The following is a 144,179-nucleotide window of genomic DNA, read 5'->3' on the forward strand; positions in this document are numbered from 1 at the left end:
AAGACTAATTAGTGAAAAAGTGTATACACATGAAGATTAGGATTTTTTGTTAAGTAGTAAAACGGGGTAGGAATCGCACTAGCAAAAAAAAAAAACGAAAAAAGACAGATTCCAAAATCTTAACTAATTAGCATACAAACCAGAGAAAAGAGGATACCACAAAAACGACTGATAAATTACATAGATGACGTAATAGATGGCAGCCTAGTGGCCAAACTCAGATTAGTCTATTGCATAATCTCCCATTTTAGTCGTATGATTAGAGAGGCCGAAATTTAGTGGCTAAATTATAATATTGGGCAGAAATTTACCTACAACTAAAAAGGTTGTTTTGTTTTTTTGTTAAGGTGACTCTCTTGTTTGAGTGAAACATATCGGTGTAGAGAATTTAAGTTCATTTTGCTTAGCATAACTCACAATCGATGTACATTACGCAGTAAAACGCTTTCATCTTTTTTTACATCTTCTAAAAGACCATCGCCAATATTAATTACAGTTTGGATTTGTGGAGGCAAAAATATGTCACATTTGCTTAGAGGCGGCAATTCAGTAAAATGTCGTGAAGGGAGACAATTTCATTACTTTCCCGAATTTTCCAATGAAAGTACTAAAAAAGGCATTTTTGAAAATCTAGGGGAAGAAAGGGCTGTTGATTTTGAATTAAAAATGGAATGTGACATATTTTTGTCACAATTGTGGACAAGTCAAGTCTTGGCTAATTGTAGGAAAAGCCAAGACAGATAGTCCAATTAAGTGGGCATCAAGTCATGGCTAATTTTCTCCCCGTTCCCTCAATTGACACCCCTGTCTTTGCTAACAATATTAGTATAATACAAATGTTAAGAAATAGACAAGCTGTAATTTATTAATTTTCAAAAATTAGAAAGAGTACAAGATTATAGATAATTAGTTACTCAGATTTTCCGTTACTCTCTGACGGCAATGGACCTTTTTCACCCAGTTTAAAGAGGTTCTGTTCTTCTGGCTTATGAATCCAAGTTCCAAGACCCAACTTTGCAAAAGCCTTCTCCAGATTGACTTTGGCGTTCTAGAAAATGGCAAACATATTTTGCATTAAAACCCTAGAACAGCAACTCAAATATTCGCGCTCTTTCCACATTTCTAAACTAATTACATATCTGAATTTGAAAAACAATTCAAGAGATTTACGAAAAAACGATTAGAATAATAATACCACAGTGTTATTTATCATTTTATTCTAAAAGATTTTCTTATATTACTTTTGTTAATTCACCAAAGAGCAAAATAAAAGAGCAAAAAAGCAAAATAAAAAAGCAAGACAGCAAAATAAGAGAACAGAGAGCAAAAGAGCAAGATAATAAGTCTGACCAAAGCTGAATAGATTCGTTCATAGGTTCCATGAATCTAAATTTTAAGATCCGATTTCGCAAAACCTCACTTCAGCCTTTCGGCCTTTATATTTTAAAAAATGACAAAAAAAAAACACTTAAGATCCTAAAATCCTAGAAACAACATTAAAATATTCTCATTCTTTCTTCATTTATATAACATTATTATCTCTAAAATAACCTTGGCATTCTAGAGAACTGCAAAAAAAATCCCAATACTATTTTTTTCATTTTATTCTAGGTACTCTTCAAAATTGTTTTTCTTTGCAATTTTTTGATTTGTTGAATTCCTACAGTCCTCTTTCTACAGATCTTTTTTTTTATATTTCAAAATATGTTTGGAGCGGTTAAGAACAGTAAGAATATAAGAAAAAATTTCTATTTCTAAGTAAGTTAAGACCGTCCTAAGAATAAGACAGAGTAATACTACATTTCTGGCTCGATGAAGGGACAAATCTGAAACTAATGACAATTATACAGATGTTATTAAACTAATTATTATTTTAACTATTATTATAAATAATTATAAATATTTTAATATAAATAATAACAATTATTAATGTGTTTATAATATTAGATTAAATTAATAATACCGAATATTATTAATGAATAAGATATTCACTGAATAATTTTATTCAACTTCATTTTTCAAATTAAAGATCAAATACCCGTTTATAACTGATGATGGGACTAAAGTTGTTCTGAAGGAGAGGTTGGCGTGATCATGTTATGAAGCGTTAGACGCCAGAATCGTCAATACGAGATATAAAGTGCGAAAATCGATCATAAGATATACCAAAAGCTAAATTGATCTGGTCATAAGCTTAATGAATTCAGATTTTAAGATCTTTTTTGACAGAAGCCTTGTCCAGATTGTCCAGAACGTCCTGGACGTTGTCCAGAACGTCCTGGACGTTCTAGAAAATAGCAAAAATGTTTTGAATTACAACCATAGAAACGAGATTCAATCACTGTCATTCTGCCTATTTTTGTAATCTTAAAATATTTTGAAACCTATCTTGCCATCCATGAAAAAAAAGAAGAAAAAGGTCTAATAGTACTTTTGTTTCTGGCAGTATTTTTCTTTCTATTTGATTCCTGATACCGTTTAAATTCAAGACTAGTAATAATAACAATAATAATAAGAAAATGTAAAACAAGACGTTTTGAAACAAATTTAATTAATTTCTACTTTTTAGATCAAAGGTCAAATACCGACTTAAAACATAACAAGATGATGAAATTAAATAAAAAAAAAAACCCTTGAATTTTTTTTTATCTTCAAATGCCTCAAAAAGTAAAAATAGACTTTTTTCCTTCTACCCAAAATTAATTATAATTTTAAAGACTAAAAGGAAAGCATTAAGACGTAAAAACGAGTCCTTGAATAATAATAAATTACGTACTGACTATTCCAAGCTTTCATTTTTAGTCATAAAAAGTTATAATTTAGCAATTAATAAAAAGTTAAAGAGCATAATTTTCCGGATAGCAGGACAAAATGCCACATTTTAATTTTTAGAACACTTGAAGCCAAAAATACTCTCAAAAAGCACTTTTCAGCTTTTATTCTTGGTATATCCAAGTGAGATTCACTTTCGGAATTCAAGGTTAGGGAACGAGAAAAATTTCGCACAAACTGCAAGTTCTTTGAATTAACATATGCCAAGATAATACTTCATCAAAGAACAAGGCCTTTTCTAGCGAACAATCACGAGAACACAATATCTTATTATTTTATTGTTGTTATTATTATTACTTCTTATTACTATTCGTATTATTATTACTTCTTATTACTTTTTATTATTATTGTTGGGAACGAAACCACACTTAGTTGCCAAGTCAATCGAATACTGATTTAGTATTTTCTGTCAAACTCACTTCTGTCAAATTCAATGTTACTGTGCTAATTCATGTTATTTGCAAAATTCTTCACAGTTACATCAAATTCAGAACGTTTAAGTTTTCTACAGCAAAATTCGCCCAAAGGCAGTGCCCTTTAGAGGGGACGAGAGTAAATAATTCCCAAAAAAATACTTTCTCGTGTCTTACTTAAGTTTAGAAACGAGACTCCCAACGTGGGGTAAAGGCCTCACTGGTGGGTCTTGACAATATTTTGGTGGGTCATGGGCAGGACGTGCACCCTTCGGCTGACTATTCTTCAGACTATTAATTAAAGAAAAAACTCATTTGAATTGACGTTCATTTGAATCTTAATTGACATCACATGCAAATGTATTTAAAGTGCAAAAAAAGAAAATAAATTATATTGTATTTAGACAATATTTTTCGTTAGTATAAGTGTGCCTAGAAGACGGCCCTAAAAACGACACCAATTTAACAGCCTTTTAAACTTCCTTCAGGTGAATATACTATATCAAAATTTAAATATTACAAGGGGGCATCAGGATTTTAGGAATGTCTAGATGAGGTATGGCCAAAAATTGGCTGGGAACCCCCAGCTTAGAAGATTAAGCTTAAAATAAGTATAAAATCCTTCATTGCAAAGTCATATTTTTCTTTTTTCAAACTGCAAGTACAAATTAAATTTTCCCCATGATTAATCTGCCAGGAATTTTCCCACATAATTGGAGGAGCAGGCTTGACAAAGAACGAAATCAGTAATTGGTTGTTTTCATCCAGATATGTACGTAGGGAAGGGGGTGATCCTGATTTAAATTATAAAAAAGAAGTTGTTTTCTATTTTACGTCCAAAAAATTTTTTGGACGTAAAAAAAATAACGAAATAACGAATAACGAAAGAAAACTTGGTAACTCGAAAAGTTTTACGTTATACAGTTTATTTTTTACAATAGAGCCAACAAAACAGGGTAAAACCAAAGACGTTTTTGAGGTCCAAGGTACAACAACCCGTTTAGATTTCAAGACCTCAATTTCCTAATTGTTTATGTATATGAGAAAAAGAGACCTCAGTGTTCGAGAAGAGACAATTTGAATTACGTAAATTGGATATCAAAAAGAACAAAAAATGAGGTGACATTATTGGTGCCGGTGGCCCAAGTGTTCTTTTTATTTTAAGAATTTTTTTTCTCTACCTCCCCCACGAACAAGCCTTGCTTTTTAGGGTAGGTAGCAATAATTTTTTGTTTATTATAAATTTTGTAAATAAATATTCTCTGTCTCTTTACATACAACCAAGGGCTATATCCAGACATTAAGAGGGAGGAGCCATTTCCCGACTGCTCTTGTGTAGGAGACATTAATTTATAATGTTTAAACACAAGACCAATTACAGTTTATCACCGCTTCATTGATAGAATAATGAGATAATTTCACTTTGAGTTGATTGCAAATTAGTTCGATTTACTAACATGATTTTTATTCCAGCAAAAATAATTGCTTCTCGTTATGGACTTATTTATACATAGAAATTATATATATATATATAATACTGAAATTATTACCATTTTTACATTACTTTGCTTGCAGGTGATATTAACGTGGTTGTACCGTAAAGGTATTACGATTTTGGCCAAAAGAGTTTATAACGGACGTAAATTCTTGGCACAAAGATCTTGTGTGTTTAGATAATTTGATTTTTCGTTTTGTTTTAAAGATAACAAACGTAGGCTGATACACGTTGGAGTAGGCTGATACAATTTCCATTGCGTTAAAATGAGTGACCTATTTCAGTGCAGTTAGCAATCTAATTTTCGTGATTTTTCAAAAATTTAAAATTTCAAAATACACTATGGAGATAAATATTGGGTATCTATTTTGTCTCTGAACTTGCATTCACTTTAAACTTTAATTAAAATATGAGTTATGACCAGTAAGTAAGATCTGTTTTCTATTTATATAGCGTCTAGGTGTTGTGCTCTCATCCTCTGTTACGACTCAGAAAATTTTATATCTGAGCCAACAGTTACTACAAATGGAGGTACCTAGTACATTCCATCCAAATACGTGAAACTCATCTCCCCAAAACTGTCCTCCAATGGCAGCCTGTCACACCCAGGCAAAGGAGCAGGTCGAAGAATCCTTTCAAACGCAGCTATACGAAGGAAGTCCAAAATCTTCAAGTACCCTACAATCCGAGTGGAAAGATGAGTGAACTGCGACAAACCTGAAGACAGACCGGCGGCTCTTTTTGGACGCCCTAAGCGCCTCTGGAGGCACAAGAGAACCTACGGGTCTAAGATAAAGCACAGTATTATTCAAACCACAGTTATGCTGGGTATTGTAATAATCAGAGGCTGAAGAGGTGTAAGCTGTGGCAAACCTGAACACAGACTGGCGGCTTTCTTCGGACGCCCTAAGCGTCTCTGGAGGCACAAGAGGACCTACGGGTCTAAGATAAGGCACGGTATTATTTAAATCATGGTTATTGCCGGGTATTGTAATAATCAGAGGCTGAAGAGGTGTAAGCTGTGGCAAACCTGAACACAGACTGGCGGCTCTCTTCGGACGCCCTAAGCGTCCGAATGGGTCTAAGATAAGGCATGGTATTATTTAAATCATGGTTATTGCTGGGTATTGTAATAATCAGAGGATGAAGAGGTGTAATCTGTGGCAATCCTGAACACACACTGGCGGCTCTTTCCGGACGCCCTAAGCGTCTCTGGAGGCACAAGAGGACCTACAGGTCTAAGATAAGGCACGGTATTATTTAAATTATGGTTATTGTAATAATCAGAGGCTGAAGAGGTGTAAGCTGTGGCAAACCTGAACACAGACTGGCGGCTCTCTTTGGACATCCTAAGCATCTCTGAAAGCATCGGATGAAGCTTTGCTAAATGTTTTCCAGAGAAATTGCATATGGATTGTTCTGGGTTCTGGGCGGACTGGCTGTATTTCAAACAGTAGGTTGTATGAAAAGTGTGGTTCAATCCCGCTTTCTAGGGCTATAATGAGAGGAAAGTTGAGATGGCTAGGGGAAGATCTGCGGATAAAGAATGACATATTATCGAAGATTATCCTTTTCGGCAGAGAGCAGGTCGTCCGCGGTTGGAGTAGGAGGATATCATTAAAAAAGATTTAAGGAAAATGGGAACTTCCAGGGAGGCTGGAAAGAGGCAGGCTTCGAACAGATTGGGATGGAGGAGCATGGGTAGCTGTTTTAGCCTCAGGTGGCTTGGTGCTGCGGTATACAATTTATTTATGTTGTATAATATTTATATTACATATGTATTATTATCTTTGTTATATTTTATATCCATGTATTTTATTTACTCTTCACCATTTCAATCTACTTTTATCTTTACAAGGAGTAGTTATGGCATAAAGTGATTCGATTTTTTCATTATTTTTAATTCTAAAATCCTTCTCTTTTAAATTGAAATGGTCAAAACTATTTCCCCTTAGCAACACTGAACAAGTCTTGTTTTAATGCAGGCAAAATACTTGATTGTTTTTCTTTGTCCTTTTCTTCCTAATGACTATAGCCCCGTTATATTCAATTTATAAAAAAAAAATCCGAAAGAGATCTTTATCAGGGCATAATTTGCTCTGTGGCAGCGGGGGAAGGGGGTTCAACTGTACCTCCCGACCCCAGTCCCCCCCGACCTGAAATTTAGTTTTTACATTTTCTTTTTAAAACTAAGATGAGCCTGCATAATTCGAGCATTCACAGAAACAGGTCTGTTTTCTTTCGCATATCTTTGCCTCTATGGCTCATTTTCAGTTTTCACTTAATATAGAGAAATTGGCTCCAACTTAGCCACCCACCCCAGGATTTTGACAAAATTACGACACTGATCATCCGTACAATTATTCTATTTATAAGTGTTTTCGACAATTTGCCCCAATATCACACAAATCACAAGTATACTTACTTAGAATACTTGTAGTCTTAAGACCTCAGTAGATGTCCTCAGTTCTGACAATTTATTTCAACAACTTGTAAAACATGCTCTTTTCAGTTTTATGTAAAACTTCTGAAAAAGATGCTAAAAAGAAATATTAATAACGAACACTCTATCAGTAGTCCCGAAAAACAGAGGCCTCAAATCAAATTAGAAAAAGTCTTTTCATTTATTTATATTTTTTCACATATAAATTAACATTTTTAACATTGTTGTAGCACGGAGGATTCATACTCTGAATCAGTGGTTCTCAACCTTTTCCCCCCATGGACCCCTTTTCCATTCTTTTTATCTTGGCGGACCCCTTCATAGCTATTGGACATAAAAACAATTTTTTATTCTTCACTAATATCAACTTTAAGGTTTAATTATCAAACAAATAGCATACAATGTATAAAATGATTTATAGAATTTTATAAAATATATGATTTAAAAATTATACAATTTATAAAATTTATAAAATAAAAAGCTTTATCTTTAAATGAAAACTAACATAATACAAATAAAATATTCTATAATAATAGTTATTATCATTATTACTATTATTGTGGTAATAACTACAATATTACAAGTTTCTTCAATTGGCAAGCAGCTGAAGCTCAAGGAGAGTAGAGCTCCTCATGCTGTTTAATTCACTCCAACATTATTTATGTAAACTGGATAAAAAAAAGCAGTTGAAATTAAGTGTGTGATTAAAAAAAAGGAAAAGGCATGTTTATTCAATGAGATCCCTGTGGTTGATACTTTTCGACAAGTTTCTTTATATTTGGTTCTATTGATGTTAATGATAGTCAAAGATCACCCCTTTTCACAATGTCAAGTCTATTGCAAGCTTTTGATAAAATTTGAGAAACACAGCTAAATCCCAACAAGATAAGATGTAGGAAAAGCAATAACGTAGAACTGCGCTTTATCCCAGAGCAAAGGCTACTTTGAAGCAACATCATTTGTTTTCCATATATTGCACTTTCCATCTTTGAATTTTGCACGCATTATTTCATCACTTTGTAATTTGATGAGGCGCTCTTGCAAAGATAATTCCATTTCGGCAACATTAACTTCAAAAGGAATTGAAACCCAAATTGGTATATTCATTTGGAGTAGGTCACTAAACCAATTCAAAATGATGTAAATTACAGTAGAAATCGAATTCTTAAAAATAAAGAGCGTTCTGAGTTGGTTTTCTTCATGGACCCGCAAAATATCATTGTGGACCCCCAATTTGTTGTGCTTTGCCTTTGGACCCCAGAAATATTACATGGACCCCTAGGGTCTATGTGGACCCCGGTTGAGAACCACTGCTCTGAATGGTAGAACGGGGTCCGGGGTTCGATCCCCGTCACATCAAGGTAGGGCGATAAACTTATTAAAAGTCCCCGTAAAAAAGTTCCAGCGGCTGAAATGTCGATTTGACGCCCTATGCACTAGTAATGGCCCAGGAGGATTTTTACCCTTTATCCTTATAGTTACTTTTACGCCTATGCGGGCTAAAGGCATATGGGGCGTAAATGCACCTACGGGCTAGATCGTCTTTAAAAGTTCCAGCAACTGAAACGTCGATTCGACGCTCTATGCACTAGCAATGGTTCAGGAGAATCTTTACCCTTTATCCTTTTAGTTACTTTTACGCCTATGCGGGCTAAAGGCATATGGGCGTAAACGCACCTACGGGGCTAGATCGTCTTTGTCACAGCTATATCACGTATTTGACATTTTCTGAATTCAAAAATCTGAATTTTGAATTCAAGGTAAAAACTCCTTGATCATCAGCATTCAATGCAGTGGCGGTTCTGGCCTCTCTTGCGCCCGGGGCAAAATCTTGATTAGCCCCCCCCTCCGTCTTCCGCAACATTTTCAAGCCAATTAACAAAATGTTTATACTAAAAAAATTACTTTCAATTTATTATTTAAATTATTTAATTATTATTAATTATTCTAATTTTGTTAGTTCTCGATTTATTGTATTTATTAATTGGCAATTTATTAATAATTTGCATTTGTTAACTGTGCCCTCTACTTTATTTTAATAAAAAATAAATTTTCTAAGAATTACAAAATGATTATAACCGTTACATCATTTATTCGAAATTTTGCGTCCCAAAAATTTCTACACCAAGCGAAAGTGATTCCCCTAAAACCACAACGCAGCCCAGCAAACGGTTTTAGGCAATTACCTCAGAAGCATGAAAATGCCAGATGCAACTTTTTGCACGTAATCAAGACGATATAGCAATTCTACCTCAAAACCTTTCCACACTTCTACACTTCCTCTGTGTTTTCAAGAACTAATAAACAATTTATCCACCTAGCTACATACGCATAAGTTCGTTCAGTTGTTACTGTTCATATAATTCTATATACTTCTTTATTTTACTTTATTTATCTATTTTATTTATTAGCATTGTTGTATTGATGTTTTTAGTCATTGATATTTATGATTTTAGTAGCGATCATGGTGTTGTACGATCACTAGTCTGATACTAAGAGAGCCTTTGAGCCAATCGAGTTATTACTGCGGAAAATTTCGTGTTTTTCGAATAAACGGCACAAAACTTTTTTAAGTTCAAGAAAGGACAGTCCCAAAAATTGCTAAGGACTCTCGAAAAACGCTAAAAACCAGTTCAAAGGAATTATCATTTAAGTAATTTAAGTATCATTTAAGTAATTTGGTCGCTATGGAAGTTCCCTGAGGTGCCACCCACTTTGATTGACAAACTCGCCAATATAAAGGACGTCAATTTCCCTACGTTTTAGTCAATCAACCCACAAATTCTCGGAAGCTCCAAATGATAGCTAGTCCTCAGGGAGGATTCACTAACTGACCCCTTGCCTTTGAGACGGTCAGTAGAATCTGAGTCTCGCAAAATGATTTTAAGGTACCGCATGACCTTAAGAATTTTTTCCTGATGTGAAATGTCTCGAGGCATAAAGTTCAATTGTACACACTTTTGTTGACACATGCGTGCATCCAATTAAAAATTTTAATTTAATTTTCCTTTTTCTTTGTTCAAACTCCTCTTACCATAATATGTATGCATAGAAGGTTTAAATAATTAATTACAATTAATTATGAAAAACCAGAACTATTCACTCAAATTACACTTTTGATCCTTTCATAAAGGTCTTTACCAAGTTTCACCCGACTAAATACGTCAATGAAAAAGCAAACGAATTCCTCACCCTTCACCTTGAATCTATCGAACATAAGTTAATGCAATAAAATAAATACCTAACAGTCTTATTTTCCTGCAAATACGTTTATTTAAAAAAAAAATTTCGGGACTAATGATAAAGAAGTTATTAATATACCTTTTCAGCTAAACTTTCGCAAACACTCAAGGGAAGTCAACACACATGAAACTGACTAATACAAAATATCAAAGAAAACAACTTTTTACAACATAGACTTAACTGACGCTTAACGGCCTTAACTGCTATTTTATCACCAACTGCCCAGACTCTACGCAGAAAACCAGAGTATGGGTAACTTATCAGAGTGGGAACTGGCACTATTATCGCCTTAAAAAAAACTACCAACACAATCTAGCATTTGGCAAGACTTAACATTCTCTTCCGTGCAATAACAAGATAAAAAAATTTAATTAGCGTACAATTTGGGTAGTAATAAGCGTGTGATCTCAGTTTCGGACAGAAAAACGAAGGCTTGAAAAAATGCCAAGATTCGCCAGACAGTAGACGGCATTGCTATTGTTTTTTGTCAACAATGGCACCAGTTTCTAGTCTTATATATCACTCATACTCTTTGGAGGAAATATTTTTACTTAATTTCTTCCAATGAAGGAATTAAAATCAGGTACAAAAGCGACTTCAAGATTCTCCATATAGAGTTTTAAGCCAGAGGCAGATACAAATTAGAACAATGATGGGACAAGTGTATAAAATTTGCTTGGGACTGTGTTGAAAAGTAGATTACATTATTTACAGATTAACGTACATAACGAGAGAATGGGCTTTTATGATACATTCTTAATTCCTACTATAACGGTACTTTACGTATATAAAAAGCGAATGTGCTTTCACGACACGTACTTAGCTGCTACTATAACAGTACTATGTTCATAGCGGGAAAAACTTTTTCAAACGCTGTTTTTAGGGAAGTCAGCAAACAAATGTCTATAAAGAGATTATTTCCAGGAACGTCAAGAAGAAGGTTACATAATATGTTTATTATGTCTATTATATATATATATATATATATATCTATATATATAAAAATAAGTTGTCTGTCTGTCTGTGGATCTGTGGATCAGGTGACGTCATGTTTCGGCTGACGTCATGAAATTAGTTGCCGTCATTTTTGCTTTGAAGGTGACGTCATTCAAGTTATATAAGACATATGTTCGCGTAGAAATCTATTAATGTTTAAGTTTACAATGACTGATGAAGATGCTCAAAGAGTCTATGCCAAAAAACTTGCTGCTGATAGAGAAAGTCAGAAAAGAAAGCGTGCCGAGGAACTACCAGAGCAACGCGAAAGCAGACTTGCTGCTAAAAGAGAAAGTGAAAAAAGAAGGCGTGCCGAGGAATCAAAAGACCAGCAGGGAAACAGGCTTGAGGCTGATAGAGAAAGAAAGAACAGAAAGCATGCCGAGGAACTACCAGAGCAACGCAGAAGCAGACTTGCTGCTAAAAGAGAATGTGAAAAAAGAAGGCGTGCCGAGGAATTACAAGAACAGCAAGAAATCAGGCTTGCTGCTGATAGAGAAAGTAAGAAAAGAAAGCGTGCCGAGGAATCACAAGAACAGCAAGAAATCAGGCTTGCTGCTGATAGAGAAAGTAAGAAAAGAAAGCGTGCCGAGGAATTACAAGAACAGCAAGAAATCAGGCTTGCTGCTGATAGAGAAAGTAAGAAAAGAAAGCGTGCCGAGGAATCAGAGCAATCTGAAAGTTATCGCCTGGCATTCAGGTACAACCCAGTCGATGACTATAGCTTGAGTAGATGTGTTCAAATCGGGACAATGTCTAAAATTTGTCCCTATTGCAAGGTCTTGAAATTCAATGGTGAAACAATGGGAATGTGTTGTAGTGCATGCCAAGCTCTGAATTTATTGGAGAATGACCAACACTGGGATAACTGCATCAATGACGCGTGCGAAACGTCAACCCCAAGTCAAATTCGTGCATTGTTTGGCATCATTTCAACAACTTGCTCTCCATCAGCTCCTACAGAGTTATGGGAAAAATATAAGTCAAAATGTCCGAAGATATACTTCATCGAAAACAGTTAGAGACGTCAGACATGACTTTTGATTTTACATCAGAAATTTATAACTACACTTTAGTTGTTATAGAAGATTTGTGCATAAGTATGGCAAACAAACCTCTTCAGGATTTGGGAATGCCTTCACCTAACCGTATCGCTGCTGTTTCGACATGGGTAGAATTGGATCGTGAACAAAGTTACAGTACGAGTGATCTATTGTCGTATGTACAAAATAACATTTCCAAGTTAACGTCGGAACAAAAAGACATTTATGATACGATAATGCATTGTGTCGATAACAACGTTGGAGAAATTTTCTTTTTGGATGCGCCAGGAGGTACTGGTAAAACGTTTGTGATAAAACTGATTCTGGCATCAATTCGATCTAAAAATGATATAGCGTTGGCAATTGCGTCGTCCGGAACAGCCGCAACATTGCTGCCTGGTGGAAGAACTGCTCATTCCGCTTTGAAATTGCCTCTGAACTTGCATTCTACAGAAACTCCCACGTGCAATATTTCCAAATCATCTGGGATGGGTAAAGTATTGCAGCAATGCAAACTTATTATTTGGGATGAGTGCACAATGGCACACAAAAAATCGCTCGAGGCTCTGGATCAATGCTTGAAAGATTTGCGAGGGAAGTCGAAACCCTTTGGCAGCACCTTAATATTGCTTGCGGGAGATTTCAGGCAAACATTACCTATAATACCTAGATCAACTCCTGCAGACGAAATGAATGCTTGCCTGAAAAATTCTAATTTATGGGCACACGTAAAAACATTAAAATTAACTACAAATATGCGTGTCCGATTGCAAAACGATGACTCTGGTCAAACATTTTCAGATCAATTGCTGGCAATGGGAAACGGAAAGCTCCCAGTAGACTCAATTTCAGGACGTATACAACTACCTGCTGATTTCTGTAATTTAGTGACGTCCAAAAATGAATTGATTGAAAAAGTATTTCCGAATATTCTAAAAAATTATAAAAATAATAAATGGCTAAGTGAAAGAGCGATTCTCGCATCCAAAAATATAGACGTCCACGAAATCAACAATATTGTTTTGACCAAGATTCAAGACCAGGCAGTCCTTTACAAGTCAGTCGACACAGTTTTGGAACCAAATGAAGCGGTTAATTATCCATCTGAATTTTTAAATTCCATAGATCTTTCAGGGTTTCCACCACACGTGCTACAACTAAAAATAGGCGTACCAATAATACTTTTAAGAAATATAAACCCACCAAAGCTTTGCAATGGCACTCGACTTGCCGTAAAAAAAAACAATGGAAAACCTAATAGAGGCCACAATCCTGACAGGGCCTTTTGAGGGTGAGGCTGTTCTTATTCCTCGCATTCCCATGATTCCAACAGATCTGCCTTTTCAATTTAAAAGATTGCAATTCCCAATTCGATTAGCATTTGCAATCACCATTAACAAAGCTCAAGGTCAATCATTAGAAAAATGTGGTATTGATCTTAATACTGATTGTTTTTCCCATGGACAATTGTACGTTGCATGTTCGAGGGTCGGTAAACCTGACAATCTATTTATATGCAGCGAGAATTGGACAGCGAAGAATGTTGTATATTCGCAAGTTTTACGCAGTTAATTTGTATTTCGGAACCAAATGAAGCGGTTAATTATCCATCTGAATTTTTAAATTCCATAGATCCTTCAGGGTGTCCACCACACCTGCTACAACTAAAAATAGGCGTACCAATAATACTTTTAAGAAATATCAACCCACCAAAGCTTTGTAATGGCACGCGACTTGCCGTAAAAAAAAAACAATGGAAAACCTAATAGATGCCACAATCTTGACAGGGCCTTATGAGGGTGAGGCTGTTCTTATTCCTCGCATTCCCATGATTCGAACGGATCTGCTTTTTCAATTTAAAAGATTGCAATTCCCAATTCGATTAGCATTTGCAACCACCATCAACAAAGCTCAAGGGCAATCACTAGAAAAATACGGTATAGATCTTAATACAGATTGCTTTACCAATGTACAATTGTATGTTGCATCTTTGAGGGTCGGTAAACCTGACAATCTATTTATACGCACAGACAATGGGACAGCTAAGACTGTTGTATATTCACAAGTTTTACGTAGTTAATTTGTATTGTATCTATCTATCTATCTATCTATATAAAAACGAGTTGTGTGTATGCATGTTTGTTTGTTTGTAAAAAGAGCGTTTGCATATGACGTCATTATTAGTACATACGGCTTTGTATATGGACAGACAATGGGAAAGCCAAGAATGTTGTATATTCGCAATTTTTACGTAGTTTGAAACACATATATAAATCTATCTATATTCACAGGTGGGACACAGGGACACAACTACAATGGCGCGTAACTAATATGGCGCGTAACTAATATGGCGCGTAACGACTTACGCGCGCGGGGGGGCTTGGGGGGGGGGCGCGAAGCGCCACCCCAACAGCTAGTATATATATATATATATATATATATATATATATATATATATATATATATATATATATATATATATATATATATATATATATCTATATATATAAAAATAAGTTGTCTGTCTGTGGATGTGTGGATGGATGTGTGGATGGATGTGTCAGGTGACGTCACCTGAAAAAACTGGATCAGGTGACGTCAAAACTGAAAAAACTAAAAAAAGGCAAAAACTACAAAAAAAACTAAAAACTAATAAAAAAAATAAAAAAGCTAAAAAACTAAAAAAAACTATAAAGGTAAAAACCAATAAAAAACTAAAAAAAAACTGAAAAAACTAAAAAAAGGCAAAAACTACAAAAAAAAACTAAAAACTAATAAAAAAAGTAAAAAAGCTAAAAAACTAAAAAAACTAAAAAAACTAAAAAAACTAAAAAAAGGTAAAAAACTAAAAAAAATGAAAAATAAAAAAAAACTAAAAAAAAGGAAAAAACTGAAAAATAAGCTAAAATAAAGGTAAAAACCAATAAAAAACTAAAAAAAAAAAGGAAAAAACTAATAAATGACGACACTCAAAGAGAAAGCGACCAGGACAAAAGGTATGTTCGATTAGCAATCAACAAAGCACCGGGACACAGGGAGTATAAATGACGACCAGGACATAAGTAAAAAAAAAAACTATCTATATATATAAAAATAAGTTGTCTGTGGATCTGTGGATCGTGGATCAGGTGACGTCACCTGAAAAAACTGGATCAGGTGACGTCAAAACTGAAAAAACTAAAAAAAGGCAAAAACTACAAAAAAAACTAAAAACTAATAAAAAAAATAAAAAAGCTAAAAAACTAAAAAAACTAAAAAAAGGCAAAAACTACAAAAAAAACTAAAAACTAATAAAAAAGCTAAAAAACTAAAAAAACTAAAAAAAAGGCAAAAACTACAAAAAAACTAAAAACTAATAAAAAAAATAAAAAGCTAAAAAACTAAAAAAACTAAAAAAACTAAAAAAAGGTAAAAAACTAAAAAAACTAAAAAAGGTAAAAACTAAAAGAACTAAAAAAGAAAAAAATAAATGACGACACTCAAAGAGAAAGCGACCAGGACAAAAGGAATGTTCGATTAGCAATCAACAAAGCACCGGGACACAGGGAGTATAAATGACGACCAGGACACAAGTAAAAAAAAAAATTAACAAAACTAAAAAGAAGGTAAAAACTACAAAAAAACTAAAAAGAAAAAAAAACTAAAAACTAATAAAAAAACTAAAAAATCTAAAAATCTAAATAAACTAAAAAAGAAAAAAAAGGAAAAAAATAAAGGAGAAAAACAAAACTAAAAAACGAATGTATATACAGACTGGTACACCGGGATACAAATGACGACCGGGACACAGGGAATATAAATGACGACCGGGACACAGGGACACAACTACAACGGGGACACCGGGGGAAACAGGGGGATATAAATGACGACCGGGACAAAAAAACTAAAAAGAAAAAAAAACTAAAAACTAATAAAAAAACTAAAAAATCTAAAAATCTAAATAAGCTAAAAAAGAAAAAAAAAGGAAAAAAATAAAGGAGAAAAAATAAACTAAAAAACGAATGTATATACAGACCGGTACACCGGGATACAAATGACGACCGGGACACAGGGAATATAAATGACGACCGGGACATAGGGACACAACTACAACGGGGACACCGGGGGAAACAGGGGGATGTAAATGACGACCGGGACACCGGGACAGGGAATGGTCGATTAGCAATCACCATCAACAAAGCTCAAGGGCAATCATTAGAATCATGAGGTATAGATCTGAATACAGATTGTTTTCCCATGGACCATTATATGTTGCATGTTCAAGAGTCGGTAAACCTGACAATCTATTTATATGCAAAGACAATGGGACAGCAAAGAATGTTGTATATTCGCAAGTTTTACGTAGTTAAAACCATATATATATATCTATCTATATTCACAGGTGGGACATAGGGACACAACTACAATGGCGCGTAACTATTATGGCGCGTAACGACTTACGCGCGCGGGGGGGCTTGGGGGGGGCGCGAAGCGCCCCCACCAACTAGGTGTTGGGGTGGCGCGAAGCGCCACCCCAACAGCTAGTATATATATATATATCTATATATATAAAAATAAGTTGTCTGTCTGTCTGTGGATGGATCAGGTGACGTCACCTGAAAAAACTGGATCAGGTGACGTCAAAACTGAAAAAACTAAAAAAAGGCAAAAACTACAAAAAAAACTAAAAACTAATAAAAAAAATAAAAAAGCTAAAAAACTAAAAAAACTAAAAAAAGGCAAAAACTACAAAAAAAACTAAAAACTAATAAAAAAGCTAAAAAACTAAAAAAACTAAAAAAAGGCAAAAACTACAAAAAAAACTAAAAACTAATAAAAAAAATAAAAAAGCTAAAAAACTAAAAAAACTAAAAAAACTAAAAAAAGGTAAAAACTAAAAAAACTAAAAACTAAAAAAAACTAAAAAAAAAGGAAAAAACTGAAAAATAAGCTAAAATAAAGGTAAAAACCAATAAAAAACTAAAAAAAAAACTGAAAAAACTAAAAAAAGGCAAAAACTACAAAAAAAAACTAAAAACTAATAAAAAAAAGTAAAAAAGCTAAAAAACTAAAAAAACTAAAAAAACTAAAAAAAGGTAAAAAACTAAAAAAAATAAAAAATAAAAAAAAAACTAAAAAAAAGGAAAAAACTGAAAAATAAGCTAAAATAAAGGTAAAAACCAATAAAAAACTAAAAAGAAAAAAAGGAAAAAACTAAAAAAAATTTTCATCTAAAAAACTAAAAAAAACTAAAAAAGGTAAAAACTAAAAGAACTAAAAAAGAAAAAATAATTGACGAAACTCAAAGAGAAAGCGACCAGGACAAAAGGAATGTTCGATTAGCAATCAACAAAGCACCGGGACACAGGGAGTATAAATGACGACCAGGACATAAGTAAAAAAAAAAAACTATCTATATATATAAAAATAAGTTGTCTGTGGATCGTGGATCAGGTGACGTCACCTGAAAAAAACTGGATCAGGTGACGTCAAAACTGAAAAAACTAAAAAAAGGCAAAAACTACAAAAAAAACTAAAAACTAATAAAAAAAATAAAAAAGCTAAAAAACTAAAAAAACTAAAAAAAGGCAAAAACTAAAAAAAAAAACTAAAAACTAATAAAAAAGCTAAAAAACTAAAAAAACTAAAAAAAAGGCAAAAACTACAAAAAAAACTAAAAACTAATAAAAAAAATAAAAAAGCTAAAAAACTAAAAAAACTAAAAAAACTAAAAAAAGGTAAAAAACTAAAAAAACAAAAAACTAAAAAAAACTAAAAAAAAGGAAAAAACTGAAAAATAAGCTAAAATAAAGGTAAAAACTAATAAAAAACTAAAAAAAAAACTGAAAAAACTAAAAAAAGGCAAAAACTACAAAAAAACTAAAAACTAATAAAAAAAGTAAAAAAGCTAAAAAACTAAAAAAACTAAAAAAACTAAAAAAACTAAAAAAAGGTAAAAAACTAAAAAAAATAAAAAAGAAAAAAAAACTAAAAAAAAAGGAAAAAACTGAAAAATAAGCTAACATAAAGGTAAAAACCAATAAAAAACTAAAAAGAAAAAAAGGAAAAAACTAAAAAAAATTTTCATCTAAAAAACTAAAAAAAACTAAAAAAGGTAAAAACTAAAAGAACTAAAAAAGAAAAAAATAAATGACGACACTCAAAGAGAAAGCGACCAGGACAAAAGGAATGTTCGATTAGCAATCAACAAAGCACCGGGACAAAGGGAGTATAAATGACGACCAGGACATAAGTAAAAAAAAAAATTAACAAAACTAAAAAGAAGGTAAAAACTACAAAAAAACTAAAAAGAAAAAAAAAACTAAAAACTAATAAAAAAACTAAAAAATCTAAAAATCTAAATAAACTAAAAAAGAAAAAAAAGGAAAAAAATAAAGGAGAAAAACAAAACTAAAAAACGAATGTATATACAGACCGGTAAACCGGGATACAAATGACGACCGGGACACAGGGAATATAAATGACGACCGGGACACAGGGACACAACTACAACGGGGACACCGGGGGAAACAGGGGGATATAAATGACGACCGGGACAAAAAAACTAAAAAGAAAAAAAAACTAAAAACTAATAAAAAAACTAAAAAATCTAAAAATCTAAATAAGCTAAAAAAGAAAAAAAAAGGAAAAAAATAAAGGAGAAAACAAAACTAAAAAACGAATGTATATACAGACCGGGACACCGGGATACAAATGACGACCGGGACACAGGGAATATAAATGACGACCGGGACACAGGGACACAACTACAACGGGGACACCGGGGGAAACAGGGGGATGTAAATGACGACCGGGACACCGGGACAGGGAATGGTCGATTAGCAATCACCATCAACAAAGCTCAAGGGCAATCATTAGAATCATGAGGTATAGATCTGAATACAGATTGTTTTCCCATGGACCATTATATGTTGCATGTTCAAGAGTCGGTAAACCTGACAATCTATTTATATGCAAAGACAATGGGACAGCAAAGAATGTTGTATATTCGCAAGTTTTACGTAGTTAAAACCATATATATATATATATATATATATATATATATATATATATATATATATATATATATATATATATATATATATATATCTATCTATATTCACAGGTGGGACATAGGGACACAACTACAATGGCGCGTAACGACTTACGCGCGCGGGGGGGCTTGGGGGGGGCGCGAAGCGCCCCCACCAACTAGGTGTTGGGGTGGCGCGAAGCGCCACCCCAACAGCTAGTATATATATATATATATAAATGAATATATATATATATATGAATATATATATATATATATATATATATATATATATATAAGGCAGAATAAGTGTTTAGGACCCCCGGTGTATCTGCATTACAAAAGTTTCAAAATCCTGATTTTTAGATTAATAACAGGTAGTTTTTCAAATAAAAAAGGATGCTGAAAGGTAATCTATGAATTTCAAACGGCAACATTTTAGTTGAGGAATAAGAGATCTTTACCCAAAGTTCGTTCCTGCAATAATAAAGTATACAGGGAGAAAGAACAAACAAAATTTATATTAAAAGAAAAAGAAACCATTGTTATAAAGAAAACTAGCAATTGAAAAACCCTTATACACAATTTAGATTGCGTAAACAATGCAAAACAGGTGAAAATATTTCAATAAACTAGCTAATTTAAAAAAAAAGGAAGGGGGAGGGGGGCTGACATTTCAAAAAATTTGGTAAGATTTATGAAATAAAGAAAATATTCAAAAAAGAAGAAAGCAGAGAAATAAAAAAAAACGTTAGAAATACATGAAAAAATTAGACGGCATAAGAGAAAGAGATAAGCAAAGAGAAAACGTTACCTGGTAATCTATAGAGAGGTGCTTAGCGTCACAATAATAATCAGCATCTTGCACTTTTTTTGCAACATGGTCACTAAGTTTCATTGCAATAGATTTGAACTTTCCAAACAGATAGGCTTTTGATAACTTAGAGATTCTCTTGTCTAATAGCATTCCAGTTTCACCATTTATATACTCAGGAAAATCCCAGCCTAAAGGAAAATGGATGTACTGTTCACGCATATGGATCTGTAATCTAAAGAGGGAGCAGAAGAGAAATGGGGACAGACAGAACAGTGGCAGATCCAGGTGGGGGCGTGGGGGGAGCCCCCTAACGTAGTGGCGGATTTCAGGATAATATCATGTTGCCATATTAAATATCATAGTTTTCCCCTAAAGTGCAAAGAAAAGTGGAATGAAATTTGATTATTTGAATTTGTTACGTAAACTTAAATAACTAGTTTATTTTAAAAAATTAGGAAAAATCGAGCATTCAGTATTTGATGAAAAGGATTTCGATATGCAATTATGCCGTTTACGGTGCTAACGGAGCATGAAAAAAAAAAAAAAAAATAACAAAAAATTAGTAAAAATAAGACAAGAACATAAGGCAGCATACAGCTTAATATGGCGTAGTTCTCCTCTCAAGGTGTCTGTCTCAATGTGACAAGACAGAACAGCGGCGGATTCAGGTTGCCCCCCCCCCCTTAACGTAGAGGTGGATTTGGGGTTTCTAAAACTTACTGTTTTTTGTATCAATATTTTTCCATCATTTTAATTTCAACAGATTTATTAGAATGTCAACACACAGCAGATTTTAGATTAAATTTACGACTATTTCCACAACCTACTTACGGCGTATAATGGTTCCCTTTAAATTGCTGACATTTTCTTTGTTTGCAAGTTTATGGGTAGAATATTTTGCAACCCCCGCTAAAAAAAATCCTGGATCCGCCCCTGAGACAGAATGAGGAGAACGTTGCCAAGTTTTCTCCTAAGGTACAAAGGACAGTGGAATGAAATCTGATCATTTGAATTAGTTGCGGAAACTTAAATAACCAGTTTATTTTAAAATAAAAATACGAAAAATCGAGTATTCACTATTTGATGAAAAAGACCTCGATATGCAATTATGCCGTTTACTGTGCTAACGGAGCATCAAATAAAAAAAAATAGCAAAAAATCAGCCAAAAATAAGACAAAAACATAAGGCAGTATAGAGATTAATATGGCGTGGTTCTCCTCTCAAGGTGTAGTTGCTTTTGGGAATCAAAGATTGCTAATGTTTGAATTTTTACGGACGATAAGCATTGTCAAATATAACTAGTTAATTTGTCTGATTTATTTTTTTGGTTCAAAAAAACAATGAAATAATAAAATAAAGAAAATACTTTACAACAAATGTAGAAATATCACGCAACCATCACACACACAAAAGGATTTGTACCTTAATAGCTAATTAATGTTAAAAGTTTTTTCCCTGTTTTATATAAATACGACTGAAAATAAAGGATTTAAATTTATTTATTTCGAGAGCTATTAACCTTTTTTCTGGACTTTTTTTTTGTAAAAGCTAGTTTACAATAGTTGCCGCTACATCAGATAATGGCTCTGAACCTTAATGGATGAGACAGGCTCTAATCTCAGATGGGTGAATTTGCGGGTGTAGGGCAAAAACGTACCCAGTATTTTTTTTGCGCGGGGGGGGGGGGGAATACAAAGAAACGCATCAAATTTTGTTTAAATTCACTTTTTGCTACGTTTTTACGAGTCAGACAAACATTTCACGGGAGGACGAGTTCAAACACACTAACCCCCCTTGTTCAATCACCTAAGGGGTATTGATTTTTGTATGTGGGGCGGGGGAGGCGAAACGCAAAAATACGAAATTACAAGCCATTATTTTTAATTTTTTCCGTTAAGGGTTTTTTTTTCAAACGAGAATCAGGGTAACGATTTTCCGTTTAACCAAGAGCAGTTAAAGTAAATACAATGGTTGCATAAGAAGCTACTAATTTGGACTTGGCTGACTTAAATACTTGAAAGCCGATGACAAAAAAAGAAAAACTTTTCATGTAATACGACAAAACATAAACTTACTCAACATCGAAATTATACTATTTATCAGCCACTTTTATATAACCAATCCAAACAGCCAAGTTTTGATAGTTTTTCAATGCTCACGTTATGAAAAATTATTGATTCTTTGTATGTGGTAACAAGTATAGTTTTGACTTAATATAAATTAACATAATATAATTAATATAATTTTTATATATAAAATAAAGTAGATATTTCGTTGACAGACCAGACATTAAAAGATGCAATATTAGTCCATACAAGAGGCTCCATGACTTGTAAAAGTGTCTTTGTGTATGTGGGGGTAACTTTTAGATAAACCTTATGGACAAGGGTACATTTGAAGGAAAGAAATATCTGGATGATCTTTTGATAATTAATTGCGCGGAGTTTACGGGGATTTCTAAAAATATTTAGCAAAAGAGCGAATTCTGGAAACTAGTTATGGGACAGAACATTATGCCATTTTTGGATCTAAATATTAATATTTTGGATGACAATAGATTAGTTTTTTTTTTTGGTATAATAAAATTGACGATTTCAATTTTATAATTTTGAAGTAATTAAATTCCCATTCCTCAAAAGTAATATACATTCAAATATCATTTATTCAAATATCATTTATTCAGCTTTTTATTTCCAACTATTTAGATTTGCATGAATTTGCAGTAATTATAGATTGTAAAAAAAAATGTCAAATGCTTAGCCACAAATTCATCTTAAGAGGTTTTTCTGCCAAAAAAATTGGTTGGCATTTTTTTTAATTTTAGTTTTCAGTATAACGAACTTTTAGGTAAATATACAAAGATTTATCAAGAAATATTGAAGGATATTTTAATATAATTTCTCTTTCTTTTGGGGGTTGTTCTATATACATATAGGGTTTCAAGACCACCTCGAAGGACTTTAAATTTATAATTGGTTCCAGAAGCCAATAAAGCACTTTGTTTTACAACCCACCTCCGGCCCAGAAATTTTTTCATGTGTTCTAGATTTGTATTTAGGTTTCATTGAATTGTGGGACTGTAACATGGATACAGCTAATCTTATTTTGTTTGTAATTTTTGAATAATTAACTAGTAGACATGTATTGCACCAGTTTTACCTCGCAAAGGGATGCCATGAAAGTGCTTTATGGTAGACGCTCCATCTTGCCGGGTAAGATGCGTCAAAACCTATTGGCATTCCTCCAAGGAGCCCTAACGTTAAGTGATCATTTGGAAATATTTCATTAGATTTAAGGCGCTTTTGCTTGCAAGTTTACAATAGCTTACATTTATTAATGCTAACTCTGCATGGATTTGGGCATTTCGATTTGGTTTACTATTTAGTCCTAGGTAATTGGATAGGTGAATACCGTCAAGACCTTGTTCAAGTGCTTGTTTATCTCAATTGCTAAAGTAGGAAAACAGTAATTTTCTTCTTCTTTCGTTTCATTTTTTTCTAACCAATTAATTACCTCTAACACATTATATTTATCGTGGCTAGGCGAAGTAAATTCTTAAATTTGGCTCTAAGCACTGGTTAATTCTCGTTTTAAGTATTTCGTATCTTCAGAAAACTTAAAAACAATATTGATAATAAAAAGCTAAAAAACTAAAAATCTGAAGAACACATTACTACAAAATTAAAGAAAAACTAAAAATCAACGCTAATAATACAATTAAATGGTTTTAAAACTACTCAAAGCTAACAATGGTGGTTTTAGTAGCAGATTTTTATTTTCTGTTTTATCCCCTCCCTTCCCCCTTCTTCTGGCAGCAGTTTTTACTTTTCTGAAGTTCTGACTTATATTTATATGTACCTATGAACAAAATAAAACGTAATCATCATAAATTACCCCCCCCCCATGAAAAATCTTAAATCTGCTGCTGGATGGCCTTACCAGCGGATAGATAGCCCAATTAGGGCTAACAGTTGACATGAATAAGCTCCTCTGGGGTTGAATTAAATCAAACTTATTTTAAACCTATTTGAAGTACATTTTGCAGTTGGTAAATAGATGTCGCATGGATAAGTACATATCAAATAGCTTATAAGAAGGATAAACGTTTAATTTTATCATTTTTAGTGTTTAATTAATTTAATTAAATAATTAATCAAGTCTAATTAATTTTTATTATTTTAAGACAACAATGTACCAAATTTGGAGTCAGAAGCTCTGGGGAGTCAAGTGCTAAGACGCTAAAACCTAAAAATAGAAAGTTGATGTGATCGAAGTTGGTTACTTAGGTCATTTCGACTTAAATCCCATTCATGTTTATCCGAGCACAACCACTTTCAAAAATCAAAGCCGCTAATACAAAAAAAAAAAAAAAAAAAAAAAAAAAAAAAAAAAAAAAAAAAAAGCCAGTACCTTTCGTCCAGGCCAATGATGTGGAAGTTGCCTTAGAAATAGGGATCCGGCCTTTCGGACGGGAAGGTTGAGAGAAAGAGGGCTCGTTCATTCTATAAGACTCAGGAAGCGGTTCTAATCCAGGTTCGTATCTACCATAAGTTGCCCTAGAAAAATATTAATATGCAACACAAGAAGCCAATAGCATGTTTATATAGCCTCTTGAAAACTAATTTCTTTGGGGCAGTAACGTGTCTAAAGAATAAATGATAAGAGTTTAGTTTCTTAAAAAAGAACTCTCCTTCCAAGATGCGGAGGATTTTCATCAGACAAAAGAAAAAGGTTTTTCAGGGGATGCTTCTTGAGCTAACTTTCTTAAATGACAGGGATCAATCCCTCATTCCTTCCCTCACTGTATGGTTGGGATAATAATAATAAAAAAAATATTGACCAATGGCCTGCGTTGCGCAGGTACCGATCTCCCGATTCTCTGCCTTCGGCCAGGAATGCAATGCGTGGTTGGGGGCAAATCATTCAACGCTTCCCGTGTTTTTCTCCCAAATTTCTCCATGTACGCATTTGGAGCTGGGTCGACTCTGGCTGAGCATACGGCCACTAGGGTTACCCCTGTTCCAAACCAAATACCCAGCGACACCAGGACTCATACCCCTGTCCTCACGGACAAAGGATTTCAGGTCTAGCGCACCAATTACTTGGAAATTAAGGCAGGACGGGCTCTCAAGGAATCTTCCTATACCTCCCAAGTTAAACATTTGGAGTTTGCCTTGCGTTCCTGAATTAGTGATTTCGGCAGTTTCTATTTTAACAGACATAAAAAAATCTGGCGAATATTTTGATCTAATCAAATCTCAAAGCCGACAATTATTTATTTTATAATTCCAGAATAGTTATAAAACCTGTTTCGGGTTTGTATTCTAAATTGTTACACTCACACTGTTGCTGTGGGGTATCAGAAAATATTCTATTCAACAATCAGAAACTTATTTCTATAATATATACCTGCTGGCTGTAGTCCCTTCAAATACTTTATATATTTGTGTTACGAAGTCAAAATTTCCCCTCAAAAGATTAGGTGCAGCTGTAATCGGAGCGTGTGAGAATGCATAAATTAGACCAAGGGACTAACCACTCGGATTGTTCTTGAGTGATTCAGTGTATAGTCTGGAGAATAAGTAGCATGCAGACACCAAACTGCTGGTTAATAAATATATATAAAAAATTATATTGTATAAATAATTACAAGAAGAATTGCTAAGGATAACCTGCACCTAATCGTAATTTTGAGTGAGAAACCCTTTAGTTCAACCTTCTCATGTTTACCAAGTTGAAGCGACAAAGAAAACTGAGAACCTTGTTTTTGAACGAGTTGCCGCCCCTGAAAAAGAACTGACTAGGGAGTAAAATGCTTGGACTTCCACTAGGCCTTAAGCACAAAATTCAAAGCTAGTTTAGGTTTTTTGATTACAGCCTCATTGGGAAAAGGCGGATTATACTTGACCAATGACAAAATGTAAAGCAACATTGACACGGTGATAAAAAAAAAATCCATAGCCAAGACTTATTTTGTTTTTGTCATTTATTTATTTATTACATTTATTATACATTTTATTTATATTTCGTAAAATATACGTTTCATTGTTAATTTTATTGTTATTGGTTACTGATGACACGATTACTCTTTCTTGGCTATTTTTTTAAAGATTTTATTTAGCATTTTCTGAAATCAAAAAATTTTTTTTTTAAGAACTAATTTTATGTTTTTACTTTTATTTTAATTAACTAATTTCTTTAAATTTTAAGAATGTTAATTTTTCTTTTAAATTTCAAATCTCAAAATTTCCTGTACTCATTAGTTTGCTTTTTAACGGGCACAACTGATGCCTTTGATTTTCGCTGCATAAACAATGGATGTTTTTCATGTATTCAGGGAGCCCAGTAACGAATTAAACTTTCCCAGCCTCTTTTGAAGTAATACAAAAATTATTTAAATTGTATTTTCTTAAGAAGATTTGCGGTACTTTCCTAGCTGGTTAATCCGGATTTATTTCAGATTAACTGAGTTATTAAAGCCCCATAAAGCGGACTCCTAAGAGGCACGTAATAGCGTAAAATAATGTATTAGCTTTTTTATACTGACACCAGAAGATGTGTTCTGCTGGTCCTGTCCAAGAAATCACCACTCTTCCAAGTGCTCTTCCACAATCCCCTCCTCTTTTAAGCCTCTGTTTCTCACCCAAGAAATCCAAGAAGAGTTTCGTTTACTTTTTAAGTGCGTTTTGAGAACACGCTGTCTATATATATCGTACGACAAAAGAAAAAAAAAGTGAAAAAATGAGAAAAAGATTAAACCAAAGAGGGTCAATAAAAATGGGACTCACGGGACATATAGGACTCAGTTTTAATTTGCTTTTAGTGGTCACGCATTTGATAAAAAGTATAATTTTATATCTATTATTTTGCAGAAGACGGCTCTTATATATAGAGCCGAAATATTCATTTCGTCTAAATTTCACAGTCTTATTATAATTCCTCGTTGTATTACCTTTTGTTATTCGCCACACGGAGTAATTTTCAGGGGTCAGATAAAACAGAAACATAAAACAAAAGACAAAGGAGATATCCCGGCACAGACAGTGAGAAGGAAAATAATTTTTCTTTCATTTGGTACTATGGACGGCTTGGCGGAAATGTTTGTCGAAATATCTGTTTTATCTCTGCGTTTTATTCAACTTTTGAAAAATTACCCTTGTTTGGTTTTGTCTTTTAACTAATTATTAATTTTTTGCTATTAATAATTAATTTATAATAGTTTTGTCTTTAATCGTCTTTGTATTTAATAATACATTAGTATTAACTTTCGGTCTTCGTTTTTTTGTACTTTATTCTTAAAATTTCGGCCCAACAAAGTTTTGGACATGCAACTTTGTTCATCTAGTTTGGATTAATATGGAGACGCTTTCACATAATCTCATCACTGGAAACAAATTCTCAAACATGCAGCTTCCTCTTATCCCTCTGGCCTAAATTTGTACTAATAATAATAATAATAATTAACCTAAAACTAATAAAGTAGATAAGGGACAAATTTGAGATAGCCACTGAGTATACTAAGACTGTTAGCTTTCTCTTATCCCTCTGGGATAAAACATGCAAAACATGCAGCTTTCTCTTATCCCTCTGGCCTAAATTTGTACTAATAATAATAATAATAATAATAAAAATTAACCTAAAACTAATAAAGTAGATAAGGGACAAATTTGAGATAGCCACTGAGTATACTAAGACTGTTAGCTTTCTCTTATCCCTCTGGGATAAAACATGCAAAACATGCAGCTTTCTCTTATCCCTCTGGCCTAAATTTGTACTAATAATAATAATAATAATAATAATTAACCTAAAACTAATAAAGTAGATAAGGGACAAATTTGAGATAGCCACTGAGTATACTAAGACTGTTAGCTTTCTCTTATCGCTCTAGGATAAAACATGCAAAACATGCAGCTTTCTCTTATCCCTCTGGCCTAAATTTGTACTAATAATAATAATAATAATAATAAAAATTAACCTAAAACTAATAAAGTAGATAAGGGACAAATTTGAGATAGCCACTGAGTATACTAAGACTGTTAGCTTTCTCTTATCCCTCTGGGATAAAACATGCAAAACATGCAGCTTTCTCTTATCCCTCTGGCCTAAATTTGTACTAATAATAATAATAATAATAATAATAATAATTAACCTAAAACTAATAAAGTAGATAAGGGACAAATTTGAGATAGCCACTGAGTATACTAAGACTGTTAGCTTTCTCTTATCGCTCTAGGATAAAACATGCAAAACATGCAGCTTTCTCTTATCCCTCTGGCCTAAATTTGTACTAATAATAATAATAATAATAAAAATTAACCTAAAACTAATAAAGTAGATAAGGGACAAATTTGAGATAGCCACTGAGTATACTAAGACTGTTAAGAATTTAAAATCTACAAAAAAAGTAAGGTTATCTTTTCAAAAGTTAGATCAGTTCATTTCGACCCTTAAGCCAAAAAGTATGGGTAATTAGTAAGAATGGAAACTGGCGTTAGTGTCGAAAAAAGAAAAACTATTAATATCATCTAGCGTTTGGCGTGCTATATTTTTTCCGTATGCTAACATTTGGTCTATTTTTTCCGTGAAATGATAAGAAAAATCAATTAAACTGTTCTAATTAGTAAAATTAGTATCATAAAAAACGAATGATTCCCGTTTCTGTCAGAAAAATGATTACACAGCTTGAAAAACTGCCAAGAGACGCCAGACGCTAGATGGCAATGATTTATAAAGATTTTTTGCCACGAATTTTTACTCTTGAAAGTTTCCTATACTCTTTGCCTTAAACGCTTTCAAATTAATATAAATATTTTCTTAAAAAAGACCTTTCATTTCCGTTTAATCAATATTTTATTCAGTTTTTGGCTTTCTGACTTTAGTTGAACTTCAATTCCAATGCTGTTTAAACTTTTAATGAGAAATTTTCAACTGGAACTTTCTAATTGGAGTAAATCCCAAAGCACTTTCTATAGTCACCATAACAGTCTTAGTTCCCACATACTACGTTTTGCGAAATACCACAGTGATTTTGTGGATTGTGGACAATTTTTTACTAGCATTTTTATATGAAAAACGCAAACACACCTTTTAAAATTTTTTCAATGTATGCGAAAATATATGCTGAGGAATCAAATGAATAGCTAATTATTAGAAATCGACTCCAGTAAAATACTGATTGTTTCCATGAAATTTTTAGAAGTCCGTCTGATTTTGCTGATTAATTCAGCAATAGCAGATAGATTGAAACTCATCTGATGCGAGATCATAAAGACCATAAAGAAGTGAAATTAATCATCATTATGCAATTCTGAAAAACTTAGGCCAGCTTTACCTCTCACAGAGACAATCAGTCTTGGCCTAACTCTAATTAGGTTTTCGAGTCTTTTATCAATTGGATCAAATTTATCATTTTGACTGGATCAGCCTCGGTTTCACCTTCGGCCAAACTTTGTCCTTGTTTTCCTCATCATGCCAGCGATTTTCAAAGTATTTCTTTCTCTACTTTCTTCTTCTGCGAACTAAATGCGTAGTTCCAACTGGGTTCTTCCACAAATCGTAGTTTGTGGAAATTAAGGATATGAAACCGTTTGTTATATACATCATAACTTTAAATTATCTTAAAGGAATCCCCATAGAATGTGAATCTTACCCCTAATAAATACCCCTATTCCAAAATGGGGCATGCGCTCTACCTTTTGCTCACCCATATTACGAATACTCCTTAAAACTGGGAACGGAATAGACAAATACTAGCCTACGAGGGAGATATAAAAAGAGAAATAGAAAGAAAGAAAGAAAGAAAGAGAGAGAGAGAGAGGGGAAAGGGAGAGAGAAGAAGGGGAGAGGGAGAGAGAAGAAGAGGAGAAAGGGAGAGAGAAGAAGAGGAGAAAGAAGAAGAGAGGGAAAGAGAAGAAGAGGAAAAAGGAGGAGAGAGAAAGAGAAAAAGAGGAGAAAGGAGGAGAGAGGGAGAGAGAAAAGATGAGGGAGAGACATAGCAAGAAAGAGTGGAAAAGAGAGAGACCAACCTTTGTAAATGGGCAAGACTGAAGCATGTTCCAATTGTTATGCCATCTAAGTATATGGGGTCAAAAAAATGAGCCAGCAGTGCTCCTTGAATGCCCAGTACGTTGCAGGCGGCTAACTTATCCGAACATGACATCGTTAGAAGTCTTTCACCCTGGAAGAAAATTTCGATTTGTTGCTCTCGATTTATATGGCAACTAAGTGACATCTTTATTGTTAGGGCGTTTCTTTGCTTCTCAAAATCAAAATACGGTTAATAAAAACTTAGCAACGAGAAACTAGAAGTAATTTGAAGTGAGCCAACATTTTATTGCAAATCATACTATAATGGTGCTAAATCAGAATGTGATGGTGCTAGGCTAGGGCTATATAGTGGATGATCAAGGAGTTCCTTAATGAAAATTGTCTAGTCACATCTTTGTTCTTGTTGCAACGCGAAGCCGAGCTTCGTCATAAAGGAGAACAGCATCGCTGGTGAGTAGTCATGCCAGCAATTTTAAATAGCGTATTTAGGCTTTAATTATCTTTTACATCACCTATCACAACTATATAGTTGTATAGGGCTATATAGGGCTATATACATAGTGTGTTAAAAATGCTTACTGTTTTATTTCGATGGCCTTTGTGTTGGAACTGTTGTTCTTAAAAAGTTGATGATGAAAATTGAGATAATATTATTCCCACTTGAGGCGTGGCACATAATAAGAGATTGTTTACTTATGTTAAGGATAACGCGTTCTCGAGTGGATTGTTAGAGGTCGGAACCTGCCAGTCAAGCGGAAAACCCCGCCTGTACAGTAGCCTGTACAAAATGTTTGGTCGAATCCTGCTTTCCAGGGCAACAATAAGAGAAAAGTCTAGATGGTTAGTGTACTTTGTGCAGATGAGGGATGACAGATTGCTAAAGATTGTCCTTTATAGCTAACTACTCAGGGCCAAACATCATCTCTGTTTAGGGTGGGAGGATGCCATTAGGAAAGATCTGGAACATCCAGGGAGTTTGTAGGGTGCAAGGTATTAAATAGATTGGGATGGAAGAGGACCACGTCTAGCTGTGATGACTTCAGGCTGCTTGGTGCTGAAATGAGTTGTTAGCAGTAGGATCAGTAATATCGGAGATAGGTTTTATTTACAATTGTATAACTTATGGTGTAAATGTCTACCCCACCTGACCAGTCATGGAACATAAGAAAACACCTGACCAGTTAAACGCTTAGTTCTTTAGTCCTCAGAGGTAGTAGGTCAATAACATTTGAATTTGTAAAAATTTTGAAAGAACCAATCTGAAACAAAATAGTTACTCTAAGCGTTTATAAGAGGGAAGCCATTTAAACCACCATTGTAAAATTTAGTAGAGTAGGATAGTATTTAAAAAAAAAAATTGCAGGGTCAGGTCAAAATAACAAATTTTTGACGCAAAAATTTGCGTTAGTTGTATAGTTGTATAGGGCTTTGTATAGGGCTATATACAACTATATAGTTGTATAGGGCTGTATAGGGCTATATAGTGGATGATCAAGGAGTTCCTTAATGAAAATTGTCTAGTCACATCTTTGTTCTTGTTGCAACGCGAAGCCGAGCTTCGTCATAAAGGAGAACAGCATCGCTGGTGAGTAGTCATGCCAGCAATTTTAAATAGCGTATTTAGGCTTTAATTATCTTTTACATCACCTATCACAACTAAGTTTGGCTTCACGTTGTGACACAAACAAAGACATCATCCGCTATATAGCAATAACTTGGCTCTATTAGACTAACGTCCATTTCCGACCCTTGTAGAATTTCTTGGCGGAAAGTCCTTGGAAAATAAACGGTCACGCGGGATAAGATCCAGAAACTGGAGTCATGAAAGTCACAAACGACTCTTTAAAAAAGACTCCCCCCCCAATGTCTTAGGGGGGCCATAAGAGGGCTAAGCAAGGGCCTGAGATTTTAACTCAGATCAGTTTAAGCTGTAAGAGCTTGCTCCATTTTACAGGAACTAAAACTTCATTACAAGCAGGCATCATTAATGTCGGCAAAAAGCACCCTCTTATTGGGCTGCCTTAGTAACATGAAACATAGTAACCGTAATAAACACAGTAAACTTAGTAACCGGGCTGGGCTAGTGTCTGCGGTTTCAACTCAACATTTCTGAATTCTAAGAGTTTGTTTCATCTTGCAGGAATTAAAACTACATTGTAAGCAGACATCATTAATGTTTCAGAAGCCTCCACAGGATATATCAAAGATCAACTCCGCTTCAGCATAGAACATCTTCTGAAAGAGACCCCCCCCCCTAATGCGTTGCCTTAATAAGTAGACACATAACAGTTCTAGGCTAGGGTCTGTGATTTCTACTTAAAGCAGCTTAAACTGTAAGAGCTTGTCCCCACAGGACTTACCAAAGGGCCAACTCCGTTTCAGCAAAGAAATTTTTCTTAAAAACAGACCCTAAGGGGTAGTCATGGTGAATAAAACATCAAAAGGGATACGCTAAGGTGTGGGATTCCCACAGAAAATGAACTGCAAGAGCTTGGCCAAGAATCAAAACTACCCACTAAGTAATGGCCACAAGATTATTTGCAAGTCCCAAGGGAATACCGCAAAAGATGCAAAGGCGGTCTTCTTGAACGGAGACTTCCCCAGTGTATATTTATGGTGAACATGGTGTATAAAAAGTCCTAAAAAAACAAAGAGCAGATACTTACACATTTAATACCATCCCAGGTCTGAACGCTTCTACCTTGGGAAAAAACTGTCCCCATACCAACTTCAATCTTCATACGGAGTCTTCCACGAGATTTCCTATTGGGATTTGGATCATTACCAGCAGAGCTTCCCTGATCTTGTATCACAAAAATCCTAAAAAATAAAACCAATATAAAATAATAAAAATATTAAAAACAATAAAAATAATGATGAAAATTAAACCAATCTAGACTCAAAATATATACCAAATTCGATATAAGGATCCCCATGATAAATTATCTTTAATTTCGGAAGTTGATATTATCGAGAATTTTTCACCAGTCGTTGGTGAAAAAACCTTATCTATGATAAACTAATGAAAAGCAAGTTTTCAAATGAAAGTAAAGGGCGACATTAAAACTTAAAACAAACAGAAATTATTCCATAAATGAGGATGGCTGCCCTCTCCTCAACCTCAGGAGACAGTTTGCGTTAACAAACTGTTAAAATGAAGGCCAAGGTGGAGCTTTCTAGTTTTAAATTAGACATAAAGAATCACTATAAACTGTCTTTTAAAAAGAATTAAAGAAGAAAGAAAAAAATTAGAATGAGTTTTATAAAGCCAATGGGATTTGGAAGAAAGCTAATTTGGTTAATCAACAAAATCGTCTCCATTAATATAAAAGAGCCACATTTTACCTAAGTTAATAAAGCGTTTATTTTGCTTAAAAATTCATAATGAACATCAGTTTATCTATTTATTATTTTTAATCTGTTGGTATTATCTGTTAGTTTATCCATTGTTATTTTTGGCAGGAACTTCGCGTTGTTTGGTTTTTAGTTTTTTTTAATTCTTCCAATTTTGGCTTTTATTTTTTCTTTCTCTGTTTACTTTCGGTATTGTTTGCTTTTATCCTTTTTTTTTCTTCAGAAAATGTCAACATTTGTCCTTCTAACTTGCTCTTATAGCGCTGAAGAACCTAGGCTGTCGACTTTTCAAAATATCCGTTTTGTTTCAACCATTAATTCTGGTGGGCTTGTAAAAACCCTTATCTCGTTTATCTGTTTTTGGGTTTTTATTCTTTGTTATGGCACGCCAATTATCTTATCATTCATTAACTATCTGTCAACCATGTAATGATGGCTTGAGTCTATTATCAAAGGACATTGAGTCGATTTGAGCTAATTATTCAAACATTACTGAGTTGCTTAACTGGTTATTGCCAATGATATGGTAACCGTTTCTGAAGAATATGTAGGCGTGGTCTCCCGATGAAGCGAGACTCATTAGTCTTGAATAATCAACTGCTTTTAAATAATTACAACATAATGGGAAGAATTTTGTAAGCACAGATGGTGAAAAAGCATTAAAATTTGTACTAAAGACAAAAAGAAGCAAAATCGAAATGTTAAAAAAAAGGTTGAAAAATGTAATAAAAAAAAACTGTTCAGCATCCAAATATGTGACAAAGTAAAAAATCAGTTCTGTTTTCTATCCAGTCAAAACTGAAATGCTTTAAGGCTAAGGAAAGCAAGAAGCTAAATAAAAGAAAACCTTTTTATTAATAAATGATTCAACAAATGACATTAATGTACGGCTTTAATAAAAGCTATCAATATTAACGATTTAATCGCTGTTTATTCGGATAAACCTTCTGAATTAATGCTCTTTATTTGATCATATGTTTTAAATAATTGCCCTTCTAATAGAAGTTTGGCTGAGCGACTTGAAATTGTTGTTGATTTAATTTTAATGATAAACGACTTAATTAAATGCCATTAATACACGAATATATTAAAGAAATAAATCATTAAATGAACCAGGCGTGAGAACTATCTTCCAATAGTTATAAATATGTCATAGCTACCCCACATTTTCATTTCTGGTCCTAAAAATTACAATTTTATAGGGCATAACTGTCTTTACTTTTCATTAGTAAGTAAATAAATAAGTATGACGGTACTAGATCGTTCAGGCCATTCTGGATCGATGTCGGAGGTCCTTCTCGATCGATGTCTGGATCGAACATTCGTAGGATTCGGGGACCGGAGCAAGCTGGTTTTAAGTTCAACCATCAAACAGATTTTCACGATTTGACAGATGATAGAAAAAGCTACGAAGTTCCAAATAAAGCTTTTTTTGCCTTCTTCGACTTCCGTGCTGCGTTCGACTTAGTGAGCTGAGAAGCTCTTTGGTGGACTCTAGAGTCGACTGGCCTCCCTGAGAACTACTGCAGACTCTTGAAAGCTCTGCACCATGGTACAGAGAGCTGTGTTCAAGTCATTGGCCGGCGCAGTCCGTTCTTCCAAATCACACCAGGAGTGCGTCAAGGATATGCAGTGACCCTAGAGCTCTTCAATGTCATCATAGACCACATTATGATAAAGGCATCTTCACGTCAAAGTCATGGCCTCAAGTTTAAAGACCGCATCATCTCAGATGCTGATTTTGCTGATGACCTTGCCATCCTAGCGGACTCCATGGATCAGTTACTGGAAGCGCTTCGAATCTTACGAGAAAAGGCTGCAAATGTTGGACTGCAGATAAAATAAATTATGGTTATAGACCCGTCTTCTCCTGCTGTTAATTCTCCCGTCAGACTAGACAGAACAACTAGTATCGAATTTGTCCAAAGGTTCACTTACCTGGGCCCTACAATTTCTTCAGATGAATTGCTTCTCCACGAACTGCAAGCAAGGATACCCAAAGCGTCTTCTGCCATGGGTAGGCTGAACCGTCATCTTTGGTGAAAACCGAACATCAGCCGTTCAACTAAATTGCAGATTTTCAACGCCCTTGTCGTTTATGTAATGCTTTACGGAGCTGAAACATGACATGCATCAACCACAACGCTAAACGCCATCGACATATTCCAGACGATGAGCCTGAGATGGATCAAAGATCCAAGGTGGTTCAATTTCATGAGTAATGAGAAGCTGCTGCAGCTCACCAAGCAGTCTCAGTTTTCTATCCAAGAAGCTGAGCGTACATTACGATGGTTCGGACATTTACCTCGAATGCCCCAGCACTTACCCGCAAAGACGATCTTTGACTTTGACCCTACGAAAGCCGGTTAGAAGCGACCCCGCAGTCGACCGAAGAAACGAGTGTCCGACAGCCTGTCCGAGTTTCTGGCGATGGCAAACATCAGACCGAGCGAAGCCCAAACGGTCGCACTGGACTGAAACGGATGGAGGAGGCAGACATCACTCTCTACGCCGAGCAGCACCCGGCAGGAGACCTAAGTCAAGTAAGTCAAGTCATCCTGTACTCTGTACTTTCGCACACCCTTCTCGCTTACTTTCCCCAGATTTCTCCTGTTACACATTCAGAGCCGGGCAAACTCTGGATGAGCCTACAGAGTCACGCCACCGATTCCTGTCTCAAACCAAATAACTGGTCACGCCAGGAATCGAACCCGTGCCCGCTACTATGAAACAGAGATCAGCACAACCGGTAGGGACTGTAAAGTCCAATGCCATATTCTTTACCTTTACCTATTCCTCGTTAAATTCGGTAAATAAAAATCTGTTATGTGCAACATACCTGGCATCACCACAGGGAGCAGTGTTAATATATAAATGAAGGCGGCAGCCTTCTTGGAGGGAAAATTTCTTCTTTATTGGATCAAAGCGTAAAATATCATTACTGAAACTTCCTGTAAAAAAAAGAAAGCACAATCAAGGCACATATTACAATTTAATTCCAACATTTATTACCCTTTAAAGTCGGAGAGCATAAAAAAAAACGGCCGTAATAAAACACAAAATAAAATAAAAACTTGTCAATCCTAATTGTGTGAGAAACTTATAAGGGCGCAAGCTGGCAATAGTGTCAAAAAGAAAAACTATTAATGCCATCTAGCTTTTCTCAAATTGTGTGACCCAAACAGCTACATATATGTCTTTTAAACTATTTTGAAATGCAAGGAAAGTTTCAGGGAGCTAAATTCTGTCCTCAGCTGTCTGCGCTATCAGCTCAAAGTCAACTAGTCTGCTTACCTTGCGAATTTTTTCCACAGCTAATCTAGGCCTACTTTGTGCAGACTGGATTAGCCTACTCAATTCAAATAATTCATTAAATAAAAGAAAAATCTGATTAATCGCTTATAGAGAAAATTCAGCTTTAATCCTACTGCATTGTAGATTAATTGTATCAAATATCCTATTTTCTTTGAATTTTTCTAATTTTTAATGAAGTCCCCGGGGTTATACTGTATGCGATCAAGGTAGATTAATACAATGCTAACAACCACGATCTTCTAAGATTTTCCTTTTAGTTGGGTCAAAATTATAAAATTATTAGGAAATCTTAGTCCTATTCATATCTGGAAACCGCGATTTTTTTTAGAATTTTTTTTTTTGGTTATATCAAAATTATTAAGTTATTTTTAATTGCCACATTATTGTCAGTGTTGCCATATTAAATTGTGAAAATGAATAAGGAAAACTATATACTTAAGTTTGACAACATTGGAAATCCGTAAGACCTCATACATTGACAATTATTGATTTCAAGGACAACCGTACCTTTAAAAAGACAGCTGCAACTTTTTAAGGATATCAACATTTTAAGGATGTATAACAGCTGCAGCTAAATTTTGTGCGTAATATGCACAAAAAATATTTATGCGTAAAAAGTATTTTATTGCTGGGATTATAAAAAATATGGCTGCTTAAAGGAGAATCAAGAGAAATACTAGTACTATTAGAATCTAAAGCTTAAGTTATGTCATCTTTTTGCTGTTGTGCATGTTTTATAAATTCTGATGTGTTCCATAAACAGTTCAACGAGAGAAGTTACAACAGCTCTTTTAACTTTGTGGGAGGTGATTTGATTTAATTTAATTTTGATTTAATTTTGATTTGATTTAAAATGGAGACATCTGTTGTTTTGTGTTGGTTTTCTCTAAGTGTTAAAATCCAGTTTATTAATGCTGCAAATAATCTACACATCTAGAACCGCTAATTTATTAGGGCAAACCGTAAATTTCGGTCAAATGTATTAAGTGGATCCAAAAAGCCAATAACTTCATTTTCCACATAATTCCGAAGTAATATTACGTCATCCATGTAACGTCCCCAATAGATGTGTTTCAAAAGTATGCATTTAAAGCCCAATTTTTCGAGACGTTCTACATAAATATTTGGTAACAACCCGAATAGATATGCCCCCTCCTGGTAAATCCTTCATTTGCTGATAAAAAGAATTAGAGATTTGAAAATAAATCGAATATTTTAGTTTAACTACTACTACTACTAACAACTCACCGCAGCACCAAGCCGCCTAAGGCTAATAAAGCTACGCACGCTCCTCCTGCATTCCAATCTATTCAAAGCCTCCCTCTTTACACCCTCCCAGGAAGTCCAATATCCTTTAAATCTTTATTTATGACATCTTCCCACCCCAACCGTGGATGATCCGAATTCCATTCAACCCTAAACGGTTGGCCAAAAAAGACAATATTTGGCAATCTGTCATCTTTCATCCGCAGAATGTACCCTAGCCATATCAATCTTTCTGTCATTATAGCCCGAGAAAGGAGATTGAACCACACTTTTCGTACAGCCTACTGTTTGAAATACGGTCAGTCAGCCGGGTACCCGGAACAATCCGTAGGCAATTTCTCTGGAAAACATCTAGCAAATCTTCATCCTCTTTTCGGAGCGCCCATGCTTCAGAGCCATATTTGACCATTGTCATCACTGTGGCTTCCAATATTCTAGTCTTGGTTTGCAGACTTATCTTCCTATCCTTAAAAACTTTTTTTTTAACTGTGAAAGACACCCTGAGATTAGGTTACACTACTTTTAACATCTTCACTGCTCCCACCGTCTTTACTAATAATACTACCAAGGTAAGTGAAGCTGTTCACCTGATAAATATTTTCGTTACCCAACGTCACCTTGTCATCTTCACTTATTCTTAGCCTTAGTCATTTAGTCTTCTCAATATTTATTTTCAAGCCTTTTCTAGGACCTTGAACTTGCATAACCTCTAAAATGTCATTCATTTTGCTCACACATTCATCTAGGATGCTTAAATCATCAGCATAACAGAACTCCGGGACAGTTTTTCCTCTCCATTTGATCCCGTGTCTCCCATTGCCTTTCTGGTGCTTCTTAAGACAAAATTCATCAAGATGATCCATATAAAGGGGGAGAGAAATAACCCTAATTAAATCACGGTTTAATACGAAACCAGCTACTCACCTCATTTCCTACCTTAACCGCAGCAGTGTTTTTCTCGTACATAACACTAATTACTTTAATGTATTTGTCTGGTATACCATATAAGGGTAAGACCTTTGCTAAAGCTCTTCTATCAACAAAATCGAACGCTTGCTCATAATCTCTAAAACTGAGGACAACATGTGTTTGATAACTAAGGCACTTCTCAATTTTAAATCTAAGAGTGAAAATTTGATCGACACATCCTCTATCTTTTCTAAAACCGCATTGTTCTTCTCTTGAAACTTCGTCTACAGCATCTCTCAGTCTAACAAGTAATTTGCTACCCACAGTTAGCAGTAATTACTACCCACAGAGACCAGACAAATGCCTCAATAACAACCACACTCACTCTTATCACCTTTCTTATACAGTGGTTTAATTAAGGTTTTTCTAAAAGCGCTAGGTACTTCCCCTTTTTCAAAAATCATATTCATAATCTTCAGTAGCTTATTTTTAACCTCAGAGTCACCATATTTAAGAAACTCATTTACCACACTGTCAGCAACTGGAGCCTTATTATTTTCTAATCCTTATAGTACTCTCGCTAATTCTTCATCACAAAACAAATCAAACAGTTCGTGGTAACGAACTGTAGTAAGGAGCGACCCGGCTCAATAGTAACCAAAACTCTAAAAAATTGAATTTTGATATCAATAGCTACATCAAAAGAATCGCATTTTAATGCTGATTTTAAATATATAAGTTTCTTCAAGTTCAGTCTTACACATCAAAAGTTACGAGCCTGAGAAAATTTGCCTTATTTAGGAAAATAGGGGGAAACACCCCCTAAAAGTCGTAGGATCTTAACCAAAATGACACCATCAGATTCAGCGTATAAGAGAACCCTACTGTAGAAGTTTCAAGCTCCTATCTACAAAAATGTGGAATTTTGTATTTTTTGCCAGAAGACAAATCACGGGTGCGTTTTATTTATTTATTTTTTTTTTTTTTCCAGGGGTCATCGTATCGACCAAGTGGTCCTAGAATGTCGCAAGAGGGCTCATTCAGACGGAAATAAAAAGTTCTAGTGCCCTTTTTAAGTGACCAAAAAAATTGGAGGGCATCTAGGCCCCCTCCCACGCTTATTTTTTTTCCCAAAGTCAACGGATCAAAATTTTGAGATAGCCATTTTGTTCAGCATAGTCGAAAACCATAATAACTATGTCTTTGGGGATGACTTACTCCCCCACAATCACTGGGGGAGGGGCTGCAAGTTACAAACTTTGACCAGTGTTTACATATAGTAATGGTTACTGATAAGTGTACAGACGTTTTCAGGGGGATTTTATTTTGTTCGGGGGTGGAGCTGAGGAGAGGGGGCTATGTTGGAGGATCTTTCCTTGAAGGAATCTGTCATGGGGGAAGAAAATTCAATGACAAGGGCGCAGGATTCTCTAGCATTACTATAAGAAAACAATGAAAAATAAACATGAAAACGTTTTTTTCAAATGAAAGGAAGAAGTAGCATTGAAACTTAAAACGGACAGAGATTATTGCGCATATGAGGGGTTTTAAAAATACTTTAGCATAAAGAGCGAGGTATTTAGGAGGAGATAAAGACCTTGCTCTTTATGCTAAAGTATTTTTAGTAATTTCAACTATTTATTCTTCGGCCTTTCTGATTCAGGGGTCATTCTTAAAGAATTGGGACAAAACTTACGATTTAGTGTAAAGAGCGAGGTATTAACGAGGATACAAACCCCCTCGTATACATAATAAAAATATAAGGTTATGAAAGTTTGTTACGTAAGTTAATTCTTAAGTTACGTATATTTTTTACTAATAAAAACGTTCGTTAAAAATTAAAAGTTCTAGTTGCCTTTTTAAGTAACCGAAAAATTGGAGGCCAACTAGGCCTCCTTCTCCACCCCTTATTTCTCAAAATCGTCTGATCAAAACTAAGAGAAAGCCATTTAGCCAAAAAAAGAATTAATATACAAATTTCATTTTAATAATTTATGTGCGGAGAGCTAAAACCAAACATGCATTAATTCAAAAACGTTAAGAAATTAAATAAAAAAAAACTAATTTTTTTTAGCTGTAAGTAAGGAGTTGTACCCTCCGCAATCCCTCGCTCTTTACGCTAAAGTTTGACTCTTTGCCACAATTCTACTTTTTAAAACAATTAAAAGCTTTAGCGTAAAGAGCAAGAGATTGCGGAGGGGACAACTCATTTCATATACGGAGTAATTTATGTTCGTTTTAAGTTTTAATGTCGCTCCTTACTTTCAGCTAAAAAAATTAGTTTTTTCTTTATTTAATCTTCCTTCAGAACCAAGGTATCACAAGCTTTTTTCATTTTCATCTATATCTTTCACTGCAACTCTATTTCGGTATAGTACATTCTCAAATGTTCTGCCCATCTCTCTTTAATTCTTTCCTTATTACTAATTGTTGCCCCATTCCTATCTTTAGCTGGGACAAGTCCAGATTGACTACTCCCTCTCAATTTATTTAGTATAAGTACGTTAGTAAAATACATTAGTTTAATTACAAAGTTTAACTAAGGTCATTGAAACCTAGGAATCTATTCCTGCGATTTCTTCTAGTTGTTTTGTTGCGAGAGCAACACTTTGGTTTTGTCGTGTTTTTTTTTTTTTTGTTCCTAGCACCCCGATTTCAGCTTATTCCTAGAAAGTGGTAAGGGTCTAACCTCTGCAGTTTTTACGGAAAGTGTGGACCTTAGGCCGGATTGATGAATATGACTTTACATTTTGGAAAGCTTCGTAGAACTCTTGCCTGGGGCCAAAAAGGATGGTTTTTGCTTGTCCTTGAGCCAGAGCCTATAGTGGGTGAAGTAAAGAGGAATTGTATAGCTTATGTCAGAGAGGACTATCTGAAGTTATGCAGCCAAGCTTTCGTTTCATCAAACCATGTTTCTGCTTTCGAGTGGAAAGCTCCGTTCTAGCAGGCAAGCAGACAGGCACTAGTTTCAAATTGAAGATGGACTAAAATCTATAAGTGTTAAATATATGCGACAGTTACCCTGCCCCACAGCCAATATATCTTCTTTGAGTGATAAATAGAAAAATTTAGAGAAGCAAAAAAGCGGCATTTTCACACGGGTCCGAAAGTGCTGCCATCTATTGTTTCTACCCATTTCTGTTCGTGATTTCAGCTGAGTTTATCATTCGGTTTTTCGCACTTGGGATTGCAGTAGAGAAATGGTATCAGATGTGCCTTTTAAACTTTAAAAGTTCTCTCATTGCTAAAGAAATTAGAGTTTATCCTTTGCTCCTTTCTAAGTGATGACGTTAGAAAGTTGGCCTACGGCAAAAAAGTCAACTTTTGAACTAAGACAGATAGATTTTTTTTTTCGACGGCAGTCGATAGCTTTTGATGAGCTGATCAAAGTATAAGTCATCCATTTTTTTGTACAAAAATTCCTTCATGAGATATACCAATTTGAAAGTTTAAAGGGGTTGACAACTTCAGTAGTAAGGTACACACTGAAACCAAAAATAGGCCGATACCAATTGTGAGACATATAGGGGAGTTGTAAGCAACAGTCGGCTGTTAGCTCATAATCATCCTCGGCAATGAGGGATTCGCAACTCTTACTAGTTGGTGTACCTATTTTTTGTTTCCGTTGTATTTGATGGTAAGACCAATTTGGTTCCAGTGGTAAGACATGTAGGGGACTTGTAAGTAATAATCGGCTGTAAGGCTACAATCATCTTTAGCAATGAGGAGTTTGCAACTTTTGCGAGTTGGTGTACCTAGTATGTATTTTAGCATCCTTACAGATTAACAACTTCAGCGTTTAGTCGCAGCGAGGAAACAAAACCAAAGTGTTGCTCTCGCAACACTTTACTCGGCGAAGCCGAGCAAAGGTTGCCGCAACACCTCACGTTGCCCATGCAACGTAGATCTAGTTTATTTTTAAATAATAGCTCAGATATTACCACATCAAGATTTGTATACATAGAAACTATATCAAAACTACTTACTAATGTGTTTTCCGAAATACTTGCATTTTGACTTTTCAACTAAATCTACCGAATTATTTATTTACGATTTTTGGTAATAAAGCAATGTTTGAAGGTTGTACATAGCCATTTTTCAATATTGGAAGCGGAGGCTTTCGTAAATGCTACGACAGGCCATAAGGGAATATCTGTTTATGTAATTTTGGTAAACAATACAATTTTGGACAAAAGCTATAACGGGGGAAATGTGTAATTGTGGAGTGATTTTACCATTCCGTTTGTGATGTTTAAATGCATTTATAATTTTATTATAAGACTCTTTTAAGTGATACTTACCACGCATATCCTTCGCTTCCTATTATTCTATTCTACTATGAGTAGAATATTCTTCCTATTCTACTATTATTCCTATTATAGGAATATTATTATTCCTATATTATTCCTATTATTATCTATTTCTATTATTCTTCCTATTCTACTATGAGTTCCATGTTTGTTTTAGCTCTAAGCTTTTTCTCATATATAAAGGCTTCCGGGCCTGAAGCCGAAATGTCTGGGCTTTTGTTAGTGCATAACGTATTGTTTCAGTGTGTTTAACCCTTTTAATTAGGATTTTTACTCGTTAATATGTGTTTTCAATTGATTTTAATTATTAACAGAAGATATTGTGATATTATTTGCGCTTTAAGTATTTGAGGAAAGCTGCTCTTTAGACGGAAAAACCTAGTCGTTTAGTGCATATCCCGTATATAATTATCTCGTATATAATTTAACAAAAATCCAAAGAATATATATTAAACTGATCTAATCCAAATTCTAATAAAATATAATTCTAATAAAATAAATTCTAGTAAAATATATTAGAAAACTTGATCAGTTAGAATATATATTAGCCTTGAAGTTATACCTTCTAAATCCAAAGAGTATTTTTTTACACCAAACTTAAACGACTAGGCCTTCTTATTTCCAAAAAAGTAATTTGAAGACAGTGTAATTTGAATCAGTTAGGAAAAATTCAGCAAAGGGGTTCTCATATTTGAATGAAATATATTTCTCCCCTTGAATGGCACTTTTTTTACGTCGAGATATATTTGTACTTTTTCGGTATAAGTTTGATAGGAAATGTTAATTTTAAATAATAATGTCTATATAGATGCTCACAGGTTTGATGTTTTGGGGTGGTACTGTAGAGGCTGTCATAGGAGTATATAAAAAAACATTGGCCAACGCTTTTTAATTTCCCAAGGGTTAAATTTACGGACTAATCTATGAGGAGAGGGCTCCTTTCCCCTTCCTTCTGTGTATACATTTCGAGAGTATTTCGTGATTGTTTGGCTATAATGTCAATACCCATGATCTAATGGAAAAAATAGCCAACTATTATTTTATTTTATGAAGAAAACTGAAATAGAGGTAGAATAAAGTTGAAACATTCGTCGAAAGGATATTTAATGTGTTGATTTTTTGGCTTAGAATTAGGATTGAAATCCATTTAATGAACATATTTCTGGGGCTTTCGACAATACTGTACACTCTCAGGCTCTATTTTCCCTTGCGTTTTCAGGTGTTAATCCTTCCGTACTATGTTCATTGTCTTATTGGTATTCAAAGTCTGAAATTCACGTTACTCAGAACGGCCAAATATCTGACCCAGTAGAATTTAATAAGGGAGTTCGGCAAGGTGCCGTGTTGTCTCCTAGTATATTTAAATGTGTGCTTGCATTGTGGCTGCGTCCCCTTAAAACTTCTGTTTTTTACGGTAATATTGGTTTGTCTTCTGTTGCATATACAGACGACATTGCCCCCGATTGTTGCCGACTTGTTGCCCCGATTCGCCGTGGATTGCTTTCCAATTTTACTTTTTTTTACCAATTTTACAATTTTACCAATGAACTATCTAAGACTGGACTGTTAGTTAATGCGTCTAAATGCGAGTTTATTTGTTTTAATAGCCCTTATGTGGTCGCTCCACTCGTTGTTGGGACATGGCTCATCTGTTCCGTAAGAAAGATCGCCAGACTCTACGTGCGGCTTATTTCATGTATTGCAAATTCCTCCTCCGGCTTCCTAGATGGCACCGAAACAGAAAAGTCATTGCTCGATTTGGTTTAATAGACGTGCCTTCTCGGATCAGTGATTTATGTAAAAAGCCTATTACGACTTTTTTCCATATTGAAACTGGTTAATTAGTTCATGTTGTCTTTTGTTAGTTTGAATTTTTTTCACTGTTTATCGTTTTTGTTTATTTATAATACTCAGTACTTTGTGTTTTTTACATTTTCACGGGTAATAAAGTTCATTCATTCATTCATATAGATACACTACTGATTTTAATGAAAGGCTAACAATTTCTTGTACATAGAGATAAAACGAGATTTCGTTGAAAATACGAAACTAGACACAAAATTTAACTAGAGCCAAGATATTTTGTTGTGAGTTTAGCAGTTTGTGACTTACTAGTTCTTCTTCAATTTATTCTACTATTTACAACGAATTTAATTTTCAATAAAAATTTTTGTTTCATCTTTATATTTTCATGCACATAAAAAATTTCAACGACGTGTTCTGATCATTTTGTTTATAGGAGTGTTTAATTGCTAAAGTAGGAATATAGCAATTAAACGAAAGACACTTACAAAATTTCAAGCCTTTTTTAGAAACCGCTTTTTAACGAAATTAACTAATTAAACGAAAGACGCTTGCAAAATTTCAAGCCTTTTTTAGAAACCACTTTTTAACGAAATTAACGAATTAAACGAAATACGCTTGCAAAATTTCAAGTCTTTTTTAGAAACCACTTTTTAACGAAATTAACGAATTAAACGAAACACGCTTGCAAAATTTCAAGCCTTTTTTAGATTAAATAAAAAAAACTAGTTTTTTTTCACTGAAAGTAAGGAGCGACATTAAAACTTAAAACGAACAGAAATTTCTCCGTATATGATATGGGTTGTCCCCTCCGCAATCCCTCGCTCTTTACGCTAAAGCTTTTAATTGTTTTAAAAAGTAGAACTGTGGCAAAGAGTCAAACTTTAGCGTAAAGAGCGAGGGATTGCGCAGGGGACAACCCATTTCATATACGGAGTAATTTCTGATCGTTTTAAGTTTTAATGTCGCTCCTTACTTTCATTTAAACAAACTAAACTAGTTTTTTTTATTTAATTTCTGAACGTTTTTGAATTAATGCATGTTTGATTTTGGCTTTCCGTACATAAATTATTAAAATGAAATTTGCATATTCATTCTTTTTTTGGCTAAATGGCTTTCTCTTAGTTCTGATCAGACGATTTTGAGAAATAAGGGGTAGTGAAGGAGGCCTAGTTGCCCTCCAATTTTTCGGTTACTTAAAAAGGCAACTAGAACTTTTAATTTTTAACGAACGTTTTTATAAATAAAAAATATACGTAACTTAGGAATTAACTTACGTAACAAACTTTTATATTCTTATATTTTTATTATGTATACGAGGGGGTTTGTACCCTCGTTAATACCTCGCTCTTAACACTAAATCGTAAGTTTTGTCCCAATTCTTTAAGAATAACCCCTGAATCAGAAAGGCCGTAGAATAAATTGTTGAAATAACTAAAAATACTTTAGAATAAAGAGCGAGGTATTCATCTCCTCCTAAATACCTCGGTCTTTATGCTAAAGTAATTTTATAACCCCTCATATGTGTAATAATCTCTGTTCGTTTTAAGTTTCAATGCTAATCCTTACTTTCAATTGGAAAAACGTTTTCATGTTTATTTTTTCATTGTTTTTTTATATAGTGATGCTAGAAAATCCTGCGCCCTTTTCATTGAATTTACCTTCCCCCATGAAATATTTCTACAAGTAAAGATCCTCCCACGTAGGCCCCTCCCCTCAGCCCCACCAAAAAAATCCCCCTGAAAACGTCTGTACACTTCCCAATAACCATTACTATATGTAAACCCTGGTCAAAGTTTGCAACTTGCAGCCCCTCTCCCAGGGATTGTGGGGGAGTAAGTCATTCCCAAAGACATAGTTATTATGGTTTTCGACTATGCGGAACAAAATGGCTATCTCAAAATTTTGATCCGTTGACTTTGGGAAAAAATGAGCGTGGGAGGGGGCCAAGGTGCCCTCCAATTTTTTTGGTCACTTAAAAAGGGCACTAGAACTTTTCATTTCCGTTAGAATGAGCCCTCTTGCGACACTTTAGGACCACTTGGTCGATACGATGGCCCATGGGAAAAAAAAACAACAAATAAACCCGAGCCCGTGATTTGTCTTCTGGCAAAAAATACGAAATTCCACATTTTTGTAAATAGGAGCTTGAAATTTTTGCTATAGGGTTCTCTGATACGTCGAATGCGATGTTGTGATTTTCGTTAACATTCTATGACTTAGGGGGTGTTTCCCCCTATTTTCCAAAATAAGGCAAATTTTCTCAGGCTCGTAACTTTTAATGACAAAGACTAAATTTGATGAAATTTATATATTTAGAATCAGCATGAAAATTCGATTCTTTTGAATTCGTTTTCGATTCGTTTTTAGAGTTTCGTTTACTATTGAGCCGGGTCGCTCCTTACTACAGTTCATTACCACGAACTGTTTGAAACCACTTTTTAAGTGAAAGAACGAAATATAGTAGCCAGAAATATAAAAAATTGAAAACCTGTCAAGTGAGAAAAAGCTTGCACTTGAAGCTAAATCTACAATGGTAACCATATTTCAGGTTAAAGCCAAAAAGCCGTTGAGAAAAATTGAAATAGACACTGGAATTACATATCGTGGCGCCTTCATAGTGCAACTTATTCTTATTTTTTTTAAAGGGAAAATAGTGTATACTCAGAAAAAACAGAGATAAGAAATGATTCGAACATAAAGAAAAAAAATACTAATATCGAACGAAGGACATCATATCGTAATCAAAAACCTAGGTGCTTGAAGCAGAATCTAGAGAGATATTAGTACTACTAGAATTTAAAGCTTTAATTATGACATCTTTGTGCCGTTGTATGCGTTTTTCTAAATTATGATGGGTTCCACCAACATAGTAATTGCCTCAGTCACATAGTGTTTTTTAAGCCACTCTTTGACGAGTAACTGGGGTTTTCTCTTTACCAGAGTTTAGGAAAGGATACGAGGCGCATAATGCCTTTTACGTGTTCTACATAAATATTCGCGAGTAAACGTGATAGAGCAAACACTCATTAGCAGACACTTTATTTGGCAACAAAAATAATTACTGAACAGAAAATACATTAAATACTAATTATAAAGTTTAACTAAGGTCATTAAAACCTCGCAATCTATTCCTGTTGTAGAGCCTTCGATTACATCATAATCTTTTTTAATAGTTTGGTCAGATATTTCACATCAAAATTTTGTACAAATAGAAACAATGTCAAAACTACTTACTATTATGTTTTCTGATATACTTGCATTTTAAGTTTTTCGACCAAATCTACCAAATTACTTACGTAGGAGTTATGGGTTCCTTATTAAATAAATTCCATTATTATTCAAATTTATAATATAATTTATTTATAATATAATTAAAATATAACTTACAATATGATTATTTAAATTTGTATATAATATATTATTTTATTATAAATTTTTCTTCTCGACTTCTTCCTCCTTCTCTACATAATTTCAGTATGACTGTTGACAGAATAAGATTCAACTGATACAAGTTATTGACAAAAGTTGATAGTGCATAATCTGTTTGCTTTCTTACAGTAATGCAAGTAAGACGCGACTCGGCTACCGACTCGGTAAGTAAGCAACGATTCGGGTCAATAGTAACCAAAATTCTAAAAAACGGAATCGATCAATAGATACGTTAAAAGAATCAGCTTATTATGCTAATTCCAAATACATAAGATTCATCAAGTTTAGTGTTACCAATCAAAAGTCACGAGCCTGAGAAAATTTCCCTGATTTTTTAAATAGGGGAGAAGCACCACCTAAAATTAAAGAGATCTTAATGAAAATCACACAATCAGATTCAACGTTGTAGAGAACCCTACTGTAGTAGTTTCAAGCTCCTATCAGCAAAAATGTGAAATTTTGCTATTCTTGACAGAAAACAGGTTACGGATGTGTGTTTTTTCCCCAGGGGTGATTGTACCGAAATAATGGTCCTAGAAGATCGGGAGGAAGATCGGGAGGAAGATCGGGAGGGAGTGCATTAAAACATAAACTAAAAGTTCTTGTTCCCTTTTTAAGTGACCCAGAAATTGGAGGGTATCAGGCCCCCCAAGCCCTTTTCCCCGAAATTATCTGATCAAAATTTTGATGTAGCCATTTTGTTCAGTATAGTTGAAAGATCAAACAATTATGTCTTGGGATGTAAAATGACCCCTTCCCCCACACAGTCCGCGGGGAGGAGCCTGTAAGTTATGAAATTTGCCCACTGTTTACGCATAAAATTTCTAGTTGCGAAGTATACAGACAATTTTTTGCGGGGAGGGGTTGCTTGGGATGGGTTTCTATAGGAAGAATCTTCCTTGGGGAGGGAAATTTCTGAGAGGAGGGGGTTGAATATTCCTGGAGAAATGTCACACTGAGAGATTTGACAGAATACTATATGAAATTCTTTTTAATTGCCTTACATTCTACTTGTAAATTTTTCATGTGGAGACTCTCTGGAGGAATTATCAAGGGATTTCTTTGAGCATGTTTTGATTTATGGGATAAAACCGAGGAAAAGGACATTTCTGGAATGATTGAGAAGCCGATTAAAGATTAAAGTCTTTCTTAAATGAAAGAATGCTAAGGAGAATTTTTCAGGCTGAATCGTCCGCAAGCAACTTTACAGGGAGGGGGATTCTCAGCGAGGATGGAACTGTCTGGAGGGAGTTTGACAGGGGGGCGGTGCACTTAACGATGAAATTTCCACGGAGGAGTTTTTCGTGAGGAGAGGGGTATATTTCATAGAGGGTGAGCCAGATTTACCCGCATTCTTTAAAAATCGAAAAAAATCATTCCCGATACGATGGGTTGCCTACTCCTCAATATTTGCCCTTTACACCGAAGTTTGACTGTTTGTCCCAATTTTTTTTCGAGCGTCTACTGAAACACGGGGCCGTTTAATCAGAGTAGAAAGCTTCTTTAAAAATGCTAACATCTTTAGCGTAAAGAGCAAGGTATTGGGGAGGGGGCAACCCTACACATACGGAATAAATTTGCCAAAATTAATAAACAAACTTAGTTTTAATTTTTCATGTACGGTGAGCATAATTGAGGAAGGGCTATCCCCTCCTCAACGCTTCGCTCTTTATACCGAAATTTTAATTGTTTTACAAATTAAGAGTTGTGACAAAGAGTCAAATTTTAGCGTAAAGAGCGAAGCGTTTAGGGGGGGCAGCCCCTATCATCTACGAAATAATTTCTGTTTGTTTTAAATGTTAATGTCACCCCTTACTTTCACTTAAAAAAAAACTTCTTTTCCTTTAATAAAGTGAAAGTTTGAAGGCTGTACATAGCCATTTTTCAATATCGGAATTGGGGATTTTGTACATGCTACGATAGGCCTTAAGGGAATACCCTGTTTATGTTAACCGAAAAATTTTGGACAAATTCTATCACGGGAAAAATTCTTTTGGGTATAATTATAGCAGGGCTGTATCCAGGATTTTTTTTTTCAGGAGAGAGGAAGCGTACGAATCTATTTGTGATTAAATAAAAAAAACAAGTTTTTTTAAATGAAAGTAAGGAGCAACATTAAAACTTAAAACGAACAGAAATTACTCCGTATATGAAAGGGGCTTTTCCTCCTCGACGCCCCGCTATTTACGCTAAAGTTTGTGGTCCTAGAATGTTGCGAGAGGGTTCATTCTAACGAAATTAAAAGTTCTAGTGCCCTTTTTAAGTGACCGAAAAAATTGGAGGGCACCTAGGCCCCCTCCCACGCTCATTTTTTCCCAAAAGTCACCGGATCAAAATTCTGAGATAGCCATTTTATTCACCATAGTCGACAAACCTAATAACTATGTCTTTAGGGACGACTTACTCCCCCGCGGTCCCCGTGGAAGGGGCTGCAAGTTACAAACTTTGGCCTGTGTTTACATATAGTAATAGTTACTGGGAAGTGTACAGACGTTTTCAGGGGGATTTTTTTGGTTTAGGGGGGAAAGTTGAGGGGGAGGTTACGTGGGAGGATATTTCCATGGAAAAACTTCTCATGGGGGAAGAGAATTTCAATGAAGGGGGCGCAGGATTTTCTAGTATTATTTGAAAAAACAAAGAAAAAATAAATATGAAAAGTTTTTTCTACTTAAAGTAAGGAGCAGCATTAAAACTTAAAACGAACAAAAATCATTACGCATATAAGGGGTTTACCTCCTCGTTATACCTCTTTACGCTAAAGCATTTTGAGTAATTTCATCTATTTATTCTACGGCCTTTGTAATTCAGAGGTCATTCTTAAGGAATTGGGACAAAATTTAAGCTTTAGGGCAAAGAGTGAGGTATCGACGAGGGTTGAACCCACTCATATACGCAATAAAAACATATGAATATAGATGTTCGTTACGTATATTTTTTACCAATGAAAACGTTTGTAAAAAGTTAAAAGTTCTAGTTGCTTCTTTAAGTAATCAAAAAATTGGAGGGCAACTAGGCCTCCTTCCTCGCTCCTTTTTTCTCAAAATCTTCCGATTAATTGCAATTAATTAATATGCAAATTTCGTTTCAATTATTTATTTGCGGAGAGCCAAGATCAAAACATGCATTAATTCAAAAACTTCCAGAAATTAAATAAAAAAAAACAAGTTTTTTTAAATGAAAGTAAGGAGCAACATTAAAACTTAAGACGAACAGAAATTGCTCCGTTTATGAAAGGGGCTTTTCCTCCTCAACGCCTCGCTCTTTACGCTAAGTTTCTTACTGTTTTAAAAAATAGAGTTAAAGAGAAAGAGTTTAACTTTAGCATAAAAAGCGAGGGGTCGAGGAGGAAAAGCCCCTTTCATATGCAGAGCAATTTCTGTTCGTTTTAAGTTTTAATGTTGCTCCTTACTTTCATTTATAAAAAAACTTGTTTTTTTATTTAATATATAGAAAGAACGAAAAAAGAAAATAGAGAGAGTACTTCTATAGGAATATAGAAATATAGAAAGAGCAGAAGAAAGGAAAAGGAAATATCAACATAAGCTCAAGAATAAGTATTCAAGTCGATTTTTTTTACTTCCCACTTTTTTTTAACAGATGCTTTTGGCTGTTTGGAATTTTCCTTTCCAGTTTTTTCTCTTTTCCTTCGTTCCTATAATTGCCTACATTAGATCGAAACGATAAACGTTACTTTCAAAGTAAAACGGAAATTTTGATCTTAAGGTACTTCACAGACCAGGAAAAAATAACGGCAAATAATAAAATTCTTGTGACGGGGGAGGGGGATTTACCTGGAAGGTTCAAAATAAAGATATGTAGACTTTCCTCTCTGCTCCAGAAAAATTTAAACTGAGGACAGGGTCTTAATTTCGTCAAAATCCTGTGTGTGAGGGGGGGGGGGGACAAAGGTAGACCAGATTTTCCTGTTCAAGTGAAAATGACAGTCAAAATAAAAAATGATAGAAAGAAAACTGAACCGTTTTTCTGAATTATGCCAGCCTATTTTAGTTTTGAAATTTTTTTGAAGAAACTAAATTTCAGCTAGGGGGGGAGGGTCTAGAAAGGGCAACTGCCCCCCCCCTTCCCCATAGCGAATCATACCCTCGAATGTGAGCCTACGATTCTAATTAAAGTTTCTTACCGTTGTCAATAGCCTCTTCTATCTGCATATACAGAAACTGCCGGAGGCATCTTCTGGCCAAAATTTCAGCATGACAGTCATTGACAGCATGTCCTAATAAGCTTAAGTGATCACCTGAAATGACCTTGGTACCAGTAGTCAAAGTAATTACTTCAAATGCGTCATTGGGTCGTTCTAAAACTATTCCAGAAAGAACTTGAAAGCGTAGAGCAATTGTAGAATTTTTCGTCAAATCCGAGTATTTTTGTTCCACAAGACTAGAACACAATGAATATTATGAACACAAATAACACAATGAAAAAAGTTCCATTCAACTTACTGAATTATGTTGTGTGCAAGATAAGATTGATTTATAATAATAATATAACAATAATATTTATTTTTAACACACACCAAAAGATAAGTAGTGGAGTGAACACTTTAAAAAAACAGAAGAAAAATCCAGAATAGCATTAAATAATAAGATTAATAAAACAAACAGATATATATATATATATATATATATATATATATATATATATATATATATATATATATATATATATATATATATATATATATATATAATTAGTAGTAGTAGTCTTTTTTATTAGTCATAAATTTTTTATTAGTCTTTTGGAGGTGGCAAACTAGTGCATTGCCAAACAAGACTTCATTATGATGATCGTATCATTAAGGACAATAATCAATTACTCGTTACTACCTTCATTCTGCAATAGCTCATAAATATGAGTTCTATTGCTTATGTACTCACAATAAGGAAATTTCTTTTAATATTTCAACTTTGTCTGTAGCCTACTTATAATATAAGGAACTGATCAATTTGCGTTGGAACAAACATAATAACAACTTTCCCCCTTCTATCATTTTAGGTTTAATTTCTTTATATTTTTTTTTACTTCTTATTTCCTTTAATTCCTTTATTGCTGCTCTGTGACACAATTTCACACAGTGAGTTCTACTTATTTATTTTTACTTTTCAGGTTATTTTCCGATGTAGTTAATCTAGTTTAATTGTCAAACAAGTTCAATTATTAATTGTATTAATCATTCTTATTTTTCTCTTCTTATTCCTGTTGATAAAGGCTTCTGAATGTGAAGCCAAAATGCTCGATTTTTTATTAGTATTTGTTTGATATTCTTTTATTCACTGAGTGGAATCCAAGCCAGACCACAGTCACATCCTTATCGATAAAGATAGACCTGCCTGCTCAAGACTAAAGCGACAATAATGATTAATCTGCCAATTCCCCCCACTCCTACCACAGATCTTGAAAAAAAACTTACCATTGACAAAATCGATAAAACAATAAAATTGCCTCCCTAGAAAATGCCACCTTTCCCCCGCTACATTTTGGTGAATTGACCCCTACCAAAGCTATTCCTCAATCTCTAACACCAAAAACATGCGGATTGCATAGAAGTATAAGAAATCACTGAAAATACCTATTTTCGCTTTAAGTTTTAATGCTTCTCCTTTGTTTCAGTTGAAAAAACTTTTTCGTATTTATTTTTTCATTGTTTTTTTTAAATAATACTAGAAAATCCTCTGCTCCCTTCATGAAAATTTTCTTCCCCCACGACAAATTCCTCTAAGGAAAGCTCCCTCAACATATCTCCCTCTTCTCAACCCCCCTCCCAACCTAAAAATCCCCCTGTAAACGTTTGTACAATAATGATTAATCTGCCAATTCCCCCCACTCCTACCACAGATCTTGAAAAAAAACTTACCATTGACAAAATCGATAAAACAATAAAATTGCCTCCCTAGAAAATGCCACCTTTCCCCCGCTACATTTTGGTGAATTGACCCCTACCAAAGCTATTCCTCAATCTCTAACACCAAAAACATGCGGATTGCATAGAAGTATAAGAAATCACTGAAAATACCTCCTATTCTTGAAAATGGACCCTTGGAAAGTCATCTGTCACCTATTAACTAGAAATTATGAATTATCGGCTATTATTTTATTTATTATTATTATTAAAATTTTTTAAGCCGAACTGGCCAGATATGAAAATAAACAACAAAGAGAGATAAAACTCTACAAAAAGAAAACTTGAAACGAGACGACGGCCAGTAGAGAGGAAAGACTAAAACAACGCGGATATTTCGCCTGTATCCAAACAAGGCGTGCTCAGCACAAGATGAAAAATTAAAAGAAAACTAATCTAAAAACAAATAAAAATCACCACCAATAATAATAAATACAATTGTCGCTACTTATCCACGTAGGGAAAAGCAGCTATTAGAGTTACTTCAATGAGAATCAAAGAGCAACTGAGGAAAAATTATGAAAATTGAAACTTAGTTAACTATTCTGTTGCGAAATAATCCTCTTGTAAGCTGTTACTGAAGCAACTCTTTTTGGTCTAGTAGGTAATCTTGTTCCCTGGTGATTGTGTAAAATTTTAATCTCCCATCGACTATTGTTTCATTTTTCAAAAGAATATCATAAATTGGGTCAATATTTAAATTCCCTGTGTATCTATTTATTGATATATTAGCAAATATATGTTTTTAATTTCTATAGCCTCCCTCGCCCACTGAGAAAAACCTCTATCATTAGAAATAGCTGTAGCCTCATCAAATTGTATAAAATGTTCGGGATAAAAGAATGTGTGTTCAGCTGGAGCCGAAACAAAAGTTTCCGGAGGCTTTCTTAATTGTAAACCCTACATATACTCTGTGGCACTAATGGATAAATAATATTAAAATTTATACAACTATTTCAGCATTACTCGCATAACATTTCCAGATTATTGATTACTGTTGTCGTATTGTTGCTATACTATTGTTTGTATTGGTTATTCCAGGTTATAATAATAGTGTAGATTAACATTTTAATAATAATGATAATTTATTTACAACCACATAGACAACAGGAAAAGTTGAGTAGCACAAAGAAAAGCATAGAGAATAAATAGATAAAGAAACTTTCCTTGCAACAAAACTATAAAAAAATCGAACAATAGGACGGTAGGAACCTAATCTCAAATGAGGCTATTCTTTCAACTTTTAATTTATAGCATCGACCTTTATGACACCCGAGGACATTATCTTCCCGAGGACATTTCAAGATTTATGTACGAGACGGAAAAATTTCAGGGGGGATTTAAAACAGGTAACCCTCGCTTAAGACGGCTTTGGTCTGGCCATACACTTATTTAAACGCGGAGGTATAGCCACACGCACATGCAAAAACCACCCTTAAGCTAAGATGATAAAAATAATGCAAAAGGGGGTTTCCAGATTGGTAGAACTTATAAACCTAGACACAGAGTTCTAGGCTCTACAGAAAATGGAAATTTAGCTTTGGCAGTGAAGCACCAATTCTAAATGTGAACAGGAACTGCCTGGACATTCAAGTGTAACTAGATACATATCTGAACACAACTTTAAGGCGAATTAGTGACAAAGGATAGATACAAATACGATATCGATACGATACAAATCCGATATATATATAATACGTAATCCCATTACGAATCCGAATCCTGAAAATGAAATTCGATATATATATATATATATATATATATATATATATATATATATATATATATATATATATATATATATATATATATATATATATATATATATATATATATATATATATATATATAGATACTAATAGAAGTATATATCTACTGTTAGAAGAAATATACTATTAATAAGATTATAAAAAACAGGCTGAACCTTGAGATCCGGTCAGCTAACGTTGGATTGAGGCCAAGCTGTAGATCGGATGAGTTTGAATCTTCAGAGGCAGGAAAATTAGAATAAAAGGCTTGAAGAACCTGGGATGCCACATCATGCTTAGCAGCCTTTTTTGATGCCCCTGCAAACAAAAAAAGAAAACATTACAGCATTTCCTTCCATGTCAGCAAATTTACTATCCCATTCCGACATGGCATCCTTTTATCCCATTACGGGATAGAGGGATTACGTTGGCACCCTTCTATCCCATTGCTACATGGCTTCCTTCTATCCCATTACGGGATAGAAGAATTACGTTGGCATCCTTCTATTCCATTCCTACATTGCATACTTCTATCCCATTACGGGATAGAAGGATTATGTTGGTATCCTTTCATCCCACTACAACATTGTCCGTCGCGATGCAAAGGCTATGCGAGGGTGCGCAAAATCCTTATTTCTAAATTTTTGTGAATTTAGAAAAAAGAGTAAAAAACCACGAGTTTTAAGCAAGTTTTCCTAAGTCTTTTCCCGATATTTTTTCTAGAAAGACTTAGGAGAATTTAGCCTTGAATGAGACGCGGCAGTCCGAATTCGTAAGACTTTACCCTCCCTATAAGGAGGGTGCCTAATTTCTATTTGTCACATTTTTCAAATATCTATTTGTTTTCTTATTAAATCCTTGATCTGGATCGTTTCTGGTTCAGAAAAATCTTAATAGAAAAGGAGAGAAAAATAGTAAAAAAGAAGAAAGAAAGTTCAATTTTTCAAACATAAGTCAAACAGTTCGTGGTAACGAACTGTAGTAAGGAGCGACCCGGCTTAATAGTAACCAAAACTCTAAAAAATGCAATTTTGGTACCAATAGTTACATCAAAAGAATCGTCTTTTAATGCTGATTTTAAATATATAAATTTCATCAAGATTAGTTATACTCATCAAAAGCTACGAGCCTGAGAAAATTTGCATCATTTTAAAAAAACACCCCCTAAAAGTCATACAATCTTAACGAAAATAACACCATCAGATTCAGCGTATCAGGGAACCTTATTCTAGAAGTTTCAAGCTCCTATCTACAAAAATGTGGAATTTCGCATTTTTTGTCAGAAGACAGATCACGGATGCGTGTTTATTTGTTTTTTTCCCAGGGGTAATCGTATCGACCCAGAGGTCCTAGAATCTTGCGAGAGGGCTCATTCTAACGGAAATGAAAAGTTCTAGTGCCCTTTTTAAGTGACAAAAAAATTGGAGGGCACCTAGGCCCCCTCCCACGTTAATTTTTTCCCAAAAGTCACCGGATCAAAATTCTGAGACAGTCATTTTATTCACCGTAGTCGAAAAACCTTATAACTATGTCTTTGGGGGCGACTTACTCCCCCACAGTCCCAGTGGGAGGGGCTACAAGTTAAAAACTTTGACCAGTGCTTACATATAGTAATGGTTAATTGGAAGTGTACAAACGTTTACAGGGGGATTTTTAGGTTGGGAGGGGGGTTGAGAAGAGGGAGATATGTTGAGGGAGCTTTCCTTAGAGGAATTTGTCGTGGGGGAAGAAAATTTTCATGAAGGGAGCAGAGGATTTTCTAGTATTATTTAAAAAAAAACAATGAAAAAATAAATATGAAAATTTTTTTCAACTGAAAGAAAGGAGAAGCATTAAAACTTAAAGCGAACAGAAATTATTACGCATATGATGGGCTCACCTCCTCCTAATACCCCGCTCTTTACGCTAAAGTATTTTTAGTAATTTCAACTATTTATTCTACGGCTTTTGTGATTCATGGGTCATTCTTAAGAAATTGGGACAAAATTTAAGCTTTAGTGTAAAGAGCGAGGCACTGAGAGGGGGGTGAACCCCTCATATATCTAATAAAAACATGAGATTCCAAAAGTTCGTTACGTAAGCTAATTTATAAGTTACGTTTATCTATTACTAATAAAAACATTCGTAAAAAATTGAAAGTTCTAGTTGCCTTTTTAAGTAACCAAAAAATCGCAGGGCAACTAGGCTTCCTCCACCGTTCCTTTTTTTTCTCAAAATCATTCGATCAAAACTATAAGAAAGCCATTTAGCCAAAAAAAAAAAAAACTTGCAAATTTCGTGTTAATTATTCCTCTGTGGAGAGCCAAAATCAAAACATACATTGATTCAAAAACGTTCAGAAATTAAATAAAAAAACAGGTTTTTTTTTAGCTGAAAGTAAGGAGCGACATTAAAACTTAAAACGAACAGAATTTAATTCGTATACGAAAGGGGCTACTTCCTCATCAACGCCCCGCTCTTTACGCTAAATTTTTTTACTGTTTTAAAAAGCAGAGTTGAGAGAAAGAGTCAAACTTTAGCGTAAAGAGTGTGGCGTTGAGGAGGAAAAGCCCATTTCATATACGGCTGTTCGTTTTAAGTTCGTTTAGAATATATTAGATTATATTAAAATATATTATATCCGGCCTGTATGTATTTCCAGCCCGTATGACGAGCCAGGAGCGTGCCAATACATGGTGGTACAGCTAGATCAGGTTTAGTCTATTTTTGTTATATTCTAAAAAGTTACCTCTGCCAGTGAAAGTTTTTCCGTCTTTTGTGACTGTACAGGTGTATCTGGATCCGTCATTCGCGTCGCTAGATGCAAAGTTGAACGTCAATGTCGAGTCAAACATATAGAGACGACCAGCGGGGGATGACGAGTCAGTTGGGAGTTCAGGTATCACTGGAGCTACTCGTGCTTTTTCGGTAGCAGGTTTGGACAGCAATAATTTCGATATCTCATCAAGCGTCATGTTCTGCACATATAAAGAAGATAATATTAGACTAAGCATGCAGTATACTCTAAATTCCGAAGGTATCTATTAATCCCTCTACCAATGGTATTATAGATCTTCCCATGGGTAATGAATGATCTTTAAGGAGCATAATTGATCTCAAAGGATATGAATATGGAGTGAGAATGTGGAACGTGCAGTTTCTAAGATAGGTAGAATTTAGGTTTCAATATTTACATTTAACAAAATTAGGCTAAATATCAGAAGATATGCGTATTCATCAGTTGGAAGAACACAGATGGAGGTACACCTCCTATAGTGCCATACAACTAATATGGAGATTATTCCCGAATTTACACAAAAGTTTAGCGGATAGGGAGTGGAGGAGAAGCAGGTTTGGGAAAGAAAGTGGAACGAGTTTTGAAAAGTAACTTCTATGGTAAAGGCTTTGAAAGTTAAATTACTAACATTGAAGCTTTTCTTTAGGTTAAAAATCAGTAGCATCATGAACACAAATGAGAGATTAATAGGCAACCAGAACATGAGAAGTTTTCACTGCATCCCATGGCACTTGTTCCAATTAACTGGACTAGGAAGCAATAGCTTATAAAGATTACGCACCAATGGTCAAGGTCAAGGACAAATTTTACACTAATTTCATAAAGATTTCAAAAGTAAATTAAATAAAAAAAAACAAGTTTTTTTTTACTGAAAGTAAGGAGCGACATTAAAACTTAAAACGAACAGAAATTACTTCTTATATGAAAGGGGCTGGTCCCTCCTCAACGCCCCGCTCTTTACGCTAAAGTTTTTTACTGTTTTAAAAAGTAGAGTTGAGAGAAAGTGTCAAACTTTAGCGTAAAGAGCGCGGCGTTGAGGAGGGACCAGCCCCTTTCATATATGATTTTGTTTCTTATTTTTCTAAAATAAGACAAATTTTCTCAGGCTCGTAACTTTTGATGGGTAAGACTAAACTTGATTAAACTTAAATATTTAAGATCACCATTAAAATGCAATTCTTTTGATGTAGCTATTGCTAACAAAATTCCGTTTTTTTAGAGTTTTGGTTACTATTGAGCCGGGTCGCTCCTTAACTATAGTTCGTTACCACGAACTGTTTGATTATGGTATAAAAGTTCCGGCTTATAAAAATTCAACATGACAAATGACTTATCTAAGTCAAAACAGCAGCGTTGTCCATTCTCCTCTAGTGCTTTTTTTGTCCCTGTGTGCCCCCCCCCCAATTGTGATCAAAACAAACTTTCTGAGCAGTCGTTCCCTCAGAATATGATGATCGGAAGGTCCAAAAATGTATACAGGTGGGTCACAACCTTTGCAACCTCATAAACAAGGATCCTAATACCGCAATGACCAAGTCCATTAAAGAACATTTTAGTAGAAAAAGCTGCGAGGTTGTACCTTTTTAGAACTGGAATCACGCAAAAAATTCAAATAAATATGGATGATCTAGGGCATTAATTAGCCCATGATCCTTCTCGACCCCAAACTTTTTGGAAGAAAGGTAGGCATGCGGCACCTTGTTTCAGCCAAAAATAAGAAATGACTTAATATTAATCATTGGAGGGTGAAAATGTAGCCATTTGTATCTCATTTATCTTTACGAGGTAAAGGTAAATATTAGGACTACTAGCCTGCTTTGTAAACTATCAATCAAGAGAACCTCAATATAATTTTATTTTATAAATTATATAATTATATTAATAGATTATAAATTTTATAACTTATTTTATATAATTTATTTTATATAGTAACTGTTTTGACAGCTGCTGTGTTAAATAAATCACCTTCACAAATTACTGAGACATAAGCAGGATCCAATATGACATATTCACAAAATTTTGAAATCCCGAATGAAATAAAATCCAAAAAAAACATTCTTTAGAGTTATTCTACACCACTTAAATTTTATTTCACAGATAAAACCCTAATAGAAAGTGGCCAATTTGTTGGCAACGATGTGGAAACAGCCCCTTGTGTGCCACTTTCTGAATTTTTTGTATTATATAAGTAAGTTTTATTGCGCTAAACAATACGTAATATTAACAAAGAAAACACAAACCACAAACATCTACTTCTGCACTCCATTATCAACCAAAAAAATCGCCCTAAATTTTTAACACTAGCAAAACAGTCATCTCTCATTACGTTCACCAGCCATCTCTCATCAAACTCAAACTTTCCATACACTTCGTTTCTCAACTCCCTGAATACTACACACTCATAAATCACATGACCCTCACTCTCGTCCATACTACCACACATCAGGCAAAAGTAAGGACCATCTTGCCCTCTCCTCCCTAAATTTGTCTTTTGTCGAGCATGGTTAATTATTCCATTTTCTTTCGACAATTTCAAGCCGTATTGAGAAAGAAAACACAACACCCAATGGATAGAAAAATCTGAAACACGCGGATCTAATTATTTGTAACTTTTCGAAAGCTGAATCAACCTTAATCAGAGGTTGCCTATAATAAAGGCCATACGGTACCAATGTTTTATTATTATTATTTTTTCATATAGAAGGGGTCATCGCATAAACTTCGGAGGGGGCTCATTCGATTGAAAATTGGAAGCGCCCTTTTTAAGAGTCAAAAGTGATCGGAGGGCAACTAGCCCCCCACCCCTCCCCACTCCCTTTTTTCCCAAATGCATCCGATAAAAATTTTGAGATCACCATTTTGTTAAAAATAGTTCAAAGATCATACAACAAAACTCCGGTGTCGACACAACCCCCCAGGGCCCGGGGACAGGTGTTGTAAGTTATGCCCTGGGGGCATATATGGTTCTAATAGAAGAATGCTCGTATAAACTTCAGAGAGTGCTCATTTGAATGGAAATTGAAAATTCTAGATCACTTTTCAAGAGTCAAAAGAATCGAAGAGTAACCACCACCCCCACGCCTTTTTTTCCCAAACCCATCTGATAGAAATTTTGAGATAGCAATTTTGTTACAAATGGTTTAAAGGTCAGATAAGAAAAACTCCGGTGTCGATAAAGCCCCCGAGGGCAGGCGTTGCAAGTTATACCCTAGGGGCGTAGATGCTTCTTATGGAAGGGATGCTCGTATAAACTTCACAGAGGGCTCATTTGATTGGAAATTCGAAGTTCTAGTTCAATATTTAAGAGTCAAAAGAGATGGGAGGGCAACTAGCCCCCCCCCTTCACGCCTGATTTCCCCAAACTCATCCGATACAAATTTTGAGATAGCCATTTTTTTTAAAACATAGTTCAAAATCGGATAACAAAAACACTGGTGTCGACACAACCCCCCAGGATCCAGTGGCAGGCGTTCTACTTTATACCCTGGGGGCACATATGGTTCTTATGGAAGGGATGCTCGTATAAACTCAAGAGAGGGCTCACTTGGTAAAACTATCTAATAGTCAAAAAAGATCCGGGGGCAACTACCCCCCCCCCCTCTTTCCCCAAACCCATCCGATAAAAATTGTGAGATAGCCATTTTGTTAAAGGTCAGATAAGAAGAATTCCGAGCTCTACGAAGCCCCCCAGAGCCACCCGGAGGCAAGTGTTTTAAGTTATGCCCCGGAGGCGTATAAGGTTTTTATGTAAAGAGTGTTCGTATAAACTTCGAAGGTGGCTCACTTGATTGGAAATTGAAAGATCTAGTTAGCTTTTTATGAGTTAAAAGTTAACGGAGGGCATCTACCCTCCCCCCTGACACAAACACCCTCTTTTCCCCAAATGCATTAAATGAAAATTTTCAGATAGTCAGTTTGTTTGAAATAGTCCCACGATAAGATAATAAAAACTTCGTCTGAAATAGTCCGACGATAAAATAACAAAAACTTCGTTGTCGACGCTGCCTCCCTCCCCCCAGAGCCACGGGAAGGGTTGTAAATTATGCCGCAGAGGCATATAAGATTTTTGTTGAAGAGGTGGTCGTATAAACTTTGGAAGGGACTCAAATGATTAGAAATTGAAAGTTCTAATTCACCTTTTAAGAGTCAAAGTCATCCGATGGCGACTAATCCCCCTCCCTCCCAACTTTCTTTTCCCCAAATGCGTCCAATCGAATTTTTATATAGCCATTTTGTTTAATATAGACCAGAAGTAATATAACAGAAACTCCAGGGATAAAACAGTCCTCCCCATAATCCGGGGGCAGGTGTTGTAAAATGTGCCCTAGGGGCATATAGGAAGGGGTGGTCGTATAAACTTCGGAGGGGCTTTTCCGATTATAAATAAGAATTTTTAGTGCCCTTCTCAAGAGTCAAAAGTAATCGGAGGGCAACAAGCCCCCTTCCCCAAGGCCGTTTTTCCCCAAATCCATCCAATCAAAATATTGAGATAGCCATTTTGTTCAAAATAATTAAAAGATCAAATAACGAAAACTCCAGGGTCGGTGCATTCCCTCAGATCCCGGGGGCAAGTGGTGTACGCTATGCCCCGGGGGCATATAAGGTCGTACAAACTTAAAAAGTTGGCTCATTTGATTGGAAATTGAAAGTTCTAGTTTATTGTGTTTATTGTCTTCAATAAATCATCTTCATATTGTCATCATAACATCTTGGTTTATTGTGGCTAAATTCGACTCTTTGCTGTTAATGGGATAAAGCTTCTGCATTATTTTTAGGTTATTTTCATACTGATTTATATACTCTAGAGATAGATTTTTAGCCAAGGTGAATTTGAGAAACCCTTTTCAATTCCTAGTATAGGTCTTTTCTCTAGGTATTTCTATCAGCGCCATCTTTTTTCACATATTAATTAGGTCGCCATCTACATCGCCAATATCATATGGCACCATTTTTGTTGCTCTTCATATAACACTGGTCGATAGTTGCTAAGTACTTATTTTCCAACAAATACAATCAATTCTGATGCTGTTACGATCTAAACGACTACATCTGACTAGTTTTTAGCAAGAAAGACATTTCATTTAGCCATCAAGTAGTGAATATAATTGGAAACTCCAAAATTTAAAGGCAATCACGCTGCGATAGAGGTGGCGAGAGAAAGGTAAGCAGAAGGGGGGTGAGTGAGTTGGTAGCAAGAGCCGTGGTACCCGCCGGGCGTGCCCCTCAAATTGCGGGGACAAGGTAACCAACCCTCAACTTCCCTTACTTTTCTATTCATTGTTGCCAGAGCATCGCGGCGAAGTGATTCGGACATCTTTTTGGCCCACCTTCCTTAATTGCGGGGTAAGGGTTCAATAGCCAGACGACATTTCGAGCTCAAAACACTCGGCGCTACTACTTGATTTGCAACTAAACAAATGAACCAACCACCATGTTCTGTTTGCTGTCAGAATGTAACCAAAAGCAGCAGCGGTGCAAAATGCACGAAATGCCATAAGTGGTGCCATCTGACGTGCGGAAAGACAAAATGCTCACGTGAACTAGCAAGCATCTTTGTTTGCCTTAGCTGCAAGCCTGCGAATACAAGCTCACCTGCATCGGGAGTCAAAACCCTATCGAACCCAGAAGTAGCCCCTAGTCCAAATCTACCGCCGAAAAACAACTCAACTCCGATCAGCACAAACAACGATATGCCAACAACATTCAGAGGCAACAACAACATCTCGGATCAGAGCTTAGGACAGGGAAAAGCCACCTTACCTGAAGCGGTCGAGCTCTGCGCTGCAAATGAACTATGCAGCTACTGTCACCTACCGACAGAAAATTCCACGGCCATCAAATGCTTTTTCTGTGGTGAATACGAGCACGCGGGATGTAGACAATTAAACGCCGATCTATTCCTAACAATTAAGAGCCTAGATCCTGATTCACGTCTTTTCAAATACGAATGCGAGAGCTGCAACAAAAGAAACGTATCGTTCCTGCAGCTAAAACTGAGGGAAGCGCTCCAGTTAAATGCACCCAGTCCTTCGCTCCCAGCTCCTGTTCCAGCGGAAAGCACCATCCAAAGCTATGATACTACTGTTGATGTGATACTGAAGGCTGATAAGGAAAAACAACTTAGAGAAGGAAAACGGACAAATGTTGCGATCTTTGGTCTCCCGGAGTCAGAAGACACCTCTGACAAAGACTTGGTGATTAACCTAACTACAGAGAATGATTTGGGAGCTCACCTGCAGCACGACGACATTCGTGAGGTCGTACGCGTGGGAAGTCAAAGAAATGGCAGTAAGCCACGCGTCTTAGTAGTCAAACTGAAGGACTCAATCGACACAATCAAGAAGCGACAGAAGATTCTCAGCGCAGCCCCAAATCTAAGAAAATCGACCAACGAACTTGTAAAAAACCAGGTGGCACAACAGCGTCGAGCAGTCAAGGTCAGCAAGCACAGCAACACTCTAATGTTACTGGAAGCACCAATTCCAGGTCCAACGGGAACCAGAGAATGAGACAACAAGCAAGACCATCAAATGGTCCCAGCCAACGACAGCCCCAAAACTGAAGAGGAAAAGGCCCAAGCCATACAAATGAATCCGAAAAAAAATAAAATGCCTCTATTTCAATGCTGACTCTCTCTTAAACAAAATGGAGGAAGCAAAGCAGGTTATCAAACTGGAAAATCCGGATATTGTGGCAATAGTAGAAGTTAAACCAAAAAACTACAGATACTTACCTACCGTCAAAGAGCTCAGTATCGAAGATTATTATCTGTATGAACAAAATCTGGAAGAGAATACAGGTAGAGGGATAGTCTGCTATTGTCGAAAAGGCATCAACGTGCATCCAATATCGAGGTCAACCGACACGATTGAGCCCAAAGAAAGTCTGTGGATCTGCATTAAGTCTAAAACGACCAGCGACACTGTTCTTGGGATCTGTTATCGTAGCCCCAACAACACTAACACATCCGACGAAGCTCTGTTCTCGCAAATAGCAGCATTCGCTAAGAGCTTGCTATTATAGGAGATTTCAATCTCCCTAAGATAGACTGGAATAGGCGATACACCACGGAATCTACCGCAAGCTTGACGAGTAAATTCCTGGACGTTATTAACGAACACTTTCTGGAGCAGCTAATATCTGAGCCAACAAGGATGCGGGGATCTGACACACCAAGTATCCTCGATTTGTTACTGGTAAGCGATGGAAACCTGGTATCAGATATTAAGCAGTTGTCACCAATCGGTAAATCGGATCACTCGGTAATTGTGTTTAGCTTGGAAACGGAGGTTTTGAGGACACGTGTGGCACCGAAACGTAACTACTACAAGGGAGATTACGTTGCTATGAGAAGAGAGCTTTCGGATGTCAACTGGATTGAAGAATTCAGTGGGTTGGAGTCGTTAGACACCATTTACACAAGGTTCACTAAGATTGTAGCCTCAATGGAAGAACAATTTATTCCTATGCGCAATAAATACACCCGTGTTGCATTACCTAAAGCCAATATTGAACTGATTAAAGCAAAACAAAAAGCATGGAGAGACTACAAAAGCAATCGACAAAGTAACGACCGAGAGAAAACATTCAAGAGGCTCCGCAACAGGGTTCGAAAAGCAACAAGAAGAGAAGGAAAGCTTAGAGAACGTAAATTAGCTTTCTCCTTGAAAGAAAACCCAAAAAGTTTCTGGAAATACGTGAACAGCAAAAGGAAAAACAAAGGTGGAGTCTCATCTCTTTACGATTCCGTGAAACGAAAGCTGGTACACGACCCCACGGACAAGGCAAATTTTCTCAACAGCCAGTTCTCTTCTGTTTTTAGGTTCTCTCCCTGAACCAATTGAGGGTATAAGCGAATTGATAAGATCGATAGAGATCAAATATAGCGATGTTCTAAAAAAAACTCAGAGAACTTAACCCAAGCAAGTCCACAGGCCCAGAAAATCTACATCCAAAACTGCTCAAAGAACTTGCAACGGTAATAACAGAGCCACTAGTCTACAATTTACAGAAAGTCTCTTGAACTCGGTGAGCTTCCCGCTATTTGGAAAAAAGCTATTGTCGTCCCAATATACAAAGGTGGGAAACGAGAAGACCCATCAAACTACAGACCGATAAGCCTCACTTGTATTACGTGTAAAGTACTTGAGTCTCTCATTGCAGACCACATCCTAGAACACTTAAAACGAGAAAAAATACTTACCGAAAAGCAGTTTGGTTTTCTTAAGGAACGATCTGCAGATATCCAACTGCTTTGTGCCACAGATGATTGGAAGAAAAACATCGACAAGAGGTTCCAGATTGATATCATATACTTGGATCTCAAGAAAGCCTTTGACAAAGTTTCCCATAAGCGTCTCGTCAAGGAGCTCAGGAAATACGGTCTCTCCTCATCCGGGTCCTCATTCAGTCTTCTTCAATGGATTACGGACTTCTTAACTGGCAGAAAGCAAGTTGTGCGCGTAGAAGGTTGTCTCAGCAATACCAAAGAAGAAGTTCTTAGCGGAGTACCCCCAGGGGTCAATTCTCGGCCCCCTTCTGTTTAATCTCTACATCAACGACCTAGTTGAGGGCATCAAATCTGACATCCTTCTCTACGCGGACGACACAAAGCTCTATCGCGTCATCTCGTCATGTGAAGACATTCACCACCTGCAGGCGGATCTCCAACGAATTGATGACTGGATGAAGAAGTGGATCATGGAAATCAATACCCAGAAAAGTCATATCCTCACTCTGGGTCCACAAAACTTTTCGTCCTCATACTTTCTTGGTTCCGCTGCACTCACTCTTAGTAGAGAAGAAAGAGACCTAGGCATCTTAGTGGATTCTGAACTGAACTTCAGTAGCCACTATGAAGCTGTCGTCAAGAAGGCTTCCAAAGTTGCTGGTATGATCAGAAGAAACTTCTCGTGCGAGGACGACAAAATGCTTGCTACGCTCTATAAGTCCCTTGTCCGCCCGATTCTTGAGTATGGACATTGTTCTACAAGACCATACTACAACAAGGACATAGATGCTCTCGAAAATGTTCAGAGGAGGATAACTAAATTCTCTCCCAGGTTACGCTTCCTTCCCTACGAAGAGCGGCTTAGAAAGCTTGAAATCCCAACCCTCGCCTATAGATTCCATCGTGGTGATCTTATTGAAATGTACAAGCTCTGCAATGGAGCCTATGATAACGTACCAGCCCAGAAAATCGTGCAGTTCAATAAAAATCATCTCCGAGGACATTAGTACAAAGTGAGTATGGAACGTTTTTACAAGGACATGGGCCGATGGACTTTCGGCAACCGAGTTGTTCAGCATTGGAACAACTTACCAGAAAGAGTAATCTGCTCCACAAACCTACGGACATTCAAGAAGGAAGTTGATGAATATTATTCAAGTGACATTTTCTCCTTATGCAAATTTAGAAGAAATGCAAATTAAGATTTTTGTTTTGTAGAGGCTTAACGGCCTGCCATCAAATTTGCGAATATATTTATTTATTTATTTATATTTTAACCAGGACAAGAATTGTGATTTATGTATGTTGTAAATTCTTAAGAATCGAAAGTGATCAAAAAGTAACAAGCCCCCCCCCCCCTTGTGCCTTTTTCTCCAAATGTATCTTACCAAAATTTTGAAATAGCCATTTCGTTAAAAATAGTCCAAAATTCAAATTAGTATAACTTAGGGGTTGAGAAATCTTCCCTAGCCCCTGGGGCAAGAATTATAATTTACGTAAGTTGCCCATTATTAGAATATAGGGTTCTGTGGAAGGGGTAGTCGTATTAACTTTGGAGGGGGCTCAATCGATCATTCGAGTCAAAAGTGATTACTGGCCAACTAGCCCGCGTCCCACTTTCCCATAGGACATCCGGTCAAAATTTGAAAATAGCCATTTTGTTCAAAATAGCTCACAGGCCAAATAACTATGCTTCCAGGTTGACCCCCCCCCCCCTCAGCCCCAGAGAAATTGCTCTGAGTTTCGGAACTTAGTTATTGTTACTTTGATACTTTGTTTACTTTAATACCTTGTTAACTTTGATCCTTTCTTTACTTTGATACTGTTGCGTTGATACTAGTTTTCATACTTTGATGAAAGTTTGATGTTCAAAAAAAAGAGAAAAAAATCTTATTTTCAAATAAGGAGTCCTTTAAAAACTTGAAACTTTTTGCAATCAAAAACGAACAAAATTAATTAAAAAACTTTCCGAAAGTTTTTTTTCCCCAATGAATGGTGTCATCACTAAAAACAACACCCGTTTCCCGACTACTACCCGTTTCCCAAACGATAAAAATACCATTCTCTCAATAACAAACTCTCTTACATAGAATTATCATTCTCTTTCTGAAGTGGCTACAAAATTCTGCAAAATTAGTTTAATTTTTTTTATAATAATTGGGAGAACAGAATTCAAAGACAAGTGAAAACTGGATTAAGGATTGGTCGTTAGGCCGCGGTAGTCTTCAGGGACTAGGGTTTATGTACTTCTAATGGATGGTGTCATCACTAAAAACAAGAGTATGGATACTGCCCGTTTTCCTATCGGTAAAACTCTCATTTTTCTGTTTCACTCATTCTTTAATAGTAACTTCTGGTTTCTTTGAGTTTGAGTTATTGTAGGTTTTTATTTCTTCTGATTTTAAGCCTAATATGGCCTTTACTTTTCTATAGAAAGCTTCTTTTTCGGAGAGTTTTTTTATTTTTTATTAATGACTAGCAAAGACTAGCAGTCAGCCATTTTTTGTAAAAGCACTTCGGGAAAATCTACGTTTTATACAGTTTCAAGAGAGCGTTCTGTTGTTCTGTGCACATTTGAAGAATCTCTTACTTTATGATATAGGTCCTGATCACCCCCCTCCCCAAATGGGATTCATTTGGGCAATAATGGTTACCCTTCATAAAGAAAAACAAGAGCACAAAATTAAATTCATCTTAATGGGTAGAAAGGACTTTTCAAAAATTCGTGTTTGTTTACAGCTTCCGTCAAAAAGCTCATATTTTACACCATTCGAGGAAAACATACCACTGTTTGGCGCACACTAAATGTTTTCTTTCACTTCGGGTCACAGTCCCTTGTCCTCCCAACTATTGGCGTTCGCCTGCACAACAATGCTTAGCCTTTCATATTAAACTTGAACAAAACATTATTACACCTAGTTTCATTGTAATACGCAATTTGTTGTTCAGGGGTATGTGGGAACCAAATATTTCTATAGAATATGTCTGACTTTGCGGCAACATTAGGGCCCGAAATACTAAATCATATATTCCTATTTATTCAGTCTACTTTTCAAGTAAAATCAGGACCGTTCTTCAGTAAGATAAGGACCGTTCTTCAGAGCGTTAGATCAGAACCGTTTGTCAGTAAAATCAGGACCGTTCTCTATTCAGAAAAATTCAAGCCTAAGATCAATAATATTTTCCCTGTCAACAAGGACGCGTCCACAAAGACATAACGCTGTATTTTCAAGGATCTTTTTAACAACAAACAATCTTAGAAGGTTCTACTGAAGATTACAGAATAGCTCAACATTTTTTTTTTTTTTTTTTTTAGCTCTGATATGAAGTTATTTAGAAGAGAAATAAACGGGGGTCCTATAGAGGTTAAAGCCGATCAGGGTCATCAAGATGCAAACTCCTACCGCATTGCCGTCTTGGACGGGTCATCTCAAGCCCAAAAGTGCTGGTAAAACGATTAACTGTATCGAAACTACAAGTGAAGGTAGCAGCAGCATTTCTACAAATTTCTATTTGTTTTGAAAGGACGATATTTGTGGGTTCGCAAGTGGTTGCCGTTTGGCTGAAGCATCTTCTGCAAGGGAAGTATTCAGTAGAGAAGTTCTTTTACTACATACTTTTTACCAACTATAATTAGTTTATAGCGTCCAGCAGTTGCAAGGCTTATGGACCCATTTTTGTATCGTTGTTCCCCTGAAGAAGCTTCAAGAGAACATACAACATAGGGTTTCCCCTGAAGAAGCTTCAAACATAGGGTTTTGATCAAATAGGACACTAATGGGAAAGTAATGGAGCCGGGGAGAAGGAAATGGGAGCCTTAGACCCCACAGCATCCCCAAGTTTTGAGATTTCCCCAATGACGTCCAATATTTTTCACAATTTTCCGGTTTGCTACATTTCATTTTAAATTCTGCCCTCCCCTTCCGAAGTGATTTCGTAAATATGTGCATGACAGTTTTATTTATATATCAACTCATTTTTATAATTATTAGAAAAACCAAGAAGGAACCGGTTTTTTTTTGTGAATTTGTTCTTTTTCTTCTCTGTTTTGAACAGCGGCTAAAAAAAAGTTTCATTGGTTTCTTGTTTAGAAAGATTTTGGCGTTCCCATACGAGAAGAAACTTCCAGAGAACGCCTTGATTATTCCAAGAGGCTTCCTATATACTAGGCGTATTTTTAAATCAAGGTCCGTTTTATTGTAGACACTAGTAGTTCGCAAGCATACCGCAAAGAGCGCGTGCGTCGTATACCAGCATGTCTCAGGAACAACTGTGCTCAGTTTCAGCTGTGTAGCTAACCTTTATACTTCTGTGCTTTCAACATGTTTAAGAACATCATTTCGCCCTTCTTGTGTGAGGTTCGCTCAGTGATACGCTTTTTGTCAGCAAAGAACTTGCCTGCTTCAGGGATTCATTGACAGATTTACGAAACATGGGGTAATACTGTTACGAGTAAAAGCAAAGTGCGTAAGTAGGGACAAGAATTCAAAGCTAGCCGTGACAATGTCCATGATGAAGTCCACTCCGGTCGCCCTTCTTTGATTACAGATAAATTGGTGGCATTATTTGAAGCAAGAATGCGTGAGAACAGGCGCTCACCATAACTGTTCCGTCAATGAGGTTTAGAGGTCAGTGCTTTACAATATTGTTTCTGAAAAACATTTTCAAAAACTGTGCTCCCGTTGGGTCCCGCAACTCCTAACTGATGACCACAAAAACCAAAGATTTGAGTGTGAAATAAAGTTCTTGACTCGTTATCACGATGAGGGATTAGACGAATTTTTTTTAATCGAATCGTAACTGCAGACGAAACATGGGTTTCGCATATCACACCCGAATCAAAGCAACGTAACATGGAATGAGGGCAACACACGCTCTCCTGTAAAGGTGAATGCCTAATATACTCTGTCCCAGCGGAAAATAATGGCGTCAGTGTTTTGGGATAGGCTTGGTGTTTTGTTGGTCGTGCAATATACTAGTGTTTAGTGTTTAGTTGGAACCAAAGCATACTGCCAAACCCTCAGAAAGCTACACATAGCGATTCAAAACAAAAGACATGGCATGCTGACAAAGGGAATTGTCCTTCTTCATGACAACGCAAGACACAACAGATCAGACCCGCAATTTGTTGCACAGTTTTTGCTCGGAAGCTTTAGCCCACCCACCCTACAGTTCTGATATTGCGCCAAGTGATTACCATCTGTTTCTCCACCTCAAACAACACCTCAGTGGCAACCGTTACTGTGATGACGACGCCGTGAAAAACGGAAGTAATCTCTTGGTTATCAGAGCAGGCGGCAAGTTTTAATCAATGGGGTATTTTGGGGTAAGTTTTAATCAATGGGGTATTTTGGGGTAAGTTTTAATGAATGGGGTATTTTGGGGTAAGTTTTAATCAATGGGGTATTTTAAAATTGGTGGAGATGTGATAGGTGTTTGAACAAACTTGGCAGCTATGTCAAAAAATAGAGCAAAGGATGTAAGTTCTGAAAATAAATTTACTTTTTTTGGAATAATCTTTCATTATAAACTTATGCTCAAACGAACCTTATTTAAAAAACACCCCTCGTATCTCGTCATATAGTTCAATATTTAGAATATTATTCATTTTACTCAGAAGCAGTTCTTACAATAGAATTCCGTTTTCAACATGTTGAATTTTGAAAAAACTTACAGAAAATCATTCCTTGATATTGTACACCTGTGGCGCATGTCATAATTTTAATACAATAATGCTTCAAAATAAATCGATAGATTAAAATAAGCTACTTTTTCAAAGTTTATCTAACTTCTAATCAAACAAATGTTTCAGTTAAGTAATTTAATTTTCTGTTATGTTTATACAATTTCTGACTTTAGATTGCATACATAACTAAATAACAGGCTACGTAAACTATCGAAATACATACTAAAAAAAATTAGAAAACATCACAGTCCTAGCATATACACTTAACATGTGACATTTGGGCGAAATTTAGAAAAGTATCCGCCTACAATCCATTTTCCAGGTTACTTCAAATGGTGCTAGCCGACTCAAGGTGCAAGCCGAAAAAAAACCGTACTTTGTTTAAATACGATTTGATCAGTATCTTCTGTTGTATGTATTACTCCATTTGTGACTTTGTATCATGTATATATATATATATATATATATATATATATATATATATATATATATATATATATATATATATATATATATATATATATATATATATATATATATATATATATATATATATATATATATATATATATATATATATATATATATATATAGAGAGAGAGATAGATATATTATTTAACAAATTCTCATTTTTGTCAAATTTCACTTGTATCTGTGATCAATAAGAAATTCATTCCTCTTTCATAACAAGTATATGTTTATCTGCATACAAGACGTGCAATATCTTTAAGAAATACTTACTTCAGTTTCAGCTCCCTCAACATTTTTACTAGCCACATATTTCAGGGCCTGAAATGCCGCATCTTGAGAAGCCTTTTTCTTGGTAGGTGCAGTTGAACTAAACTCCTTTCCCGAAAACTGAACGAAAAATTATATGTCATTAAGGAGGTTTCGAAATTGCCATAGCCTGCTCATAAATATTATTTAAATGGCCTTAAAATGGTCTGGCTATTGCCAATACGAAGTCTTCTGAAAGAGCACAAAATAATGGACTCTGAAAGAGCCCTACTTAATTGTCGAACTGCTCTCAACTCCCTACGGTCCGAGTCTCAAAGAGACTCAACATGGCGTTTTGATTTGCTTTTAGTAGAAATTTAATTGTTTTTGATTGACTTATAACCCCATAATTTTATTTCAGGGGTTTTTACAAGAGAAAAGAACAGAGATTACAGTCCTATATGATATCAACTAACTTGACTAGAACGTTTCTTAACTTGACTTGATCTAGAACATTTCTTAAGAAACAAACACGAGTAACCCTCGCGTTTAAAAACTGATTTCTTGTGTAAGACACTCTAAGCATACCCTTTTTATTTGTGCCATTACATCACTTTTAACAAGAAAAGAATAATTCGGGTAAATTGCACTGCTACTTTTGATTTTCGTTAATGTACAAATCTCAACATTCCATGAAGGAGTACTTACCAACAACTTCTTTTGTCTGAACTAAATGAAAAATAGCACGCAAAAGAGATTTTGGAGAATAAAAGATAATATAGTAAAGGCCTCTAGGAGTGCAACTATTGACGTTAAAAGTAAATTCTAGCATCTAGGAGTGGCAAGGGCTAACCTAAAGCTGAAATTCAGGAAAAGTTATCTACCTTCTGGGAAGTTTTGACGCTGACAAATTCCAAGATAAGAATTGAAGAGATACTTTCAGGAAGAGTTGAATATTAAACTGGAGAGTCTAAATTTTTACAATAAATAACATGGATGGAAAAATTTTTCGAAAGTAGTTTGTGAAGTAGCAGATAGTGTCTTAGGGAGGAATGTTAGAAACGCAGCAAGGAATATTAGCGAAAACGCTTCGATTTTAGCAGAAAAGAGGAGGGATTTGTACCAAAAAAAAAAACTGAGTGACACTTTATAAAAGAATAAAAAGAATGTAAAGAAAGTAGAGAAAACATTAAAATATGAATCAATGAGGTGTGTAGTGGAGACCATGTATAAAATTGCTGAAGGTTCAGAAGATATAGCCAGACGACTTAATAGCAAAGCATTGTATTGGTATGATAAAAAGTTGAGAGAAAATTAATCTGGACCTGTCTCAGTCGGATAGGAACAAGAACTCAAATAGAGATGAGGAAATAGTTAAATATAGATCTGCAGAGCATTTTGAGAATGAGCTAAACCGTGATAACGTTACAGGGAACGATAAATGAAAAAAAAAACGGAAAGTTTATGACACTTTGGAAGTGAAGAAAGATTCATTTTGGAAGAATTAGCGACAGGATTAAAAAAAAAAAAAAAAAAAAAAAAAAAATAAGCCTAGTTCAGTCTAATGTTTCATATAGTTCTGTTATTTGGAAGTCAACTTTTCCTCGTCTATGAGGCCACTTTCGGAGCTTTACGATAAAGCAAGGACTCTTATTCAGGAAACTATCTGATCCTCACTTAAAACCCTGCCTGATTTGAAATCTCTATATCTTCTTTCATTTTTTTACAATTGCATGGCCACCTTCCTGCTGTCCTATGTAATAATATATCTTTTATTTCTGATCAATCGACTTATCATCTCCCAACTTCCAACAATTTGCAGATTCTTCACACTCCATCAGTGAAGTTTGACTTCAACCCTCCGACAGCTTGCAACAGGATCTAGAACACGCTCTCAGAGTTCGCACGAAGCTGCTACTCGTTTGGTATGTTCAAAAATTGTGTTAGAGAATTTCTAGCTAGTAAATATTTTTTTCCGGTTTCCCTTGGAGTTGACGTCGCTGGATTGAATTGGTGAAATCATGTGCTACCCTCTGCCTAGCTTGTCATTTTCGGGGATTATTAAGGCGGCGACTCAATTTTTTGGATTTTGTTTATATTTTTGTGTTGGTTTACTCCCTTGTAACTGGTACTCCCTATTAAAATTCTTGATTCTGTTGATGGGTTGTGGGAAGTGCGGGTAATTGTCCCTAGATACCTATCCCCAGCAGTTGAAGGCATATAGGCTGGTCGATACCAATACAGTTCTTGCCACTCGTTCCTGCTCTCTTCTGCACATTCCATTTCATTTAATGGATTAATCCCTTTTCTATTGTCTTCATTGTGATTTAGTGATCGCTAGTCAATTCGTCTCTCCTTTAAGATATTAATAGATACCTTAATTATCTTTCTATCAATGTGCCATAACAGGTTAGAATTCAGAATTGCAGTGAAGGTATTTGGTACATAAGCCATGTAGCAAAGGCACTTAAGGGAAATAGTATCACCACTCAGTGACTGACAAATTTTAATTAAATAACAAACTATTGAGAAGACGGGCACCTGAATTCAGACAGTAATATAGGACTACATGTAATCTAGTACGAAAGGGAGATTAAATCAGTTTACTGAGATTAACATTAGATGCTTGCCTAATTAATTCTTGTGAATTGAGGCGAGAGGGAGGATTTGGGTTTAGCAAAGAAGCCTTGGCTGCTAGTAAATCAGCGGTATCATTACCTTTGATGCCTTTATGGCCTAAAGCATATCGGAAATAAATCTGGTTGTCTTTGGCTTGAAGGTACAAAAGCTGTCTTCTAATATTGAATAAGTCCTTATCATTGACAATTCTATCAATTTTTTTAACAATAGCATTGCCGATTTGGAGTCAGAAAGGCAAATATCATTTTCAGCCATGATGCTATAATTTATGGGAACATCTACGGTCACGCGAATGGCACATAATTCGGCGGAGCAAATGGAATATTCCAATGGAAGGGGCGAATAAAGGTTAAGGTTCAGTAATGGGATACATACTCCTGCTCCAGATCGCTCAACCTTCACAGATCCATCCAAAGAGATTTTTTTGCGATAATGGTACAAGTTTGAAGTCTGTTACGCCAAAATAGCCTGGATCTCATAATAAGGAATTAAGTTTTTATTAATCAGAATAAGTTCTGCTTGACAAATGGGTTGACTCATTTCCCAAACTGGAGTGTCAATAAAGAGATACACATAAGGGGAATATTGGTTCCAATTTAGGACCCCTGGTTGAAATTGATTTCAAGATGAATGTGCATTAGTGCAAGCTGACTACAGAGCAAAGGTATGTTTATGCACAACAGGGTTGATTCCATAAGCCTGAATTCACGAGAAGTACTTCTTCTTTTGACTGGATGCTCTTTCACTTAGGGAGACCAAATCAGACAATTATTTCAATTTGGAAAAAGAGTATGCTTGTAGAGACCCAAAGCAATTCAAATGGCAGAATTTTGTAGAGGTTCCAGGGTTTTAAATGGAAATGGAGGACAAACTTAGAACACAAAGTATCTGAATGATCAGGGATTTCAAAGAATTAGTATGTTCATCCTGTAACATTTTGGAACCCATCCATAGGCCAAGTAGCTTCACTGAGTTGCAATACGCGGTCTCACTAGAGAAAATTTGAAGTGGATTGGGGAGATCTCTTGAACAATTAGTAAATATGATTCATTTATTTTACTGAATGAAATTGGGAAGCCAAAAGCTGAAGATAATCTCTGAATGAATCTTATATCCTGTTGAGTAAGACCTTGAAGAAGTACAATATCCTTTCCAGACTTCCAAACAATCAAATCATCTGCAAAAAGCCAAACAATGAATGAGATAACTGAAATTCTGCAAAATACAAACTGAACAGAAGGGGACTCGAAATTGCTTCTTGGGGAAGACCTCTGGTAAGGAGAGTAGTCTCCCCTCTAGTCTCTTTAACTTGAACATAAAAACTTCTATCATTTAAAAAAGACTTCATAAAACTTACAAAAGAGAAAGGAAAATTAAGGTTAATTAAAAGATCCATCTGTTTATTGTGGACTACTTTTCCATAGGCATCTGGCTAATCAAACAGGACTGCCATTTTGACAAGTTTGGTTTTAAGAGAGTTTCAAACATCAATTTCAAGGTGGGTGATGTGTTGGGGTTTGGGAGAATAGCATACACTTTGAATTGATATTAGAATTGCAGAGTCATCAGATTGCAGAGAGGGGACCTTTACCAATTGAACTTGATCATAATATGAAGATAGACCAAGTAGCATGTCAATAGTCAAGTATGCATTACATGAAACATTATACAGGGTTTGGAAATTAAATGGAGTGAAATGAAGTATGGAGTGTAAAAGTGAAAATGGAGTATAAATGAAGTATCTGATATATTGGACAAAATATTCTCAAGGCCTCTCCCTCCTTTGTTACTAGAGGCTATTTGTTTCCAAAATGGGCTATGGGCATTGAAATCACCAAAACTAAAAGAACTATTCCCTGAAAGTTCAGATTCTAAAACATTTTGGATATCATTGCTTCCACATGGATTATGCAGAGATTCTATAACAAGATGACTACCATTGGCCAGGTTAAATATTATACCTATAACATCAATTTTGTCCCTGTAAAGATTTAATGGCCGAGGGAAATGAGGGATTAAATCATGCACAACAATGGCAACACCTCCTCTCTTTCTATTGGTAGATCTATTTTCCGGTAACACTTCTTACTGCACATTTTGATTTTCTTGAACTGATGAAGATTGGTCTGTTCTAGACACCACAGCTTAGATACCTAAACAGTTATGAAAACTCCTATCTTCCCCATGGGAAGCTTTTGGTAGAGAGCTCTGAACTTGGCGCCTCCTCCAAGCCCGCGCTCCGACGCGTAGATCGTACTACAACACCATAGGCGAGAAAGCAATTTTGTTTTGTTGCATATACAGCTTAGATACCAATACCAGTTTCCTGTTACCAATTAGATATCAATGCCAGTTTCCTGTCTCCAGCCGCTAGCATCACTACTGCGCACTGTGTCCTAAAAATAAATCGAGTTTTCATAACTGTATATTGTATCTAATCCGAGGTAGACACACATTCCCAATTTTATTATTAGATGCATATTGGATAACATCATCAAGTCTATTTGAGTTAAAGGGAGACACAACTCCATTGTTGGATTTGCAGCTTATTTACCACAGGTGGAGTTGAATAGGTGACATGCTCAATACTGGGTAAGAATTGATGGTAAGTCCCTTCCTATCTTTTCAAAGATAGAATTAGAAAAGTAGCATTCTGTAATAGCTTTAGTTATAGTAACTTTTAAGGTTTTGGTCCACTATTTGATTGGATAATTTGGTCCACTGATGCAAAATATTTAGTTAGTTTGGCCATATAAGGACCATCTCTATTTGGTTTGAGTAGATATGCTAGGTGAGACTGCCAATCTTTCAGACCATTATTTCTGACTAATTCTAGGATTTTGGAGGACAGGACTTGCTTTGATTACATCGGGGTGCTCATTAACCAGCTAAGGGATAGATTTCTCAACCAGAGATAACTGTGCCTGATTTTGGTTATTTTTGGGGGTACAAGGTTAAGATTTGGGTAAAAGGTTTGACATCACTTCCTTAGCCTCATTAATTCTTGGAAATAACGGCCCTTTGAAAAGCTTAGCAAGCTCCATTGCAGCTATGGGAAATGGGACGTTTTCTTGATGGGCTATCCTCAAAACTTCGGTCTGTTGAATATTTTTAAGACATGAGTTACAATCAGTAGACTGGTGATCACCTTCACAGTTGATGCATTTAGGAGCTGCAGAATTTCACAAGAAAAGCAGTAATTACCAAGACCGTTGAGGCAGATTATGTCAGAGTGAGAGCAGTACTTAGATACATGTCCCAGCTTAAAGCATTTTGAGTATTGGATAGACTTTTCTTGGCATGTTTTATGTGCTTTAGGTTGACCAAAAAAGAACAATGAGTCAAACTGGGTACTAGCTGGTAAGACAAAAAGGAGTTTGATTAAGTGAAGTATATTTTCTTCAATTCAGAACATCACAACTACAGCTTTGCCTCAGCTAGAAACTTTTACCCTGTGTATTTTAGCTATGCATCATCAACCCAACAAGATTTCAGAATTTTTTTCTTGTTGGTGATAAAACCATGAATGAAGGGATTAATAATAGTTTAAATCGTTTATTTCATGTTTTTCATCAAAGACTATTTAAGTTTTGTTTAATTTTACATTCTGCATTCTTCTAATTTTTTGAAGTCAGTTGTTTTTTCATGTTTCAGTTACTTTTTATATATATATTTCTGGAGCCCTTTTCTGCACACAGTTATTCCATCAAGAAATTTTAATTACAAAGAATTGGACTTACAATAGGTAAATTAAGTAATTCAATAATAATCTGTTTGTGTTATATCATTACCTTACCTTAAACCACAGCTTGGAGCACTATAAGGATTTTCCTTCCTCGTGATGCTAATTATGTTTGTTTATTTATTATATATTACTGTTTTGTTTGTTGCTATGGTCTAGCATCTTCTTTTTTCTACTAGTACACCATTTATATATATAATAAATGCTTACATATAATAACTATCTAAAGACTGTATACTAAAATTCCATAGTACAACTTTAGTTTCTCTTTTTCTACTTGAAGTAAAACAAACAAAAGTTAGATGTTACAAACTTTTAAAGGGCAACAGAGAGAATCCTATTTTAATAAATAAAATTTATTTTGATAAATGAATAAGTCTTATTTTAATCAGGTGCAATTTCTTACCTATTTACACTAAAATCTTTGTAACAGTTAAACAAGTGACAGAAGATTCTAAGGAAAATATCTAAACAACAATTTCAAAATAATTCCTCTAAAGAACACTAAAAAAATGTTAACTTCATACCTGAAATGAAACTGTATGTTCAAGCATGTGTGGTGGCCCCTCAGCAGTTGCATTAAATTTTGGATTACCATACAACTGATTAAATACACTCAAAGGTGTAATAGGAGGACTTGGTCGTTTCTTAGCAGAAACATCAGATTCATCTGAACTTCGAAGATTATCTACAAGAAAAAATACCTTGAGAACAAGGAATTTTTAAACACTACATCAAATCCCTTTAGTGCTGCTTCTATGGAAAGTGACTGGACATTTTGTCCTATTAACGAAATACAGTCCTGGTAAATTAATAAAAATATATACATTTTTTTATTAAAAATATAAATACACTTCTCCAGAGCAACCTATAAAATACCAACAAAACCATCAGGACATGCTGTAAACAAAAATGGCCAGGGAAAACAGAAACAAGAAGATAGCAAGAAATCCAACTGAAGCATGCAGGCCTTGCTGTTGAGTAAGGCTTGAGCTATGCCATAAGGCTGTCTGTTGAGTTACCAATAGACCTAGACCTTGAAACAAAGAATCCAAATTAGCTCTTGAATCTGCAACTACTTTCCTGAGCCTTTAACCCAATAGAGAAAAACTATCAGCCAATTGAAATGATGCAAGCAATTCCCAAATTATAGAAGAAAAGACAGTCTGAAAGTGATAAATGTCAGCAAAAATTAGACCTGCAGTTTTAAGGACCCATAAACTGTAGCAATTCAATCAGCATTAAATTATTTATTTTATTTTCAAGAAGTTTAACTTTGAAGCTTGAAGCAAGACAACTTTGAACTTTGAAGCAAGACAAAATAGAAGAGTACTCTGATAGATGTTTGTTATGGAGAATGCTAAAAACTATCTGAAATTTCAATTTGCAAAAGAATAGTTCAATTTTTTCAATAAGCTAGATTGAGTCAGCTGTAGTTTTAATATTGTTTAATTGGAATCTAAGTCTATGAGTTTTACCTTAACATTGGTTTTCATGCTCTTTTATAGTCCTTCTGTGCTCCATGGCCCCATACAAGGCATTGAGTGTTATTTTCACTTATTAATAGGTAAGAAATGTAGACTGCTTAATATTTACCAAACACAAGTTAGCAACAATAAAAGTAGGCACTTCTGTATTAGCCAGTACACACTTGAGATGTGAAGTTAATCCTAATGAAATACACCAAAATATAATACTTTAGTTTATATAGTAATATAAATTGTGCTATATTTTTGCACATGGGGTAGGGGTATTGGTTTTAAAGTAACCTTATCCCCACCTCTCTAGTGTGCAAATGTCAGTTAGCTTATTAGGTTTTCTGAAGGAAACATGGTGACAAAAGTGATAGATTGATTGTTTTATTCTCCTTATAATAATTAATCTTTAGAAAGACAGTGCACCCTAGTCCCCAAACACAGTGATAGAGCATATGAAAAAAAGGACTTGGTTTTTTTTTTCTAAATTTAAGAATTAAATTAACAAATCTTGAAAACCATATAAAATGGGATTGAGCAAAGTTTTAATGCTAAAAATACCATTCTTGTACTTCATTTAAGCAGAAAATGTATTTAGCAAGGTTTTACTTTTTATAATAGGGATACATATATTCTTTAAAGGTCAGTGCCCTCAAAAGAGAGAAGAGGTAAGTACTTCAAAATATGTTCTCAGAACATACTTTAGGCTCTAGGTTGATCCCTAAAAATTTAATTTTTATAATGTGACCCCTTTCCAAGATAGCTAAAATTAACTTGCCTATAGATCTGCCTTTGATTTTGTCACTGTCATATTTAACAAGACAATTTTAACAAAAATGATACCAACAAAGATATATAAATCATATCTAAAATAAGAGAAAGATGTTTAATCTTTGTGGGTCCATAAAGGGCTCAAAATTGGATGTTCACTTTATTCATAGGTCAGAAATGTGGACTGCTCAAAATATAATACTTTAGTTTATATAATAATATAATTTGGGCTATATTTTTACACATTAAGGGTGGGGGTATGTGTTTTAAAGTAATTTTATCCCCACCTCTCTAGTGTGCAAATATATAGCCCAAATTATACTAGCCCAATGCATTATGCCACCCATCATTTGTCTCTGTGGCTGTCAAACCAGTTTTCTTAGATCTTACATAAGTAACTTCTCAAGTTTCTTGACTTGAGACTTCTTGAGTGGCTAAAACAGAAGTACCTAACAGTGAATATATACTGAAAAGTTGCACACAACACCAAAGTTATGTCAAAAGTTGATAACACAACAGCAACACTTAAAGAAATTTATGATCAGATTTCTTGTAAATATTTATCTCAATTTATCAGCAGTCAACCCAACCAATCATACAGCAAATCATCTTCCAGACCACACTGTGGCTGTTTTTTGTAGATGGTGGAGTCTTCCCTTTACAAGAGTGCAGACAGTCTGGTATTATAATCTCCTTTTGTAAGAATTAAAGCTTATTCCAATTGGCAATGCACAGAACAACCACCAGAACCTACCACACAAACTACCAAAAATGTTCCACATCTTGGCTGGTCAAGCCAATATTTAAAAGAAATTGTAAATATTTACAAAAAATTTGATAGTTTGACCTATCAAGTGACAGGTCAAACTCAATGAATAACAAAACAGTGGAGACTGACATGATGAAAATGACTTTCAAGAGGTTCTTTCTAGGAACTCCAAAAAAAGAAAAAGCTCTATTAGCTATTATCCCTAATAGCTCTATTAGGGGTTGCAATCTTAAAATTGTTGAAATCATTGTTTTCTTTAAACATATATCCATGAAGGATCTTTGCTAATAGCCCTTCAAGATTCTAAATCAGCAGACATACTACTTAATTTAAAAATCCTTCTTAACATCCCAAAAAAGTCTGCTCTTTGGACCTCAAACCCACTACCCAACTAAAAGCTGCCCTGGCTAATAATGATAGAGCTATTTTCTTTATCTCAAAGGGGGTAATAGGCGAGATTTTTAAGTATATTCCAAGGTTTTGTGAAGGAGGGGTTGGATCAAAGGGAGGGGAATAATTTTTTACTAGGAGTTTTTTTTGGGGAGCTCCTAGAAATGATGTCTTAAAAGGTATATAAATCAACAAAGGTATAAATCACATCTAACTAAATATAAATTAACAAAGGTATATAAATCACATCTAAAATAAGAGAAAGATATTGGATGTTCACTTTATTCATAGGTCAGAAAAGTGGACTGCTCAAAATATAATACTTAGTTTATAATAGTTTATATAATTATATAATTTGGGCTATATTTTTACACATTAGGGGTGGGGGTATTGGTTTTAAAGTAATCTTATCCCCACCTCTCTAGTGTGCAAATATATAGCCCAAATTATACTAGCCCAATGCATTATGTCACCCATCATTTATCTCTGTCGCTGTGAAACCAGTTTTCTTAGATATTACATAAATAACTTCTCAAGTTTCTTGACTAGAGACTTCAAAGTTGCACACAACACCAAAGTTATGTCAAAAGTTGAGAACACAACAGCAACACTTAAAAAAATTTATGATCAAATTTCTTGTAAATATTTATCTCAATTTATCAGCAGTCAACCCAACCAATCATACACCAAATCATCTTTCAGACCACAATGTGGCTGTTTTTTGTAGATGGTGGAGTCCTCCCTTTACAAGAGTGCAGACAGTCTGGCATTATAATCTCCATTTGAAAGAATTAAAGCTTATTCCAATAGGCAATGCATAGAACAACCACCAGACCCTACCACACAAACTACCAAAAATGTTCCATATCTTGGCTGGTCAAGCCAATATTTACAAGAAATTATAAATATTTACAAAAAAATTGATATTTTGACCTATCAAGTGATAGGTCAAACTCAATGAATAACATAACAGTGGAGGTGGGACCATTTGTCACTATCCATGATGAATATGACTTTCAAGAGGTTCTTTCTAGGAACTCCAAAAAAAGAAAAAGCTCTATTAGTTATTATCCCTAATAGCTCTATTAGGGGTTGTAATCTTAAAATCATTGTTTTCTCCAAACATATAACCATGAAGGATCTTTGCTAATAGCCTTTCAAGATTCTAAATCAGCAGACATACTACTTAATTTAAAAATCTTTCTTAACATCCCAAAAAGTCTGCTCTATGGACCTCAAACCCACTACCCAACTAAAAGCCACCCTGGCTAAGTGGCAGGCATGCTGGTTTGAGAATTCTTTGTCAATGGGTACAGGTTCAATCCCAGGTGTAACCAGTCATTTGGCTTGGGATGGGGGTTAGTGGTGTAACTCTGTTAGCTCAGCCAGAGTCAATCCAGCTCTAAATAGGTACCTAGAGAAATCTGGGGAAGGTAATCAGGAAGGGTGTGCAAAAGCAGAGGATTGTTGGCCCCTAGCCCTCCATTGCACTTCCTGGATGAAGGGCCACAAAACAGAGATCAGCACTCCCAGTTTAGACCTTAGACCAGTTTAGGGTATAGTGCCATCTCACTTACTTTTTTACTTCTTTTTACCCAACTAAAAGGCTTGTGTATAGTATCCCTCCAGAAAATACCTATTCAGACCTAAAGGAAGGGCTCTCTGACAGATCTGGTAACCCATCTCTGTTGTATAAGTTACCAAACTGGGCAAACCAGATGCTAATGGCCAAAATTTCAAGGAAGTCCTTCTTATTCACACTCAGAGAAAAAAAAACAATATCCTAGGTCAGATATTCCTCTTTGGATAAATGAAACCCCACAAGCCCTACAAGCCAAAACCAATCCAGTACAAAAAATGTCTAAAACTAGGACACACAACAAACAAATGCAGTGAAATCTTACAAGCCTGCAGCAAATGTAAAAGTTCCCATCCCAAAGGAATGGCAAATTGTAAAAATGATCAGCCTACATATATAAACTGCAAAGGCCCCCATGATTCTTCCAATAAAACACTATGCCCTGCATATAAAACATGAGCACTAACAATCCAAATAGCAACAGAGAAAGCTATAACTTACCCATTTGCAGCTCTGGAAGCAAATGCAGCCCAGTCACACCAAACTGAACCCTTTATGTAACCACCCAATACTTTCACTCACAGAACACCCAACCTACCCAAAGCAACAAGCACCCCCATAAGACTCCTGCCTCAAAACACCCCAGCTTGCATTCCTATTGGAGAGAATCACCAAGGCTGAACCAAATAGCCTCCATATCCAATGATAGGAGGTTAGTCTGGCCACCCCTACCAAGCAGAAATGAATCAGTAGCATTATCAGGAATTAATGACATGACAGGCCAGACAGGCCTAATTAATGACAGGCCAGACAAAAATCCAAAAAAGCTACCACATAATATATGCCTATTTAGACTAAACTCTGATGCAGTTTAGTTTATGAACCTACAATAGCCACAGAAAGCAAAAATCAGAAATGAATTGGCAAACATGTACCTACCCAATCAAATGCTTATCCAAGCAAAGAAGGATCTTGCTTTACTCCTAATAAAGCTAAATATTAATGCATAGTCTTATGAAAACTAAAGCAGCACATATTAACAATTCAATGGACTGTAAGATCACTTTGAGAAAATAGACCTAAGTTAAATAAAATAACATCTTTTACAAATAAAAATTCCACTGAAATTGCTTGCCTTTATGAATCCTATTTATCCAAAAACCAACAAACAAGGCTTCCAGGATATACTATACTGAGAAAGGATAGGTCTTTAGAGAGAAAAGGAGGTGGTGTAGCTTTAATGATAATATCCAATTTTGTGGCAGCAATTTTCCAAAATTTTTAAATAGCCTGATGCTGATGCATTTGGAATCAATGCTTCACTAAATATTACCAAAACTTACATAATAAGCTTTTTTGAGCCTAAGAGCCAAACTTCAGATGCCATGGATTTCATAATAACAGAGCTACACTAAAAGTCACACAACTGACCCCCCTACCAAACCAAATAAATGGCCATGCCTGTGATAGAGCCCTTGCCCTATGGTCAAAGAATTCCCAAACAGCATACCAGCCAGGATGGCTTTCAGTTGGGTAGTGGTTTGGGGTTCATAGAGCAGACTTTTTGGGATGTTAAGAAGGATTTTTAAAATAAGTAGCATGTCTGCTAACTTAGAATGATGGAGGGCTATAAGCAAAGATTCATCAAAGATATATGTTTAAAGAAAACAATGATTTTAACAATTTAAAGATTGCAAGCCTTGATAGAGCTATTTTCTTTATCTCAAAGGGGGTAATAGGCGAGATTTTTAAGTCTATTCCAAGGTTTTGTGAAGGAGGGGTTGGATCAAAGGGAGGGAAATAATTTTTCACTAGGGAGTTTTTTGGAGCTCCTAGAAATGATGTCTTAAAAGTCGTATTCATAAGCCTAGGTTATTAACATACCAACGGTGTCCTCGGCTTGTCTTTTCAATCCTATATCTTGTTGTGAATTCATTTTTAACAGTTTACTGACACTCCTTCTCCTTCTTCTGCTATTGGATGATAGCTGCCATTTGGCTTTCTCAAAATCCCAAAAATTTAAAAAGAAATCCCTCGCTACTCGACAAAGTGCTCTCAAAGGCCGTACTGCTCTGCCGTACGTAAAAGTGCCTGTAAGTAATGACGTAATAAATGACGCGCAAAACCTTGCGGTTTTTCGTGACGTTGACGTTGAATCCCCTCTTGCTGTTCAGCCTCGGAGACTTTCTATAGCACGTTGATTTTCACTTCTCATTCAATAGTAGGAGGAAATCTTCTTTCCTGAAACTACAATTCTAAGGTCTTTTAATCTTCCAATTCTTATCAGAAACTGTCTGACATGACGAACTATCATAAAAAAAATTTTCTTCACAATCAAATCCTCCTAATAACACATATAGACTGGTTTGCGCTTTCTACTGTCTGAAAAATTTGGTTATTTGACGTATCTCTTGTTCGCTTTCACGGGACACTAATGTGTTTAATGTGTCAATAGTTTCTAATGCATCATGCTTAGGACATTCCTCACTCTGTCCCAAAAATTTTGCTTCGTAACAACAAACTCCAGCATGGTGTGATCGGAGTTGAAACAGTTTCTTTGCGTCATATCTAGTAAGTTGTTTATACACCTTCGTTTCTATATTCCTCTAATTTTTCATTGTCACAAAGAGATTTCCAGTCGAATTTCTATTAATTTCAAAACCCTGACGATCAACCTCTTTAATCGCCTTATCAAACATCAAAACTTCGTAAGGAGTGTCCATGTCTGTTACAAATGTTGCTGACTTAACTGCGGATTTGGCCTTCAAATCTGCTATTTTATTACCCGCAAACCTAATGTGGGCAGGAATCCACTGAATAACTACTTTCTTCTTGTTTAATATGTCGTGTAGTTTAATGTATCATATAAGAACATCTTTGTTTGGTTTTGCCATAGTATTAGGATTTACAAGGCTTGAATAGCACTTTTTGAATCACAGCAAATTATTACCTTGTCCTCTTCAACAGATTCCTCAATGAACTCCAGCACCCTCTTAATGGCATAAACTTCTGCCAGGAATACACTGCTTTCTGGAAGTAATTTAATTTTTTTTTTGACACATTTTTAAAAGGGTAACAAAATGCTGCTCCTACGTGCTTCATTTCATCTACTTTCGATCCATCAGTGAATAATGGGAGGAATCCTTTGTGCTCTATGTCCATCATCGTGCAGAATGCCAAGTCTGCTGGAGTATCTTGTTCCATATTAAATTCTAATTTTGAATTGATCCTGCTTTTCTTCCATGGTGGAGGATCACCTACTTCACCCACTTTATTTGGTACGAGTCACGAGCCATGACCCACGCAGTATTGTCATCTTTTTTAGCAATATGGATTAAAGTTAGAAAAATTTTTAATTCCAGAGCAATATACTTTAAATTTATTTCTAATTTCCCCAAAAATTAAAGATAGGTCAGTGGCCGTAATTCTGGTTGGACACCTCGCTCCCCCAGCAATAAAACGTAGTTTAGGTGGATTTTTTTATGAAATGTTATCGTCTAATATAAAAAAGGAAACTTTTTATCATTAATTTTGATATTGAATTTTTTTCCAAATTATTTCTTCTATATTTTCAATTAAAGTATTTTCCTCTAGATTAGCCTTTTTGTATACATTTGCTGAAAGTATCTCTTTTGATAAAATATCACAATAGAGTTTCTGACAAATTATGGGAAAATTATTACTAGCTTTATCAACTGGAACAATTACGAATTCGTTCTGTATATTAGCTATTGCTTGTTTCATATTAGCATTACAAAACACTTAATTTTTCTTAAATGTATTTGAATTAATTCTATATATGTAATTTCGTGCATTAGTTAAAATCAAATTCATCCAATTTTGAAAACTTCCTTTAGAAATTTTCCCCTACTTGCACCATTTATCAATTAATGAATTTAAATCATTCTTAAAGGCATTAAGAGTTTTTGCTGGCTTTACGTGGTAGGAAAAACGGAATTTAGACCCAATCTTCATTATATTTTGAAGATCAAGATGCCTTATAATGGACAAATCCCCTGTTACACCATGTTCGTAAGTTTGATTCACATATTGTAAAAATTTCTCACAATTACAAACCGGTTTCCAATTACCCTCCTTGTCAAATTTTTTTAAGTATCACATTATAGTTAAAAATTATTTGACATATGATTTTTGAGAATTTATACGTGAAAATCGGACTATCCTTATACATCAAATTACTTAGAAGGGTATTTTTCACTCTTCGCTGGTTTAAAATTCCGGGTAAATTAATATTTGATTAGTTCTAAAATCTACAGATAAATATAATCTACTATCCTTATTGACAATCTTATCGGATTTATTATAATTTGAAATAAATTTTGTTTTAACTAAAATGCAAAGTGCATCATAAATTAATTTAGTTTTAGAGTTACATTTTGTATTATTTTTTGAAATCCAGAATAATTTTATTAAGTTATTCCTTGATAACTTATTTAAATACTGTGTTATACTAGCCATAACATTAGTCTAAGATATCCGACATATATCGATTAAAACTACTTTTTTTAAAGTCTAAATAATTCTTTCTATTGTTTTTTCTAAGTTCTCTTAATCGGTTTCTACATTTAATGGTACAATTAAAAGAATGGTTCTCAGTTAAATCACTAATACAATTAGCAACTAAATTGAACATATCTCCATAATTAGCTAATAGATCATTTAACCCAAAAGGATAAGCTGTACCGAGAGCAGGGATCCAATAATCTTCTCGTCTGTGCAATTTATTAATTTCTCTTCTTTAGTAAAGTTTCTCAGGTCCAGATTTTCTAAAATTATAATAGTTAGATAACCAGCAAGTACCATTATTACAAGGTTGAACTAGCTAATTATTATTTTTTTCTCCGGTAATTGTAGTTTTATGTTCAAAAATGTCTTATATTACATATGTAATAATTTTTGTTCGTTTTAAGTTTTAATGTTGCTCCTTACTTTCAGTTGAAAAACTTGTTTCTTTATTTAATTTCTCATTGTTGTTTTTAATAATGCTGGGAAATCCAGCGCCCCCTTCATGGAAATTCTCTTCCTCCATGATAAATTCCATCATGGAAAGATCCTTTCACGTATAACCTGACCCCCCACCACCAGAAAAAACTCCCATTAAACGTCATCATACTTTGTCAAATAACCAATACTATGTGTAGACAATGGGCAATGTTCACAACTTGCAGTCCTTCCCCCGGGGACTGTGGGGGATTAAGTGGTCCTCAAAGAGATATTTATTAGGTTTTCGACAATGTTCAAAAAATGGCTATCTCCAAATTTTGGTCCAGTATCTTTGGAAACAATGAGCGTGGGAGGGGGCCTGGTTGTCCTCTAATTATTTTAGTAACTTGAAAAGGGACTAGAACTGCTTATTTCTGTTAGAGTGAGCCCACTCGTGACATTCTAGAACCACTGGGTCGATACGATCACCCCTGGAAAAAAAAAAAAAACAAATAAACACGCATCTGTGATCTTTCTTCTAGCAAAAAATGTAAAATTCCTCATTTTTGCAGATAGGAGCTTAAAACCTCTGTGATAGCGTTTTCTGATATGCTGAATGTGATGGTGTAATTCCCATTTAGATTCTATGAGTTTTAGGGGGTTCCCCCCCCCCTTTTCTCAAATAAGGCAAATTTTCTCAGACTCGTAACTTGTGATGGGTAAGACTAAACTTGATAAAACTTATATATTTAAAATCAGCATGAAAATGCAATTCTTTTGATGTATAAATTGACATCAAAATATCGTTTTTTAGAGTACCGGTTACTATTGAGCCGGATCAAACAATAGCGACTAAAAATAAAAATAGTAATTAACAAACTTTTATTATTATTCTTATTAAATTTGTGTTTAATTATAAAAACAATAAACCCCAATAATGTTACTCCGTATAGGAAAAGGGGCTGTCCCCTCTTCAAGTTTTTTATTATTTTACAAAGTAGAGTTGTGAGAAAGTAGAGTTGTGACAACCCTTTTCATATAAAGAATAATTTCTGTTCGTTTTAAGTTTTAATGCAGCTCCTTACTTTCAGTTAATAAAACTTGTTTTTTTTATTTAATAATAAAATAAAGTTTTATAGTTTTTATAGTAAAAAATTATTTACTTTATTTTTAAATTCAGTACGCAAAACAGAATAATAAAAAGTCAGAAAATTAAGATAAGTAATTAAGCTACTGTTATTGGACTTTTCAAATACTCTAAACAAAATGGCTAGCAAAAAATTTTAATCGGACGAATTTGAAAGAAACAGGCCCCGGGAGGGGACTGGTTGCCCTCCAATCACTTTTGATTCTAGAAAGATCCCTAGATGCTTTAATTTTCAATCAAATGAAGTCACAAACAACAAAAACAAGAAGAACAATAGGGAAATTTTTTGACAATAGGGAAAGTTAAAACAATAGGGAATCTTACAACGAACATAAATTATTCTTTATATGAAAGGGTCTGTGGGTCTATGAAAGGGTCTTCCTCAACGCACTGCTCTTTATACTAACGTTTTTATTATTCTAAAGAGTACAGTTGTGAGAAAGAGACAAACTTTGGCGTAAAGAGCGTGGCGTTGAAAAGAGGACAGCCCCTTTCATATAGGGAATAATTTCTCTTCGCTTCAAGTTTTAATGTCGCTCCTTACTCTCAGTTTAAAAAAAAACTTTTTTTATTTAACAATAAAATACAAGTTTTTATTATTTTTTAGTAAAAAACCATTTACTTTATTTTAGAATTCAGTACACAAAACACAGCAATAATTAAGCCAAAATTAAGATAAATTATTAAGCCACTGTTATTGGACTTCTCAAATACCCTAAACAAAATGGCTAGCAAAAAATTTTAATCGGATGAATTTGAAAAAAAACAGGCCCCGGGAGGGAAATGGTTACTCTCCAATCCCTTTTTATTCTTAGAAAAATCACTAGGAGCTATAATTTCCAATCAATTGAAGCCACAAACAACAAAAATAAGAAGAACAAGAGGGATTTTTTTTTTTTTTTTACAATAGGGAAACTTAAAACGAACAGAAATTATTCCGTATATAAAAGGGTCTGTCCCCTTTTCAACACCCCGCTCTTTACACTAAAGTTTTTATTGTTTTAAAGAGTAGAGTTGTGAGAAAGAGTCAAACTTTAGCAATAAGATTGGGGCGTTGAGGAGGGGACAGCCCCTTTCATATACGGAATAATTTCTGTTCGTTGTAAGTTTTAATGGCGCTCCTTACTTTCAGTTAAAAAAAAACTTGTTTTTATATTTAATAATAAAATTACAGTTTTATTGCTTTTTAGTAAAAAATTATTTACTTTATTTTAAAACTCAGTACGAAAAACACAATAATAATTAAATCATAAAATTAAGTTAAATAATTAAGCCAAGTATTTCCCAAGATTTTAGGTTTCCCCCTCCAAATCCCCCCCCCAATGTCACCGGATCCGGTCGGAAATTTAAAATAAGAGCTCTGAGACACGAAATCCTTCCAAATATCAGATTTCATTAAGACCAGATCACCCGTTCGTAGGTCACAATCACAATTAAATGAAGAGCAAGTTATTTAAATTGAAAGTAAAAAGCAACATTAAAACTTAAAACGAACAGAAACTAGACCTACGTTGCCTGGGCAACGTGAAGTGTTGCGGCAACCTTTGTCCGGCTTTGCCGATTAAAGTGTTGCGAGAGCAACACTTTGGTTTTTTTTCTTCGCTATCGGTTAAATGCTGAAGTTGTCAAAACTATCAAAGCTTTCAAAACAGTATGTTCAAAGAAGAACACAATCAGTAATCACATGATCAAATTCTTCAGCGTTGAAAAAACAACAGCAAAAGAATATCGGAAAAAGGGACTAAATTGAGTTTGCAGCCAGTTGAACTTTATCCTTTTCAATCGTAGACATCGTAACGGATGAAAACTAGGAACAATATCTTGTATAATCTAGTTGGTATTAATTATAAAACTATCCGGAGCTTTTCAGGATCAAAATACCATAGATGACATTCTATTAATTATTACGAAACTACCTCATTGTTTTGTATTATCGTTTGTACCCGTTGCGTAACATCTTAATTCTAGGTTACAGTGATTGATAGACCATCGATATGAACTTTCTTACCGACAGATTTACAGGGATCGAATACAATGTGCACCAATTTGGACAAATTTCTAGCCTAAAGTGAACCGATTTTTACTTACAAGTCCCTCTCCCGAGATAGACATCAAGTTCAACCGGAAACAAATAATGGGTACACCAACAAGCAAAAGTTGCAAACTCCTCATCTCTGAAAATGATTGTAACCTAACAGCCGATTATTACTTACTAGGCCCCTAAATGTCACTTTGCAGCCGGTTGAACTTTATCCTTTTCAATCGTAGACATCGTGACGGATGGAAACTTGGAACATTATCTTATGTAATCTAGTTGGTATTATAAAGCTATCTGTAACTTTTCAGGATCAAAATACCATCAGGGACCCATAAATTTCCTGTAATGACTCGCCATCCAATAATAAGCGATCCTGGATGGCGAGTCATTACAGGAAATTTATGGGTCCCTGATTCCATAGATGTGTACCAATTTGCACAAATTTGTAGCCCCTCGTGAGCCTCCTCTAGCAACCGATTCTTACTTACAAGTCCCTCTCTCGGGATATACATCCAAGTTCACCGGAAACAAATAATGGGTACACCAACTAGCAAAAGTTCCAAACCCCTTGTCGCTGAAGTCATTGTAGCCTAACAGCCGATCATTACTTACAACTCCCCTACATGTCTTACAATCGGGAACCAAGTTGTTCTTACCATCAATTACACCAGAAACAGATAATAGGTACACCAATCAGAAAAAGTTGCAAACCCCTCATTGCCAAAGATGATTATAAGCTAATAATCGACTGTTGCTTGGAAGTCCCCTACATATCTCACAATTGGTATCGGCCTATTTTTGGTTCAAGTGTGTACCTTACCACTGAAGTTGTCAACCCCTTGAAACTTTCAAACTGGTGTATGTCATGAAGGAATTTTTGTAACAAAAAATGGATGACATATACTTTGATCAGCTCATCAAGGTCTATCGATTGTCATTGAAAAAAACAATTCTATCTGTCTTAGTTCAAAAGTTGACTTTTTTGCCGGAGGCCAACTTTCAAACACCACCACTTAGAAAGGAGCAAAGGATAAGCTCTAATTTCTTTAGCAATGAGAGAACTTTTAAAGTTTAAGAGGTATATCTGATACCATTTCTCTATTGCAATCCCAAGTAGCAAAAAAAAGAATGGTAAAGTCAGCTGAAATCACGAATAGAAATGGCTAGAAACAATAGATGGCACCACTTTCGGACCCGTGGGAAAATCGCACTTTTTTGTTTCTCTAAATTTTTCTATTTATCACTCAAAGAAGATATATTGGCTGTGGGGCCGGGGAACTACCGCATATATTTAACATTTATAGATTTTAGTCCATCTTCAATTTGAAACTGGTGCCTGCCTGCTTGCCTGCTAGAACGGAGCTTTCCACTCGAAAGCAGAAACATGGTTTGATGAAACGAAAGCTTGGCTGCACAACTTCAGATACTCCTCTCTGACATAGGCTATATAACTCCACTTCACTTCGCACACCATAGGCTCTGGCTCGAGGACAAGCAAAAACCATCCTTTTTGGCCCCAGGCAAGAGTTCTACGGAGCTTTCCAAAATGTAATGTCATATTCATCAATCCGGCCTGAGGTCCACACTTTCCGTAAAAACCGCACAGGTTAGACCCTTACCAGTTTCCAGGAATAAGCTGAGATCGGCGGCATAGGAAAAAAAAAAAAAAACAAAAAAAACCTGGACAAAACCAAAGTGTTGCTCTCGCAACACAAATATTACGTATATTAGGAGGGTTACCTCTCCTCAATAGCTCGCTCGCACGCTAAAGTTTTTTTTTAAATTTTTACAAGAGGATACAAAATAAAGAATTATTTTTAATTTTTACACATAGCATGTTTTGAATCTTTTGAACACCCCCCAGTATACTCTGAAACTATTTACAAGTACATTCGCTGAACTCAATTGCAAGTAAAAAAAAGTTTTAGTAATAAACATATTTTGTCATTCAAATGTAGCTTTTTGTCTATTAAAAATGCCACACCCATGACCAGATTGGCGAAGGTACATTTAGGCTAAGATTCCACATACTTATATGTTAACAAACAGGTAGAGGAGTGCGGCATCCTCTATCGCTTAAACAATATCATTTTCAAAATGTCTCTTCGTAAGGATCTTTCTTTGATTGTTTTTGTTGTTATAATAAGATGAGTCCTTTCAGATATCAGATCAGGTTAAAGCACACGTATACATAAATTAGTTTTTCACAGGCAGCGCCGTCCCCTAAAAAAGGGTAAGTGGGCCTTATGTATCTTTTATTTTCATTAGGGTATTTCGTATGAAAAGAGTTGTAGAAGCTTTGAAGGGCCTTCATTTGAGACATAAATAGCGACGAGGACCACGCTTCTTTTCCATCACAAACAACAAAAATAGGAAGAACAATAGAGACAAATTTTTCGGAAGACAGTGGAGATCTAATTCGAATAAATAGTTTGGCTCTATGCCCAAGGGCCGTCCTCAGCAAAACATAAATATATAAGAAGAAAAACTTACAACAAGATCCAACCGATACTAAATGAAAATGTTTTAAAAACAGTCTCAGCATCCTTACTTCAGCGAAGTTCAACCAGGACTGATAAACAAATTGGGATCAAACAAGGCAATTCCTTGAAATGAAAGAGATTTGTTCAAATGAAGGCCCTTAAAAGCTTCTACAACTCTTTTCATACGAAATACCCTAATGAAAATAAAAGATACATAAGGCCCACTTACCCTTTTTTAGGGGACGGCGCTGCCTGTGAAAAACTAATTTATGTATACGTGTGCTTTAACCTGATCTGATATCTGAAAGGACTCATCTTATTATAACAACAAAAACAATCAAAGAAAGATCCTTACGAAGAGACATTTTGAAAATGATATTGTTTAAGCGATAGAGGATGCCGCACTCCTCTACCTGTTTGTTATTATATAAGTATGTGGAATTTTAGCCCAAATGTACCTTCGCCAATCTGGTCATGGGTGTGGCATTTTTAATAGACAACAAGCTACATTTGAATGACAAAATATGTTTATTACTAAAACTTTTTTTTTACTTGCAACTGAATCCAGCGAATCTACTTGTAAATAGTTTCAGAGTATACTGAAGGGGTGTTCAAAAGAGTCAAAACATGCTAAGTGTCTGCTGGTTTAATTATACCTTAATACCTAATACACTTGATGCCTTGTACTTAATACAATATATTCCTAATACCTCAATACTAATATTTTCAGCACATGGTAGATGGAGAGGAGGATTTTGATTATACCTTAATACTTAATAGCTAATATACTTAGCATACTTAATGTCTTAAACTTAATATAATATCTTCCTAACACATTAATAATAATATTTTCAGCCCAGGGTGGATGGAGAGGAGGATTTTTAATTATACCTTAATACCTAATACATGATATACTTAATAAATTAATGCCTTTGACTTTTTCTAACAACTCTCCTTTTTTTTAATAGAAAAACCCTTAGAGTAAAGAGCGAGGCGTTGAGGAGGGGACAGCCCCTTTCAAAAACGGAATAATTTCTGTTCGTTTTAAGTTTTATTGTCACTCATTACTTTCAGTTTAAAAAATATGTTTTTTTTTATTTCAGAACGTTTTTGAATTAATGCAGGTTTTGAATTTGGCTCACCGTACATGAATAATTCAAACGAAATTGGTATATTAATTTTACTTTTTTTAAAACTAATAATAACCTTATAATAACCTACGTTTGATTTCTGTTCTAGTTGTTTAAGAATCACTCTTCAATCACAAAGGCTGTTTAATTAGAATATTAACCTCTTGTAAAAATTAAAAAAGAAACTTTAGCGTGCAAGCGGGCTATTGAGGAGAAGCAATCCCCCTAATATACGTAATATTTTCTGTTCGTTTTAAGTTTTAATGGTGCTTTTTACTTTCAATTTAAATAACTTGCTTTTCATTTAATTGTGATCGTTTTTATGGCACTTGGTATCTACCAAGTGACATACAGCGATCGCAAATTCTGTCGGTCTGTCTGTCTGTCGGTCCAGGTTTTGCTAGTTTAGGCACTTCCAGATAAGCTAGGATGATGAAATTTGGCAGGCGTATCAGGGAGCAGACCAGATGAAATTAGTAATTATCGTTTCTACGATTAAACCATCTGGGGGGAGTAGGGAGGCGGTTAATTCGAAAAATTAAAGAAAATGAGGTATTTTTAACCTACGAACAGGTGATCTGGTCTGAATGAAATTTTGATATTTGGAAGGATTTCGTGTCTCAGAGCTCTTATTTTAAATCCCGATCGGATCCGGTGACATTGGGGGAAGTTGGAGGGGGAAACCTAAAATCTTGGGAAACACTTAGAGTGGAGGGATCGGGATGAAACTTGGTGGGAAAAATAAGCACACGTCTAAGATACGTGACTGACATAACCAGACCGGATCTGCTCTTTTTGAAGGAGTTAGGGGAAGGTGGTAATTCGAAAAAATTAAAAAAAATGAGGTATTTGTAACTTATGAACGGGACATCAGATCTTAATGACATTTGATATTTAGAAGGACCTGATACTTCAGAGCTCTTATTTTGAATCCTGACCAGATCCGGTGAAATTGGAGGGAGTTGGAAGAGAAAACTGGAAATCTTGGAAAACATGAAAATTGAGGTATCTTTATATTACGAATGGGTGATCGGATCACAATGAAGCTTGATATATAGAAAGATCTTATGTCTCAGATGCTCCATTTTCACTTCGAATCAGATCCGGGGACAGAGGGGGTTGGAGGGGAGAAACAGAAATCTTGGAAACCGGAAATCTTGGAAAACGCTTAGAGTGGAGAGATCGGGATGAAACTTGATGGGAAGAATAAGCACAAATTATAGATATGTTACTGACATAATTGGAACGGATCCGTTCTCTTTGGAGGAGCTGGGGGATGTTAATTTGGATAAATTATAAAAATTGAGGTACTTCTAACTTAAGAACAGGTGACCAGATCTTAATGAAATTTGCCATTTAGAAGGAACTCATGTCACAGAGATTTTATTTCAAATACCGACCAGATCTGTTGACAATGGGAGGAGTTGGAGGGGGAAATCAAAAATCTTGGAAAACGCTTAGAGTGGAGAGATCGGGATCAAAGTGGGTGGGTAGAATAAACAAATGTAGCAGATACGAGATTGACGTAACCGGACTGGATTCGCTGTCTTTGGTGGAGTCAGGGGGTGGGGTTCAGTGCTTTGGCGAGTTTAGTGCTTCTGGACGTGCTAGAACTATGAAATTGGCAGGCGTGTCAGGGAGCTGCAAAAATTGACTTGGTAAATTCGTTTTCGCCTATTCGACCATCTGGGTGGCTGAAGAGAGAGGATAAATTAGAAAAAAATAGGTGAGTGGGCGACCGGATGTCGATGAATTTTGATATTTAGAAAGACCTCGTGACTCAGAGCTCTTATTTTAAATCCCGACCGGCATTAAGCTTCTGATTTCCCTTTTAAATCAATCAATTGATTCTTAGAATTTTGCTAGAACTCATGGCATATGAACTCTTGGCTCTCCCGGCGTCGACACAAGTGCCATAGGAGCTCTTGTTTAAATAATGTCGGCAAATCCAGCTCCCCACAATGGAAAATTCCCTTACACCAAGAGAAATTTCTCCATGGAAAGATTCTCCCACGTAACTTAAATTAGTGATATTTGTGAAACTAATTTTGTAAGGTATAGTAAAAGAACGGCCAAAGAGGTCGAAATTATTATTATGAAAATGAACATCACAAGTTAAGCAATTCCTAAATGACTGAAATGAATGAATGTTTTTTCTTACTTTCAGTTGGAAAAAACTTGTTTTCTTTATTATTTACTAACAACCACAAGCCGAGGAAATATAATATGTTTGATTTATTATCACATAAAAATCAGAGTTATGAAACTACTTAAGATAAAATTAAATGCTAAGATTGGTCAGAAAATAACACAAACAAATTATTGCTTATATTGCATTCGTCATTACCTCACTCTTTACGCTAATGTTCGAATTTTGGTCCAATTCTTTAAGAATGATCCCAGAATCAAAAAGGCCAGTTTAATTAGAATAAATAGCTCTTTTGAAATAACAAAAATCCTTTAGCGTAAAGAGTGAGGTATTGACGAAGGGACGAGTCCCCTTACAAACGTAATAATTTGTGCTCGTTTTAAGCTTTAATGTTACTCTTTACTTTCAGTTGAAAAACTGTTTTTTCATTTAATTTCTGATTGTTTTTCAAATAATGCTGGTAAATTCTCCTCCCATAAAAAAATCCTCCATGGACAGATCCTCCACGTAACCCAATCCCCCAACCCTTCCCTCCCACAAAAAAACACCCTGAAAACGTTTGTATACTTACCAATAACCAATACTATATGTAAACAATGGGCAAAGTTCAGAAATTGAAGCCCTTCCTCAGGGAGTGTGGGAGATTAATTCGTCCTCAAAGACATAGTTATTAGATATTTCGATTATGCGGAACAAACGGCTATCTCACTATTTTGATCCGATGATTTTGGGGCAAAATAAGCGAGGGAGGGGGCCTGGTCACCCTCCAATTTTATTGGCCACTTAAAAGGGCACTAGAACTTTTGATTTCCGTTCGGTCGATACGATCACCCCTGGAAAAAAACAACAAAAAACAAATGAACACGCATCCGTGATCATTCTTCTGGCAAAAAATACATAATTCCATATTTTTGCAGATATGAGCTTGAAACCTTTAAAGCAAGATTCTCTGATACGCTGAATTTGATGGTGCGATTTTCATCAAGATTCTATGAATTTTTTTGAGTGTTTCCCCCTTTTTCGAAAATAAGGCAAATTTTCTCAGACTCGTGTCTTTTGACAGGTAGGAAGAGACTTGATGAAACTTATATATTAAAAATCAGCATAAAAATGTGATTCTTTGATGAATCTATTGGTATTAGAATTTCATTTTTAGAGTGTCGGTTACTATTGAGCCAGGTCGCTCATTACTTACAGTTTGTTACCACGAACTGTTTGATTAGATGCACCGCCGAGATAAACAACTGGAAGCTTGCACACTGAATTATAAACTGAGGCTAGGGTTTTACTGAATTATCCACCCCCCCCCCCCCATTTCGAACAATAGTCCGTAAGTATATGAATTTGGAACACATGAGTCAAACAGTTCGTGGTAACGAACTGTAGTAAGGAGCGACCCGGCTCAATAGTAACCAAAACTCTAAAAAATGGAATTTTGGTACCAATAGCTACATCAAAAGAATTGAACTTTAATGCTGATTTTAAATATATAAGTTTCATCAAGTTTAGTCTTACCCATCAAAAGTTACGAGCCTGAGAAAATTTGCATTATTTTATAAAATAGGGGGAAGCACCCCCTAAAAGTCATAGAATCTTAACGAAAATCACATCATCAGATTCCTACTGTAGAAGTTTCAAGCTCCTATCTACAAAAATGTGGAATTTTATATTTTTTGCCAGAAGGCAGATCACGGATGCGTGTTTATTTGTTTGTTTTTTTTCCCCAGGGGTGATCGTATCGACCCTGTTGTCCTAGAATGTTGCAAGAGGGCTCGTTCTAACGGAAATGAAAAGTTATAGTGTCCTTTTTAAGTGACCAAAAAATTGGAGGGCACCTAGGCCCCCTCCCACGCTGATTATTTTCCCAAAGTCAACGGATCAAAATTCTGAGATAGCCATTTTATTGAGCGTAGTCGCTCAATCAAAAACCTTATAAATATGTCTTTGGGGAAGACTTACTCCCCCACAGTCCCCGTGGGAGGGGTTACAAGTTCAAAACTTTGACCAGTGCTTACATATAGTAATGGTTATTGGGAAGTGTACAGGCTTTTTCAGGAGGATTTTTTGGTTGGAGGCAGGGGTTGAGAAGAGGGGGATATGCTCGGGGAACTTTCCATCGAGGAATTTGTCATGGGGGAAGAAAATTTCCATGAAGGGAGCGCAGGATTTACTAGCATTATTTAAAAAAAACAATGAAAAAATAAATATGAAAAAAGTTTTTTTTTTCAGCTGGAAGTAAGCAGCAGCATTAAAAATTAAAACGAACGTAAATTATTACCCATATGAGGGGCTCACCTCCTCCTAATACCTCGCTCTTTACGCTAAATATTTTTAGTAATTTCAACTATTTATTCTGCGGCTTTTGTGATTCAGGGGTCATTCTTAATGAATTGGGATAAAATTTAAGCTTTAATGTAAAGAGCGAGGTACTGACGATGGGGCGAATCCCCTCATATATGTAATAAAAACATGAGAATACAAAAGTTCTTTACGTAAGCTAATTTATAAGTTAAGTATATCTTTTACTTATAAAAAGATTCGTAAAAAATTAAAAGCTTTAGTTGCCTTTTTAATTAACCAAAAATCGGAGGGCAACTAGGCTTCCTCCCCCGCTCTTTTTTTCTTAAAATCATTCGATCAAAATTATGAGAAAGCCGTTTAGCCAAACAAAAATAAATATACAAATTTTGTTTTAATTATTCTTCTGCGGAGAGCCAAAATCAAAAATCAAAACATGCATTGATTCAAAAACGCTCAGAACTTAAATAAAAAAAACAAGTTTTTTTTTAAATGAAAGTAAGGAGCGACATTAAAACTTTAAACGAACAGAAATTACTCCGTATATGAAAGAGGCTTTTCCTTCTCAACGCCCCACTCTTTACGCTAAAGTTTTTACTGTTTTAAAATGTAGAGTTAAGAGAAAGAGTCAAACTTTAGCGTAAAGAGCGGGGCGTTGAGAAGGAAAAGCCTCTTTCATATACGGAGTAATTTCTGTTCGTTTTAAGTTTTAATGTCGCTCCTTACTTTCATTTAAAAAAACATGTTTTTTTTTTATATTTAATATCTGAAAAAGCTGACTTTGTTCTCTTTTGGGCTTGAAACTTAGAGGTAAGACCTTATTCAGTGGAGGGGGAGAGTGGTTAGGAAATATGACTCCCCCCAAAAAATTTTTCCCGACTCGTAAAATTGTAACAAAAATTAATTTAAACAAATTTTTATGCATTTTTTGAAGTTTTTTGGACCCCCTCTCCTCTCCCCCAAATCTTTTGTAACGCCTCTCCCCATCAGAAAAAAATTATGGGACCCCTCTCCCCCCAAGGAAATCCAGAGACCCTCTCCTCTAGAAAAAATTCTGGATGCGGCCCTGCTTACAGGACAAGAGAAAGGGACAAATGAAGATAAGGAAAACTAACAATATATAAACAAATTAGTCTGCATTGGTTTGTGACACCAGAGGTAAGCCGAAGTTTGTTTTGTGGCAAATTGTCTTGCAATTTACTAGGCGTCAAAAGACAAAATATGTCTTTCAAAATGTTCAGTCAACCACATTGACATTGATCAACGTGGTAATAAGACTGGGCTAAGATAACCTTAACAAAGATAACGAATTCTGGAACGGCCTATTGGGTCATTGGTGCTTTACTGAAAACCAATTATATCTATATATATATATAAAAATAAGTTGTCTGTGTGTGTGTCTGTCGAGTGACGTCATGTTCGTGTGTCGACTGACGTCATGTTTTCGACTGACGAAATTACAGACCGGGACATCGGGACACAAATGACGACCGGGACACCGGGACATAGGGAATATAAATGACGACCGGGACACTCAAAGAGAAAGCGACCGGGACACAAGGAATGTTCGATTAGCAATCACCAGCAACAAAGCACCGGGACACAAATGCCGACCGGGACACAGGGAGTATAAATGACGACCAGGACGTAAGTAAAAAAAAAACTAAAAAAACTAAAAAAAAGGTAAAAACTACAAAAAATAAAAAGAAAAAAAACTAAAAACTAATAAAAAAGCTAAAAAACTAAAAAACTAAAAAAAAGAAAAAAAGGAAAAAAACTGAAAAATAAAGGAGAAAACCAAAACTAAAAAAATAAAAAAAAACTAAAAAGGTAAAAACTACAAAAAAAACTAAAAAGAAAAAAAGAAAAAAACTAAAAAAACTAAAAAAAAGTAAAAACCAAAAAAAAAACTAAAAAGAAAAAAAGGGGAAAAACACAAAAATTTATTTCATCATATACCAATTCAAAAACGAATGTTTATACAGACCGGGACACCGGGACTCAAATGACGACCGGGACACAGGGAATATAAATGACGACCGGGACACAGGGACACAACTACAACGGGGACACCGGGGGGCACAGGGGGATATATAAATGACGACGGGGACACGGGGAATGTTCGATTAGCAATCACCATCAACAAAGCTCAAGGGCAATCATTAGAATCATGAGGTATAACTAAAAAACTAAAAAAAGGTAAAAAACTAAAAACTAAAAAAAAGACCAATTCAAAAACGAATGTATATACAGACCGGGACACCGGGACACAAATGACGACCGGGACACCGGGACACAAGGAATATAAATGACGACCGGGACACTCAAAGAGAAATTACAGACTGGGACACCGGGACACAGGGAATATAAATGACGACCGGGATACAGGGACACAACTACAACGGGGACGCCGGGGGGCACAGGGGGATATATAAATGACGACGGCGACACAGGGAATGGTCGATTAGCAATCACCATCAACAAAGTTTAAGGGCAATCATTAGAATCATGAGGTATAGATCTGAATACGGATTGTTTTCCCATGCACAATTATATGTTGCATGTTCATTAGTCGGTAAACCTGACAATCTATTTATATGCACAGACAATGGGACAGCGAAGAATGTTGTATATTCGCAAGTTTTACGTAGTTAAAAATATATATATATATATATATATATATATATATATATATATATATATATATATATATATATATATATATATATATATATATATATATACAAGATAGAAAATATAACTAAAAAATTACACTAAAATAAAATTTCAAACTGATGACCTTTCAACTATTAATGTCATTACATATAAAATATACAGTTTAATTTTATTATTCATTTCCGAAGCTGTTCAGGACAAAGATAGTTTTCGCTACAAACAAGACCTTGGCTACCGGCCCTTTCCCTAACTTTAAAAGTCTAAAGCCTAGTGCAGCATTAGTGCTTCACTGAAAATGAATTGTATTACAAATATTTTCTTTTTCAGTTATTACAGCACTGAAAATGAAAATCAAAATTACAATGAAATAAAATTTTGAACTGAAGATCTTTCAGCAGTTAATATCATTACATATCAAATATTTTGTTTGATGTTATTAGTTTTTTCCAAGACTGTTCAAAACACATATAGTTTTCAGTAAAGCGCTAACGAAGCAGCAGGTTTTAGATTTTCACATTTAGGGAAGGGAGCAGTGCCCAAACTCTTGTTTGTAATGATTTTTGTACCTTTCAAGCTACATTAGCATATTCAACTTGTTTTACTCGTTTTAAGATTTATTTTGTCATTTATACTAGTATCTGTTCAATGTTTGTTTGCATTGATTGTTTATTTAATTTCTGTGCGTTTTGTCGTTCAATCGGGTATAAGCGAAACTAATAGGTTCCTTTAGATATACCTCAGCAAATTTGCAGAAAAACGTCAAAATACATAGACAATCACAAACTACGACAGCTAAGCAAGAACTTAAGTTCCATTTCTACAATTAGTCTAGAAAAATTAAAGAAGCCCAAAAACGCAGGAAACGTCAAATTAGATAGACAATCACAAACTACGACAGCTAAGCAAGAACTTAAGTTCCATTTCTACGATTAGTCTAGAAAAATTAAATAAGCCCATAAAACGCAGAAAAACGTCAAAATAGATAGACAATCACCAACTACGACAGCTAAGCAAGAACTTAAGTTCCATTTCTACAATTAATCTAGAAAAATTAAAGGAGCCCAGAAAACGCAGAAAAACGTCAAAATAGAAAGACAATCACAAACTACCCAGCTAGTTTGTTTATTTAGTTTATTTAGTAGTTGGTTTTATTTAGCTTATGTAGTTAGCTCCATTTCTACAATTAGTCTAGAAAAATTAAAGAAGCCCTATATAAACACATTTACCTTGAAGGCGGTAAATTCCTCCCTTTAGATGCGAGAAAAAGAAAAATGTGGTAAATAATAACTTTTATTTTACAAAACTCCATTATCTTGCTTCCAATTTAATAACCAGAGCCCAATTCTATCAACATTTGATTCCATTTCTTCAGGTGAATTACTAGGCAGTTCATGCACTATTTCTTCTTTGTAAGATTCTCTTGCCTCTTCTAAAATTGTCTGAAATATTTCACACTGGATATTGTCCTCCAACTTCTTGCCAGTATAGCCCCTGAAAAAAATTCAAAGAATTTTTGTATTCAGGGTAAAGACCTCATAGAACCCAAAAGTCCAGCACTAGCCCATTGATTATCCTGTATCTTATTTGACAAGATCCCTGTGCTAAACTCATTTTTCGTTGTCGTGAAAGACCAATTGTCAATTCAATCAGTTATTGGACTGAATCAATAATATTTGAACTTTTCAATAGTTCCCCCATATAGAACAGATAATCGCTAAGAGATGGAAATGAGCAGTTAAATCGCAAATACTAAATCCTTTCTATGACCGTTGCGCCCGAATTTCCTACCGCCTCAAACCGGAACTTCAAGAAAGCAATTTGAATACTGTTTATTATTTGCAATGTAATTACATTGCAACACTGTTAAAAAACAGTTACAAAACTGTAATTACAATACTGGTAATCCTTAGAACTTTAAATCCAAGGGCGTTCATTTCAATAGTTCTCAAAAGCCCCGTTAAAATATATGCACGAATTCTACAATCAACACACGCACGGAGTACCTTTTTTTCGTGACTATAAAAAATAGTAGAGTGTGCTAATTCTAATAAATCTTGCGTTAATTCCGTGCATAGAAGGTCTAAACTTATTCCTATTGTGATTCTATTTTCTTTTTTTTCTTTTCTAGTTTGTGCTTTACAACCAAAAGCCATACTTTTAAAATAAATTGCGTTTTTAGTAGGATTCAAATGACACTCAAGCTGTTTCGAGGTCTGAGAGGGAGAAGGAGTAGCATCACTCTTGGATGTAAACCTTAATTACCCTTGTGAATTTTTTTTTGTTATAGTATTATTAAAGAAATGACAAACACAAAACACAGAGTTCACAAATCGTTTTCGAGAAATTGTAAATGGAACTACAGCCTTTAGAAAGGTCTAGGGTTACAAGCTCTAGAGTTAATTCGGAAATATTAGAAAAAAATGAGGTATTTTTAACTTACGAACGGGTGATTGGATCTTAATGAAATTTCATATTTAGAAGGACCTCGTGTCTCAGAGCTCTTATTAAAACATGCGCACTACCTCCATGATTGGTTCATTTCAATAGTTCTCAAAAGCCCCATTATAATATATGCACGAATTTCACAATCAACATACGCCGGAGTACCGTTTATTCATGACTATAAAAAATAATGCAGAGTCTGCTAATTCTAATAAAACTTGCGTTAATTGCGTTAAATTCTAATAAATCTTGCGTTAATTGCGTTAAATTCTAATAAATCTCGCGTTAATTCCTTGCATAAAGGTGCAACAGTGTCGATTAATTGATCCTTCAAGAGCAAGCAAGGCTGTTTATTTAGTGTCAGCAGTCCAATTTTTCCATCTTTGGCTTTTTTTTTATATTTGGGTATAATTATACCTGAATCCGCAAGCTTTTTCGTCATAAAGCCTAGAAATAAATGAAGATAATCCGTTATCTTCATTTTTGAATCGCTGATCTCAACTCAAGGCTATAGTCACACTAATCAAACAGTTCGTGGTAACGAACTGTAGTAAGGAACGACCCGGCTCAATGGTAAACGAAACTAAAAAACGGAATTTTGATGCTAAAATATCAAACAGTTCGTGGTAACGAACTGTAGTAAGGAGCGACCCGGCTCAATAGTAACCAAAACTCTAAAAAATTGAATTTTGATATCAATAGCTACATCAAAAGAATCGCATTTTAATGCTGATTTTAAATATATAAGTTTCCTCAAGTTTAGTTTTACCCATCAAAAGTTACGAGCCTGAGAAAATTTGCCTTATTTAAGAAAACAGGGGGAAACACCCCCTTAAAGTAGTAGAATCTTAAGGAAAATGACACCATCAGATTCAGCGTATCAGAGAACCCTACTGTAGAAGTTTCAAGCTCCTATCTACAAAATGTGGAATTTTGTATTTTTTGCTAGAAGACAAATCACGGGTGCGTGTTTATTTGTTTGTTTGTTTTTTTGTTTTTTTTTTCTTTTCCCCAGGGGTCATCGTATCGACCAAGTGGTCCTGGAATGTCGCAAGAGGGCTCATTCTAACGGAAATGAAAAGTTCTAGTGCCCTTTTTAAGTGACCAAAAAATTGGAGGGCATCTAGGCCCCCTCCCACGGTCATTTGTTTCCCAAAGTCAACGGATCGAAATTTTGAGATAGCCATTTTGTTCAACATAGTCGAAAACCATAATAACTATGTCTTTGGGGATGACTTACTCCCCCACAATCCCTGGGGGAGGGGCTGAAAGTTACAAACTTTGACAAGTGTTTACATATAGTAATGATTATTGGGAAGTGTACAGACGTTTTCAGGGGGATATTATTTTGTTTGGGGGTGGGGCTGAGGGGAGGGGGCTATGTTGGAGGATCTTTCCTTGGAGGAATCTGTCATGGGGGAAGAAAAATTCAATGAAAAGGGCGCAGGATTTTCTAGCATTACTATAAGAAAACAATGAAAAATAAATATGAAAACGTTTTTTCAAGTGAAAGGAAGGGGTAGCATTGAAACTTAAAACGAACAGAGATTATTACGCATATGAGGGGTTCTAAAAATACTTTAGCATAAAGAGCGAGGTATTTAGGAGGAGATAAATACCTCGCTCTTTATGCTAAAGCATTTTTAGTAATTTCAACTATTTATTCTACGGCCTTTCTGATTCAGGGGTCATTCTTAAAGAATTGGGACAAAACTTACGATTCAGTGTAAAGAGCGAGGTATTAACGAGGGTACAAACCCCCTCGTATACATAATAAAAATATAAGATTATGAAAGTTTGTTACGTAAGTTAATTCTTAAGTTACGTATATTTTTTACTAATAAAAACATTCGTTAAAAATTAAAAGTTCTAGTTGCATTCTTAAGTAACCGAAAAATTGGAGGGCAACTAGGCCTCCTTCCCCATCCCTTATTTCTCAAAATCGTCTGATCAAAACTAAGAGAAATCCATTTAGCCAAAAAAGGAATTAATATGCAAATTTCATTTTAATAATTTATGTCTGGAGAGCCAAAATCAAACATGCATTAATTCAAAAACGTTCAGAAATTACATAAAAAAACTAGTTTTTTTTAATTGAAAGTAAGGAGCGACACGAACAGAAATTACTCCGTATATGAAATGGGTTGTCCCCTCCGCAATCCCTCGCCTTTTACACTAAAGTTTGACTCTTTGCCACAATTCTGCTTTTTAAAACAATTAAAAGCTTTAGTGTAAAGAGCGAGGGATTGCGGAGGGGACAACACGTTTCATATGCGGAGTAATTTCTGTTCGTTTTAAGTTTTAATGTCGCTCCTTACTTTCAATTAAAAAACTAGTTTTGTTATGTAATTTTATTATAACCCTAGATTAAGTCGCTAAAATAACACACAGTCAATAGTTTTTTTTGTTTTTGTTTTTTTGTGTAATGTTATTGTTGATTTTCGCTTGTGTTTACTCCACTATTTATATTTTTATGTAAGTGGGTTATAAATAAATACATACACAGTCGCTAACAGCACACAGTCGCTAAAACAAATTTCTCTATTTCTAGAGAAATTTGCATATTGCATGTCTTCCTGGAATTCTTGACAAGCCAACGTTTCAGAACCATACTTGACCACCATTATTACCCCGGCCACAAGTTTCCTAAGGATAGTTTTAAGACTACCTTACCATTCTTCCAAACTTTTTCAACTGCAAAAAAATAAACCCTAAGTCTTAGCTATTCTACATTTTAAACCTTCGAAATATCTGTTTTCCTTAATGATAATTCTAGGAAATGAAGAGATCTCGTAAATTTCTCGGTATCGGAAATTTACACCACTGGATTGAGGACGCTTTTTCATTACTTAATGTCTGCCTTAGTGTCTGCGATAGTGATCTGAGTGACAGACTTAGTGATCTTAGTGTCTGCCTGAAGCGTGTTGCTACAGCCGAGTCCCAACTCTAGGCTCAATATTATCAAGCTGAGATCAAACCCACTGCGCCACCACAGGACCTAATCTTCATTTAAGCAAGTTTAATTTTTCTAATTATTTTGCCTTTTAAAATATTTCATATTTTCTCTCGTAAAATTAACACTCGGGATCATGATAGATGGGTCTCTACCACACATCATACAAACCACTGTCTTAGTTTAGCTTAATATCTGTGCTCAACAAACGAGAAAGCGTGGATAAAAATTAAATTGTCCTTTCAATGTGTTTTCTAGCCTTTTCTACTCCCATGATCATGCCGATTGAAGCATCCAGGGTGAAGTAAGGTCAGGCCAAATTTAGATCTTACCTGCTTAAGCATCATCTATTCAAACATTACATTCATTCGGTAGTCTCAGACCCGAAATAAATGACGCGCATGTTGAACCAAATGAAACTGTGTAGATACGGCGACTGCAGGGCTGGTACCAAGGCAAAAAGGAGAAAACTACTTGTGTTTAATCCCATTCCCGTGGTTGTAACTAACAGAGATTAGTTCCCATTAGATCCCATTCAGAGATCCCATTAGTAAGCACAAACCACACAATCAAAGATATCTTTGATTGTGTTCGACTAATAGAGCTCTCCCCCAAATCTGCAGCCGGCCACCACTATGCCACTGATCAATTGCTCGTACCTTTCACCTCCTTTGCGCACCTTCCACCTCCTTCTCAGACAAGGGATTCCGAACCTTCCCCACAAAAGAATCAACTATTTATATCTTTAACCTAAATGGTTTATCTTTGCTTACCACTTCTAGTTGTCACAGTGATCCTCCAGATGTCTTATAATGTGTTAGAAGGAGTGTAGTAGGAGCCAAAAGAAAGAGTGCAAATCAATTTTGAGATATCGAATTTGACAGATTGTTTAGTTTACCTTATTTAGGGAACTGCATAATCTTACTGTAAGCTTTAAAGAGCCAAATATTCATTGGGTTAAGACACCAGGATTAAAGTTACAGAAGGATTAAAATGGATTACGAAGACCAGAGCAAATTTAGGCGCAGCAAAAAGACCACAAAAGGCACAGCAGCCCCAAAGTTTACAGGCCAAATTTTGTGAGGCTGCCCCACCATTTTTGTGAGTGGAGATTTCAATCAGACGAAGAGCAGTATTTGGCTTCAAGCCTCGGTATGAAACAAGTTGTCAAAACCGCTACTCATGTTGCTGGCAGTACACTAGACTTGATTTGATAAATGCTGAAAGCTTCCACCACAATCCCCACTGCCTGAATTCATTTGCAAAATCAGACCATTATACTATCTTCTTGCAGGGAAAAACTCCAGTAGCAGCACCTAAACGCGTTCCAGTTGTGGTAAGACCTGTCACTGATACGAACATCCTGTCATATGAATGATGGTCAAGCCATGGACAAAAAAACGAGGCTCTTATAAAACAACGGTCTCAAAGTCATGACAAAAGTTTACGCAACAAAGACGATTTTATCTGTCGCAAACCCAAGAAATCATTTGCTACAAACCATATTGATCCCTGTCCGTTTATCAATTGCAAAATGGCAAGATTCAGTAAAGAAACTGAAAGGCGAAACCCGAGACCCTTATAAAGGCTCTTATAATACAGCGGTCTCAAACTCAAGACAAATGTTTACGCAACAAAGTCAATGCCTTCTGTCGCAAAGCCAAGAAATTATTTGCTGCAAACCATACTGATCCATGTCCGTTTACCAATTGCAAAATGGCAAGATTCAGTAAAGAAACTGACCGGCAAAACACAAGACCATAACCAACGGATTCTTAAAGACGACAGCTCTTAGTAGAGAGAGAGTCAGACATGAATAATTTTATAAGAACTAACTGTTCTCGAAAAATCTAGACAGTCTAGCGAATCACCGCTAGTAGAGCCTTATCAAGTATCTCATCAGGTACTCAAATTAAAACCCAAGAGCTCGTCAAATCCTGGTGAAATTCCTGTGAGACTGCTTTGCAAATTCACTCCATTCATAGTGACTCCTCCAGCAAATATAATTAACCTGTGCCTGACTCTGCTTAATTTCGAAATACTTGGAAAAAGTCATATATTAAAGTGATACCTAAGTAATCATCTCTAAGGTCGTGCGATAATTTGAGACCAATTTCACTCACCCCAAGTATGGCAAAAGTTACGGAGACATTCATTTCAAGGCTACTTTTGAACGACATAAAACCCTAATTAGACCCGATACGAACGCCTTCGTGGCTCCAAACCCTCAGAGTATCTTGTCAGGTTGTGCGATGATATTCTAACATGACAAGTTATCAGCAAATCCTTCGACTTCCAGACTTCCTGTCTGGTCATGAACAACTTGCCTTCACCTTGAACAAAATAACTCAAACTCTTCATTACTCCCTATTACCTATGGTGCCCTTCGAGGTACTTTCTGGTATCGTTTTCCCGGCTGTCATAAACTACATACTTCAGTAATTCAAGGGTAGATAAAAATTTGTGGACGATTTATACTTCCTGCTGAAATATGTACTCGAAGGAGACTTCACTGTACCGAAATTTGACCCTAACATTACGAGTGCGTTTCGCACCGATTGTGAACTAGCACGTCCCGCTTTCAATGAAATAAAGTGCAAGGCAATGAGGTTCAATCCTGTAAAACCTGATTTCCATGAGCCTCTTCCCGCCTGAACCCAATTTCCAGAGCTTTGATCCCGATTTCCCGAGTATTGAACCCGATTTCCATGAGCCTCTTTCCGCCTGAACCCAATTTGAGCCCGATTTCCCGAGCTTTAAGCCCGATTGCCGTAAGCCTCTTTCAGCCTGAACCCTATTTGAGCCCAATTTCCCGAGGTTTGAACTCGATTTCCATGAGCCTCTTTCCGCCTGAACCCATTTCCATGAGCCTTTCTGCCTAAACCCAATTTGAGCCCGGTTTCCCAAGCTTTGACCCCAATTTCAAAGAGTTTCTTTCCGTCTAAAGCCAATTTGAGCCCGAGGTCCTGAGCCTTGAAACCTGATTTCCATGAGCCTCTTCCCGCCTGTAAACAGTAAAAAATCCCTAGGCACCACCTTCTCAAATGATTACAGATCCAAAAGCCATGTGACTGAGATAACCCACAAAGGATACGCTGCCCTCCAATCGCTTGTTACAATAAAATTGTTCGGTTTCAGTGGGAAGTGAATGAAACTGGCCTAAATGACTTATATTATGTCTTTTCAAGAATATGCGTGTCAGGTTTGGAGCTCGAGCGTCCAGTTAAGCTCAGAACTTGGTCATACAAAGACGTGCTAGTAAAAATTATGATGGGAGAAGGTTATACTTCCTAAGAAAAGGCTTTTGAATCATTGGGACTTGAGTCATTGCAAAACCACAGTCAAAATCTTATAATCAGATTTGGACATTATATTCTAAGAAGCTCAAAACACGGGTGCATCCTCCCCCCAAACGTGCCCCTGAACACAATAACGAGAAGACAGAATAAGTTAGAATCAGTTTAATGCCGCACAACGCGGTATCAGCATTCTTTCGTTCCCCCTTTTCACGGGTCTATTAAACACCATAAATTAATTGTAGATTGTACATTTTTTATGTACATTTTAAACAGTTCGGTTTTAATGCTTCTTATTGCTATGTCGAGTGTGTCAATAAACATGTCTATGTCCATGTCTAAAACCCCTATCAATTTAATCCTGTTGTAAGAGCTTTAACCTAGAGCATTCGTATACTTAAAACACCAAACATCAATAGCAATATAGAACTGATATGGGGAGAATTTAAAGCACCGATAACGCAAAGCTGCCAACATCATGCAGAAGACTTAACCCTGCTGAATCATCTAAGAAAACTCAAAACCGTTCACTAAACTCAGCCCAACAAAGCACTTAACATCCAAGCACAATATAAAATCCACCCTTTCAAATTAAATATCGAAAAATCTATATACATATATATATAGCTTTGTCTGTAAAGTTGATTGGCTTTTTGGACTCTTTTCAGTACAATATATATATATATATATATATATATATATATATATATATATATATATATATATATACATATATATATATATATATATATATATATATATATATATATATATATACATATATATATATATATATATATATATATATATATATATATATATATATATATATATATATATATATATATATATATATATATATATATAAAATAATTCAAACACAGGAAGTTCAAAAAATGAACCCAAGGCAGACATGTCAATACAGGGTGCTCAACATAGCAAATACGAAAAGCTCGGCATAAGCAGTTCAAAGCATCACAAATTGAAGCCAATCAACCTTACAGACAAGATTAACAGACAACTTACAAGACAAGCTTAACTCCTTACTTCTAATAGTTGATACTGGCATTGTTGTTGCCAAAACAACACTATCAACACAATCTAACATCTGCCGAAACTTAACATTTTTTTCAAGCTTTGGAATATTTTTTCTGTCAGGAACTGAGAGACACTTATTACTAACCTAATTTAATTATTAAACAAATCAAGTTAATTATTCTTGCTAGTATTCTGTTAAAATTCCAACTATAACCAAACGCTAGATGGCACTGACAGTTTTTTACGACACTAGTGCCAGTTCCCACTCTTATAATTTACACAGACTCTTTGATTATCATATTAGCATACAGCTAATGTAATGAAAAATCACATTCTCTTTTACGAGCCAGCCCTAGGCAAATAAACACAGGAAACTGGACCCAATAAACTGAAAATAACAGTCAACTCAATACAACATACACAAACAACTGAACGCAAGAAACTCAAATATACAATTCAGCTGATTCCTTACAAAGAAAACAATACAGACAAATAAACATGAGTAATTCAATTAGGAACGCTCAACACAAGAAGGTTAACACTCTGAAAACTCAGCTCATTCAGCTCAACACAAGTAATATGATAGATGGTGACTAAAAGTATTAAGCTCAACAAAAACAACTCGACATTACAAAAACTAGCTGTTTCTCAATAGGCTATAAAAGGCACTAGCCATCTCTTATTCAGGGTAAAATTTTGGTTCCAAAAAATAAGTTCTTTAGTTATAAAAAAGGAAGGGAGGAGACTAGTCGTAAAAATCTTATTTTACAAGATGTCTATGCGATAACAGTTTGCATTTCACGAAGTTCTCCAATGCATATTTACTGACTTCTACTATTCCACAGATTAATTAAAATTGAGGATTCAGAGAGGACCTATTTTATCAAAAATGGCTTTTTAATTTTATTGCCTTTGTTGCTTGGCACAGGTGACGAAGCTACCGGAGGTCACTAAAATTCAGGCTGTCTGTTGTCTATCATGTTTAATATGTCTATCTTTCTGACTGAACTGTTTTGTCTTCTATTTACTAAGTTCCTCATCAATAATTCTATACACACCTCTACTAGTTTTCTTTAAAGTAGCAGTACAAAAACTGCAAATAAGATTTGCAAAATATCAGAATTATGAAATCGGTTCACATAGGATTATGAAAATTTATCATTGAAAAGAGGGTTGAAATGAGCAGTCAAATTTCAAATTTGGAGTAAGCACTTACTTTTGAAATTATTTGGGAAGAAAGGATACAAATATAAAAATGTAAATCGATAAAAGAGGCAAAAAATAGACAAAACAGGAAATCATACAGATCTATAGAGTTTAAAGGAGAGAGTGAACCTGAAGATAAAATATTTTACCTTTGGGGTACTTAACAGTAAGTAAGTAAGTAAGCATAACGACATTAGACCCTTAAGAACCAAACCGGAGGTGCTGATCCGCGGTTCGTGGCCCTTCAGCCAGGAAGTGCAATGGGGGGTAGGGAGCCAGTCATCCTGTACTTTCGCACACTCTTCCTACTTACCTTCCCCAGATTTCTTCAGGTACCCATTTAGAGCTGGGTCGACTCTGGCTGAGCTTACAGAGTCACGCCACTGACCTCCGTCCCAAACCAAATAACTAGCGACACTAGATATCAAACCCGTGCCCCTCGGACAAATGATCCCCAACACAGCGCGCCAACCCCTTACCCAGGACGTGCACTTAACTGGCCTATGATACCAAAGATTTATTACATTCCAAAAGTTCGAAAAACAAATGAGTGGCAAATAATAAACAGGTTACAAAAAGGCAAACAAAACAACTAAGCTTAAAATGAATATATGCAACAAATAGGCTAATTCTGCATCAACATTCGAACAACGATTTTAAGTCAAGTATTTTTCCTCGAGAATTTCTCAACTATAACAAAGTTAGGCGTTTTCCTTGAAAATTCACCATTGTAAAAGAAATTGCAAAGCAAGGTCCATCAATCCAAATCTGCTGACCTAGCACCAGTCCTTGAATCAAGGTCATTGCCAAAGCAAACATTTCACATATTTGAAATAAATGGTACATAGTTTCGTTTCTGAATTTACGAAATGATACTAAAATGAAGAGAAACACACAAAATCCGATAAGACAAACGAATTATACAATCTAGCAGCAGCAACCTCCAGATGCTGCTGTATAAGTTTAGAGGAGAGGAGAGATTAGAGTTTAGAGGATATGTATGATTTTCTGTTTTGTCTATTTTTGTATATTTTATCGATTTATCTTTTTTATATTTATATTTGTATAATAGAAAAACAAAGGTTCACTTTTTGGTAGACTCGATGTAAGGTCGACATTAGCCTATCCTACCTTTAATACATTGCAACCCTTTAGTCTTTGTACAGTTCTGGTATTATTTAAAAATATACATGGTATTGTATATTAAAAAGTTTAGAAATATTAGAAATACAACCTATCAACGACACCTCAATCCCATATAAAATCCATATTGCAGATATTTCATAGCCTTTCAAATTTATACACCGCAATTTATACACCGTAAAAATCAGCTGTTACAAACAAAAGCTGTTACAGGAAGTTTCCTATATATTCCCGTTTTAGTTGAGTGATTTTTTATAATTTTTGTTGAAGTCATTTTCTTGGACTTTTGGCAACTACATCTACTAACATACTAAATTTTTCTTTCAGGGCGGATTGGAATTAAGGTTATATCCGCCGAGAAATGTCGTATGCACCACATATCGCGCATATCAAGTGCCATCTCGTGACATATTTATGAAACTATTTCGATACATTGACGGGGACAATGAAAAAAGCAAGTTTTTTATTCTCTCACAAAAACTTTCTTGAGTGAATCAATGATCAAACTAATGATCAGGTCTGAGAATCGCTCTGGTTCAAAATAAATCGCATAACAATAGAATTTTCCTAAGACAATGTATGATTTTTATGTTCAGAGGTCTTATGTACAGAAAATGATTGCCCCAAGTGCAGGAACATATTCAGAGAGACTTATAGATTTAGTTCAATCCCTTTAAAAAGTCCATATATTTTATGGTTTCCCTATAATTTTCCATATCATTCCACAAGTTTGATGTGTTTTGTCGAAGCTCAGGACAATGGAGTAACTGTAGCAAATGAATACAAATTATACGCATACATCATTAATCATATACTATATACTAATTAATCAAAAATTACTATCTATAAAAAAAAATTGATGTACTCTGAATTACCCCACCCCTGAAAATTAAAATGAATTGTGTCCAAAAATTGCGTCTTCAACCACCCACCTTCTTGAAATTTTTAATGACCGAATGAACAGTTTTTATATTGATTGGAAAACCAATTACTATTTTGTAAAGACCAACTAAAGCTGTTCATAAAACTTATGTTTTTCAATGATATCGAAATTAGCGGACTATACAGAAAAAAAAAATAATCAAAACCAACCTATTTGTGAGTCTGTCGTGAAGTAGGGTGTTATCCGTCCTTAAAACAAAGACGATGTCAAACCAACGTTCGGGGAAGAAGTCACAGCCATGATAGTCCACTATTTTGCCTCCTTCAGATAACATGTCTTCCATTATGTCAAGAATCTAAAAAAATAAGCTGTTGGAAATTGGAAAAAGATGCAAATGTCGAGTGCATATCGAGCATATTTAGGTGAAGGAACATCCAAAATTATACTGGGGCGCATGAGAGCTGACAATCATTTCTGTTCAGTTTTCCATCTTTTTTCCCCCTTTAGAGCCATAAAAATTGTGACAACCAATTTGAAAACAAAGGACATTGTATTGTTTATACTAAGAAATTTTAATTGTCATATTTCCTTTGTCACAACGCAAACAAGACTATTACAGTTTGTGGAATACGTTTCTCGTAGAATTTTACACAGAGCATGTTTTGTTACGAGGGACTTAAACCCCTCTCCTCCTCCGTTTTATGGTTAACAGACACGATATTGATATTTTAATCAAGATTTTCATCCTTTTAGGGTTGTATTCCTTTCTTCTAAAATCAACAAGTTTTCACACTCAAATAACTTGTGATGGGTGACAGCAATTATTCATTGCCATGAACAACTTGACAAGAGTCTTTCCCCATCTTCTCGATGATGAGGTTGATAAATCTAGAATATAATTTTGTTTGTTTTTCTTTGTTTTTTTTTTCTCAGACTCAGGCTCTACGATTTTGATCATTTCTAGAGACCAGATGCAAAGTACAAACTTTTGTGCATAGCATAATAGGCGAATGTCAGTGAACTTGGCTCTTTGAGTAAATTTACTCAAAGAGTAAAATTAAAAACTTGGCTCTTTCAGATTGGCTTAAAGACTTGGTTCTTTAAGATTCCATTACATGAGAGAGAGGGGGATTCACACTCTTGTGCTAATACCTTTTGACAAGTAACTTCAAACTTGATAGATTTCCCGCATTTAGAATCAACAAAACAAGCAGATTTTTTCCACGTATAGGTCTGTAGTATTTTCCGGCTTTCTACGTAAGTTCTTTAACCTTGTAAAGATAGTTAACAGATCGTGCCCATGGGTCAATACATGAATTCAATGATGTTAATAAATTTTAAGGGTATTTGTATGACTTATTCTGCGACCACAAACGACCAAAGACAAGAACTGCAAAGTAACTGCAAGGTTCAATTCCCTTCAAATGCAACAGACATTGAACTATTCCATGTGATTATGAAATTCAACAATCGCCAAATCCTTATTCGTGATCTGTTACATTCTCTCATTTTAGCAGAAAATTGGATAGTGACACATCTCTTTAGTGAGACTCTGGTTGCGTCATTTACTCAAGAATGCAGCATAAATAATTTCCAAATGAACGTAGCTAAAAGCAAAACAATAAGTCAGAGTCCCTCAGAGAGACTTAAAAATACCTGAATCACAATATCTCGTTGTTCATTCAGCGAAAATTCTCGACACCACCTCAAATACTTAGATCTCCAGCCTCAATTCGATAAAATGCTTTAGATCTATTGTACGGCTGGGATAAGAGAACTACGAGAACTCTAATGTTATGGAACAGTGTAAATCTATCCTTCCGTCTCAGATTGATTGGCCACTGGGTTTTCATCAGTAATGTACCTACTTCAGAAATAGATTCCTGTTCCAAGCAGAAGCAGTTTGTCAAAAGACACGCTAGTGATGGAGGCATTGATCATATTCAACAGACTAAATCCGGCCTCGTTGCGTACATGAACAGCCCCAAGTCGGCAGCTACTCTCGCAAACTCCCTCAGGTCCTCCCCTGATATAAGTGCTTCTTTTCGTGAGGAAAAGTTCTTCGCGATCGCCAAGTTTGTGCCCCTTGCCACAACAGATGATGATATTCTCTCTGTTAATTCCAAATTAGTCTGCGCCAAGCGATATGGTCAATCTGAGACAATCAAACTTACCTTTAGTGATGCTGACTCCCGAAATACAGCAGTCAAATATGGGTTATTCATTGATTATACTCACATCAAAGTCCTCCTATTCAGACAAATTCCCAAGCGATGCTTCAAGCATCAGTTATTTGATCATCTTGCTAAAGATTGTACCAATAGCATGCGATGCTCCAGATAAGCTTGACCCCACGAGAACAGTAGAGAAAGCTCTTGCGATTCCCAAACAGTGAAATACGCTCTGTGCCCTGATACTAATAATAACCACCCTAGCTTTAGTCTACAGTGCCCAGCAGTCCGACGAGCGATACACAAATTTTCTCCTCAAACAAGAAAATGAATGAACTGTCTATATTTTGCCGCAATGTTTACAGTCATAATGCTGCCAAATTGGACTACGTCAAGAACTTGTGCCTCGCATATAATATTGTTTGCGTCCAAGAACACTTGTTAACTACCAATAACTTTGGGCTCTTTCAGTCGATTCCTATTAAATCCGGGCACATTCATGAGACTAAGCGCTCTAGCGCCAGGGGCCGACCTAGTGGTGGACTTGCAATGTTCGTTGACGAGAGCATAGACTGTCGTAAACTTGAGTCGTGCGATTTCTATATAGCAGTCGAGTTCCCAGGCCCAAGTGCTTTCACGCTAATGAATGTATACCTACCAACTAACAGGAACACGGATCATAGTGAAAAACAGTATGCCGAGGCTTGCGGTCGAAATGGAAGGCTACTCCGTAGGCTGGGAAGCTAGCGTTTTTTAGTCTGCGGTGACTTCCAGTGTGACCCCTTCTCGAAAGGAAATGTACAGGACGTTCTTATGGCATGTATTCCGAGTGACTGTTCTCCATATATTAAAGATCAAAACTTTACGTTCATTCACAATTCAGGAAGCACAAGTAATATTAATCACGTCTTTTCTAACTTTTCTATTCCCTCGCCTGTACATGTGGATTCAGAGCATACCGCAAGTGATCATCTTGGTTTTAAGTTTAATGTTCCCTTTAGTCACTACGTGAAATCAAAAAGGCCAGATTATACATAAAGACGCGAGTGGAAAAAGATTGACCTCAGTCTGTACCAGTCGACGTGTGACAAAATTTTGGACAAAATAAAAGTCCCGTTCCAGCTTCTTGTCCATGGGTGCGACGACAAGATTGCACTCAATACATACTGCCCTGAAATTAATCACACGCTAAAACTTGCTGAGTCTGCATTCGTACCTAGTGCAGTTATTAGGAAAGGTACAAGGAAAAGAGGATGGAGTGACCATCCTTACGTGAAGCATGCCAAATGGAGGTCTAAGATGTGGTATTCTGTGTGGCGCGACTCCGGCAAGCCGAGGACCGTCACTGTCTTCAATCTCTTTCGTAAAACAAAAAGAGAATACAAAGCATGTGTGGATGAGCTGAAAGTGAAGGAAGCAGAAACTGCTTCGGAAGAGGCTATCCGTGACCCAAAAAATATGTGAAAAAAATTCAAAAGTAGTAAAGTGCAGTCCAAGCCATGTGCCATGATACCTGGAGAACAGTGGTTAAGACATTATTCAAAGGTCTTCGGGTCTAAAGATACTCCCTCGGAAAAAGAATATGATGAATCGCTTAAATCGCGTCTTGATTTACTATTGAAAAAGAGAAATTATTTTTTTATATATGTGAATGATGTTTTGAGGGCTGTTCGCCATTTAAAGGTTAACAAGGCTGCAGGTCTTGATGGTGTCAGTGGTAATCATCTGCGCAATGGTTCACCGCTTTTGATCCAGAATATGCAACTACTTTTTCAGATGTGTATAGATAGTGCCACCGTCCCCAAATCATTTTGTACCGGAGTCGTTACAAACATCCTGAAGAAAGGAAAAAAAGGCAAATGGGTATGGAGGCTACAGGCCGATTACTGTCTCAAGTACATTGAGCAAGGTGCTGAAAAAATTGGTCCTTCGCGAAGTTATATCGAAGTGTGTGATAGACTACAAGCAGCTTGGGTTTCGAAAGCATCTCAGCTGTGCTTTCGCCCATAGACATCTGAAGCGTAATCTTGCCAAGGCTGATTCACTTGAGTTATCCGTACATATATGTAGTGTTGACATTTCTGCTGCATTTGATTTAGTAGCCCAGTCTGCTCTGTTCCAGACCTTGCTAGATGCCGGTGTGAACGCCCATATAGTAGCTATGTTATCACTTTGGTACTCTAAAAGCTATATAAGAGTAAAACTTGGGCTTGAAAAACTCAGTGAGCCAGTTAAACTAAAGAGAGGACTTCGACAAGGTTCCGTCTTAAGTCCGACATTATTTAACACGTTGACTTATAAGGTTACAAAACAAATTTCTGACGGGCTAAGATTTGATACTTGTGATTTGAGTTTAATAAGCTATGCTGATGATTTACTTATGTTGAGTTTCTCATTGAGTGTACTGCAGGATAATTTAGATGAGCTTGTATCTGGTTATAGCGCTATTGGTCTACAAGTTAATGGTCAGAAAACTGAATTTCTGGTTTTCAGCTCTGCGAAACAAGAGGCACCAGCACCAACTGTGTCCGTAGATGGTGCTATTATCGCACCGTCTTCTTCACTCAAATATCTAGGTCTTCTGTACGGCCGAGATAAGAAAACTACAAGAACTCTTTGCCTTGATACCCTTGTGTCTAACCTGCGAGTGAGCTATGCTAAACTAGCCCCGCTGAAGTATTCTTACAATCGGCAAATTTTGGCGAGGAAGTACAGAGCAGTGGCATTACCAGATGTCCTTTACCTTTCCCCGCTTTGGGAATGGTTCACAGAAACAGAGAGGCTAAAAGTTAGGTCTGCGTTTTGTAGATATTTGAAGTTTTTGATACGCATACCGCTATTCGAGAGAAACTCATTTCTTTTGAATAAGTATCAAATTCCGGATCCCCGTGAACCTGTGGCAGAACAGGAAACTAATGCTAGAAAAAGTGCCCTTGAACACCTTTATGATTTCCTGTCGTTGCACGTCATATATGAGCTATGAATGTATATAGTGAATGCAGTATAATTGTTTAATCTTGAAGTATTGTTTTTCGCCTTTTTCTTTTTCCTTTTTATTTTTTTTCTTTATACTCCGCCATGTTGTTGTTCTGATGGTGGGCTAAAATAAACTATCTATCTATAAGTCTGTCATCCATCCGTCTATACATCATTCCTAGGGCACAACTAAGGTGAATAGTCATAGACTAAGGAATGAAAGATCGGATACTCTTCTCAGGATTGTATAAAATCGGCAAATTTTGGCGAAGCTATACAGAGCAGTAGTATTATCACGTGCCTTTTACCTTTCTCGCTTTGGGAATGGTCAAACAGTCCGTGGTAACGAACTGTGAGTAAAAGTCAGATTCAAATAAATGAAAAATTTCCCGTTGATTCGGCCTGAACATTTTTGGGCGATATTGAGAGGGGGGCTTCAATTGAGATTTTGTTCCACGCTCAAGAGAGGCCAGACTTGCCACTGTCCTGAGCTCCTTTATCAATTCCTGCCACTGCACGTACTATACAAGCAATGAACGTATGCAATGAACAATATAGAATGAATACAGTATACAGTGAGCCTAATCGTTATTATTGAAGTATTGTTTTCCTTTTTCTCTGTTGCTGTTTTACAGTGGTCTGAAATGAACTATATAATTAAGATATTTATTATAACCTATTTTATAAGATTTTTATAAGATATTTATATAACCGTGAAGTTATTTCGAAAAGTAACTTCACGGTAATATTTCGTCACCAAATGCACTCAAAAACACCATTAGTAATACCTATAGTGATTATCCTGTCAGCACCTAAGTATAACAAAAGTGAAAAGAATTGATTGTTTTACCAATGTGTACGGTTTTTTGTCAACCTGCATAACAAATGTAAATAAAAAATCTACAGCCAAACTATCCTCACATAAAAAAAACCTACAGAAGTAAATCTTTAAAACAAAGAATTTATGGATAGTAGGGAGCAACAGAATGACAATCAAAAGAACAAATCAAACCAATACGCTGGACAGCTCCAATCACAACACAGAAGGAAATTCTCTGGTTAAAGATTTTCTAAAGAAATAATTATGTTGTTTAAAGTTCCGCTTACTACTGAAAACGGTCTTTACGTGCCATTATTACCACGAATAATCTATTGTTATGAGTTTTCTTTTCTTGTCTACTGAGAGTCCAATTCGTGTGGGTATATTTACCATGTTGTAAAAGTTTTTTTAAATAAATATCTATCATATCTTGTCTTAGTCAAATGTCCCTGGTTTTAAGTCGTTGCTCATTCAGGGCCCTGACTTGAACGTTTGACACTCTGTCCAGACAACTGGTCTATCTATCACAGACAGTTGTTTTTAAACATGAGCAGGTTTTCTTTCATTAAATACTCCAATTCACCCTCAAACATCAATAAAGAAAAGACATTATTTTGACTTTGGCACAATTTTAGCTTAAAGAAGAACTTTTTACAACACCAGACATTTCAAGGTTGATAAAACATTGCATATGTATACGGAGTAAACAAAATTAATATAATACTAGAAAAGAACATTTTTATTTAAATACAAACATATGCATACAAGTCAGGATAATCAGGATAAAAAAAATATACATATAAAAGTTATTTCGCCTTTTCACCATTACTGAACAAACGGCCTTTCTATATGTTTTGAGGCTTGACTTTTTATGTGGTCTAGTAAAATTTTATCAGCATATTCTTCATTTTTTATTTCTGGAATGAGGATAGATCCAACAAGAAACCATTCACTTCTTGAGCAAATGGCCAACGCCTGGCCAGATGCCAGCAACCATTCGAATAGTATATACATTGTCTTACCACCAAAAGGGCCGGATTTAAATATTTAGCACCCCTAGGCCCAACCGCTTTGACACTCCTAGGCACAAGCTTTTTTTTGGGAGACACAGATTATTACGGGAAATACGCGAAAAGTCGGGGATAGTGGAAACACTGAACAGAAGGCAACTGATGAGCGATAAGCCAAAAGTAATGCAAGAGAGAGGTGATACCGAGCTCTCAGCTTCCGCTCCTGGGAGACATCTGACAGTTGTTGTTGTTGTTTGGGTTTGACGCGTTTGACCAATTGGTCATATGCGTTCGTATCACTCATCTGACAGTTTATAAGCGGCTACGGAATCCCTGTGCTGTTGTCAAGTCACATTTCTGTGAATAAGCAGCGCAGCAGCATAGTGCATGCACTTGGTACTTTTGACAATAAATCCAGTTTTTCCAAATAAAAAAAAAAAAATCGCTCAGTGTTTTTTTATGCCCCTCGGCATTGTGCGCCCCTAAGCCCCGAGTCTATGCGTAAATCCTGATCTGACCACCACAAGGCATAGTAAGTCGCTCAGCTTCAGTTCTTTCCTTACAAATTTCATTACTCTTTATCTGCTTTTTAAAACTTTTCTTAGACACCACCACTCTCAGATTGTTTATCACCAAGTTCTTTCACATTGATCCTTCGTCGGATATGCTGCCATATGTCATGGTTAAATCAAGGTTTATATTCTAAGTTTTGTATCCAGCTACCTCTGCAGTATAATGTTATTTATTAATGATTTATTTATTAATCAATTAATTAAGTCAAAGACTCCATCAATGCTCGGCGTATCATCGACTACAATTTCCAGTGTTGCAAGCCTATCGTTTAGTTTAAGATCACATCTCTGTCACTAACTCTTGATGTGAGTGTTTTACATATTTAAATATCTAAATATTAAATATTAAAATAATAAATATTAAATATCTAAGCGATGTCATATTTTTTGGTCAAAGCTTTAGGCTTCAGTTTACACTCGGCAGATCAAAAAGTTAGGGATTCAATACTTTTGCCAAACGCTCTAATGTCATCCACGCAACGTTTTCCATGTTTTACAACAAATATAATATAAAACCCTTCCTTATTTTCCTTTTTTTCTTCTTTATTTCTTCTTTAGTCTCTTTTTTAGTTTCGGCAAAAAATCAGTGGAAAAGCAGCTAATAAATTCAGTCAATGAATATCAAATTCATTCAGGTTAAAATACTACATAATATGTTTATGCTCATACTTTAGACTTATAACATTGTGCAGAGACGGGAACAACATAGTCAACTTAGTAGTCACTTGGCAAATAGTCTATTAAAATTTAGGTTAGCAGCATCAAGTGAATTGCATTATGCCTGTAAAAGGTCTTGTTGGAAAGCCAAGCACCTCTTTAAGGATTGGTAGCAAATATTTCTATACGGTTTATAAATAATTCTAAATTCAATTTATTGTGAATAAAGTGGGGAAAATTTCAAAAAAATTACTAGCTATGAATTTTTTAGTTAATGAATTATTTAAAAAAAAATCATGAAATAACTTTGGTGTACCAGCTGACATTTACAGTAAGTGCCTCAAGACAACCCAAAATAATGGTCAGAACTATTTATTGTTTGCACCCGCCCCCTCTCTTCACTAAACAGAAACAAAAATTAATTATCCAATACATAGATTTTGAGATACTGACTTGCTACGCTTTGGCTGGGACAGAGGCTATTACTCCTTGTGGTTTTCCCCAAGGTGTTGAGATTTCATTCATGAGCTTGGGTTCTTGGAAAAAGTATAAACATATTAAGGCCGTGATTAAGTGAACTGATGGAACTCGAAAATCCCATGTTAAAAATTGAAAACTTATATTTAAAAAGTACTCAAGTATTCATTGGCGGATGATACCGCTTTTAATATGAGGCCGTAGCTTCTTGAATATGCTACAAAATTTTTTCTAAGATTTTGCTCTACTTCCTCTAATTGCTTAGAAATCTTAGAAAATGTCTCGCTCTTTTTCACAAGTGTACTATATGAAGGATATTGCTTTTAGAACAAAATCGGTACTATAATGAGCAGAAGACAACAACCTGTAAGATGATTGCAATCATTCTTCGATTCTTCGAAAAAATCTTTTCAGATCGCCCTAGAGACCAGATGGACAAGCCGGTATAATTAACCTGCTATTTCCGCCAATGAATAAGTGCTATTTGAAGGGTTTTTGACAATCGACAGTCTCTAGAGAACTGAGAGACAGAAGGCTACCCTAGCTTCAATTTTGAATCTCGATGTTTTCAAGTTCACTTAATCACAACCTTAAGCATTATCCTAAAAAGTATAAGAAATATGTATACACATCCATATATATATATATATATATATATATATATATATATATATATATATATATATATATATATATATATATATATATATATATATATTTTATTGCTTGTCCTATGTGTGGATCTCAGGATGAAAGTTTGATACATTTTTTGTGTGAATGTGTCGAATTGAATGAATGGAGGCGAAAGATGTATGGTAAAGAAAAACTGACTGAGATATGGATGGTAGATATAATGAAAGAGACAAATTTCCTGAGTGAGTTCTCTAAATTGTGAGCATGTGAGCATTGTGAGCGTTTTCTTTAAATAGTAATAATTTATTTTAGTTAAATCGTTGTTCATTTTTGTTATGTAGATTTCTTATGGCCCAGGGGCTTTCTCTGGAATAAATCATTATTATAAGTCATTATTATATATATATATATATATATATAGTATATATATATATTATATATAATATATTATATATATATTATATATAAATTACTGCATCGCAGCGCGTCATGGGAGAGTAATTTCTATGGTGAAGACCTGATGATGCTTATTAGTGTGCATGTGTTTGTCCCTACAGAGGGGAGGGGAATTTCAGTGAATCTTCCTTGGAACGTGGTAGTAGTTGTATTGGAAAGTAAGAGCATTTTCATGTTACAATTTCCCAGTTTTCCTCAAATGACAACACTCCAACACGAAAATATCAAGGGTTCTTCCCCATCCATCCTGTAAGAAATACTCTTAATACTTACTTTGTCCTCATTTAACACAGGGCACTGATATTCTTCATCGTATTCTTCTAAACAGCCACTTTCTTTGGCTAATCTTCCAACTTCAATCCATTGTAAGCCATGGGCTTCAGCAAGCTGCTGGCAAAGTGTTGATTTGCCAGTACCAGGAGTTCCTAGATTAAAAAAGCACAATATACAGGACGAAATACAGAAAAGTGGTCCCTAAAATAATAGAACAAAAAGATATGTTATGAAAGTTGCAAATTTATAGGAAACAAGTTTTGGGAATAAGGAAAAATTTTTTTTTTAATTTTGATCAATATTTAGAACAAAAAATTGATGTGATATTTTTACAATCCAATGCATAACAAATTGAAGACGAATGCAAAACAAAGCAGCACATTAAAGTTTGCCTTTGTAAATGACATGATTGCATAGAAGGATAAAGAGTCTCTAGAGCCATTGATAACGCATAGGACATCCATACGACGTTTCTGCATTTGTTTTATAGGAACAGGTAATACAGCGTGATAACGTGAAACGACAACGTGAATCGTACTCTGGCCCCATATTTATAAGTGAATCAATTTACTGTGTTAAAACAGAGTAAATGGTTTGATTAAATCATTGATTTATAGTGTCGCAAATGAGACTGGGATTTAGAATATGAATTAATTTATAATATTTTAATTGGAGTCAAAATATTTTATTCTTCATGTACACTAATGGTTCCCAACCAATTTTGACCCATGCCTCCCCTAGGCATTACTAAAACCCTGATGCAGCCCCCCTTGTTATATTTAAATTTTGTTATTCAAACTTTTACATATATTCACTTGAAGGAAGCTTAAAAGGCCATTAATTTTGTATCTTTTTGGGGTCGTCCAATAGGTATATTTTTTACTAATGAAAAATATCGTCTGAAGGCAATACCTTTTACACAAAACATAACGTCATTAGAATGCTATATTGTATCCCTTTTGCTCTTTAAATGCATTCAAACGTAACGTCATTTATATTAATTTTTTCAAGTTAAGGCTCAAAATCATAGTCAGCCACAGGGTGCACGTGATCCCCATGACCTACCAAAATATTTCCGTGCACCAATGGTGGGGCCTGTGCCCCACGTTGGTAATCACAGATGTAGACTTTATAAGTCCACAGCTACCTTGTAAAGTAGACTGTGGGTCATGCAAAGGTGTTGTTTATTTATTTCATGTATTCAGATATTTAGTTTTATTTTGAATGTCTTGCACTGAAAGAACTCTTGGTTTCATAAATAAATATTGCTGATTTTTCAACAGAATATATAAAATAAACTCTAAAGAAAATAAATAGAAAATTAAAACGACAATAACTATAATATCTAAGCCTATATAGCATATACCTAAAAAATTAGTACAAATAATATAACGAAAAATATTTTCCTATATATATATATACATATATATATATATATATATATATATATATATATATATATATATATATATATATATATATATATATATATATATATATATATATATATATATTATGTATATATATATATATATATATATATATATATATATATATATATATATATATATATATATATATATATATATATATATATATATATATATATATATATATATATATATGTAGGATTATGCAAAAGTAACGCTTTACTGAAAACACAAAGCCGGGTATGGAAAAAGTTCCAAAGCTGCCAGTATCAGAATTTGAGAGAATTCCAAAAGCTGCCAGTATCAGAATCTGAGAGGATTCCAAAAGCTGCCAACACTTTTGTAGCACAGCTTGTGTTGACAGCTTTTCTTTGAGCAAAAAGTATTTTTATATGTAAAATGATATTTTCAGACAAAATCTGCCAACAAATTAGAAAACTGCTAAGCAGCATTGCTACTTTGCTACCCCACTTTTTGCACGGCGGCACAAAACCTACACAAAAAATTCAGATTACTGTTTGAGGATCTGAAAAGTCATTAAATAGCCTGCAAAAATCCTGGATTATTTCATAAGGCTCTCAATACTCTTTCACCAGCCACAACATTAATGGCTTTCAGTACAGAATTTACATATTTTTAAAAAATCAAGCAAAAAGAAAGTTTATTTATTTGTCAAATTAAATAAAAACCAACACTGTGGAGAATAAATGATAATGAAATAAAGAGGAATAACACCAAAATAACTGCACAGACTACACATAAACCACGCTTTAAACAACCTTTGGAGGAAAAATATAAAAGAGAGAATACAAATATGAGAAATGAAAATATGAAATAGAGAATAAAAATTAGAATAAAATTCAATGCCCATGTAAGAGTTTTATTAAGACCAATTATTTCAGATATATCACTAAGGTAAGATTTAACCACTAAATTATTGTGTGTGTACCATTGTGGTAAGAAAAGCAAAAACTCACAGTACCAGAACCAGGTATTTGTCACATTTAGGGTTTTAGAACGATTTTTCCAAACAAAATCAGGAGTATTGGAAAGGAAAAGAGTGAGTGGAGAACTAAAACTGTGGTGAAAGTTGCCTTTGTGGTGATGGTGAAACACCCTTTTGATTACATCTAACCTTTATTGAACAAAATTTTTGAAGCTATTCTAAAGTCTTGGCAGTACCAAGACAGCTTCAGTTGGATTTTTCTACAAAAAGGAATCACAAATTATTAATTTTAGAAGGTGCTTATTGGAAAAGTGGCGCTAAATTAAGCAAATTCAAACCATACCAGATCCCAAAATGCTTTATTTACCTACTTTTGAAATTCATCAAATCATTTTGTGATTCTACTGCACAGTAATCTAATAGTGTTGTGTTGACAGAACAGTGCTAGTTTGGTATAAATCAGCAATATATGGGCATATCAGTAGTCACTTACTTGCAAGAATACTACAGATACATACAGCATAGGCTTAGAAGTAATCAGTGGCATAAATTGATGGAGATGCAGAAGGGGGATCAAAATACATTTTTCATAATCTTGGGGGGATGGGACAATTTCTTTTCTAAACTTTTAAATAAAAACATAAAAAGGCCATTTCGCCTTTTCGATACCAAAAAAGTTGTTCAAAAATCTAATGGATGTCAAATGCTTCCTCCCTCCATTGACACAACAAGAAGCATTAATTCTTATTTGCTTTAAGTTTCAATTTCCTTTTTAATAGCATCCAATCAAAATGAGTTCATCATATACATGTCTGACTTTCACCCTCTGCCTCACTAAACAAATCCAATTTCATGTAGACTTAACAAAAATATTGCCAAGTTATGGAAAATATACTAAGATTGGCATCAAAGTGTTTTCTGACTGTTGGAACATCCTAGTAAAATTGATTAATCTTTAACATTACCAATACAAATGAAACCAAAACCAAAATATAGATGCTACATTCGGAAAGAATACCAATTGATACTTTTCCATCCCTGGAAACTGATTCATGAGAATTTCCAGATATGAAATTCTACCATTACTGCCAATGTTAAAAAATGTACTGTCTCATTTACTGTGTTCAACCTTCCAAAAAGTGAATAACCTTTGTTGTTATACTGTCAGCAGTTTCATTTCCCTTCATCATTATGTCAAGATTGTGCCCAGGTACTTTTAATTTGAAAAGGACAGGATGATAGTGTCCTTTTAAAATTTTGTTATCATAGCGCACTAACTGGTATTGCAGTCCCTTGTCTCTTTTTATGTTAGAAAGGACACTTTTAGAGTCAGAGAGTAGAGTCCTTAGTCTGCATCCAGCACCATGTCTGGATATTTTAGGAGATCCAGACGTTCTGCAAGGAAAACAGAAATATCACCTGAGACTCTAATTACATAGATACATTGCTACATTCAGAAAGAATACCAATTAATTCTTTACCGTCCCTGGAAACTGACTCGTGAGAAAATACCTATTTCCAGACATGAAATTCTGCCATTACTACCAATGTTAATTGACAAAGGTTTAGATTATTTATCTATTAGGCACTTATTTCCATGACTTTATCTGTGTTAGCTTGAGGATTGTTGATGGTCAGTGGCTGACAAGAAAAAAAATAATCTGGTTTTCAGGAATACACCAATATTTTTTAGCAGAGATTTCATCTCACAATAGCTGAAACCTCTACTTTAGCTTCCAACTTTCCAATGAGTACACTTCATGAGACACTTATGATAAACATGATGATTTTGTTTACTGTTGACGTTCACAAAGCCTTTTGTTGATAGTTTCAATGCATTGTTCTAAAGAAGAGGCATCAACTTCTTTAATAATGTAGTAATGAGTTTACTTTTTAGAACACCTGTGCTAAGCATTAGTCCCCAATGAATAATTGGTTCGATTTTGGAACATTTTTTCCATGCAGAGTAATAGACTGGGATACCACATTCTATCTTTCCATATATTACTGACAGACATTTTTAAAGCTTTATTATTGCACAGCATTATTGCCCATAAGCAGCAGGCAGAATATTCAGCCTGTCAGTCAAATGAGAAAAATGATAATTCTAATTTAACTTATAATCAAGCTAAACACCACAGCATTTTACTCTGCTGTCAAAATGACTTGTAATAATCTTCCTATCTTTTTTAGTTGCAGTGAATTTGGGTTTCCAATGTAAGCCTTGAATTGTTTACAGGGTGTCAGATGTGTTGACATGGAAAATTCTATACTACAACGCAAAACAGACTGGGGAAGTCCCAATCAAATAGAAGTATGGACCTGTTTTGAGAACCTGGAAAACCTAATGCTCCAAGGACCACTTAGTGGCAAAGCTGTAGCTGTGCAATGTATATACTTACTGATATGGATGGGCAAAAATAAGAAAGACATATTTAGCACTCTCATCCTCAGAGACAATAAAAAAGCTAATGTAAAGACATATATGGAAAAATTCAGTTGGTATTTCAACCCAAGAGCCAACAGTGTTCATGAAATATCTCTTCCATGCAAAAGATCAAAGAGAGGGAGAGCCCACTGACCAACACATTACAGAGCTCCATAATCCTTGTTTGAGACTGTGAATTCAATGTTACTATCAGAGATGGATGGTATGTGATAGGCTAGCTTGCAGTATGACATCAACAAAACTTCATGAGAAGCTTCTGCAAGTGGGGTCTCTTCTTAGTCTTATCCAAGCAGCTTCTATAGCTTGAACACATGTGGAAACTAAGTTTCAGGTAAAGACAATGAACTCACCATTTTATCAAGATATAACTATAAAGCCAGAGATTGATCTAATTCAGAAACCAAAAAGTCAAGCGCATCATTCACAGCAAAAAACGAAGCAAGGAATGCTATTTTTGTGGGGAAATTTTCACCATAACACAAATGTCCTGTAAAAGGCAAGATATATAACAACTACGAAAACCCAATCATTTCGCTAGGTTGTGTGAAAGTGCAAAGAAACCAATCAATCAACCAGTCCCACATTCCAGACCCTTCACAAAGTGAAGACACCGCAAATGTAGTTTTGTCATCAAAAACATTACCCTATGCTGAAATTCAAAGAAGCCATTCCAAAGCACTCAGGAGCAAAGTATAACACCAAACTAGATACACATCATGGCTATTAGTCAGTGGTACTATCTGATGTGTCAGCTGATTTTACAACATTCAATACACCATTTGGGTGTCGAAAATTTAAAAGAATACCCTTTAGCCTGATCTCTGCTGAGGATAAATTTCAATGCAGAGTACTGGAAATGCAAACTCAGGCTTCACTGGTTTTTCCATTATTGTTGATGGCATAATCAATTCTGGCAAAACTTTTATGAGCATAATCAGAACGTATGGGCAGCACTTTAAAGAGCTAGGTAGAAGCACACTACTTTGGGCACATCATCTCAGACAATAGTATAAATCCTGATCCTGGAAAGTTAAAAGTCTTAAACAAATAAGATCCCCAGCAAACAAAGATCTCCAGATCTTACATGGCATGATGAATTACTTGTCAAGACACATCCAAAATTTAATAACAGCAAATCACCCACTGAATCCAATGGAACTTACAAAACAAAAATTTGTGTATGAAGGCCTGGAAATCAGAAGGCCCTTGAAAGCATCAAGTGCTCAATTTGGCACCAAGTTTATTTTGGCACCAAGTCAATTTGGCATCAAGTGCTACCATTTTTTTTATCCAGGAAACAATAAAGAAGAAATATAGGTAGATGCCTCAAAGTCTGTTATGAGAACATTTCTTCTGTAAAAAAGGAAACACTATTGCATTTGCCTCAAGGTCACTGAATACCATGGAGCAAAATTATTCACAAATAGAAAAGGAGATATATCCTATAATATATGGGTGAAAAAGCTACCACCAGTACCTATATGGACAAAGATTCTCTGTCATATTGGATCACAAGGCCTTTGGATCAGTCTTAATGTAACATTAAACATTTTGATTCCCCTACAATCTATGGTTTTGAAAATTTTTACTTCAAAACCTGATGTCTAAATAGTGAAAATTTAGCTAAAGACTAAAGACAAATAACATGATAAAAAAAAACTAGCTTTTACTTCTTCATGACTCCATAAATGGGAGCATATGTCAAATACTTATTAAAGTTACCTCCCTTTTGATGTTAGCAGCTAATGTCAAAATAAAACGCTAATGTCAAGACAACACAATACCTCCATAAGAACATAATTGCAAAATCGTGAAATCCGGGTTTGTGGTAAATCCAATTGCAAAACCATGAAATTCTGGTTTAGAGTTCTGGTTAGAGGCAGGTCAAACATCCCATAACCAATTTCCAACGAGTATATATGGAAGGTTTTTAAGTCAGTCAATGCTGAGACTCAACAAAGAAAAGTGTTCCTTTATAGGAACAGCATTTTATATGTAAGACAGAGTTTATGTCTGTTTTAATACACTACTTGTTGAAGTGCATCTACTAGAAAGTTTATATGTAAGTGCTTAAATAAAGTTCATTGTTTTTGATTCTATTGCTCTTGTTTGTGAAACCAAACACCAGGTATAATTTCCGTGGTGTTTAGAAATGCTCTCAAGGGAATCTATACTCTAAGATAATTCCATACCAAAGATATTGGGCATTATTAACAGAGTATTTTAGTTCCAATGCTTCACTTATTGAACTCCCATGATGTCATCTTAAGTTGAATATCCCATAAGTTATAATGACAATAAACCCACTGCAACTTAAGTAATATAAATAAAACTGCCCATAACTCAAAATCAAAGAAATCCCCCTGCAACATTAACCTGTCCAATTGCAAGGGCTAGAGAGGATCTTACAAATCCAATCATATAATTTCCATATCACTTTTTGACCAGCCAAGAACATCCCTGATACAGATACCCAATCCTGTTTACACATCCTCGGAGATAAGACTCTGTTCAAAAACAAAATTAGATCTTCTGTCCATACAACCATGAGCCTACTTTTTATCAGTGGTGAGAAGTTACTCCAAATAAGAAACAAGACAACATCTGACCAGAGCCTTCTAGCACTATTACAGATCATCCAAAATGGCAGGCCACATAGATGAGACAAAGTCCCTTTGAAAGTAATTAATTTTTGGCATGAGTACCCTGAGCTTTACATTGTTGATTCAGTCATTATTAAAAATGATTGACTGCTGCTACCCACTACCCTGGAAAGTGGAATTTAAAAAAAAAAACCTACATGCTTCACCCTTATGAATGAAAAAACTGAAGGTCAGAGCCAGATTAGATGTTTATTACCCTAGGACAACTAAGGATATAGAGAACTATGTACAAAACTGCATTGCTTGTGCCAAGTTTGCCAAATCAAACCAAAAAGTGAAGATAGGTTAGCTGAAAAATCTAGTGAAACTAATCAGTGTCTGCAGAAGAGGGTGACAAAAGCAATGGATAAGGAGAGTGAGGAGAGTGAGGAGCTAGGAGTCAGTCAGAAAACAAACTGGCAGCAAAGGCAGCCCAAAGACATGTTACACATTTTATGCTGAAACAATAAAACTACAAAAATTATTGTAAAAACTAAAATTTTCCCCTGTAGAGCATGGTGCCTTTGGAAGATGTTGCAGAGAGCAGCCTTTGTTCTCATATCCATCTGATTACTTCACTTGTATGCCTTTTCGGTCATGTTGTTTTTTAATGTTTCTCAATTGCTACCTTCTTGACAGTTCAGCAATCAAAGAAGTCTGAACTGTTATCCATACTGTCACCCTAGCAGTTATTGCCCTCCCTTTTATCCACCTTTTATACTTGATTGATGAAATTTAAGACACAGCAGTCTATCCATGCATTCAAAATGCATTGTATTGAGTATAGTACATAAATAAGCAATGAGTGGAATTCACCTGCCAGGTTGAAGAGTTAGGAACTCTCATACTTCTTCCTTTTTATGGTCATGAACCATCTGACCCAAATCTCTTTGAGCATGAATTTAACTCAGTTAGAAATGGTTGAGTGCTTTACCTACCTAGGCTCCATACTTTGTACTGATGGTTCTTCATACTTAGACATCCAGCAAGGAATACATAAGGTGCAGTTTGTTTATGTATCTCTTCAAAAGCCCCCTTGAAACTGCTGAGAAATTTCAATTCTGACTAAAAGTTGAATCTATACTGCCATGGTTCAAACCATTCTACTCTATGGATGTGAAACTTGGTCCTTGAAACTTCAACATGAGAGACCACTATCTGCTTTCAAACATGGATACTTATGCCAAACACTTAGAATTTGCCAGAAAGATTGTACATCTAACTCTGATATTTGTCAATTCTGCAATATTAGAAGAGATGTCACTACCATCATTAAAAAGCACTGCTTAGAATGGCTGGATCATGTCCTGCAAAGACCACCAGAATACCTGTCCTGTCAAATCCTTCTAGTTGAGCCCTGCAACTCTTGGAAGAGTCATTAAGGAGGGCAAAAGAAGAACTGGTGGACCCTGATTAAGTCTGACCTGGATCCCATTGGTGGCTTTAAGAAATTTGGACTGGTCAGCCTGGTGGCTCCTGTTTACAGAGCAATTGGCAGTAGATTGTGAAATCTGGTCCAAAGAGGTCACAGGGATCCTAGGTGCCAGGCATGGTGGAAACGCCTGACTCCTGCTACAAGTACAAATAAGTAAGTAATACTTCTTCCTGCCTCTTAGCAGTATAAAAGTGAAATGGAATACCACATTGGAAATGATAAGAGTCTACAAAAAATATAAGGAACCTGGAAATTGTTTTTTAGAATTGACAAATTCAATGATCCCATTAGGAGTCTCTAGCTTATGTCTAATGACTGGACTATATTAGAAGTTGCTATTGCTATGCTTGTTCCCATATGCAATGCTACCATATTGATAGGTACTTCTTCATATCCAACTGGCAGTTGAGCAGAAACAGTTTTAGAAGGGCTTGAGTTCTTTTGTAATGATGGAGCCAGAAATGGCCCAATTACTGTACCCATTAAAGAACTTATACCAGTATCTGTGAAGTTAAAAAAGTTTTTCATTACAAGCCAACTGTTTAAAATTTTTCCTTTCCTAAAGGCAGCATATCTGGATCCTTCAACATTTGAAAGGTCATCACTTGTGGATTGTTCTCTGGCCCTCAATATTTGATGCCAATACAGTAGGATACACTGAGAAATGCCATAGAAACAACAAGAGCAACCACTCAAACTTGCCCTTGTATAGATGAAACCCTTGAGACTATGGTTGAGTCCATTGAGGAATGCTTGTTCTCTTTGTTTTTGGAAACAACAGAGCAAATGTATGGGTTGTAGAAAGTATTTTCTGTTGTAAAAAAACAGAAATTTTTGAAATGGGTTTCCAAAATTGCCATTATTCTTATATTTGCATCCTTTTGTAAATCTATTTAAGAGAAGGGAATTCTTAAAGAAGGTATTATGCAGCACAGGGTCTAAGTTTCTTCCAAATTCAGTTTTTAACTTATTAGCTCAAGAATGAATTTTCCAGCACAACACTAGAGTATTTTCTAGTGCAAAGCACCACAAAAGTGCATAAAGTACACTTAAAGCATTTATTTTTCTTTGAATATTTTGCTATTTTTCTTTGATGCCAAAAAGACATCACAAAATTTTGAATTAGCAGGACAAAGTGTCTTTTTCCAGTGTATTTTTCTTCTTTCATACTTTTTTTAAGATGGCATCCAAACATCAGGACAGGGTGAGGGGCAAACTATGTTCTGAAGAGAGGGTAGACTGCCCTCTTCCTAAAGCAACTATGGACTCTGCTTGAACACTAACAACTTTGATCTGACTGCATAAACTGATGACAAATGACACCCATGTCTATTTTGAACTCACTTTTCATGAACTCATGTATAAATTTGGCATCATTTGTCTGAGGTTGTATGTCATAAGCAATGAGGTTCAGGTGTCTGTTAAACCAGTCTTGTTCTTGCCTGACTTTTTTGCAAACACTGGCCTCTAGTTTATTGGCCAGAACACAGTTTACAATGTCCTTGACTTCCAACACAGAAACTTTTTGTTTTTATATCCTCTTCAAGATCATTGATTTTGGCTTTGACAGAGTCCAGAGAAGTACTCATTCCCTGTTTGAATGAGTCAAACATGCCCTGTATTTCATTCCTGTGCACTTGTAATGTGATTTTTACACTAGCTGAGATGGTTTGATTGCTACTGCTGGTTTTGCACAAGGGACAGACCCAAACACTTCCAAGTCTTTGGTTTATTTTGTTAAATATGTTGTACTCTGTATCAGACATCAAGAGGCACCCAGTGCAAAGCCAGGAATTACAGTTGTCGCATTGCACTACATTTGACCTTTCATCCAAAGCATGCCCTTTCACTGCACACTTATCAGAGCCTTTTTCAGGCATTGAGGTTTTTGGCTGTTTCATAGTGCTTTTCCCTGTCATTTTCTGCAGCACTATATGGCAATATCTGTATCAAACACAGTCAACTTCCAGCAGTTTAAGGATTATATTAGTTTAAGGAGCACTCAGAATATATTACCTTTTTGTTTTGTTTGTTTGGTAAATCCCCTTGGGGATAGAAATTGAAATTCACTAGCTTCAAAGTCTAGGTAAGTAAAGTCACATGTTAAGGGAAGCCACTTAAAATGATACTAGAAGATAAATATAAGCAGAAAATGATAAATATTTTTTTGAATAAATGGTCTATCTAAAAAATTTGGCCAATAATCCTGTATTCAATTTTCACACCACCAAGTTGCTGTTGTAAAGTTGAAAGTTATTTGGGAAAAGATTGCCAGTTTTTAGTCTGAGAATATAATTCCTATAACTTGAGAGGAATTTTTAGCCATATCAATGGTTTTTTAGGCACAAATTTAGTAAATATATTTGCAGATCTTTGAAACTTCATACGTTGGGATTGTGTAAAGTTGTAAAGCTGAAAAAGTATTCTTGTACTTCATTTAAATTATTTTTCTAAATTTTGAAAAAGCCATTGATATGGCTTAAAAATTCTACTCAAATAACAGGATTAGACTACATTTTTTAGAACTAAAAACCAGAGAAAAAGAAACTGATAACTGAAAATTAAGGTAAAGTTGTTGTTTTGTCAAAATTTCAATAGGTATAGATCTGTCAAGTGGGCAAATTTCTAAGACCTAGAAATCAGAAGAATATTAACATAGAAGCTTGGCAATACCTTCCCAGAGTATGTTTTTGTCTCTAGATTCATTGTTGAAAGTTTCACTTTCTAAACCTAAACTCTTTCAAAGATAGCAACAGTGGCTCAACTAGAATTTCAAGGGGTTAGGTTGGGAAAATGAAATTTTCAAGGATGGGTCTACAGGCTAAAGTATATCCTGGGAAGGTATTTGCCTGCATGACAGGTGTCAACACCTATTGAAATTTTGACAAAACAACATTTTACCTTAATTTTTGGTTACTAGTTGCATTTTCTCTGCCTTTAGTTCTGAAAATTCAATTCTTGTTATTTGAGTAGAATTCTGATCTATATAAGTATTTTTTTTCTAAATTTAGGAAATGTATTTGCATATCTTTAAAACCTTATAAATTGGGATTGAGCAAAGTTGTGAAGTGATTGAGACAATTTTGTTGAGCCTCATTTAAACAGAAGATCTATTTTGCAAGGTTTCACTTTTATAAAACACATATTTTTAAAGGTCAGGACCCTTTAGAGGGAGAGGGAGTAGAGGTAGGTACTTAACAATACCATCCCAGGACATACTTTAGCCTGTAGACATATCTCTAAAAGTTTCATTTTCTTAACCTAACCTCTTTCCAAGATAGCAAGAAGTCACTAAATTAGAATTTTACCCAAAGATTTTCAAAGGCCACCAAAACTGTCCTCTAGAGGGAGAAAGAGTTGAGGTAGGTACTTCTAAATACCTCCCCATGATAAACTTTAGCCTGCAACTCTTCCCTGAAAGTTTTATTTTCCTAATCTAACCCCTTTCCAAAATAGCAAAAAGTAGCTAAAGTAGAATTTTACCCCTGTTTTAAAGGAAAATTTTGCTATAATGATACTTTATCTATCCTAGAGCTATATCTGCCCTTATTAGGATGATGGACACATTTTTACAGTACCAGTCATTATAGAAAGTGTTGATTAGGGAGCCATATGGTACTAGACAGCTGTTTTACTATTACAGTACTGCATTTACAAAACACCATATTTTAGAATGTTGTCTTCTGCACTTGCAACTTCTTAGACCATTTTTTTTCTTATTTCAAAGAAGAAAACCATTAGGCTAGACAGAAATAGGCTAGCAAGTTTTCAACGAAGTGTGAATTTTGACACTGTGGTTCATCTTACTTCAAAATAGTTAAAAGAATTACCAAGCATATCGAACTTATGGGCAGAGAAGTGTTACCTGTGACAAGAATATTTGGAAGATTTCTAGCACCAACACCGGGCATACTTTCCTTATTCAAAATTTTGCGCTTTCATGAGGTAACTGTCAGCAATTAGCTGTTTCTATGACAGCTGCTCATTCCAAAAGGTAAGGCCCAAAGCCGCGCCATTTGTTTCGTCAGTGAATAGCTGATTTTTAGAGAAACTGGCGCGCTGCCGGCTGAATCCAATTTCTTCATTAGGGAGGGGTTTTAAATCTATTCAAAATACACCAAGTGACATACTGTTCAAATCCAATGTACAACCAAACTTGTTAAAGGCCTTTAGAACACTGAAGGCACATACTACATAATAATAAATGTGAATTTGAGGAAAACATGACACAAGCAACAACAATCATAAACCTATACGATCAAGAGTCATTTTTCAAACTTGTTTTTTAATAAACCGAAGTGTTTCCTTCCCTTCGTGTTTGTGTTTTCGTGATACCAGTCGGTGTACTCAATAAAGCCAATTAATTATAGTGTCATGCCTTTCAACCCAGTGTGTGTCGCAATAGTGAGCTTTGCAGAAGTTTGAACTCAGTTCTTGGAAGAGAGTAAAAAAAAGCAACAGGCAATTACATCTTGTAAATACCTTGTCTTATTTTAATTACATCATGTTTGGAGGTTTTAACTGGAATAAGATATAAACAACGGATTTGAAGAGATCTGAACAATATAGTAAAATTTTAGAATATAAATGAACGTTGATTATGCTTTCTATCCCTATTATAACGTGTAGATGCCTCGCAGTGAGGGGGCAGCAATCAATACTTATGAGATGCGTTGGAATTTGCACCGAAAGTCTAAAATTATACTGAATCTAGAAAAAAATGAAGTAAGTGGAACAGATTTGAGGTTCCAAAATCTTTATCTGATTTTGATATTGATTCCAAGATCTGATAATGAAGGCTCTAAATGAGTAGTAAAATTTATAGATTCTACAAAAGAAGTTTTGTAGTGACATCTTTAGCTATTAAATTTAGTCAAAGACAAATCAAAATCTAAAATTGTATCAGAAATTTGGAATAAAATTGAGGATTCAGTTGCATTTTGCACAAAATTTTGATCTTGTTCCTCTCTTCTTTCCGAAATCCAAGTGAATTTTCTGTAATGGAGATGGTAAAATACAATATTCGTTAAATTTGCATTTTCGTAGTTTAGCCCAATGGGTCCAACTTAAACTAGGAAAATAAAATTTGTTTCTTACCTTAAATAAGCTCTTCACTTAACAAATCTACTGTTTTTGCATTGATTTGACCTATTTTATTTTTCATTATTTTTAGGCGAAGTTGAACAGTATTTAATAAAATCATATCAGCAGAATATTGCCTTTATTGCAAGAGTTTCAGCATGTATTTTCAACTCCCGGCTTCTTGGAAATATTCCTAACTTAGAATTGTTGGTCTTAACCAACATTTTCACCTGTCCTAAAAGAAATGGCGATTGAGTGTATTTTATCCCGAGTCTTTAACTTTTAAAATTTGTAAAAAATTAAAATGTGGCTCTTTCAATAACAAAAAGTTTACAGTAAAAGACACTTTGTAATTCTTTAAATTTTAAACCAAATATTTTGCCACTCCGGGACATACTGAGTTTACTTGAAAGATAGAAACTAATAGCCTGGGCATACGTAGCTTTTTGTCTTCGGTGGGAAGCCGATTCTGTAGCGATGGGTGGGGATGGAAGCAAAAATTATATTGGCAGTTCACAAAACCTTATATTGCGAGGAAGTTCTATCATACCTATGAAATCTTTATTAATCTATAATCGCTAAAAATCATCAATAAGCCTCAACATTAATTTTCTTAGATTAGAGCTAAATCTTTCCAAGACATTATGGATAATTGCTTCTTGTTTGAGAAAAATTTCCGGATATCCAATGATTAGAAAACCCCGTGAAACCTGTTAAGCACTTAGGCTGCTTCTCTTCATCAAATTTATTTGATAACACTGCGACAGTACAGGGTTGACACAATAATCACCAAAAATCATAAATCATCAATAAGCCTCAGCAGTAATCTTCTTGGGTTACAGCTAATCTTTCCAACACATTATGGATAATAGCTTCTTTTTGAAAAAATTCCGGGTGTCCACTGACTATAATACACCGCCAAACTTGTTAAGTGCTTAGGCTGCTTCTTTTCATTAAATTTATTAGACATACCAAGAGGTTGGCCCCCAGCCCCCATTCACTTCCTGGCTCAAGGCCAAGAAACGGAGATCGGCACCACCGATTGGGACTGTAAGGTCTAATGTCGTATTCTGTATCTTTTACCTTATACCAAGAGGTAATAATGTGTGCAGTGTTACCGCAATGGTGAGTTACTGGAGTGTTAAAATTGCCCAATTTTGCTTACTAAGGAACGATTTTTGGTGCTAAAGTAAAAATAAAATCTGCGCGTGTCGCGGCATAATATCAATATCCGAATCGATATTTGTACATTTTCGTTTTGTTTTTAGCTTTTCTAACCACCTATCTTTCATCAACTGTTTTTTGCAACATACCTTTTTTCAGCTGCTTTTTCAACAATCTGGTTTTTCAGCCATATCTAGCATAAATTTGAAAGTCTAGGGTCAATTGTTCCGCCTGCCCTCCCCCTTTCCTTCCGCCCGTGACTGATAGTCCATAATCCAAGATTAAAATTTGAAAAAGCAAAATTTTGCAATGAAACACACAGGAAACTAGAGCACAGGGGTGGAATAACAGAGAGAACGACAAATTGCGGCTAATTATGGGAAACAGATCTTAAAAGTGGATCAATAAAAAATCGGATTTTCCAAGTCAGAGTAAGGAACTACTTAATGACTTAAAACGAGCAAAAATCATTTCGTGTGCAGAGGGAGCTATCCTTCCTCAATCACTCGATCTTCACGCTAAAGTTTTTTAGTGCTTTCAAAAACCTTCTAATTCTAATTAAACGGCCCTTGTGTTTCAGGAGTTACTCTTAAAGGATTCGGGAAAAAGTTAAACTTTAGCGTAAAAACCAAAGTATTGAGAAGTAGGAAGATGTAGTCCACCCAATACATGAAACAATTTCTTTTTGTTTTAAGTTTTAATGTTGTTCCTCAGTCTCAGTTGAAAGTCTTTTTTTAATTTTAGTTTCTTTTTGGTTTTCAAATAATTCCGGAAAATTTACCTCCCCCTCTGTGGAAAATTCCCCATGCAAAAAACCTCTTCGATATCTTCTCCTGTGTAAGATCATCAATAGAAAATTCTTTCGGACAATTCATCCTCCCCGGAAACTACTCCTAGGAAATTCCCTTCGATAGTTAAGAAATTCTCCCTACCCTACTTTCATATAAAGAAAAGACAATTTTTATTTAATTTCATACCGGTATTCGAAATCATACCGTAAATCCTCTCACCATGAAAGTTTTCCTCGGAAATCACTCCCCCCTATCTCTCTTCTCCACTGATGGAAATGTTACCCAGTGAAGATTTCCCCCATGGAGAATATCTCACGTGAAAATTATCTCTTTTCGCGAAAAAAAAACCAGACGGCTCTGATTGCAGAGAAAAGTTCCCCAGGACAATTCTTACATAACATATTCACATGTTAAATTGAATCTTCAAAGAAAAATTAGATCTACGTTGCATGGGCAACGTGAGGTGTTGCGGCAACCTTTGCTCGGCTTCGCCGAGTAAAGTGTTGCGAGAGCAACACTTTTGTTTTGTTTCCTCGCTGCGACTAAACGCTGAAGTTGTTAATCTGTAAGGATGCTAAAATACATACTAGGTACACCAACTCGCAAAAGTTGCAAACTCCTCATTGCTAAAGATGATTGTAGCCTTACAGCCGATTATTACTTACAAGTCCCCTACATGTCTTACCGCTGGAACCAAATTGGTCTTACCATCAAATACAACGGAAACAAAAAATAGGTACACCAACTAGTAAGAGTTGCGAACCCCTCATTGCCGAGGATGATTATGAGCTAACAGCCGACTGTTGCTTACAACTCCCCTATATGTCTCACAATTGGTATCGGCCTATTTTTGGTTTTAGTGTGTACCTTACTACTGAAGTTGTCAACCCCTTTAAACTTTCAAACTGGTATATCTCATGAAGGAATTTTTGTACAAAAAAATGGATGACATATACTTTGATCAGCTCATCAAAAGCTATCGACTGCCGTCAAAAAAAAAATCTATCTGTCTTAGTTCAAAAGTTGACTTTTTTGCCGTAGGCCAACTTTCTAACGTCATCACTTAGAAAGGAGCAAAGGATAAACTCTCATTTCTTTAGCAATGAGAGAATTTTAAAGTTTAAGAGGAACATCTGATACCATTTCTCTACCGCAATCCCAAGTGCGAAAAACCGAATGATAAACTCAGCTGAAATCA

The 144,179-nt window shown here is 35.3% G+C and overlaps 2 protein-coding genes across 4 annotated transcripts; both read right to left on the reverse strand.

Annotated features, from left to right (window-relative positions):
- Window positions 1-839: 839 nt before the first annotated feature.
- Window positions 840-87,192, reverse strand: LOC136037805 (double-stranded RNA-specific editase 1-like). Of its 3 annotated transcripts, none has more exons than XR_010620041.1 (13): window positions 87,056-87,192; window positions 80,715-80,875; window positions 73,830-73,946; window positions 59,125-59,353; window positions 56,573-56,714; window positions 52,873-53,129; window positions 36,536-36,647; window positions 33,009-33,162; window positions 30,321-30,472; window positions 24,706-24,851; window positions 20,292-20,482; window positions 7,166-7,267; window positions 840-1,048 (listed from the first exon to the last, which is right to left on the reverse strand). XR_010620041.1 is itself a non-coding variant. In XM_065720638.1 (12 exons), exons 1-12 carry the CDS (start codon window positions 87,105-87,107, stop codon window positions 911-913), a joined length of 1,851 nt encoding a protein of 616 aa, XP_065576710.1. In that variant the 5' UTR covers window positions 87,108-87,192; the 3' UTR covers window positions 840-910. The 3 variants fall into 3 exon arrangements, 1 of the variants encoding a protein (XP_065576710.1); XR_010620040.1 differs by having other exon boundaries at window positions 7,166-7,279; XM_065720638.1 differs by lacking the exon at window positions 7,166-7,267.
- An 18,118-nt stretch (window positions 87,193-105,310) lies between these two features.
- Window positions 105,311-139,933, reverse strand: LOC136037812 (adenylate kinase isoenzyme 6-like). Its single transcript, XM_065720644.1, has 4 exons — window positions 139,810-139,933; window positions 127,043-127,194; window positions 117,207-117,352; window positions 105,311-105,527 (listed from the first exon to the last, which is right to left on the reverse strand). Exons 1-4 carry the CDS (start codon window positions 139,853-139,855, stop codon window positions 105,332-105,334), a joined length of 540 nt encoding a protein of 179 aa, XP_065576716.1. The 5' UTR covers window positions 139,856-139,933; the 3' UTR covers window positions 105,311-105,331.
- Between the last annotated feature and the right edge of the window lie 4,246 nt (window positions 139,934-144,179).

This window comes from Artemia franciscana, chromosome 17, assembly GCF_032884065.1.
Source record: "Artemia franciscana chromosome 17, ASM3288406v1, whole genome shotgun sequence".
Classification (NCBI taxonomy): domain Eukaryota; kingdom Metazoa; phylum Arthropoda; class Branchiopoda; order Anostraca; family Artemiidae; genus Artemia; species Artemia franciscana.

What these genes read in the sequence shown, in the direction of transcription:
- LOC136037805 (XM_065720638.1), bottom strand. Translation starts at nt 87,107, where the DNA reads ATGAATTCACAACAAGATATAGGATTGAAAAGACAAGCCGAGGACACC. An exon ending in ACAAGCCGAGGACACCGTTG is followed by an intron (nt 80,876 to 87,055) that starts GTATGTTAATAA and finishes TTTTTCTTGTAG; the next exon opens with ATAATCTTCGAAGTTCAGAT. An exon ending in GCTCCCTGTGGTGATGCCAG is followed by an intron (nt 33,163 to 36,535) that starts GTATGTTGCACA and finishes TTTATTTTTTAG; the next exon opens with GATTTTTGTGATACAAGATC.
- LOC136037812 (XM_065720644.1), bottom strand. Translation starts at nt 139,855, where the DNA reads ATGCCCGGTGTTGGTGCTAGAAATCTTCCAAATATTCTTGTCACAG. An exon ending in CTGTGTTAAATGAGGACAAA is followed by an intron (nt 117,353 to 127,042) that starts GTAAGTATTAAG and finishes TTATTTTTTTAG; the next exon opens with ATTCTTGACATAATGGAAGA. An exon ending in CACGACAGACTCACAAATAG is followed by an intron (nt 105,528 to 117,206) that starts GTTGGTTTTGAT and finishes AATTTTTTTCAG; the next exon opens with GGGCTATACTGGCAAGAAGT.